Here is a 121,896-nt window from a genome sequence, read left to right on the forward strand (position 1 = left end):
TCGTGTCAAAATCTCGCCTTTGGAATTCCATGAATCTAAGATGTGAGGAGACTAGGATTGGATCATGTTTCATATTACAGTAACTTCCCCCACATAAAGGGAGAGAGTTTCTTAAAAAATGTCTCCTTTCTTCATTGTAGAAATCCAGTGAATATTATAATTTGCCATAACAAATAACAAGAACAGGAGAGTTACAAATGTATAAGATGGGCAAAGTGTGTATGTGTGGTTGGCAAAAGGGGCTGAGGAGTGGAGAGTTAAGGAAGTAAGAATTTGCTAAGAAGACAAGCTGAGAAATGGAGTGGGCTGGAGCAGGCAGGACTGATTAGGATGGGCTGAGGTTTGCTGCTTTCAACCTAGCCTTAATCACATTATTTGAGAGTACACAGTGGGTCTGGTGCCTTTTCTCCAAATGATGTAGACATATGTCTGCTCAAATAAATTAATACGCTCATCTCATCTGACTCATTTGGTGGGGATGACAAGCACACATCTGACTGAAATAGAAGAAAGAGAGTGCACAGTGGCAGGAATAAGGAAGGCAGAGATATTACACAAATTATCAGACCTTCCCCTCACCACGGGATAATACCCAAACTCCCAGCTGCAGGCATGACTGGCCCTACCTCATCTCCCTCATCCTTGCCTTCCTACTGCACATGGCATGAGCCAACTATACTCAATTTTTTGGCAGTTTAGTTATATTCTTGCTATTTTTTGCCTCTGTGCTTCTATGTATTCTCGTCTCTCTGTTAGGAGAATCCTGATTCTCTTACCTACACAGAGAACTTCTATCCTTCCTTCAAGTCATGAAACAAGCTTCATATCCCCCCAACTAGAATATAATCTCTGATAGGGCAGGACCTTTGTGTTTTGTTCATGATGATATACCCAATAGCTAGAGCAGTGTCTGGCACTTAGCCAGCTCTCAGTCAGTGTTTGTTAGCTGGATGGATGGCTGGTGTTAAAGAAAAAATGTATTCATTTTGACACGTGTTAAGAACAATAAGGTGAACTTTAGCCAAGAGGGACAATTACAATAAGTATACAGGAGAGCTACTACAAGGGGGTCTTGCAGAAGGACAGAGAAATTGGGCTTGACTCCAAATACAACAAGGAAAAGTGGGAATTTATAGCTAAGAAGCAGAAAGGTCAGTGGATGGAAATCAACTAAGAGGAAACATTGGGGTAAGGAAGAATTCTGACTAAACTGACCCAACAGGATTCTTGCTAAAGGCAGGCCAGGATATCAGACATCACCTGGGGGATATTGAGGGTAATCATATATCGAGGGTAGGCAGTTATGGTTAAAACGACTTAGCAGAATTCTTACCAAAACTGGAAAATGCAGAGATGAACACAGAAGCCCAAAAGTTGACCTAGTTGAGAAAAGAGTTCAAGAGAGCCTGAGCAGAGTTTAGCCAAGGAGATAATCTTTTGTCAATGTATAGGTGGATGAATGGATGGATGGATGGATGGATGGATGGATGGATGGATGGATCGATGGACAAAAGAACTTCCTCTTAACCCCCACAAGTCCCTTTGGGTACAAACTGTTTCTTTCCTGTTGTCCATTTACCACATTTTACAAATCTTTATTAGACCTTATTCCCAAGAGACAGAATCTCCTAAAGAGAAGATATTGTGTAATAATAAAAGCAGAGAATGATGGGTAGACAGGGGAGAAGAAGGAGACCAGCTATTTATAACCATCAATTCCCATCTAAGAAAATAGACTCTATTAAATAAAGAGCCCCTGCTGTTCTGCTGGACTCTTGGGTCATTTTAATATCCAATGGATCTGAGAGTACAGGCTGCTAGCAACTGGATACCTTCCCATAAAACAAACAGGGGAATTTAAGGGAGGAGAAAAGACACTAGGAGGAGAAGAAAGTGGTATGACTGGTAGTTTGTTCTGGGTGAGAGAATATTACTAAAAAGTTGCTGTTAATGGTAAGGCTGGATAACTTTTTAGATCTGAAGATATTTGGGAGGTGAGGAGAGCCTCTGCCTGGCCGCCACCCCGTCTGGGAGGAAGTGAAGAGCGCCTCTGCCCGGCCGCCCTGTCTGGGAGATGAGGAGCACCTCTGCCCGGCCGCCCCATCTGGAAAGTGAGGAGCGCCTCTGCCCGGCTGCCCCATCTGGGAAATGAGGAGCGCCTCTGCCTGGCCGCCCCGTCTGGGAGGTGAGGAGTTCCTCTGCCCGGCCACCACCCCGTCTGGGAGGAAGTGAGGAGCACCTCTGCCTGGCCGCCCCGTCTGGGAGATGAGGAGCACCTCTGCCCGGCCACCCCGTCTGGGAAGTGAGAACCGCCTCTGCCCGGCCGCCACCCCATCTGGGAGGTGAGGAGCGCCTCTGCCCGGCCGCCCATCGTCTGGGAAGTGAGGAGCGCCTCTGCCCGGCCGCCCCGTCTGGGAGGTGAGGAGCGCCTCTGCCCGGCCGCCCCGTCTGGGAAGTGAGGAGCGCCTCTGCCTGGCCGCCCTGTCTGGGAGGTGTACCCAACAGCTCCGAAGAGACAGCGACCATCGGGAGCGGGCCATGAGGATGATGGCGGTTTTGTTGAAAAGAAGGGGGGAAGTGTGGGGAAAGGAAGGAGAGATCAGATTTTTGCTGTGTCTGTGTAGAAGGAGGTGGGCATAGGAGACTCCATTTTGTTCTGACTAGGAGAAATTCTTCTGCCTTGGGATGCTGTTGATCTATGGCCTTTCCCCCAGCCCCGTGCTCTCTGAAGCATGTGCTGTGTCAACTCAGGGTTAAATGGATTAAGGGCGGTGCAAGATGTGCTTTGTTAAACAGATGCTTGAAGGCAGCATGCTCTTTAAGAGTCATCACCACTCCCTAATCTCAAGTACCCAGGGACACAAACACTGCAGAAGGCCGCAGGGACCTTTGCCTAGGAAAACCAGAGACCTTTGTTCATGTGTTTATCTCCTGACCTTCTCTCCACTATTATCCTATGACCCTGCCATATCCCCCTCTCCGAGAAACACCCAAGAATGATCAATAAATACTTCATAAAAAAAAAGAAGATATTTGTCTTCCTGCAACATAAACCCTTTTCTGTGTCCCTCAGTCTTCAGTGAGCCCTATGCCACATGCTTGAAGTGAAACGAACTGAACTCCCTATTAAGCAGGAAGAAGAGAGTTTTGCCAGAAAATGAATCAACCTACAAATTGAGGAAAAGCAGGAGTTTGAACCAGAACACACTGTAAGCCTCCTGGGAATGCAGTCATCTTAGGGTGGGTTTTGGAATCCCATAGGGCTGAGAACAGGGGTTCAAGACAATCATGTCTACAATTTGGGACTAGGAATGAGCCAGCTCATGTTTAACTCATAGAAGACTCTGAACAAATTTGTTGGGGGGATAAAAAACAGAGAAGGGGAAAAATGAGGAAAGGGAAAGATGTAAATACTTGTACTTGTTTTCAGAACTGAGCTTGATTACTTAATGCAAACATGGAAATAAAAATAGTATACTTATAATAAAAGAGCTACTCAAAGAATTTTCATTCATAAGCCATCAGAGGCTTTAGCAAAACTAAAAATTTGGGAAAATTTGTCTTGACCTCTCATTCATTACCTCCCAGACATCAGTCACTCTCCCCAAAGCATTTGCTTGCCAAAGGGGAACCTTTGACCCTAAAAGACCTTTAAATAAAGTAATTAAGATAGTCTGAGTGGGGTAGTTTTATGCACAAGAGGTCAACCTGCTGGATCAGGGAGTAAATTACAAGGATTCAAATTTGCACCCTCACACCCTTTTCCTCTATAAATCCTCCAGTCCAGGAGAGAACACATAGAAGGACCTGATAACTGCGTGTTCACCATGCACAATATTCTCCACTCTCTCTCTCTCCCTTCTCTTCTTTAGTCTCACAGCATTAATTTAGGATCTCGGTGTCTCCCTCATCTCATTCCTGAACTAGCAGAATAGCTTCCTGACTGCTGACTGGACTAATAGTTTACCTCCTCTCAATCAACTTCAACTTTCCATCCTACCATTAATTAATTTTTTTTTTTTTTTTTTTTTTTTTTTTTTTTTTTTTTGGAGACAGAGTCTTGCTCTGTCGCCAGGCTGGAGTGCAGTGGTGCAATCTCAGCTCACTGCAACCTCTGCCTCCCGAGTTTAACCGATTCTCCTGCCTCAGCCTCCTGAGTAGCTGGGATAACAGGCACGCATGGCCACACCCAGCTAATTTTTTGAATGTTTAGTAGAGATGGGGTTTCACCATGTTGTTCAGGCTGGTCTCGAACTCCTGACCTCGTGATCTGCCCACCTCGGCCTCTCAAAGTGCTGGGATTATAGGTGTCAGCCACCATACCCGGCCCCATTAATCTTAAAATACTGGTTTGACTTGGCACTCACCTGTGCCTCATTGCCTGAAGAATAAAAAAGAGGCTCTGTCCCCAACATGTCTCTTGTGCTTATTCTTTAAGTCTGTGCTCAGACACCATCTCTAATTCTCTGCTCCCTCAGTGAAAATTTAGTTCTCCCTGTTCTCTAGATAGAGTGCTTTTTTACACTCTCCTACTATTAGAATTAATTGTTTATGTGTCTGTCTCCACACAAGGCTGTGACCCCCACCAGGACATGACCACACCTTTGTTTTCTGTAGTTCTGTATCTTTAGCCCAATGCATGGACTACATGACTATTCATTCAATGAATGATGGTGTGGAGGCTGAAGTGACTCCATCTTGGATGCTAATCCACATGTTGACTTCTGATTAACCTCAGTTCTGGGAATACCTCTAAGGTTTCTATTTTATCTACTGCTCCTTGGGTAAGAGCATGTACTTGCCAAAAATCCTGCCCATAGGTCAAAATGACCTTGACTATAAATCCTACCCCTAGTCAAATTCTATGCCAAGACATAGTATTCTTGCCCTTCCCTAGCAGGTCAACTTCAGTTGCCCTACATAGTCTTTCCCTGTGGTATATAAGCCCTGGATCTGGAGGGGGTGATGGTGCTGGGATCCACCATCTTGCCTTGCCCTCAGACATGGCTTCTGTTTTTAAGTACCTATTAAATGTTTCTTTCTAAGAAACAAGACTTCTCAGCCTCTTTCTTCAACCTCTCAGCTTCCTCAAGCTTTGGGGGTAGATTTACATAGATCTGCCCACTACAGAACAGATGAGCATGAAATAAATTATCTTTAAAGTAATTATGAAGCTACAGTATTTAAGTTCCTCACAATTTGAAGTAAGACAATTGTGAAATAATAGAAAAATAAGAATTTGAACAGTAAAGACAGACTAAGGTTTCAAACTAATCCTTGTGACAGAGTAGTTATGTTGGCCAAGTTCCATACACCCCCTGAGCTTCAGTGCTTTAATTTGGTTGTTATGAGGGTGGGATGCAATCCACACAGAGAAGCTGGCCCATAGAAATTGCTCTAACAGAGCAGACAGCTAATATTACAAGCTTGGTCCAAGTTTGCCTTTCCAGAATTTCCTTCCAGAATTTCTATGTGGCATGTGGGTTAGGAGGGGCAGGCTCTGGCATAGGGTTGTCTAGTTTCAAATCCTGGCCTGACCTCTTGCTAGCTGTGTGCTCTTATACAACTTGCTTTCCCTTTTTGCCCTTCAGTTTCTGCATCTGTAAATGAGAAAATAACAGTACCACCTCACAAAATTTTATGTGAAGATTAAGTAAGATAATATAGGTAACATAGTTAGGATAGTACCTGGTCCCAAGAAGTGCAAAGTAAATGTTAGCTCTTGTTACTGAAACTCATAAGCACAACCCACACATTAAGCCTCTTACCTTTGTACATGTTATTCCTCCCTTCAGCAGCCTGGTCTTTCTCATTTCTGTCAAGATCTACACATTTCCTTAATCCTCCAAAACAAAATTTTTAGTTAGCTTATTTTTTATTTAATATTTATTCAATATTGATGAGAAGCATCATAGCAACCATCTCTAAACTTGGCTAATCATGGGAATCATCTATGGTGTTTGTAGAAAATACAGATTTGTGATCTTATCCCAGAATTTCTGAATCCTGAGATGTGCATTGTTAACAATATACCAGGTGGCCATTATGATGAGCAAGTTTAAAAAGTGTTACCATATAGCAAAGTTCTTGAATCTCTTTACCAAGCTCCATGACCCAGGTAAGTTTATTTAACTTCACTAAGTCTCAGCTTCCTCATCTGTAAAATGGATATAATAATTGTATCTATTTAACCGGATTGTTATGAGGAGGAAACAAGATATTGTGTAATGCATTTACCACAATACCTGGCACAGAGTAAACGCCCAGTGTCCACTTGTATACACAGTATATTACACTGTGTGCTAATATTTAACACACATTATCTATTCCCCCTGCCAAAGGTACAAGCTAAATATCATTATCTTCATTTTACAGATAACACTAAATTAACGTGTGTTGAATAATTACTATGAGAAAAGAGGCTCATAAAATTTGACTGCCTTGGCTGAGTGTGGTGACTCATGTCTAATCCCAGCACTTTGGGAGAGGCCAAGGAGGGAGGATCATTTGAGATCAGGAGTTTGAGACCAGCCTGGGCAACACAGTGAGGCCCCATCTCTAAAAAAACAAAACCATTTTAATTAGCTGGGTGTGGTGGTGCACACCTGTAGTCCCAGCTACATGAGAGGCTGAGGTGGGAGGATCGCTTGAGCCCAGGATATCAAGGCAGCAGCGAGCTGTGACTACACCATTGCACTCCAGCCTGGGCAACAAAGCAAGACCTTGTCTCAAAAAGCCAACACGGCGAAACCCTATTTCTACTAAAAATACAAAAATTAGCTGGGCATAGTGGCGTGCGCCTGTAATCCCAGCTACTTGGGAGGCTGAAGCAGGAGAATCACCTGAACCCAGGAGGCAGAGGTTGCAGTGAGCCGAGATGGCACCACTGCACTCCAGCCTGAATAACACACAGTGAGACTCCATCTAAAAAAAAAAAAAAAAAAAAGCTATATTGTCCAAGATCGTAAAACCAGCCAATGGTAGAACTGGATATCAGTAAAAATCTTTATTGCTTCAAAGACCACCATCTTGCCACTATACCACACTGGGTCACACACAAGATTTCTTTCTCCTTCTCCTCCTCCTCTTCCTCCTCCTCATCCTTCCTCTTGTTACAGTTTAGGGCAGTGGGGGAGGTGTTACTGGCATTCAGTGGCTAGAGGCTAAGGATGCTTCTAAACATTCCACAATGCACAGGACAGCCCTTCACAAGAATTATCCAGCTCCGAATGTGAATAGTGCCGAGGTTGAGAAACCATGCCCATAAATGACAGATTTCCTAAGGACAGGAACTAGGTACCACTCGTGTTTGTATCCTCTACAGCAGTCCTTCTCAATATGTGCTGCATTCTGTAACCACTTGGGAAGGTCCCTGAATCACCCTCAAAATGTTTGACTTAACTGTTCTGAGGTGAGGCCTGGACATTAGCATTTTTTGAAGCTCCTGGGATGATGGAGATGTTCGAAAATTGAATTGTGACAAGGCATAAGTCTATAAACTTACTAAAAAAATCATTGAATTGTACACTTAAAATGGGCAAATTTATGATACGTGAATTAAACTTCAACAAAGCTGCTAAAAAGAAGAAGAAAAAAGCTCCCCAGGTCTCTTATGTTCCTGGAACATAAGAAAAGAAACAGCTTTTCTTAAGGGTTTGCCATAGTGTTTTATTCATAGCTGCTGCTTGGCAGATATTAACTGTACAAACTGAAATGTAACTAGATTGATTTAAATGTGCAGAACAATGACCTCTACATAATAGCTGGAATATAACTGCTTTAAAGCTCTTCATAGAAATTTGTATCACATTGAAAATGGCAAAGTCCTTTGGCCCAAGAGCCTCAGCAGTTTGGACATCTGAAACTGGCTGAGTGGTTGGCTTCCTAGGGTTCATTATGACATGGAAGCTGAAAGGGCACTCAATGTACATTTCTACCAAGCAGGACACTCAGCTTCCTGCACCCAGAAAAATCGGAAGCACCTCTTTTCCCAGTGAATTGTGGGGAAACAGACTGGTTATCTATCCATGAAATCATCCACTGTGACTTAAAGTTTTCATATTAGATTTCACAATTAACACCCCCTTGCCAGTTAAGCCATATTTCTTTCTGATTGGTAGTAGTAAGATAAAACTGACCTATTTTTTGTGGTGTGACATATCATTACGTGCCTATGTGAAATTATGAGTTTAAACGAACTAGAAAAGGAGAATCCTTTCCAAAAGTGAATGCTGCCTTGTTATTTGGAGAAAATAAAACTTACCGACTTTAGACTTATCATGAGGAAAGCTAAACTGTCCACCTCCCTTTCTGGCATCAGAATAAGGAGAGGGTAGATCACTACTATACTTGTGGAGGGCAAAACAAAGATCTGAGTCCCCCTTGCTGGGGTCCATTTTAAAAGACATACAGACAAATGAGTGTAGCTTCTCTGGGGTTAAAAAAAATTCATTTGATTTTTGTTTTACCTAAAGCACCTTTTTCTGAAGATGATTTTCAGACTTTTTATTTATTTTGCTGCCAGTAATAGCCAGTGGAGTATTCTAAGTGTAATGCAAGACTCCCCCACTCCTTATCTATTTACAGCACTGTGGTAATATACAGTCAGGCTACTGTTCTAATGAGTATTCCTTTAGGTTTGCATGTACACAGGTTGGAGTCGTAGTATGTCTGTGTTAGGCTGTTCTCGCATTGCCATAAAGAAATACCTAAGGCTGGGTAATTTCTGAAGAAAAGAGGTTTAACTCACTCATGGTTCTGCAGGCTTTACAAGAAGCTTGATATTGGCATCTGCTCAGCTTCTAGGGAGGCCTTAGGAAATTCACAATCATGGCAGAAGGCAAAGGGGGAGCAATCTCGTCACATGGCGAAAGCAGAAGCAAGCAAGGGGGGGTGGATGCCACACACTTTTAAACAACTAGATCTGGCAAGAACTCACTCACTATCTCAAGGACAGCACCAAGAGGATGGTGCTAAACCATTCATGAATAATCCATCCTCATGATCCAGTCACCTCCCACCAGGCCCCACCTCCAATAATGGGGATTACAGGTCAACATGAGATTTGGGTGGGGACAGATATACAAACTATATTAATGTCCTCTTCTGTTCTTCTTTCTGATAAGGTGGGCTTTTCTTAATACCGTTTATTTTTATGTGACCCTTCCTTCTCAGCTTGGTAATAACCAGATCACCTGGCTATGAAGTTTTCTGAGAAGTACCGTAAGGGAATGCTCATCTCCCCACCAAGATTCCTGGGCTCCCCACTGACCACATAAAACCAAGGGGGGCCTAGGAAAGTGTACTTGCTGGCTGAGCCTTGACCCCACCAAATCCTTTTCAGGGGATTGAGTGGAGAACAAGACAGCTATGTCACCCACTTACTCACTGGGAAATCTGCAGGACAGGCATTTCCAAACTCTAAGACTTTTGTGGCAGGGTAGGCTTCTCTTTTCCCCATGCCTTATTTAGCTACAGGACAGTAGCAGTTCCATTTTGCATTAGGCAATAGATACAGACCTTGTGCATGTTATTCAAATTCTATGCCTGTTTCCTCATTTGTAAAATATGAATAATAATAGCACATACTTCATAGTCATAAATACAAGTGCTCAATAAATGGGAGGTAATTTTTTATAAGGCAATATGGAAACAGAAACTTTGTCAGAAGAGTGAGGCATTTAAGTTATTCTCTCAGCAGGATTGTCTATTGACCAAAGAAACATTGCTTGCTTATTAATCTTGAAGTGCTCCCCACAGAAGAATCTGAAGAACTTAAAACCTTTTTCACTTCCAGGGAAGAACTGAAGTCACTTCAGGATGGAGCCATTAGTGACTCCTCCAGGTGCCCTAAAAAGAGCACAGAGGGAGGAAGAAAAAAAAAAAAAAAGTTGTGAGGGTTCCTCTGGGAAGGAGAAAAGACGCCATATTGGAAAAGGCTTCTAGTTGCCTGAGGTAGGCACTCTGAGGACTAAGAGGTGACTCTGTAGGAACACAGAAATGCTTGGCACCATCCTCTGCAGTCAGATTGTCTGTCCAATAGTAACATTTTGCTTCATTTTCTGGTAATAAACTTTTCCTGCACACTTGTCCAGACATTTTGTACTCAGCTGAGATGTTTTCCTAGAGGCTTCTAGGAAGGGTGGGCGCCCTCTAGTCAGGATGTCTGCAAGCGCTTGTTAAGAACCAGTTTTTCTAGGCACCGGAGGGAAGAAATGGGAGAAAAGGCAGAGAGTGAGGACAGAAGGAAGAAAAGAAAGTTCCTGTCAAGCTGTTTCTGGAGAGATAAGACTTACATCATGAAATGAAACTACAGTTAAGACAATAAGTTATTAAGTTGCACCTACATGTGTTTTGACAAAGGAGAAATCTGTGGGGACATAGGAAGTCAAGGAACCTGAAGGGGGAATGATGTGTAAATACTGATTTGAGTGCCTGCTCTAACATTTTAGTCCTCACAACAACTCAAAAGTTAGATATCATTTTCCTCATTTAACTTAAGAAATCGCAGCACAGTGACATTTAAAACCATGCCCAAAGTAACCTGGCTAATAATAAGAAGCTGAGTCTAAGCTGGTACCCAGGTTTGTCTGTATCCAATGCCCTTGCTCATTCCACTCTCTCTTGGCCTTGAAATGAGATCTGAAAGATGGTTATGAATTGGATAGTGGTGATAATAAAGTGGGTGGATTCCAGGTTTTAGTTCAGGAGAAGGAAGTATAGATTGAAGACGTGGTTTATGAGGGTAAACCTTCATTTCCTTTACTTTGGAGATTACTGTGCAAAAAAATACATAAGTCAAAGAGAGTTAAACCATACAGTGGGCTTCTTCCCTTGGAAATTCTCCTGATGATCTGGTGCTACAGGATTTTACCTCAGCAGCTTTGTGGAGACAATCCAACCCAGTGCTGGAAAGTTCCAACAGCCTCTCTATGATTTTATGAGCAGATGGCACCATTTGGACCACATTTCAGAACTTACAGATTTTGCCCAGAATTTTTTATTTTTCATTTTCTATGTATAATTCATATGAGCCTTGACAGCTTGCCTTGCTGAAATACTTTCCTTTTACACTCTTGTGCTCTCAGTTGGTCTCTACCTGGCTGAGCCACTGGCCAGTTTAAGCAAATAAATAGTAATTTTTATAATAGTAATTCATGCCTAGTTTTTACAAAAGTAATTCAAACTATAATTTTTGTAGGAATTTTCAAAGTCTATCTTGAATATTTATCTGTCTTGTTCAGATGCTACCTCAATACGATAGTCAGAAAGGAAAGGAGATCTAGCAATGCCTGGTTGCCCTGCTGGGCACTTATACACACATTATCTCATTTTATTGCCATCACTAATATTTGTGAGGCTCTCACATCCAGAATCTGAGTGATAGGATGAATCATACTCTATAGTTTGCAGCACATGATTGACAGCACAACTTGCATAGGCCCTTTTAAATTTAATTGTATGCATTTTTTGTCATCTTCACCTCCCATACTCAATGCCATTTGCCATTTCTTCTCTCATCATACACATTCAAGCTCATACATTTAACGCATGTCATTCCATCATCCATACCTTTATTCACAAGTTTGTGTAACAATGAACAACATAGAGTATTATTTTGTGTTTTATATAAACTGCATTGTGCTAAGCCTTTTATTTTGCTTTTTACTTTTTATACTCTATATTACATTTGTGAACTACCCTCATTGATACATGTAGATCTAGTTCCTTCTTTTTTATTGAAACACTGTATTTCATAATGTACATATACCACATTATGTTCATCTGTTCCCTGTTGATGAACATTTGGGTTGGTTCCAAATCTCTGCTCTGACAGATATTAGTAACAATGTTTCTTTGTGAAATATTTTCCAAGATAATTGCCCAAGCATGGGATTTCCTGAGTTACAAGAGAAATGCATACTTAATTTCACTAAAAACCACCAGACTGTTCTCCAAAAGCTTATACTCTCAGCAGTGCATGAAGCTTTCTGCTTCCCCATTTTTCATCAACATTTGATAGCATATTACTTACTTATTGCCTATTGTTGAGAGAAAAATGAAATCTCATTTTAATTGCATTTTAAATGACTGCTAATGAAACTAAGCCTCTTTTCATGAATTTATTAGCTATAAGGATTTCCACTTTCTGTGAATTACCTACTCACAACTACTGTTCCTTCTTCTGTTAGGCTGCTGATCTTTTGTTGCAGATTAGCAGGGATTTCTATGCATTCTAGATGTATATCCATTAACAATATGTAATATTTTATTATCAATATACTTTGTAGATATTTTATTTCAATCAGCCCCTTTGTATTCACTAGATAACTTCTTATATGCCAACTGTTGTTGAACAAATGTTTTTCATTTAAATACAGTAAAAAGCCAATAAAATTTCCCCTTTATGGTTTTTAGACTTTTGTCTAAAATAATACTACTCCTTCTACTTCCAGAAGGCCAGCATGAAGAGCTCTAAGGACCCCACTTTCCAGGAAACAGCTATAATTAATGAAAATTATATTAAAACAATGATTTCACATCTCTGAAAATTGATCTAAGGGCATATGCAAATGAAGAAAGATTTATTCAAGAAAATTTACCAAATCTCAGTAAGAACACCAAGAGTCTGGCACTTGAGCCACCACTACGCCTGTCGTCATTCATCCATATTTCAGTGCAATGCCTGAAGCTCCAATCTGGGTGGATGGCCAAGAAAACAAGGTCCCTCAACTCTCAGCCTCCAGTTAAGTAATACGTTATCTTACCAAGAAGGGCAGACCAACGGCATTTCTCATCTCCTCCAGCTGAGGCTAAATTCTAGATAAGTGTGGCCAAAATACAGTGGCTCCTTTCCTCCACTCATCTCACACTTTTAGAGGCACAGGCTTGGCCCCAGATGTGGCAGGCTGAAAATAATGAGATGGTGACTACTCTTGCCTCAGCTTATTCATGGAAGAGAGATTCCATGCTAGAAGAGGCAAGCCAGAAGAGCAGAGGCTATTACCCCCATCCAATGCCCTGCTTGTTAAGCAGGAATGTCACTCCAAGAGAAGTTTGACACTGTTTTCTTCTCCTGCTCCAGAACAGGGGCTCCAAGATTTTGTTCAGGGGCAGAGGTACTCCCTTTCTATTTTTTCTTTTTTCAGAAGAATAGAAAGTTCCAGACTTCTTCCTAAAGAAATGGGCTTTATTTGAAACACAGTATGGGGAAGTTCAAGCCTAAGGTCACTCAAAAACAATGAAGATTTTGGTAGTAAGCAATTAAGAGGAGGCTGGTAGCTCATTTGAGTAAGGAGGTAAACTATAGGTTGGCTAGAGACTGCTAAGGAGAGCCCTCCAGGGGTCAGAACAAATCTCAAAGACTTGCCTCAAAAACTATCTCTGCGAAGGGCCCAAATTTAGTTGTATCAGACTATGAAGTAAGTTAACATCCTGTGCATTATCCAAAATAACAGAGCAATCAGCCAGTAATTAATGGAGCATAAAAGCTGAGTGTGATACTAACAGAAGCAGATAGCTGAACAGACAAACTGGGGAAACAGAAAGTCAAAGCAAGCCCTAATAATAAAGTCACTATAATTCCACTATGATAATTTGTAATAGCATATAAAATAAAATAATTAGGCAAAGATTTAACCAAGTTTCATGTACACTGAAAACTACAAAACATTTCAGAAAGAAACTAAAGAACACCTAAGTAAATGTTCATGGTTTGGAAGATTTAATATTATTATGATGTTAATATTCGCCACATTGAACTACAGATTGAATGCAATGTCTATCAAAATTCCAGCTACCTTCTTTGCAGAAAAGGATGAGTTAATTCTAAAATTAATACAGAAATGAAAGAGACCTGGAATAGGCAAAACAATCTCAAAAAAGATACCATTAAGAAAGTGAAAAGACAACCCACAGATCGGGGGGAAATTTTTTCAAATTATTTATCTGATAAGGGTCTAGTATTTAGAATAAAGAACACTTACAACTTAACAACAGAAAGACAAACAACTCATTTTTAAAACAGGCAAAGGATTTCAATAGACATTTCTCCAAAGAAGCTGTACAAATGGCCAATGGAAATAAAATGCAAGAAACATATGTAATTTTTTATTTTTATTTTTATTTTTTTGACATGGAGTCTCATTTGGAGTGCAGTGGCATGATCTCCGCTCACTACAACCTCCACCTCCTGGGTTCAAGCAATTCCCCTGCCTCAGCCTCCGAGTAGCTGAGATTACAGGCACCTGCTACCATGTCTGGCTAATTTTTGTATTTTTAGTAGAGACAGGGTTTCACCATGTTGGCCAGGCTGCTCGCAAGCTCCTGACCTCACGTGATCTGCCTGCCTCAGCCTCCCAAAGTACTGGGACTACAGGCGAAAAATATATAACTTAAAATTTTCTGGTAGCTGTATTTAAAAAGTAAAAAAGAAACCAATGAAATTGATTTTAATAATGTTTTGTTTAACTCAACACATTCAAAATGTTAATATTTCAACAAATAATATACTAAAATTATTGATAAGATAGTCTACTTTTTTAAATGATAAGTCTTCAAAATCTGGTGTGTTTTACATTTACAGCACATGTCAATTTGGTCAACCCACATTTCAAGTACCCAGTAGCCACATGTGGCTAGTGGTTACCACATTAGATAGCATAGTTCTAGAGCAACCTATGCTTACCTCTGTCATTACACTTACCTCTCAAGATGGTTACTCTTGTTTGCTAGCCTGCCTTCCCTTATACTAAGCCCTCTAAAGGCAAAGACTCTATCTTCACCACTGTTATAGCCTTGGCATCAGCATAGGACCTAGCGCATATATACTTGAGTGTATTTGGTTAGAAGGTAAGTATGCCAACCTTATTCTACTCGAGATGTTCACCTATGATCTTCTTCCTTCCCAGAATATTCAGAAAAACTGGGACTTATTATTTTCAGGAAGAAATACCATCGGCATCTTCTCTAGTTAACAATATTAATCATCACTACTCTCAAGTCATTTTCCACTTTTTATTATGTTGACACAAAATTCTTGTGAGGTTGAAAGAATTGTATTCTCCCTCCTTGAAAGATGAGACTGAGGTCAAAGATGTTAAATTACCTGCTCAATACCTAGTAGTATGCTGATTAAGGTTTTAAAATGAGCTTTTTCTTGGTGGAAGGTATTGAGGAAGCCCTGACTTACAGCAATTTGCCAATATCCATGGTGTAAATACTCCCACCATAGCAAATTTCAAGCAATCCACATTATATCCCTGAACATGAAGTGGGGAAGAGATGAACACAATTGCACGTAGCTCCAGTGTGAGCCAGCTTCAACACATTGCTATATGAGAAAGAGGATTTATGGAAAGGAGGTAGCAACTGACATTTTGAGTACTTGTTAAGTATTGAGTAATCTGTAAGGTGCTTCACCAATGTTATCATATTTGATCATGGTAATAAACCTTTGAGGTAGGTATTCATTATCCCCACTTCACAGCAATGGAAAATAAGACTTGGGTTAGGTAACACGCCCAAGGTTACCTGCTAATACATAGGGTGATCTTTGGCTAAATTAATGGCTAACCCTACTGCCTTCTCCTTTACTTCAACTCTCTCTTTATGTATTTGGGTTCTCCATTCTTGGCCTTGGTAAAAGTCTTATTTATATCTGGACTGTGATTCTATGCTAGCTCCCTCAAGGCTCTGCCCCAAGGGAAGGGTCATACCAGCTTGACAAACCAAAGATTCTTATAGCTTCACTTCCTGCTCTAGAGAACTTTATGTGATCTTGTGGTTTCCACAGAACAGAAACCTAGTGGAGGCTGAAGTGAGAAGCTTTCAAGTGGGCAAAAAATGTTTGTGTGGTGGCTCTGGCTCTAGGGCAACCCTCTGCAAGTTGGTTCCATAGTCAGTGTCGATGTGAGCATGAGACGTGAAATAAGACATCATCATGTGCCCTCTTTCTCTCTAGAATATCAGAAACAATAACTCCTATCAGTTATTGAGTAGTACAATGCAGCACATGGTTTACATACACATCACTCGTTAATTAAAAAAAAAAAAACCTGGAAGGTTTGTATTGTTATTCCTGTTTTAATCTTGGAAATAGGGCTCAGACATTTAAATAACTTGCAAAAAGACTCTCAGCTGATAGTGGCAAATCTAGGATACGAATCTGGGTCCGCCTAACTTCTAGGTACATCGCGTCTCTACCATATTTTCATGAAGCACAGCAGTGAAATCTGTTCTTCCAGCAGCCTCTCTTGGGTTCCTTTTATGCCTTTTGTTCCTGTTGTTCCATGTTCCCTTGCTTGGCTTGGTCTATTTGATGTCTGAATGTTGGGCAAGTGACACCTGGCATGTGGGCAAACAGATAATTAAAAGACAGATTCCACCTTTCCCGTGTTCTCTTTGGTTAGACAAACAGCAACTAATGAAGCTTGCTGACGTCAAAGTTGCAGTCCTGTGGGAGGGTGTGGTGCTCACACACCCATTTCAAAGATCAGCTGGGCAAACAGAAGACTAACGAAAGAACCAGACTTACTCAAAACAAATAGGTGAGAAGAAAAGCCTAACACTTCATCCCATTGCCTCATCATTAGTATCTGTTCATATACATTACCTTTGAGAAAATGGTAATATTCTGTAACTTTATATCTAAAGGTACATTTCAGGGGTTGGTTTTTGTTTTTGTTTAATCCCTGCACTTTGGGAGGTCAAGAAGAAAGGATCGCTAGAGCCTGGCTAGGGCCTTGTAAATTAGATTGACAGAAGACAGATTAACAAGAGAAAAACAATTTATTAGCATATGCATTGTGCTTACATACAGGAGTACCCATAGATGACTAACTGAAAGGATTGGTTCTAATTTGAGATTATCTATCATCTTAGCAGAGGAACAATACATTTTTAGATAACTGACAAGACAAAGGAAAAGGACTTTGCATTTCTAGGGCCAACAGATTGTGGGAAGGCAAATGTATGAGAAAAAGTGGAAGGTTAAAGGCTAATTAGTAAAGTTTGTTATGTAGGTTCCTCTCCTGCCATCTCTAGGCTCATAAAGGTCTAAAGTTTTCTGCGTTGATTAACTTTTATTCTTCATAGTAGAGAGAGAAGGGGGGACATCTATGCAAATTTATGCACTGTTTTTAGAGAAACGAAAGAGAGGTTTTCTTGTATCCGCATCTTCTCAATTGCCTTTGGCTCAAAATAATCCTTGTGCCAAAATGGCATATTTTGGGGTGGTATGTTCTGCTACCCTCCTACAATGGTAACCAGTAACTTCTGTTTTTCCCAATCAACATAAATAGTAAATAATTCAAGGAATCTATTTTTCCAGAATCTTCCTTAAGTCTCCTTGCACTGTTCCATTAATCTTTCCTGTGTTCAGTGATTTGTGGTTGCAAAGTTTGCATAATGAATTAACTGAACCATGTATGGAGGCCTTTAAAACCTGCCATACCTTTGTAGCCAAACTTCTAACTAGTCCTTTAAGTCCTGAGTAACAAATAGTTTGGATGGAAAAAAATAATGGTTGATTAGGCAAAGATACTTATTAATTATTAAAAGGACATTCAGAAAGTAAAACAAAAATGGAAGGTAAGACTCTTGCCCCAGGAAAAGCACATCAGTTAAATCACAAAGAAACATGTAGGAAAAACACATGAATAAGCATCAATCTGGAACTTTGGGCCTGGTGGAAAATATACAATTAAAAAAGACTGAAATTCATTCAGTGCACAAATATTTACCAGGAGATAATTTTATGCCAGTTCCTGCTCTAGACACTGAGGATAAAACAGTGCATTAGATAATGTCCCTGCACTCACTGGTCTTACGTTCTAGTGGGAGACAGAGGCAATACACAAATGATCAAATAACTATATAATGTAATGTTAGGCAAAATGAAGTAGGTAAGGAAATACAATTGGTTGTGGCAAAAATAGCATCTATTTTATATAAGGAAATCAAGAGAAGAGGGGACATTTTGATCAGAGACCTGAATGAAGTACAAAGTATGGGGGAAGAAAGTTATAAGGAGAGTCAAGGCAATACAACGTGATTGGCCTTTCAAGGACCAGACAAAGACAATGAGGACAGAAGGGAATGAATGGGAGGATCCTGGTAGGAGCCCAGATTCTGTAGTCTTTTAGGGTGTGGTAGGAATTCTATCTGAAGGCCATCACACACCAGGAGCCACATATTTCAGAGCTCCCTAAAATATGGCTCCTTTGTATTCCCCTTCCAATTCCTTCAAAAGACATTGCTTTGACACACTCAATCTGAGAGCAGAACAGATGTTTAAAACATGGTCACAGCCTACCATTAATGGAGTTAATTATAGGAGCACCACCAGAGCATTTGGTTTTGAAGTGTGAATTATTATCCTCCCCCACTTTCATATCTCTAAATGCCATACGGGGAGGGAGTGGAACAGAGGAAGAAACCAACTTTGGTGAGCTTTATTTCTGCTCAGAGGGTTTTTACTTCGAGTATCCAATTTGTATTTAGATAATACCCTCATAGTTTATTTATTAGGGGATTTTTAGATTTAGCTTTTAGCAATAATCACTTGATGTATAACATTTCTATTTGAGGAATAAGAAAATTAAGTTTCAGAAAGGCTAGTTACAATGTTCAGTGCCACCTAACAGGACTGGGTAAGGAGATTTCACTACACAGGATCCTGGTTTCCATCTCAGGAGCTCTAGACGACTCTCCAAGACACTGTCACAAGCCATGAGGATCTAAATATGCATCACTAAGGGAGAGGCTGACAATGGGGTTACTTTAGGAAATGCTGATAAAATACTATCTCCCAGAAAATTCACATTAAAACAGTTGATAAAAATACATTAGGGGGATATTTTTCTCTTTGAATATCCACTCTCTCAGATCCAACTTCCCCTTTTGTAATAGATATTTTATAATATCCCTTTCACTACCCTGAAATGAAATTCACAGATAACATAACCTCCTGTTTGTTTGTAAAATGCAGATATGCTCTAGACCCAGATTATTATAAACAGGTTTTTCACCTATGTGAATGTACTCAGGAATATATGACAAGTTGGGGATAACTCGGGAAAGTTGCAGAGGACGTGGGACAATTCTTCAAGCTGGAGTGTCTCACACATCCCAAGGCAAGGAACAACCCAGATCCTTGCCCACTCTGCCGGTAGTGCTCCCCTTCACTGTAACCCCCCAAAGTCCCAAAACTCTCCCCAGGTGGCATTACATTTCACATCAAAGTTCTTTCCTTTTGAACATTAGCATATCTAATCTACGTCAGAAAGTTGGGCCACTTGCCTTTAACCATGTGTTGTGGGTGGAATGGCTGTGCTCAAAAGGCTGTCTGCATCTCAACTCCTAGAACTTGTGTATGTGAGCTTATTTGAAAAGGTCTTTGCAGGAACACAGCATGCCACATAGTGTGTGATGAGCCAAATAAAAACTTGAATACACTGTGACCCCTTTACAAAATCACCCAGACAATGTAAGACAGCTTCCCGCTCTTTGATTTAGCTTTCAAAGTCTGAGTGTCTCCTTTACTGAAGCCAGAACCACGCAGGAGGCTGGAAAATTAATGGTGATGATGATGATGACAATGATGATAATGACCATGATTATACCAATAATATTAAGAATCTCATTTGAAAAAAACCTTTCACAGTTAGTTGGTACACAAGTATCTGGCTTTTGGAATTGGCAGCTGCAAAATTAAGTTACAAGAAATTAATCCAGAATTAGTCCCACTGAATGTATTCATCAATTTGACCACCAAAAGGTACTTGTCTAAATTTAAAAAAGAATTATTTAAAAAAAATTCACAATGTGAGAGGTAATTTTTTGTCTATATTTTTAAAAACATGATGAAACATATTAAGAACAATGCTATGTTTTAAATCATCTCTATAAAAATGAAAATTTCTATGTTTCTACTTTAAAAATTGATATTATGAAGAATTAAAAAACATAATTTAGTTTGTGTTGTCTGTCTTTCTGAGAACAATCTATTTTTAAGTCTGTGTGCTACTTGCTGAACAACTAACTGGGACATTTCACTTTTTTCACATTGGGAAAAAAAGCTGGCTTTTATATTTTTAATATTTAATCTATGTTTTGATGCAGTTCACTTTGCTTTTATATACTATACTGCTAGGCACATTATTACTATTTTGTTCTCCTATTATATATTAGAAATCCTGCCTTCTCGAAACTCTTAGGAAATGTTAATGGCTAAAATAATACAAATTTTTTTGTTAAACATTTTAGCAGAGTTCTTTAAAAATGCGTCATACATTTCCTGCTCTCTTATACAAATATTCTGAATCTGTTTAATCCACTCTTATGAACGACTGTAATACAGTGATGCTCTCAAGGGTTGGTGGAGGAGGTATTGAAGTTTATTGATCACGAAGAGGATGAATATGCTGACATTAATTTGTTCTCCAACATACCAGGCATAGTTCTATATCGCAACCTTTACACTGGCTCTCCTCTCTGCAAGGCTCTTACATCAGCTGTCCACGTGACTCACTCCCTGATGTCCTGCAAACCTTTGCAGCCTGCCTCCTCCCCACTACCACACACACACACGCACACACAAACACACGCGTGCACACACACGCACACATCCACTCCCTAACACTCCAACTCCTCTTATTCTGCTTTACTTGACATTTCATTTTTATATCATTTATTTTTATATCATATATCAAGTAAATTAGCATACTAATTTACTTATGCATTATTGTTTATTGTGTGTTTACCTTACTTTCTGCCATAAGCTTCATGAGGGGAGGACATCTAGGTTGGCTGTATTCACCAATGTATTCCCAGCACTTAGATCAGAGCCTGAAAAATAGGAAGAGCTTAAAAAATACTTGTTGGATTGAATGAATGAATGACAGCTTCCCTACAACATATAAGAGAAAGCTTTTCTGGTTAAATAGCAGGTATAAACTTTTACTTTAGGATCATAGAATTGGGTCTATATCATGTAAGTAATGAAGAACTAAAGAAGGTCATTAAACTTGATGAGGGCTCTGAATTGTAAGGATTAATCTATAATCTATAGGCAGTATAGGGAATAAATTTGAAGGGGTCACAGAGGGGCCATTAGCTTTGATATTATCTGCAAATACCCCCAGATTAATCTTCCTTAAGCACAGATATAAGAAAATGGTATTGATTTAAAATGTGAAGGAAAAGATGAGAGTAGAGAGTAGGCGAGATAAGAACCTTGGAAAATGCCTGCCTTTAAGGGGCTGGAGGACTAGGAGTCAGCAAAACAGTATTGAGAAAGAACTAAAATGTGGGATAAAAAACAAGTTCATGGATTCTAAGGGTGGAAAGTGTTTTCAAGAAAGAAGATGTGGCCAACACATGGAATTCAAACTCTTCAGGAATGTGGAGGAGGGTTATTTACAGGTTGGTAGGAGACAGTGACAAAGCTGGAAAGAAGGTGATCTAACATCCTGGACTTCAAGGAAAGAATGATGATAGAATAACAAGATAGATGTGAGTGCAGCAATAATCTAGAAATAGCACTGAAGAATAACAAAAATAAGAACTTATTTTCTAGATTCAGAGGTTTAGGGAAAAAGAATAAAGAAGCAATCACTACTTGAGAGCATCGTAAGAAGAAATAAGGTTTTAAATGATACAAAGAAATAGAAGGAAGAGGAGCAATAGAGACAGATCAGGTCAAAGTGTAAAGAAATTTCTTGACAATAGTATGACAGTGGCAGAGATTACAGTGCAAACAGGTGGTATTCACTCAGTAACTTATCTTTTAGTCAAATCAACGTAACTTAACCTTACTGTATGACTTTAGTTAATATATGCCAGCAGAGAACATTTAGTACACAAATTAATAGCATCTGTTCATCTTTCTATTATCAGGTTAACTAAATGTTACAAATCATCTTTGACCATTGCATTGTTTCCCAAATTTGAGTCATCTGCATGCCACCATCACAATTTTTACTGTAGTTAATGTTTTTTAATGGTTTCCCCAATAAGCAGACCCTGGAAAAGGATTTAGGTGCAAGTAGTTTATTTGGGAAGTGATCCAAGGAAAGCCCAGAGAAAAGTGAGGCAATAAGATAGGGAAAAGAAGGAAGCAAACTCAGGACAGTTCAATGAACAAGTTATTGATGTGGGCAACTGGAGTTCATTCCTACTAGAGACTTTTGGGAAATAGTGTAGGCCACGCCTCAGGATTGTCCCACCTGAGGAGAAAAAGAGTTGGGATATTTATCTGCCAACTTGATCTGTTATTAGTTGTGGGCTTTACCAACTGTCTCCAGTCAAAAAGGCCTGCCACTCATGGCACTGATGAAAAACAATCTTTAAAGTACACCAAGAAAAAAAGACCCCGTGAGTCTAGAATTCTATATATACCAAATTCTATCTATATACCAAAAAGATCTTTTAAAAATTAAGAAGAAATAAAGACTTTCTCACATACAAAAGCTGAAAAAACTTATCACTAAAAAAAAAAACACAAAAAATATTAATAGAATTGCTTCACACAAAAGAAAAATGACTCCAGATGAAAATTTGCATTGAAACAATGAAATGAGGAGCATCAGAAATGGTAAATATGTGAATAAATATACATTTTTTCTAATTCTTAATCTCTTAAAAAGAGACTGCTTAAAACAAAGTAATAATACACAGCTTATACTACACGTAGAAGTAAATTGTATATAACAATTATAAATGACAATTATCTTATAAACGTATAATAATAATGCATAGTCTATAACCTATGTAGATAATATTTACTGTATATATTACAAATTATATAACAAGAATGTATATTATAAATTTTATAATCAAAATGTATAGCTTAAAATATATGTAGAGGTAAGTTATATGACAAAAATAGCACCAAAAGCATGACAGGGAAATGGAAGTATACTCTTACAAGATTCTTATGCTACACTTGAATAGTGTAATATTGTTTGAAGGGATATTGTAATTATCTAAAAATGTTTATTGTCAATCTTAAACCATTAACTAAAACAAGTAGACTTAATAAGCCAAAAGTAGAAATAAAATGGAATACTTACAAAAGGATATTAAATTAATCCAACATAAAGTTAAAAAAAAGAGATAACTAAATGGAACAAAAAACAGATAGGACAAATAAAAAAATTAATAGCCCTCTGATGAATATAAACCCCTCAGTATCAATAATTATATTAAATAAAATGGTCCAACTCCAAATAAGAAACAGAGAAAATCCAGTTTAATTTTTAAAATCAAGATATAACTACATGCTGTCTACAAGGAACATTAAATATAAAGACACAGGTGCCCAGCATGGTGGCTCATGCCTGTAATCTCAGCATTTTGGGAGGCTGAGGTGGGCAGATCTCTTGAGCTCAGAGTTTGAGCCCAGGCTGGACAACATGGCGAAACCCCATCTCTACAAAAAATACAAAAATTAGCCAGGCACGGTGGCAGGTGTCTGTAGTCCCAGCTACTGAGGAGGCTAAGGTAGGAGAATCACTTGAGCCTGGGAGGCAGAAATTACAGTGAGCTGAGATCCTTCCATTGCACTCCAGCCTAGGCAACAGGAATGAAACCCTGTCTCAAAAAAATAGAAATAAAAATAAAGACACAGGTTACAAGAAAATGGAAAAAGATATTTCATGTACACATTAATCAAAAGAAATCTAAATAAACTATATTAATATCAGAAAAAAGGTTTCAGTGCAAAAAATATCACTAAGTATAAAGTTCATTTCATAAAAATGAAGTCTTTAGTTTATTGAGAAGACATAACAATCTTAAATATGTATGCACCTAGTAACACATAAAACAATAGAAGAAACAGTAAGGAGAAATAAATAAATTGATAATTGTTGTTGGAGATTTCAGGATAGAAAGGATACCAGTAAAGATATGAAGACTTAAATAACACTATCAACAAAATTGACTAACTGACTTTACATCCAAGAATGCAGAATACATATTCTTTTCACAAACACATGGAATGTTTACCAAGAGAGACTATATATGAGTCATAAAATAAATCTCCACAAATTTAAAAGGATTGAAATTATACAAAGTATGTTTGTATTCATCCATTCTTGCATTGCTGTAAAGAAATGCCCGAGACTGGGTAATTTATAAAGAAAAGAGGTTTAATTGGCTCGCTGTTCCTCAGGCTGTACAGGAAGTATGGCAGCATCTGCTCAGCTTCAGTCAGTCATAGTGGAAGGCAAAGGGGAAGCCGGTACTTCACACAGCTGGAGCAGAAGAAAGGGTCACGGGGAGGAGATGCTACACACTTTTAAACAACCAGATCTCATAATAACTCACTCTTGCCAACACCAAGGAGGATGATGTGAAACCATGAGAAACTGCCCCCATGATTCAGCCACCTCCCACCAGGCCCCACCTCCAACACTAGCGATTACAATTCAACATGAAATTTGGGTGGGGACACTGATCCAAACCACATTATTATTCTTTAACCATTACAAAATTAAATTAGAAATTAATGACAGAATAATACCTTCAAATTTCTCAAATATTTCAAAATTAAACAACACACTTCTAAATAATCAAATAGTGCACCAAAGAATAAGTCACAGTGGATATTAGCGTACATTTTTAAATGAATCTAAAAGAAAACATAACATATCAACAATTGTGAGATATACCTAAACTAATGTTTAAAGAAAAAAATTTAGCGTTAAAGGCCTATATTAGAAAAGAAGATCTCAAATTAATTATCCAAGCTTCCACTTAAGAGACAAGATAAAAAAGAGCAAATAACCTCCCATCAAAAAAGCAAAAAAAAGAAAATAATGAAGATAAGACAAAAATCAATGAAATAACAAACAGAACAGTACAGAAAATCAATGAGACAAAAAGACAGCTCTTTGGGAACTTTAATAAAATTGATAAATTTTAAGCTTGAGTGATCAGGAATAAAACAGAAGATATAAATTATTAATATTAAGAAAGTGAGAGGGGGCCAGGCACAGTGGCTCACGCCTGTTATCCCAGCAATTTGGGAGGCCGAGACAGGCAGGTTGCTTGAGCTCAGGAGTTTGAGACCAGCCTGGGCAACATGGTGAAACCGCACCTCTAAAAAAAAAAGAAAAAAAAACAACAACAACAAAAATTAGCCAGGGCATGGTGGCATGTGTCAGTAGTCCCAGCTCTTAAGGAGGCTGAGGTGGGAAGACCATTTGAGCCAGGGAGGCAAAGATTGCAGTGAGCACTCTAGCCTGGGCAACTGAGTGAGACCCTATCTTAAAAAAAGAGAAAGTGAGAGGGAACACAACTATAGATCCTACAGATTTTAAAAGGATAACAAAGGGAATCTTACATGCAACTTTTATGGCAATGAATTTCACAGCTTTGATTAAATGGGCAGATTCCTTGGAAGTTACAAACTACCAAAGCTCACTCAAGAGGAAACAGATAACATAAATAGCTCTTTATTAAAGAAACTATAAATGTTTTAACCACAACAATGATAAGTATTTGAGGTAATGAATATGTTAATAGCTTGATTTAATTATTTCACATTATATTATTAAACCATAACATCACTTTGTACATCATAAACACATACAACTATAATTTGTCAATTTACAGAAAAAGAAATTCTATTTGCACTTAAAGACTTTTCTAAAACAAATCTTCAGGTTTAAATGGCTTTATTTGTGAACTCTACCAAGTATTTAAGGAAGAAATTATACTAATTCTACACAAACTCTTCCAATAAATAAAAGGCAGGAAATGGCCGGGCTCAGTGGCTCACGCCTGTAATCCCAGCACTTTGGGAGGCCAAGGCAGGCAGATCACAAGGTCAGGAGTTCAAGACCACCCTGGCTAACACGATGAAACCCCGTCTCTACCAACAATACAAAAAATTAGTCGGGCATGGTGGCAGGCACCTGTAGCCACAGCTACTCGGGAGGCTGAGGCAGGAGAATGGCGTGAACCTGGGAGGCGGAGCTTGCAGTGAGCCAAGATGGTGCCACTGCACTCCAGCCTGAGCGAGAGTGCGAGACCCCGTCTCAAAAAAAAAAAAAAAAAAAAAAAGGCAGGAAACACTTCCCAACTTATTCTATGTGGCCAGCAATTTTCTGATAACAAAATAAGATACAGATATTTTATATATACATACAGATATAAAATACAGATATGTTATATATATATATAAACTACAGATCAACATTTCCCATAAACAAGTTGCAAAAATCCTTAACAAGTTTTACCATATCAAATCCAACAATACAAAAAAAGAATAATAATATCACCAAATGGAATTTATTCCAAGAATGTAAGGCTAGCTTAATATTGAAAAGCAATGAATGTGATTTATCACATTAACAGACTGATAAAGAAAAACTAGGTGGGGTGGCCTGAGGCCATGGGCATGTAGGCCATGCCCAGACCACAGTTCCACATGTATATTATTCTCCCAGTCCATAATGCTGAACTGTGATTGGATGAGTGTTTGAGGTCTGTTTTGCAACAGGACTTTGAAGGCACCATGGAGCTCTCTATTTTTGATGATGCCAGTGAGAACAAATCTGGGACTACCACTGAAACATGGAGGGTCAAGTTAGGTTCCACTATCCTTGTGGTCACTGGAAGCTATGATTCTCCTTCTCCCTGAGGAATTCAGTATTCTAAAAAGGAAGCAATTGCACAGAGCTTGGGGTCTTAACTGGGCTTTTTGGATCTGGTCCTTTAAGTTACTGCAAAATTTTATTTTATTTTTTCCTGTTTTTATTTATCTTTATTTGATTTATTTGAGATAGAATCTGGCTCTGTTGCCCAGGCTAGAGTGCAGTGGTATGATCTCAGCTCATTGCAACCTCCACTTTCCAGGATCAAGCCATCCTTCCACCTCAGCCTCTTAAGTAGCTGGCACTACAGGTGCACACCACTGCACCTGGCTATTTTTTTTTAAGTTTTTGTAGAGATGAGCTTATGCCATGTTGCCCAGACTGGTCTCGAACTCCTAAGCGCAAGCAATCCACCCACCTTGGCCTCCCAAGGTATTGGGATTACAGGCGTGAGCCACTGCCTGTCCATTGGCAAAATTTTAGAATCAACTTATCAAGCCTGCTTGGATTTTTATTGGGACTGCATTGAATCTATAAATCCATTTGAGAATCTTAATATTTAAACTTCTAATCCATAAACATGGTATATCTCTCTGTGTATTTAGATCTTAAATTCCTCCCTGGAATGTTCTGCAGTTTTTAGAGTATAGGCCTCTTCAACACAAATTTAAACAAAATTCATTCATAAGTATTTCATAGATTCTGGTGTCATCGAAAAGTGGTATTAAAAATTAATTTCCCAATTTTAGTGTTACTTAAAAAAGAAAAACTGCATAATCATACCCAGAGAGGCAGAAAAACATTTCATAAATTCAACACCATGACAAAAACTGTTGGCAAACTAGAAATAGAGCCTACCACCAATATTTTACATAATGGTAAAAGTTTGAATGCTTCCCACCAAAGATCAAGAATAAGGTAAGGATGTCCACTTTCACCACCTTTACTCAACATTATACTGAAAGTTCTAGATAGTGTCATCGAGGTAGAAAAGGCAATAAAAGTTATGAGTTGAATCATAACGGAAAAGTTACTAATTTTTCTGAGCCTTAGTTTCCTCAGTATAAAATAGGATAACAACAGTACCTACCTAATAAAATTGTTGTGAGGATTAAGAGATGATAGTTGTGATACCACACCCATATTAACAGTTGACAAATGTTACCTATTAGTGTTATTAATAACTCATGCTGATATATGCTACTTTGTATTAATTATTTCCAATAACATTAACTGAATTCCTACTACATTCCAGGCCTTGAACTAGATGCTGGAGGTGCAGGCATGAGCAAAATAGATGTGGTTACAGCATTTATTAAGATTGTAAGCTATCAAGCAAAAAGTACACAGTTCAAAAATTAATTGCAAGGCAAAAATAGATGCATGAGATTACATCTAACTAAAAACAAGAATTGTTTTCTTGCACAGCCAGTGAAATATTCAACAGAGTGAAGAGACAACCTGCAGAATAAGAGGAAATATTTGCAACCCTAGATCTGATAAAGGGTTACTATCCAAAATATATAATGACTCAAACAAATCAATAATAAGAAAAGAAATAACCTGATTAAAAAAAGATATACAAATGGATCTTGGTCCCACACTTGCCATGTGACACACCTGCTCCCCCTTTACATGACCTTCTGATCCCCCTTTACATGACTTCTTCCCCCTTTACATGGGGCCTACTCCCCCTTTACATGGCCTTCTGCCATGAGTAAAAGCTGTGTGGGTCTCACCAAAAGTTGAGCAGATGCTGGTCCCATGCTTGTACAGCCTGTGGAACCATAAGCCAAATAAACGTCTTTTCTTTATAAATTACCCAGCCTCAGGTATTTTCTTTATAGCAAGACATAAAATTGGTACTAAGCAGTAGAGTATTGCTATAAAAATATCTGAAAATGTGGGAGCAGCTTTGGAACTGGGTAATGGGCATAGGTTGAAAGAGTTTGGAGGGTTCAGAAGAAAACAGGAGAAGTTTGGAACTTCTCAGAGACTTGTTAAATAGTTGTGACCAAAATGCTGATAGAAATATGGACAGTGAAGCCCAGGCTGAGGACATGTCAGATGGAAATTAGGAACTTATTGGAGACTAAAGCAAAAGTCACCCTTGTTACGCCTTAGCAAATAATTTGGCTGCATTGTAAATCCCTAGGGGTCTGTGGAAAGCTGAGCTTAAGAGTGATGACCTAAAGTATCTGGTGAAAGAAATTTCTAAACAGCAAAGTGTTCAAGAGTTGGCATGGCTGCATCTATGAGCAGATGTGGGAGTAAAAGAATGACTTAAAGTTGGAACTTATTATCAAAAATGAAGCTTAGTGTAAAAGTTTGGAAAAATTGCAACTTGGCCATGTGGTAGAAAAGGAAAGATTTTCAGGAGAGGAATTCAAGAGCACTGTACAGCAACCACTTACTAGAGAGATTTGCATGACTAAATGGGAGCCAAGGGCTAATAGTCAAGACAATGGGAAAAAGGCATTTTAGAAATCTTCAAGGTAGCCCTTCCCATCACAGGCCCAGAGGCCTAGGAGGAAAGAATGGTTACAGAGGCCAGGCCTCAGGCTTGCTGCCCTGCTCAGCCTCAGAACATTGCTCCCTATATTCCCGCTGTTCCAGCTACAATAGCTCAAAGAGCCCAAGGTAAATCATGGGCTGCTGCTTAGGATCCTAATGGCACAAGCTGTTAGTCTTGGCGGTCCAAGTGCTATTAATCCTGCAGGTACACAGAATAAAAGAGTGAAGGAGGCATGACAGCTTCTATCTAGATTTCAGATGATGTATGGGAAAGTCTGGGTGCCCTCTGTGGTGGGCAGAGAATCCTACCACAGGGAAGAATCCCCACAGAGAGACTCTACTAGGACAGTACTGGAGGGAACTGTAGAGTTGGAGCCCACATACAGAGTGCCCACTGGGGCGCTGCTTAGTGGAGTTGTGGGAATAGGGCCACAACTCTCCAGACCCCAAAATGGTAGAGCCACTGGCAGCATTCACCCTGAGCCTGGATAAGCTGAAGGCATTGAACTTCAACAGCGAGAGCAGTCACGAGGGCTGCATCCTGCAAAGCCACAAGGCCTTGAGAGCCCCCTGCTTGCACCAGTGTGCCCAGCATGTGGGATATGGAGTCAAGGATTATTCTAGAGCTTTAAGATTTAATGTCTGCTCTGCTGGGTTTCAGACTTGTGTGGGATCTGTTGCCCCTTTCTTTTGGCCAATTTCTTCCTTTTGGAATGGGAATGTTTACCCATTGCCTGTGCCACCATTGTATCTTGAATGTAAATAACTTATATTGATTTTACAGGCTCATAGGTCAAAGAAACTTGCCTTGAGTCTCAGATGAAACTTTAGACTTTGGACTTTGGATGCTGGAATGAGTTAAGAATTTCGGAGACTATTGGGAAGGGAGAATTGTGTTTTGCAATATGAAAAGGACATAAGATTTTGGGGGGGCAGGGGCAAATAGTATAGTTTGGATGTTTGTCCCCTCCAAGTTTCATGTGAAATGTGATTTCCAGTGTTGGATATGGGGCCTAGTGGGAGGTGTTTAGGTCACGGAAGCAGATCCCACTTGAATGCCTTGGTGCTGTGAGTGCAGTAATGAGTTCACACAAGATCTGGTTATTTAAAGGAGGCTGGCACCTCCTCTTCTCTGTCTTGGTCTTGCTCTTGCCATGTGACACGCCTGCTCCCTCTTCATCTCCTGCCATGAGTAAAAGCTTCCTGGGCCTCACCAGAAGCCAAGTAGTTGCTGGTGCCATGAACCAACAGCCTGTAGAACCACAAACCAAATAAACCCCTTTTCTTTATAAATTAAGTAAAAAATAAGACATACTGATGGCCAACAGGTATATGGAAAACATGCTCAAAATTACTAATCATTAGGGAAATGAACATGAAAACCACAATGAGATATCACTTCATACCTGTTAGAATGACTATTATCAAAAAGGCAGAAGAAGCTGGGCATGGTGGCTCAGGCCTGTAATCATAGCACTTTGGGAGGCAGAGGTAGACAGATTACTTGAGCCTGGGAGTTCAAGACCAGTCTAGGTAACATGGTGAAACCCCATCTGTACAAAAAATTAAAAAATTATCCAAGCATGGTGGTGCACATCTGCAGTCCCAGCTACTTGGAAGGCTGATGTGGGAGGATTGATTGAGCTAGGGAGGTCAAGGCTAAAGCGAGCCACGATCGTGCCACTACACTTCAGCCTGGGCAACAGAGGAAGACACTGTCTTTAAAAAAGAGACAGAAGATAATAAATGTTGTCAAGGATATGGAGGAAAGAGAATCCTTGCACACTGTTGGTGGGAATGAAAATTGGTATAGGCATTATGGAAAACAGTATAGAGGTTCATCGAAAAATTAAAAATAGAACTACCATGTGATCCAGCAATCCCACTACTGGGTATATATAACAGGAAATGAAATCAGTATATCATGGAGATATCTGCATTTCCAAGTTCATTGCAGCAGTATTTTCAATAGCCAAGACAAGATATGGAATAAATTTAAATGCCATCAATGAATGAATGAAGAAAATGTGGTATACATATATATTAATACACACACACACAGAGGAATGCTGGAGGACATTATGCTAAGTGAAATAAGCCAGGCACAGAAACAGAAATACTATACAATCTCACTTATATGCGGAATCTAAAAAAGTTGAACTCATAAAAATAGGGAGTAGAATAGAGATTAACAGGGGTTGGGGCAGGGGATGGTGATGGCTGGGGAGATGTTGGTCAGAGGGTACAAAATTTCAGTTACACAAGAGGAGTAAGTTCAAGAGATCTACTGTACAATGTGGTGACTATAGTTACTAACAATTTGTTGTATCCTCAACTGTTGCCAAGAGAGCACATTTTAAGTGTTCTCACCACAAAGACAAGATATGTGAGGTAATATGTACATAAATTAGCTTGAGTTTGCCATTGCACAATGCACACATATATTTTCAAAAGTATATAACTAATACATATGATTTTAATTTGCCAATTTAAATAAAGTTTTTTAAGGAATTAATTACAACCAACTTTTATACAAATAATAAAATGGGAAATAAAAATAAGCAGAGATGGAAAAACCAGCAGTTTTTTAAGTCTGTTCCTGTACTGCTGAGATTTTCTGCATGTGTGAGAAATTCTGAGAGAGGGCCTTAAAGCTAACATTCCATGAACATTATGAATATATACACAAAGGGTTGATATGTTACCATAAAGCTTCATAGACATTGCTACCCTCTAATATCCATTGTCTGATACCCATTGTCTCATTCTGTTCAACTGCTATTATAAATAATCATGGACTGGGTGACTTATAAACGACAGAAATTTATTTCTCTTCTTTTTTTTTTAAGACTGAGTCTCGCTGTCACCCAGGCTGGAGTGCAGTGGTGCGATCTCGGCTCACTGCACGCTTCGCCTCCCAGGTTCACACCATTCTCCTGCCTCAGCCTCCCGAGTAGCTGGGACCACAGGTGCCTGCCACCATGCCTGGCTAATTTTTTATATTTTTAGTAGAGACAGGGTTTCACCATGTTAGCCAGGATGGTCTTGATCTCCTGACCTCGTGATCCGCCTGTCTCAGCCTCCCGAAGTGCTGGGATTACAGGCGTGAGACACCTCACCCAGACAGAAATGTATTTCTTACAATACCATTCTACTCTCTATTTTTATAACAGGCCAGAATGTCCAAGATCAGTTTGCCAGCACAGGTGGGTTCTGGTGAGGGCCTGCTTCCTTCATAGACAGAAATATTTCACCGAAACCTCACACTGCAGAAGGAACTATTACGTAGCTAGCTCTCCAGGGTCTCTTTTATAAGGGCACTAATCCCTTCCATGAGTGCTCCATCCTTATGACCTAACCACCTTCCAAATGCCCCACCTCCTATACCACCACTTGGGGGTTAAAATTCCAACACATGAATATAGACGAGAACAAACATTCAGACCATAACATCTATTCCCCTGGCATTTTTGTTTGTTTGTTTGTTTGTTTTTTAGTAACAGAACCCTCATACTATTTGGAGCTAACTCTCTTTTGACTTATTTTATGTAGAAGAGTAACTAGTTTTTAACTTTTTAAAATTACAGCGATTTGAGGTCTCATTTGTGTACAGATAAACTGATACATACTGTAGTGCATGCTGTGATGATGCACACTCCAACATACCCCTTTAGGACTGATGAACTTACTTACTCCACCAGCTGCTGAGAGCATGGCCCACAGAGAGCCCTCAGCTTGCAGCTCTCTTACATACCTGCCTTCTGCTGAAGAGAGTTGCCTCATGCCTGCTCATGCCCTATTTCTAAGATAGTCTACACCCAATCACTGATTGACAGGGAACAGTAACATCTGGTCCCTTGTTCCAGCTTGGTACAACTCTGAAGGGCCACCTCAGTTTCAGAGCTATTTTTGGGCTTAGTTCAGGCTTTTGTTGAAACTGCATTATAGTCCAACTTCTTCTGCTTAATCTTACTTCCTTTTTTTTTTCCTTCCACTATTGTTGATCCCCAAAAGCACTCCCTAATAAACTTCCTGCACACTAATATCCTCCTCAGATCTTAGGGAAAGCAACCTGTAACATAGACATAAAGACCTTTTCACCCACAAAAATTAATAGGTGGGTGAAATAGGATTGAAAGGGTGTCAAATGAACCAATTTCTTAAACATTTTTGTTTAAAAAAAAGTAATAAATTTCAGGCAGAAATTTTCCTACTGCAACTAACAAAACAACCATGTATGCTGAGCAAATATATATTTACTATATATTGGACACTGTAGTGGTTTTCAACCAAAGGTTGTACCACCCTGATGAAGACCTTTGGAAATTTGTAAGGGTATTTGAGGGGTGGAACTGGTCACCATGACTGGCAGGTATTACTGGTGTTTAGTGTTGCGGTCCAGAGATGGTAAATATCCAGGAATGGCCAATAGAGTCCCAACAGTGAAGGACGTTTCTTCACTGAAGAGGATACAAAGAGGTGTAAGACATAGTCTCCTCTTTCTGCTCTTACTTAGCTTATTTTCTAATCATGGGAAAAGAAAAAAATACTAAATATGATAAATATATCAAGATCATGTAACAGCATCTACTGATAGCCAAATGGTTTGTGTAGACAGTAAATGCAAAAATGCTTCACAGAGTGAAATGATTGCAATGAATAGGGGTGCAGGGGAAGAGCTGCAAGATTCTAAAAATGAACGGAAGAATGAATTTTTAGGACTTTCATTCTGAGAATTTTGTGTCTCCTTTTAACAAATTATATATAACTCTGCTAGTAAGTGGTGAAGGCAAGATTTAAGCTCAGGGCTATCTAATTCCAAAGCCCATCCATGCCCTTTCTGCTCCTCTCTGTTGCCTTTATTTATGATATTTTACTATCTAAAACTCCCACATTCACTTACCAGTAAACCTGCCTGCCTCCCTTTGCTAAATTGAGAAGTAATTGATCGCTGGAGCAGACCCTATTCATTTATGTTGGCCATGCAGGGGATGGCAGAGGCTAGTTCTCCCTAGAACACATTGGCAGGAAATGTTCAGCTGTCAACCTGGACACTGACACTCACCAAATGCTGTCTCTGTGATCTCTGGAGCCCTTGATCTCATAGATATCATGGTGCTGGGAGGATGGTCACTTGGGAAGCAGGCATGTTCTTCCTCACGGCTAGAAATCGAAGTTACTGTGGTTCCTCTAGATTTCAGATTCCTGCATTGTTATCCCCTTAAATTTAAGATAAATGGGTCAGACACAGTGGCTCATGTCTATAATTCCTTTGAAACCAGACAGGTCCCTAATTCCCCTCACAGGATGTGCAACAGGAGTGTGGCTTGCCTGTTCAGTAGCCCTGCTGCTCAAACCTCTTGCAAGACGGGGAACATGCAGATCAGCAGGTATACAGGCCAGAAGAGCGCTTTGGGCTCCAGCCCCGCAGTAGAGTCTAAAGGTGGTTTCCTGCAACCCCAGTGTTACAAAGCTCTTTTAGCTTTGCTCTCCACAGATGGCTTTAGTGTTAATCAGCTCAATGGACCCTCTGCCTTTTTGCAAGGGCAGAGGGCCAGCGTGACAGCTTTCTGTATCCCGGGCTTTTGTCCAGCCTCCCGGAAAAATCGGGTCACTCACGAACTCGAAGTATGAATGCGAAGTTTTATTGAGTGGTGGAAGTGGAGGTGGAGGTGACTTCCAGCAGCATAAATGGGGAGTCAGAAGCAGGGGATGGAGCGGGAAAATGATCCTCCCCTGGGGTCGGGCCGCCCAGCAAACAGAATCCTTTCGGACTGCCCCCAGCCTTATTCCTTTTGGCGTTCAGATGTTCCTCCTCTTCTCCCTTTCTGCCCCGTCATTCCTCCATCCATCTGCTGGTCTGCAGACTTGCTTGTCAGTTTCTGGAGCCTGAGGTATATATGGATGCAGGTTAGGGGTCACGGTGGGTGAAAAGGCAACTTTTTGGGCACGAAACAGAAATGTCTGTTCTCATTTAGAACCATGGGTATCCAAGCTTGAGGGTGGGGCCTTTGCCAGGGAACCACCTTCTTCTACCCAGTATTTCTGTACCTCCTATCTGTATCACCATCACTTTGGGAGGTAGAAGCAGGAGGATTGCTTGAGGCTAAGAGTTCAAGACCAGCCAGGGCTATAAAGCGAGACCCCATCTCTACAAAAAAAAATTTTTTTTAATTAACTGGGCATGATGGCATGAGCCTGTAGTCCCAGCTACACTGCAGGCTTAGGCAGGAGGGTCGCTGAAGCCCAGGAATTCACCTCTACAGTAAGCCATGATCACACCACTGTACTCCAGCCTGGGTAACAGTATGACAGTGAGACCCTGCCTTTAAAAAAAAAAAAAAAAAAAAAAGAGTTGTTAGAAAAACCAGAAAAGACCAAAGATGTCTGCGAGTGGGAGTATAGCATACCATCATTGCCGTATTTTTAGGTTGCTAATTTAATGCCAGAAAGGTTATTTCCTCTTAAGCTATGTTGCTTACACTGAAGGTCCCATGACACCAGGAAAACAGTCATGGTTTGGTTAAGCTCCTGGAGAAACAGGAATCTTTTGCCATGGATGTGGTTTGCTTGAATTGGAAGTTTTGGAGTAAATAAAATAAAGACAGACCTGCATATGAAAATAGCTATCAAGTATTACTAAACTGTACTAAATCTTTCAACCAAGGTTTAAGGATAGAAACCAAAATTTGGCCTTTTCTTCGTTCATTCTCACTAAATTTTTACGATCCCAATTTTTTTTTGCCCCCGTTCTCTTTTCTCCTTACATTCCAAAGAGAAGCATTTAACCCTTTGTTCTCACTCACTTGACTCAATTCCTAGGGTCTTGTCTGTTCATCACTCAGCATTGTGGATTTTTTGTTTGTTTATTTGTTTTGTAGAGTAAAGACCTAGATTTTATAGAGCAGTGGAGATTACCTGGACCTCAGTCTTTCCCCTCTTAGTAAGCAGTAGCTGTACTGAAATAAAGTGCCCCTTTTCATGAGCCTCTACCTTAGCCCTTTCTTGTTTTTCCTTCACATGACAGTAGTTTAGGAGCCAGCAGACACCCAGTGCCCACCAATCCAGCAGCCTGAAACATATGAGCTTATCTTTCCTCTTAGTGAATTTCCCGGCAGTGTGCCACTTTGGAGAGAATCAAATGGCTTCTCTTGCCTTAGGTTTCCAGATGCCATTAAGAGTTTATTCATCATATAAATACTATGGTTTTCTTTGCTGATGAGATTAGTCCTAACAGCCTGCTTTCACATATCAACAGAAATAGTTACTGTTTTAGAGAACTTGCCCCAGGAACAAATTCAAACTAACACCAAGACACAGCCTTTTACAAGATTGTTGAAGTAAAATTTAACAAGGTATTTTTTTTTAAGTAAGCTGTCAGGGGTTTCTCACACTTTGCTGGCAGTAGAGAGAATGAACTCAGGCAATCTGCAGAAATATTAGGTAATACTTGTTTTGAATCTTAAATCTGCATACATACACAAGCATTACCCAATACTTCTGCAGATTCCCTGAGTTCATTCTCTCTACTGCCATCCACCCACATGTGCTTCCAGATTACAGAATGTCTAGCCCTTTTAGCAGTTTCCACACAAATGTCATTCATACGCAAGAATTTCGTGAGTCCAATAACTGCAGCAGAGGCCCCATCATGAACTGAACAATTTTCTATTATTTCATAGGACATTCCTTAACACCCCCACCAACCATTCTCCCTACCTTTTCTGCCTGAGAGCAATAGACATACTTTCTCCCTGTTATCTGCCTGTACTCCTTTATCCAGATCCTGAAAGCCCATCTTCTCAACAATTACATGTTCCTCCCTAGAAGGAAACTTGTACCAGCTGCCATTATCTTAGCCCCCCATCAACCGACCACCAACTTTGAAAAGAGGGGAGTAGAGCCTGAGAAAGGGCAGCAGAAGAGATAGGGCCAACCATGGAAGGGCTGGAAGAGAGTGATATAGAATCATCTGAAAATGGGACTCTGCAGAGAGGACAGGCAATGATGGGGCAGCTCAGTAGGAGATGGCTATATTAACCAGGGCTGTTAGGTCACAAGAGACAGGCACCTAATCCAAACCAGTTTAAGGGTGGAAAGGAAATGTATTGGCTCTGTTATCTGGGAAGGATATTGTGGAAACTCATGGGACTGAAAGGTAAGCTGCAGGAACCACGCCTCAGGGCCTATAGAGAGGGACTTCTTGACATTAGGATTTGTTCTGTCTCCCTCCATCACCCATTTCTGTTTGTTTCTTCTTGGTTTCATTCCACACGTGGGCTGTTTCACATGGTGGAGAACATGGCTTAGGGGTGTCCTAGCTGTGAGCCCATACACAAAGAGGACTTCTTTTACATATGGCCATACACAAATTTCAAATAAGACTGATTGCCCTGCTTATGTCATATCACCATTGCTGCATATGAAGAGAGGGAAGTCCCACCGGAATACCAAGAAAAAGGGAACAATTACACAGAAATCACGAGTGATATTACCTGAAGAAGAAGGATGAGAAAGTATGATAGGCAAACCAAACAAGCGATAGCTATTGCCAACCTACTGAAAGACCACAGGCTGCCTGAGAGCTAAGAAGAGTATGCTAAAAGAGGGTGATGAGGACGAGGCATATGCCAAAAATTCTGTAGATGCCACAACTCTCCTTGGCCAGATGTGTGACAATGGCAGAAAATTTGAAGAGTTGATTGGCTATTTTTGTGTTGCCCATGCAGAAGAGGTCAAGGAATTATTAGCTGGTAACATCGTGAGCAGCCAAAGCTTGGGTGAGGATTTAAGAGTGGGAAACAAATAATCCACAGAGGCTGGACTCAACCTGGAAACCACTCTTTTCCAGCCCAAAAGACCCAGGGACCCCTAGGTATGGTGGCACATGCCTGTAGTTCCGGCTACTAAGGAGGCTGAAGGGGAAGGATCACTTGAGCCCAGGAGTTCAAGGCTGCAGTGAGCTAGGATCACACCGCTGCACTCCAGTCTGGACAACAGGGCAAGACTCAAGCTCAAACAGAAAAAAAAAAAAGAAAGAAGACAAAGAAAAAGATTCAGGAACTTTTACAACTCCCTCCACTGGAAGAAATTTGCTATGTGCCCAGGGACAAGCTTAGAGTTCAGAGTAATGAAAAGAGATGCAGGGAAAAGCACATAAATGACACCCTTTCCCAGATAGGTGGCTGTCTCCTGCATTTGGCAGACCAAAGGGAAAACGCAGAAACATCTAACGTATTAGCAATTCACAAATCTCTGCAGTAGCCATAGTCTAGGACTGAGTACAGTTAATAGACTGTAAGTTTTAATTTTGCCTAGTCCAGATGGAGAGATTTAGGTTTAGCTGCAAATAATATTGAAAATTTCTGACAGCAAAACAGGACCATTAAAAGGAAAAAGGTATGGGTCAAAGGACAACGTAAGACTCCAAAGAGGTAGATAAGCAAATTATTTAATCTGAAAGAAAGAAGTCATTCAGGTTAGAAAGACAAGGTGGGTTGATTCATCTTAGCATATTTCAACTGCCTTAATTAATAAAGGCACTCAGTAAGTAATTTTTTTTTTTTTTTTTTTTTGAGATAGAGTCTGACTCTGTCACCCAGGCTGGAGTGCAGTGGTGTGATCTCGGCTCAATGCAACCTCTGCCTCCCGGGTTCAAGCGATACTCCTGCCTCAGCCTCCTGAGTAGCTGGGCTTACAAGCATGTGCCATCACACTCGGCTAACTTTTGTGTTTTTAGTAGAGATGGGGTTTCATCAAGTTGGTCAGGCTGGTCTCGAACTTCTGACTTCATGATCCACCCACCTCAGCCTCCCAAAGGGCTGGGATTACGGGTGTGAGTCACCACTCCCGGCCCCAACAAGTAATTTTTTAAATGAATGAGTACTGTCTCTTTTTGTACGTGGCTTCTCATTTCCATATCCCTTTTCTTTTTTACTCTTTTTGTTTTCTAATTTTCTATGAACTTGTGAGGTATTTCTACTTTTCAAATGCATTTCCTTTTTGCTTTTAAAAGTATAATTACACAAATGAAACATAATACAATTCCATTGTAAATGATTTTTAAAATTCAGAAATATAGTAATATGTTCAAGTCTTCTTTTAATACACACACGTACGTCAAAATCTTGCTTCTATCCTCAGAAGCTAGTAACTATTTGAGAAATATCCTTTCAAAATGTTCTATGCATTTATGTGTATGCTTTGTAACACACATATATGTATATTATATATATTTATAGAGAGATGATAAGCTACATATAAAGTTTCATATGCTTAAATTCTGTTTTATGGATTTGTTTTTCTCTTGAAATTATGACTTGCAGATCATTTTATATCAATACATATGAGAATGCAATATTATTTTTTATGTCAATAATAGTCTATCATTTATTTAATCAGTCCTCTATTGATGGACAATTCCCATTTTTTGCTAGTAAGATTTGCACTCTTCCATCTCACTGTGCCAGTCTGGTAAAGTGGTTTGTAGGTAACTGACTTAATACTTAACCTTGAAAGTTGACTAAAAGTTGGGCTGACTGGAGTAGGAGAAGAATTAGGGGCTGAAATGCAAACTGGTAATAGAATATATCCACCTGACTCATCTCTTGAACATGTTTTCTTCCAGAAATAAGCAATAGAGGTGGTAATCATAGGATGCTACTGGTTTGGGTATTGGGGTTTTGACATTTTAATGAAAACTAGGACTTTCTTGCTTATTTAGCGTTATTTATTTTGATATTTATTTGCTTTTCCCTTGATTATAAAAACCATTTTCTAAGAAAATGTAGAAAACACAGTAATGGAAAAAGAAAAAAAAAACAGTAAGAACAACTGTTACCATTCTTATCACTGTTATTGTTCATTTTACTCTTTATTGGACATATATACATGAACAAAACTGAGACAGAGTGTAAAATAGATTTGTGTTCTGCTCCTTTTATTTTTTAATTTTTAATTTTATGGGTATATAGTAGGTATATATATTTATGGGATATATGTGACATTTTGATACAGGCATGCAGTGTGTAATAATCTTCAGAGTAAATGGGCTATCCATCACCTCAAGCATTTATCCTTTCTTTGTGTTACAAAATTCCAATTATAGCCTTTTGTTTACTTTTAAATGTAGAATAAATTATTATTGACTGTAGTCACCCTGTTGTGCTATCAAATACTAGATCTTACTTATTCTATCTAACTATGTTTTTATACTTATTAACCATCCTCATTTCCACCTCCTCTGTACTACTCTTCTCAGCCTCTGGTAGCCATCATTCTACTATTTCCATGAGTTTAATTGTTTTAATTTTTAACTCCAACAAATAAGTGAGAACAGGTGAAGTTTGTCTTTCTGTAACTCACTTATTTCACTTAACATAATGTTGTCCAGTTCCAGCCATGTTGTTGCAAATGATGTACTTCCATTCTTTTTTATGGGTGAATAGTACTCCACTGTGTATACGTACCACATTTTCTGCAGCCATTCATCTGTTAATGGGCCCTTGGGTTGTTTCCAAATTTTGGCTATTGTGAATAGTGCTACAATAAAATATGGTAGTGAAGATATCGCTTTGATATACAGATTTCCTTTCTTTGGGGTATATACTAGCAACAGGATTGCTGGATCATATGGTAGTTCCATAGTTCTACTTTTAGTTTTTTGAGGAACCTCTAAAACTGTTCTCCATAGTGGTTGTACTAATTTACGTTTCCAGCTACAGTGTACAAGGGTTCCCTTTTCTCCACATCCTCACCACCATTTGTTATTGCCTGTCTTTTGGATAAAAGCCATTTTAACTAGAGTGAGATGATACTTCATTACAGTTTTGATTTGCATTTCTCTGGTGATTAATGACTTTTAGCATCTTTTCAGATACCTGTTTGCCATTTGCATGTCTCTTTTTGAGAAAAGTTCATTCAGATGATTTGCCTTTTTTTTTTTTTTTTTTTTGAGGCAGGGTCTCACTCTGTCACCCAGGCTGCAGTGCTGTGGCACGTTCACAGCTCACTGAAACCTCTGTCTCCTGGGTTCAAGCGATTCTTGTGCCTCAGCCTCCTGAGTAGCTGGGATTACAGGTGTGCACCACAATGCCCAGCTAACTTTTGTGTTTTTTGGTAGAGACAGGTTTTCACCATGTTGGCCAGGCTGGTCTCAAACTCCTGACCTCAAGTGATCCTCCTGCCTTGGCCTCTCAAGTGCTAGGATTACAGACATGGACCACTGCACCCGGCCTGATTTGCCCATTTTAAAATCAGATTATTAAGTTTTTTTCTTATTGAGTTGTTTGAGTTCCTTATATATCCTGGTTATTACTTCTTATCAGGTGAATAGTTTGCAAATATTTTCCCCCATTTTAATGGGTTATCTCTTCACTTTGTCGATTGTTTCCTTTGCTGTAAAGTAGCTTTTTAACTTGATGTGATTCCATTTTGTCCATTTTTGCTTTCATTGCTTGTGCTTGTGGGTTATTACTCAAGAAATCTTTGCCCAGAACAACGTCCTGGAGTTTCCCCAATGTTTTCTTTTAGTAGTTTCATAGTTTGAGGCCTTAGATTTAAGTCCTTAGTCCATTTTAATTTCATTTTTGTATATGGCAAGAGATGGGAGTTAGCTTCATTCTTCTGCATATGGATAGCCAGTTTTCCCAGCACCATTTATTGAAGAGACTGTACTGTACACAATGTATGGCCTTGGAAAGTTTGTTGAAACTGAATTTACTGTAAATATATAAATTTATTTCTGGGTTCTCTATGCTGTTCCATTGGTCTGTGTGTCTGTTTTTATGCCAGTACCATGCCATTTTGGTTACTACAGCTCTGTAGTATAATTTGAAGTCAGGTAATGTGATTCTCAGTATTTTCCTTTTGCTCAGGATGGCTTTGGTTATTCTGGGCCTTTTGTGGTTCCATGTAAATTTTGGGATTTTTAAAATTTCTGTGAAGAATGTCACGGATATTTTGATAGGTATTACATTGACTCTGTAGATTGCTTTGGGTAGTATGGACATTTTAACAATATCGATTCTTCCAATCTATGAACATGGAATTTCTTTCCATTTTTAGTGTCATCTTCAATTTCTTCCACCAATGATTTATATCATTATAGAGATCATTCACTTGTACATTATAGACAGCTTTCACTTCTTTATTTCTAGGTATTTTATTTTATTTGCAGCTACTGTATATGGGACTACTTTCTTGATTTATTTTTCAGATTATTTGCTGTTGACATATAGAAATGTTACTGATTTTTCTGTTAGTTTTGTATCCTGTGATTTTACTAAATTTGTTTATCAGTTCTAATAGTTTTTTGGTGGAGTCTTAGGTTTTTCCAAATGTAAGTCCATATACCTGCAAACAAGGATGATTTGACTTCTTCCTTTACAATTTGGATGCCCCTTCTCTTGTCTGATTTCTCTAACTAGAACTTCTAGTACTATGTTGAATAACAATGGTGAAAGTGGGCATCCTTTTCCTGTTTCAGATCTTAGAGGAAAGACTTTCAGTTTCCCCTCTTTTAATATGATACTAGTTGTGGGTCTATTGTATATGGCTTTTATTGTGTTAAAGTATGTCCCTTCTATACCTAGTTTTTTTTAGGTTTTCATCATGAAGAGATGTGGAATTTTATCAAGTGCTTTTCAACCATCAATTGAAATGATCATATGGTTTTGTCCTTCATTCTGTTGATATAATGTATCACATTGATTGATTTATGCATGTTGAGCCATCCTTGCATGCCTGGGATAATTTCCACTTGCTCATGATGAGTAATCTTTTCAATGTGTTGTTGAAACCAGTTTGCTAGAATTTAATTGAGGATTTTTGCCTCAATATTTGTCAGAGATATTGGCCTGTAATTTTTTTTTTCTTAATGTGTCTCTACTTTTGGTATCAGGGTAATACTGGCTTCATACAATGAGAGTATTCTCTCCTCATTTTTCAGAATAGTTTTAGTAGGATTGGTATTAGTTCTTCCTTAAATGTTTGGTAAAATTCAGCAGTGAAGCCATGGGGTTTCAGGCTTTTCTTACCTAGGTGAGTTTTTATTATGGCCTTGATCTTGTTACTTATTATTGGTCTGTTCAGGTTTTGAATTTCTTCATGATTCACTCTTGGTAGGTTGTGGGTGTCTAGGAATTTATCCATTTCTTCTAGGTTTTCCAATTTATTGACATATAGTTACTCATAGTAGTCTCTAGTGATCCTTTGAATTTCTGTGGTATAACTTACAATGTCTACTTTTTCATTTTGGTTTTTTTCCCCCTGAGGCAGGGTCTCACTTTGTTGCCCAGGTTGAGTTTAGTGGCATGAACACGGCTCACTGCACCCTTGTCCTCCCTGGCTCAAGTGATCCTCTTGCCTCAGTCCCCCAAGTAGCTGGGACTACAGGCATGCGTCACTGCACCCAGCTATTTTTTGAATTTTTAGTAGAGACGAGGTTTCACCATGTTGCCTGGGCTGGTCCAGAACTTCTGAGCTCAAGTGATCTGCCTTCCTTGGCCTCCCAAAGTGCTGGGATTACGAGCATGAGTCACGGCGTCCTGCATAATGTTTCCTTTTTAATAAATGACCTTGTTTATTCGGGTCTTTTTTTCTTAATTAGGCTGTCTGAAAGTTTCTCAATTTTATCTTTTAAAAAAACCTTTTGTTCCTTTGATATTTTGCATTGTTTTTTCATTTCACTTTCATTAATTTCTTCTCTGATTTTTTTTTTTTTTTGAGATGAATTCTCACACTGTTCCCCAAGCTGGAGTGCAGTGGTGTGATCTCGGCTCACTGCAACCTCCACCTCCCGGGTTCAAGCGATTCTTCTGCCTCACCCTCCCTGTAGCTTGGATTACAGGTGCCTGCCACCATGCCCAGCTAATTTTTGTATTTTTAGTAGAGATGAGTTTTCACTATGTTGGCCAGGCTGCATTTGAACTCCCGGCCTCATGATCCACCTGCCTCAGCCTCCCAAAGTACTGGGATTACAGGCATGAGCCACTCCACCTGGCCCTCTGATCTTTATTGTTTCTTTTCTTCTGCTAATTTTGGATTTGTTTGCTCTTGCTTTTCCAGTTCACTAAGATGCATCATTAGATTGCTTATTTGAAGTTTTTCTCCTTGTTTTTATTTAGGCACTTATTGTTATAAATTTTCCTCTTAGTACTGCTTTCACTACATCCCATAGGTTTTGGTATGTTGTGTTTCCATTTTCATTTGTTTCAAAAAAGTTTTTAATTTCCTTCTTAATTTCTTTATTGACCCGTGAGTCATTTAGGAGCATGTTGTTTAATTTTCAAGTGTTTGAATAGTTTCTAAAGTTCCTCTCATTATTGATTTCTAGTTTTACTCCATTATGGTCAGAGAGGAAACGATATAATTTCAATTTTTTGAACTTTTAAAGACTTATTTTGTGGCCTAATATATGATCTATTTTTGATGATGTCCTATGTGCTGAGGAGAAGATTATATATTCTGCAGCCATCGGATGAAATGTTCTGTAAATATCTATTAGGCCCATTTGGTCTACAGTGCAATTTAAGACTGGTGTTTGTTGATTTTCTGTCCAGATCATTTGTCCAATGCTGAAAGTGAAATTCTGAAATCTCTAGCTATTATTGTATTGGGGTCTATCTCTCTTTAGCTCTAATAATATTCACTTCATATATCTGGGTGCTCCAGTGTTGGATGCATGTATATTTGTATTTGTTATATCCTCTTGTTGAATTGACCCCTTTATCATTATATAATGACCTTCTTTGTCTCTTTTTATGATTTTTGTCTGGAAATCTATTTTGTCTGATATAAATATAGCTACTCCTGCTCTTTTTTGATTTCTGTTTGCATGGAATGTCCTTTTCCATCCCTTTATTTTCGGTTTATTTGTGTCTTTATAGGTGTAGTGTGTTTTTTGTAGGCAGAAAATAATTGGGTCTCTTTTTTTATCTATTCAGTTACTCTGTCTTTTGATTACGGAGTTTAGTCCATTTACATTCAATGTTATTATTGATAAGTAAGGACTTACTTCTGCCGTTTTGTTGCTTTATGGTTGTTTTTTTGCTCCTTTCTCCCTTCATTCCTTTATTCTTGTCCTTCTTGTTGCAAAGATGATTTTCTCTGGTGGTATGTTTTAATTTCTTGCTTTTTTGTGTGTGTGTATCTGTTGTAGATTTTTAAATTTGAGGTTACCATGAGGCTTGCAAATAACATCTTATACCCCGTTATTTTAAATTGATGGCAGCTTAACATATTGCATAAACAAACAAACTAGCAAACAAGCAAATAGAAAACTAATAAAACTCTACATTTTAACAACATCCTTCCATTTTTAACTTCGTTTCCATTTATATCTTATTATGCTATGTCTTGAAAAGTTGTTGTAGTTATTTTTTTTGATAGGTTCATGTTTTAGTCTTCTTACTCAAGATATGAGTCATTTACAAACCACAATTACAGTGTTATCATATTCTGGATTTGTCTGTGTACTTACTATTGCCAGTGAGCTTCGTACCTTTAGATGATTTCTTACTGCTCATTAACATCCTTTCATTTCAGATTGAAGAACTCCTTTTAGCACTTCTTGTAGGACAGATATGATGGTGATGAAAATCCTAAGCTTTTGTTTGTCTGGGAAAGTCTTTATTTCTCCTTCATGTTTGAAGAATATTTTCACTGGAGAAAAGCTCTAGGATTGTATAATAAAAGTTGTTTTCTTTCAGCACTTTAGTAAACATTGTTTTCTTTCAGCATTTTAGTGTCATGCCACTCTCTCTCTTGGTCTGTAAGGTTTCCACTGAGAACTCTGCTGCCAGACATATTGGAGCTCCTTTGTATGTTATTTTCTTTTCTCTTGATGCTTTTAGGATCCTTTCTTTATTCTTGACCTTTGGGAATTTGATTATTAAATGTCTTGAAGTTGTCTTATTTGGATCAAATCTGCTTGGTCTTTTGCATTATTCTTGTACTTGAATACTGGTATCTTTTCCTTGGTTTCAAAATTTCTCTGTTATCCCTTTGAATTAACTTTGTACCCTGATCTCTCTCTCTGTGTGTGTGTGTGTGTGTGTGTGTGTGTGTGTCTCTGTCCTAAGGCCAACAACCCTTAGATTTGCCATTTTGAGTCTATATTCTAAATCTTATAGGCATGCTTCCTCCTTTTTCTTCTTTTTTCTTTTCTTTTCTTTTCTTTTCTTTTTTTTTTTTTTGAGACGGAATTTCGCTCTTGTTGCCCAGGTTGGAGGGCAATGGCGCGATCTCAGCTCACTGCAACCTCTGCCTCCCTAGTTCAAGTGATTCTCCTGGTTCATGCTCCCAAGTAGCTGGGATTATGCCACCACACCCTGCTAATATTTTGTATTTTTTTAGTAGAGAAGGGGTTTCCCCATGTTGGCCAGGCTGGTCTCAAACTCCTGACCTCAGATGTTCTACCCACCTCAGCCTCCCAAAGTGCTAGGATTACAGGTGTGAGCCACTGCACCTGACCTACATCTTTTTTACTCTTTTTATTCTTTTGCCTTTTCTGACTGTGTATTTTCAAATAGTCTGTCTTCAAGCTCACTAATTTTTTTTTCTGCTTGATTAATTCTGCTGTTGAGAGACTCTGATACATTCTTCAGTATATCAGTTGAATTTTTCAGCTCCAGAATTTCTGCTTGAGTTTTAAAAATTATTTCCATCTCTTTTTTAAATTTATCTGAAAAGGATTCTAAATTTCTTCTCTGTGTTATCTTGATCTTTCATTGATCTGTTATTTCATTGATCTTCCTCAAAGTAGCTATTTTGAATTCTCTGTCTGAAAAGCTACAGATGTCTGCCTCTGCAGGATTGGTCTGTACTGCCATTTTTACTTTGTTTGGTGAGGTCATGCTTTCCTGGATGGTCTTGATGCTTGTGGATGTTCATCTGTATCTAGACATTGAAGAGTTAGGTATTTATTGTAATCTTCATGGTGTGGGCTTGTTTATACCCATCCTTCTTGAGAAGGCTTTCCAAGTATTCAAAGTGAATTGAGTATTGTGTTGTAAGTCTTTGGTCACTGCAGCTTTATCTGCTTTAGGGGGCACCTCAAGCCCCGTAATGCAGACTCTTACAGACTCATATAGATACCACCTTATTGGTCTTGAGAAAGACCCAGGTGAATTCCCTACATTATCAGGCAGTGTCTCTGTTCTCTTCCCTTATTCTCCCACAAACAAAAGGAGTCTCTCCTCTATGCTATGCTATGCTGCCTGGAGTTGGGGGAAATGTGACACAAGCACCCCTATAGCCACCACCACTGAGACGGTGCTTGGTCAGACCTGAAGCCAGAACAGTACTAGCAGTTGGCAAAGGCCTGTGGTAACTATTGCCTGGCTACTGCTGATGGTTGTTCAAGGCCCAAAAGTTCTTTAGTCAGCAGGTGGTAAATCCAACCAAGCTTGTGTCTTTCCCTTCAGAATAGCAGGTTCCCTTGTGACCCAGGGTGGGTCTAGAAATACTGTCCAGGAGCCAGAGCCTAGAGTAGGAATCTACTAGGTGCTCTACTTTACAGTGGCTTAGCTGACATATACGTTGCAAGACAAAGTTCTTTTTAATCTTTTTTCTCCTTTCCTCAAGCAGAAGAAGTCTCTCCCTGTAGCCACCATGGCTCCACACTCATGGCAAGTATTGCCTGGCTACCACGGCTGTTTATTCAAGGCCCAAGGGCTCTTTAGTTAGCAAGTGATAAATCTTGCGAGTTCTAGGACTCTCCCTTCAGGGCAATGGGTTCCCTTCTGGCCCAGGGCAGGTTTAGAAATGCCATCCAGGAGCTAAGGCCTGGGATCAGGGACTTTAGGGATCTGCTTGGTCCTTCATTTTACTGTGGCTGATCTGGTACTCAAGTTGCAAGACAATGTCCTTTTTACTTTTCCTTCTCCTTTCTTCAAGAGGGAAGAGTCTCTCCCAAAGCTGTGAGCTGTGCTGCCTGGAACTGGGGGAACCATGGCACAAGCACTCCCTTGGCTGGCCAGCTGATGTCTCACTGGGTTGTGTGCACCCCAAGTCCACTGGCTCCAAACCCAGCACAGCATCAGGACTTGTCCAAGAATTACAGTCCTTGTGGCCTAGATTGCCTTTCAAGTTTATTTATAACCCCAGAGTGTGTCAGTTCATGGTGGTGGAATTAGCTAGAACTCAGGTTCTAACCACTGATAGGGACAATTCCCCTGTGGCCAGGGCTGGTTTAATTGCTCCCTCCATGGGTGCTAGCTTAACTCTGTCCTGTGTTGCATTCCACTGTGAGTTCAGGGCAGCACTGAGTTCCAATGCAAAGTCCCGCAGTCACTGTTGTCTCCCTCCCCCAAGCACATAGAATCTCTCTCAGCACCACAGAGCTGCTTCTGGTGAATGGGGGAGAGATAGTGTAGGCAATTCATGACTGTCTTTTCTACCCTCTTCAGTGCCTCTTTTCTTGCTATGGTAGTCAAACCAGGTACTGTGATTGCTCACCTGATTTTTTGTTTTTCCAAAAGGTGCTTTATTGTGTGGATAGTTGCTAAATTTGGTGCTCCTATGGGGCAGTGATTACTGGAGAGTTCTATTCCATCTTTCTCTGCCTCCTCCCTCTTCAGTGCCCAGCTCCTTTTAAATTAAACATTATATTGTGAACATTTTCCATGTCTATTAAAAGTCTATTTTTTTTTTTTTTTGAGACAGGCTGGAGAGCAGCAGTGTGATCACGGCTCACTGCAGCCTCAACCTAAGCTCAAACAATCTTCCCACCTCAGCTTCTGAGTAGCTGGGACCATAGATACATGCCACCACTCTTGGCTAAATTTTGTTGTTATTTTTTATAGAGATGGGGTCTCACTATGTTGCCCAGGCTGGCCTCAAATTTCTAGGCTCCAGCAAGCCTCCTGCCTCAGCCTCCAAAAGTACTAGGATTACAGTTATGAGCCATGGCACCTGGCCCAAAAGTCTAATTTTATTGGTCACATAGTTCTTAGCCTTATGTGGTAAAACCTAGATGCTTCTTGGATAAACTTAAGAAGCCTCACTTTCCACCTTCAGAAAGGCTGAAGATTTCCAGCCCACTGCTACATGAGTAAGTGTCTCCAGAAAGCCTAACATAAATATTATAGTTTTCTTTTGAGTTGTCAGGGACTGAGTATAAGAATGTAAAGTACAAACATTTGGAAACCAATTGGAAATATCTGCTGAAACTAAATATGTTCATTCCCTAATCCAGCAGTGCACCTTTTAGGTACATATGCTTAAGGAAACTCTTGCATAAGTACACAGGGTACAAATTTAAGGATGCTCATTCCAGCCCTGCTAAAATAGTTAAAACAAAAAAAAAAAGAAATTAAAAAAATTGAAAATAACCAAAGTACCTATCAATAGGAGAATGGATAATAAACTGTAGTATATTTATGTGATGGAATACTATAGAACCATTAAAAGGAATGAGATGAAGCTATTTAGATCATCATAGGTAGATGTCAAAAGCAAAGGGCTGGGCCAGGTATAGAGGCTCATGCCTGTAATCCCACACTTTGGGAGGCTGAGGCAAGAGGATCACCTGAGCTCAGGAATTCAAGACCAGCCTGGGCAACATGGTGAAATCCCGCCTCTATAAAAAATACAAAAAAATTAGCTAGGCATAATGGCACATCCCTTTAGTCCCAAATACTTGGGGAGCTGAGGCAAAAGGATCAATTGAACCTGGGAGATCTAGTCTGCAGTGAGCCAAGATCATGTCACTATACTCCAGCCTGAGTGATAGCATGAGACCATCTCCAAAAAAAAAACCAAAGGGCAATGCCTTAGTTTATTTGTAAGCATGCCTGCTTCATGGATACATAAGTATACTGAAGTATAAAAAAAGATGAAAAACAAATTCATCATAGCAGTTGTCTCTGAGGAGGAGCATAATGGAGCAAGGGGAATTTTTACTTTACATGCTTTGTGTCATGTTTTAATTCTTTTCTTTTCTTTTTTTTTTTTTTTGAGATGGAGTCTCACTCTGTAAACCCAACTTGAAGTACAGTGGTGCGATCTCGGCTCACTGCGACCTCCGTCTCTGGGGCTCAAGTGATTCTTGTGCCTCAGCCTCCCAAGTAACTGGGACTACAGACATGTGCCACCACATCCAGCTAATTTTGTGTATTTTAATAGAGACGGGGTTTCACCATGTTGCCCAGGGTCTCAAACTCTTGAACTCAGGCAATCTGCCCTCCTTGGCCACCCAAAGTACTGGGATTACAGGCATGAGCCACCACACCTGGCCAATGTGTCATGTGTTTTTAAAAAAAGATTAAACAAATAAAACAAAAGTTGTTCATTGATAATGTTATGTAGTACTTACATGGCCTTTTTTGTATTATTCTCAGCACTTCTAACTTCTCTTTAATTTTCTCTCAAAAAGGGTAAATAAATAATGAAAATAATAAATCTTTCAAGCCAATTAATTTATTATAAACATTATGTTATGCTGTAGATTCTCTTTATTTGTAGTAGTTATATTCTGTAAAGTGGCAGTGAATACCAAATTAGCAAATACTGATTAATTGCTTGAAGGGAAAATACAGAGTTGGATTCTTGTGAGTCTCAGGTCACAATATTTTCATCAATTGATCACACATAACCTTGTATTATGTGTATTCCTGTTTTAAGGCACCTTATTTAATTAACACTGGACTCATGGTCATCAGCACTATAATTCTTACCTGAATAAAGCTTATCTAATGCAAAGTATTTTCTCTGTAAGGCATATCATAACCCTTGTGTGCTTAGGACCATTTTCCTTTTTTCTTTATTTGAGACAGACTCTTGCTCTGTCACCCAGGCTGGAGTGCAATGGCACAATCTCGGCTCACCGCAACTTCTGTCTCCCCAGTTCAAGCGATTCTCCTACCTCAGCCTCCAGAGTAGCTGGGATTACAGGTGTGCGCCACCATGCCCGGCTAATTTTGTGTTTTTAATAGAGACTGGTTTGACCATGTTGGCCAGACTGGTCTCGAACTTCTGACCTCAAGTGATCCACCCGCCTCAGCCTCCCAAAATGCTGAGATTACAGGCATGAGTCACCACCGTGCCCAGCCAGGAACATTTTTCAAAAGCAAAATTACCACCAAAAAGCACAAAAATGTGAAAAAATGTAGCACTAAATAGACCTCAAAGAGAACACTTGCTTACAGTATGAGGGCCAGAACAAGAAAGCAGAGCATTACCTCATTCAACCTCAGCCGAGAATGTGAACATCAAGCAACTCAAATTTTTCACCATTTTATGCATGTCTGCAAATAACCAAGAAAGTGCCATGAATATTGATTTGGAAGTTACAAATAAATTTTAACAAGTAAGCAAATTCATACATAAATATCTATGAATAATAAGAGTTGGCTCCATGTACTTATGCAGATCAGTGATGCAAATTATAAACTGCAACAATATCTAAACAAGACTCTATTATTAAAAACCTAATAATTTGCAGGTAACCATTCAAGTGACAGATATCAACTGCCTTCACTCCTGCTGAGACTTGTTGCCTTGTAGCATTTAGCTGAGGATCCCATGCACTTGGCAGATAGAAATTTTGCACCTTCTATCTGGAAAATCCCAGGCCTCGTGGGTCTCCCTTTTATCTTTCAACGTAAAATTTAGTCAAGGCATTTTTGTTTTCAATAAATTTTCTCTATTTAAAGAAATCAGCACTATGTAGATGGGCTACACAGGCTGGGGTCTTTGAATAGATTATTAAAATTCCACTTCACTTATCTTTTGTTGTGAAAAATCTCGGAATTCTAGTTTTGGAAACGGCCATGTATATACGTTTAATTGGTTTAATTCATCCCTGTGTAAGGGAGAGTAAATTTTAGAAAAGCCATTTTTAAAATGTGACATCGAAGAAAGGAGTTAGCAAATTGAAATCAAGCCTACCACTTTAAAAGCTTTAGGAATTGATATTTAATAGTTTCTCAGGTTTAGTCCTCAAAGATGGATTACCCCAACCGTTTCTGCCAGGAATGTGAACTAAGAGATTTGGAAAAGCCAGCAGTCATCTCATAGCATATTTACACCTTCTACATACCTATCAAACAAACAATAAAACTTTAAATAACATGTTTACTGAAGCTTTTTTAAATTACAGAAATTGTATGTATGGACATGATCTTTTAAAGCCTATTTATTTTTAATTATCTCATTCATGCTATATATCTCATTCACACTCTTTCTTTTTGGGTTTTTTTTTCTTATGGTTATTCTCAAGTCCTAAATCATTTCAAGATAAAATTGTAAGAAAATGCACTGGCTCCAAGGACCTTGTGGAAAGTCTCCTAGAAACTCATTGGTATGGAAAGGATGAATATTGAATGAAATGAAAACAGTTGCTTTGGTGGAGTCCCAGAAGATTTAAATGCATAAACATAAGACTTGTGATGTTTGAGAGACACAATAGCCAATATAAATAAATCATATGTAAAACAGTAACTTGAAAAAAATGGAAAAAGAGATGGAAAAATGAAATAAATTACTTTTACCAAAATGTTTCTCAAATAATGGTAGGGGAGATAAGGTGATAAATAATAGATTGGATGTTTTTAAGAGGCCTTAGTAACAGTCTAAGAACATTGTGTTAAATTTCTGAATTTTTAACCACAGAAAGTCTATCCTTACTTAATCCATGTTGATTGTTTGCCTGCCATTTGAATTAACTCACACACACATTATTCAAGCCAAGTCTTTTAAGTTTCCTTTTAAGAAGGCTTGCTAAATGGAAAATAACATTAATTGTTGGATTAGTTTACCCAAACAACGGGGACCAGGCAAAGTGCTTACCTTTTTGGTGCAGCCATATTTATGGGCTCTTGCCTTCACCTTTGTGTTCAATGGCATTGACAAAATCTCAAATGCAGCGTAGTAGATAGAGTCAAATGAGCTGACTGCCTTTGGCAGCAACATCAGAAACTGAAAAACATGATATGATATGTCTTAAAAGCAAGATCATTACCGTGTTTTTGAGTTTGGGAAAGAAGGAAGGTAGAAATCCCAGTGCAGGAAAATGAGTATCCAAAGAAGCTGAGAAGACTAGAACTAACTTTGGGTTCTAAAGCGGTACAGGTCAAATAAGGATTCCTTCTTCCCTTCCTTTTTTCCTCCCTCCCTCTCTCCTTCATTTCCTTTCTTCCACTTCACAAATTTCCAGTTTTAAACATAAGCTTTTAAATTTTTTCAACTGAAGTACCAGGAAGTTCCTCCTCTTTGAAACCTAGAGTAATTAATCAATTAGAGGAAAGAAGATAATTCAGCTTATTCCAAATCCTTGTGGAAAATTTGCATTGTCCTACATGGCTATACATATTACTTTGTGAGAAAAATGAGATGGGGTAACCTAATTGCCTTTTATTTAAAAATGAGTTGGCCCATTTTCAAAATATTATTCAAATGTCTCGAGAAACCATTGAGAATAAGAAATAAGCCTCCCTCAAATCGCATGTCAGGAATAGGAAGGTCAATGCATCCTTCACCTCTGAGACTGACACAAATGGCACATACAAGGGCACTTTTCTTCTCTTTAACTGAGGCAGAGTTTCCAAGTCATAACTGGTTTGTAAACAATGTAATCCTGAAGAATCAACACAGAAGAAAAAGAAGCTGGAGGGCAGATAGATGGGTGGAAGGGTCAGACATTGTCAAATTGCTTTCCTGTCCCTGTGATTCCCTGAGCTCCAAAAGTCTGTTTTTATTAACCCAGTTTCAGTCCAATTATCTTTTTAATTGTTCAAATTTACCCTTGGCTAGGGTATCCAAAAGCTTTAATTTCTTTCTAAAATTACCTCATTTCTTGTGTCTTTAGAAGCACATGTAGACATGTGACTATGTTAGGAGCAGAGAGAAAGGCAAGAGTTGAGTAAGTAGCCTTTAAAAGATCTGCAGGAACATCAAAATATCTGTCTTCAAATGGCCCTACTCTTTTAAACATCACTGAGGCCAGCACAAGCAAAGTACAAGTGCCTGACCAGGTGCTCTTAATGATATGAAAGGCCAGAGCACAAGAAGTCAGGCTGTACCTTATATATGGTCAGACTTTGCATTTGGAAAAAATACTTAGTACCTTTAGTGCCCACTTTTATTGACTAGATTTTTACTTACAAACTTATGCTCATTTTAACAAGTAAAATTATACTAAAATATATAGCAAAAAGATTAATAATCTGTCTCTTCATTGCCTCCACTCTCCCAGCCAACACTCCCCAACCCTTCCGTTTTCACATCAACACTTTGATTGCCAATTAAGCCAATTGTACTAGCTCAAGAGTACCTGCTAGTGTCATGTGGTGCAGGCTGGAATTTAGGGCAGAAGGGAAGCAGTTGCAGGGGCCCCTTCTCTGTGGATGGACAAGCCTAGGCTAAGTACAACTGGATGCATGGGACACACTGTGAGGCTATGCTCCAGAAAAGGGACCCTATCTCCCTATGACTCTTCCTTTTTATGGGGCAAGTAATGGGATGCTTTTGCAAATGGGGCAAAATAATCCAAGCTTGGGTACCAAAAAGGTGAGCATGGGTGCTAGCTGTTTATAGGATTCTAGGACCATGATTTGGATTCTAGCACCTGGTAGCCTTGTGAGAAATTAAGATGGAATGCAGATCCACCCTTCCCCATGCAGAGAAGTCCCTGGCCCAGCTAGCTTATCTCCAAAAACACAAAGTGAGACTTGGGGGCCAAAGATCCAAGAATTCTGCCTGTCTCTCCAGAGTAACTTATGTTAAAATCTTTCTTTGTGTTTATCTACATATGTATATCAGTAGTCTATGTATTTGTAGATATATATGTGTATATCTGTGTGTGTATATATCCTCCATATATATCTGTATGGTATACTTATGTGACACACACAACACAAATGAAAGGTTTTTTAATATTATTAAAACAAGAAAATGGGATCATACTAAACCCATTATTATGCAGCCTCTTTTTTCATTTAGTGTATCTTGACTTTCCCTGGTTAAAGTTGAAAAACTAAGGGCCATGAAGAGAAAATGAGTCATCTATCACTAGGAACTAGTTAGTGACTGGGCAGAATTAAAATCTTTATGCCTTCATCCACTAAACTGCCTGCCTTTGACTCTACCCCTCACACGCTTGAGGTGGGTTTCGTAGATTCAAAATCCTTTGCTGGTACAAAGCTTTCCAATTCCTGCTCCTCTGCAGAAGTGCATTACTATTCCAGATCCTGCAGGGCCAAAGCATCGGACAAGGAGGGTCTTCCTTTATGTTCCTAACTATTCAAAGGAAGACAACCCTCAGGAAGCTCCCTGGACCTGTAAGTGTCAGATGCCCCAGAGGCAGAGTAAATAAGTGATGGAAAGAGGCTGAGTCTCTGAAAATTCTGTACTCTCTAATCCTTGTCACAAAGTCTGTATATATCTATCTGTTTATCTTACTGGAAGATAGCATGAACCTCAAAGATCACTACAGAAGATTCATCTATTCTTGGCACAATGCTATGTCTCAGTTTAGGGGAGTGTTTTCTCCATGTCTATTTTATTATTCAATATAATTTAAACCAAAATTTCCGGGGGAAATTGTCAGACATTACGTTGTAATTTTTAGGATCATTTAAGAATGGAGACTATGTAAACCCATAACAAACTCCCAGTGCATATCAAGATTAACATATATATAAGTTCTTCCAAAGAAACTGTCAAATATATTGCGACTATTGAGAAACAATGTTCTACCAACAACTGGTCTCCCTGCTTCTTCCCTTACCTCCCCTCAGTATGTTCTCAGCACAGCAGCTAGATTGATGTTGTTAAAATAGAACACACGTCATGTCATTCTACTCAACCCCAATCTTCCAAAGTGATTCCAATCCGTACTATAACAATCATAAAGCTAAGTACTTTGAAGAAAAATAAAACAAGATCAGAGACTGGAGAGTGATGGGAGGTGCCATTTCAGACAGAGTCGTAAGAGAAGGCCTCTCTGAATCGGTGACATTGGAGTCTAAATCCAGTGAGGGACTGAGACTTGCGGCTATGTTAGGAGCCAAGGGAAAGGCAAGATTTGAGTAAGTAGTCAATAAATATGGCTACCTCAGCAGCCCATTATCATTATAGAAATGTACTTCCGTATGTTATATAAATGTGAATAGATACGAAGGACACAGAACTACGGCTAAGTGTCTAGGAAATGAAAATAACTTAGACACTTAGCCATAGTATTGAATCCTTCATATCTATTCACCAAAAATTCCATTAAATGAAAACTTTCTATATAGCAGATGCTGTTGACCCTCATCTCCCTTAGAGTAAATGCTCAAGTATTTTCAATGGCCTAACAGTCCTACCCACTCTTCCTTGCCTCCAACTTGCTCTCTCCCCTCCCCAGCTTCATCTCTAACCCTGTTTCCTATCATGCTCTCCCTCTGTCATTCAACTCAGACACACTGGCCTCCTTGGTGTTCTTGGAATACTCCAGTCATACTCCAACTTGAGAACTGGTGTACTTGCATTTTCATTTGCCCGGTGTGCCCATTACCCACATGGCTTTTGTGACTCACTCTTGTGACTTTTCCTTGTCTTCACTCAATGTTGTTTTCGCCTAAGTCCTTTTCTGGCTAGCCTTTCTAAAATTGCAGCCCTACCTATCGCACCCTTCATAAATTCCTTACCCACTTTCCCTGCCTTTTTTCCTCCTTAGAGGTTAACACCATCAGCATACTATACTCATATCTAATTTTCTTGTCTCCCCATGAGGGCGGAGAATTTTATCTGTTTTGCTCCTGCTGTGTTGCCAGCCCCTAGGACAGTGCCAGGCAACATGATATGCACTCTAGAACCACTTGTTGAATGAATAAATTAATGTTTGACAACTTTACTCAACAAAATAATCAGTTTTTCAACAGTATTTAGCATTCCAGTGGGTCACCAGAGCCACAGAAACTCAAAGCCAATTTTTTCCAGAAAAAAGTATTCCAAGTGACTTGAGAGTTAACCCTAGGCTAAGTCTAGGACAGAGCAAATGCACTGTGCATTTCCTATATCAGAGATAGCCAGGATCCAGCGAGGTTTCAGGGTTCAGACATGAAGCCAGCCAAATATTCTAAGGCGGACCAAGATAAGAACAAAGTCCTTGCACTGAGTGGTGCCCAGATGAAGGGCTGTGTAAGTCTTACTAGGGAGAAATTGCCTCTATGAGACTTCTTAGAGGATAGACATTGTTATTGTGTTGGCCCCCAGTAGAGCCATTTAAAAACTTCCATCGTCGGGGGTTCATATCTGCTCTTTTCTCTTCTTCTTCATGCTTTACAATTAGCATTCTCTCAACTCTGCCTTCTCAGGAAACTTGCTGCCCTTCTTGTAGAAGGGTGGACAGAACCTGTTCATATTTACTGGAATGTGAATGGAGTAGACCCTGGTAACCCCATTGCTTCACCACAACCAGATGGGAAATTGGTCTCACCCACCCACTGGGGGAATCCTTTGAGAATCTTCATTCTTTTGTTACCATCCCACAGCACATCTAACACTCCGTGGTGTTCAATAAATGCTGGCTCAAGAGCTAATGATCTATTATTAATGACTCGGGTCAATATAGAGCCTTTACTCCAGAGTTCTTTGCAAGACTGTGGGCATTGTACCTTGTTGGTAATTAGATTATGCCCTAGGGATCTCTGTTTGAAAGGAGGCCTGTCTCAAATTTCATGTTTCAGAATCCTAATTATAAAAATCCATAATTGGCTGCCTCCTTAAGAACAATGAGAATAATGGCTTGTGTGCCCCAAGAAGGATGTGCAAGAGGAACGCAACAAGGAAGTGTTGCTGTAGAGAAATGAGATTTTTTAATGTCCTAGGAAAACTTGGTGCTATGGTGCACTGGAGTAAACCCTGCAAATATAAAAACCAAACTGGGAACAAAGCTCATCGATGCTTATGCAAATACTCTCAGGGAAAGCACTCTAAATCTAATATTGGGTCCCCCGGGATGTCGGGGAAGTTTGAAGATAATCACTTGTGACACTCAGGCTTTTCTTGAGACCCAGTTTTAAACAAATGACCTCAGTTCTGAGCTGGATGGATGCCAAAATTTAGTATCTGCTCAGTTGGAGCCAAATCCTCTCCTAGCTGTCTCTCAAGTCAGCTGGCAATATTTGCTTTGAGTTCTTTTTCCCACTTATGCAGAATTAATTTTGAAGTCTTTCCCCTTTGGGCTGGAAGTGTTGAGGAAAGCAATGTGTGGTGTTTAGGTCCCAGGCGACACCTTTTTGTTCATGTGTCTGCTTTGTTTTCCGCTTCCTTTGAAGGCCTGTCCACTTTATATAGTGAAGAAGTTTACATTAGGGTGCGCCTCAATTCCACAAGCATTTATAGACTAATCGCCATTGGTTGAGTCCTCTGTTAAATGTTGAGATTGTTGAGGCTAGGGGAGAAGGTGTAGAGCTTACAGAAGGAGTGTGTGATGGAGGAAGGAATACAGGCTCTGTAGTGAAACTCTGGCTTCTAATCCTGGCCTCACTACAGATCAGCAGTGAGAACTTGGGCAAGTTATATATGCACAGTAAGCCTCTGTTTCCCCAACTAGAAAATTGGGGTAATAGTTCCAAATCTGAGAGAATTATACTTGTAAACAGATTCAAAATCATATATATTTCTATGATTGCATAAGATAGTAAACAGCCTCAAATGCAACACATAAGAATAAAATAAGTTATCATTTTTTTCAATGTATTGTTAGTCCTTAATCTCTAGAAGCCTGACAGTTGAGACAGGGAAATAAACCTCATATGCATGAAAAAAGTAGAGAATAGCAGAGGAAAAATGACTGGATTCAATAACAGAAGGAAAGAAGGCACAAGTTTCAAAACACATGTGTAAGGTAATAAGTGCTGTGAGCAATAAGAAATCACATCACAATTTCTGCCTAGAGAGTTTTTTCCCATCATCTATCATCCAAGCCTCAGTGCTTGTATAATTCGAAAATGCAAGGTGTTTTGTTCTCTCTTCCATGAGCATGTCTAATTTAAATTCCATTGCATTCCGGATCACATGAAATCAACATATAAATGAAAAGCTGTTTGCATTTCTGAAATGAGATGGAACTTTTGACTTTTCTACTTGAAGAAACAGTATCACTGTCACTCTGCTAAAAACCCAAAAGAAAAGCTTTTTTTTTCCTCCTCTCATTGACTATAAAATCAAAAAGGCAGGGAAAATCATGCCCCAAGTTTGATTGAGGGATAGCTCTTATTTGTTACTAAAATTGCTATCAGTAGTTAAAATAATGTATATGTATGTATATATGAGTAATATGTATACGTAATAATGTACATGTATCTATACATAAGTAACATACATATATAACAGTAATATGTATTTGTAATAGTAACATATATAAGTAATAATGTATATATAATAGTAATATGTATATGTATGCGTATGTAATAGTATGATTATGCAGCAACCATCATCAATGACCAATCTATTTAAACTCCACACTATAACTTTCTGCACGTGTGAGGTCTCTTAAGGTCAATGACCCTCTAAATGTAAAAATAGATGTGTGAGGCCCCACCTATGGTTGTTCAGAGATCCAGGAAACAGGTGGCATGTGAGTGAAATCAAGATATTTAAGGTGCCCATTGTCCTCCATAAAGTGAACATTTTTAGTTTTCTGACTTGAAGATGTGGATATTTTCAACCTTTTAATTCTAGGCTGCCTTAGTCTCATCTCCATGATGCAGCACACACCCCGTGAATAAGCCCTGTTTCATCCAAGAAAAACAGCCTTTGACTGTCCACTTCCTCATATCTCACCTTGAGCAAACCAGTTGGCCTATCTTTGACTGACTTCAACACATCAAAATGTGCACAATGGTCATTTTACTGAAAGTCCTAAAATGTTCATTAAAAAACCAATTCAAACTTAATAACACTACCCTACCTGAGGTAGACTCTTAAAACCAGTTTCTGGTCAATGAGATACCTGTGTCAAATGGTTGTGTAATCAAATTCTTTCCATATCCTGCAAACATAGCTTGATGAGTTTAATTAATGATCATTTTGAATTCTTTTATGCAGACAGGTGTTTTTTCCTAAAGCATTTATGATGCCAGGATTTTTATTTTATTTTATTTTATTTTATTTTATTTTATTTGAGACAGGGTCTTGCTCTATTGTGCAAACAGTGGTGTGATCACAGCTCCTTGAGGCCTCAACCTTCCAGGCTCGAGTGATCCTCCTGCCTCACCCTCCCAAGTAGCTGGGCCTACAGGCATGCACCACCATGCCTGGCTAATTTTTTGTATTTTTTTTGTAGAGACAGGGTTTTGTCTTGTTGCCTAGGCTGATCTCAAACTCCTGGACTCAAGCTATCCAACCTTGGCCTCCAAAAATGCTGGGATTACAGTCATGAGCCACCATGCCTGGCCCAATGCCAGGATTTTAAATAGAAATTTTCCCTTCCAGGCAGCTCTGACAAATCATACATTTTTTTTCCTTCTAAGATGAGCTTATGTTGGCTGTGATCTCAATCCCACTGATACAGTGCTCCTTTTTTAAGGACACATTAATTGGAGGTGGGGAAAAGTGTTGGTGTATAAAGGAAAAACATTTTCTTTTTATATAATTATTGAGTAATTTGGAAGGCATTGTAGAAATCATCCATGTCTCTGTAAAATCCGGGGGCTAGATTGAATTTCCTTTCTGTTTCCTCCAGCTTTAGTGTTCTATGAATCTATCATCCACTCAACTTTGAACTCCTGCTGAACAGTCACCAGGTCTTACTCGTCTTCGTACTTCCAAAGGCCCTTACAAGGCCTGGCACACAGTAAGGCCTCATTACTTGTTTGTTAATGAATGTATAAATCATCCCATATGCTTTGTATGCTTCATTTCAATTCTTTCTGAGTATAGCAAGAATCATATGTTGCCATTTATGGCTCACAATTCCGTTCTTCAGCATCACAAAATCATACTGGTAAAATTTTCCTATTTCATGTTTTGTGCTGTCGCTATAGGGTACAAACGCATACTATTTATCGTGCTAATGATTTTGTTGAGGTGGATCCGTTTATTCATTCATTTAATAAATATTTACAGAACATCTACTGGGTAGTTGTATTGCAATGCTGAACTGGACAAAGTTCCCTATATCAAGGAACTTGTCTAATAAAGAAGAAAGACAAGTAAACATAAAATAGTATGAGTGTTATAAAGGATAAGTATGACAAGCTGTGGGAACAGAAGAGTAGCTGACCTGGTCTGAGGAATTCAGGAAATGTTTCCCAAAGGAAGTAGCAGATTCAAACCTTAAGGTTAAGAGTGAGGTGGATGAAACTGGGCAGAGGGCCAGACAGCGTAAAGGGCAGTGAGAATTTCAGATCCCAGAGTGGATGTTTATTTAGAAGGCAATAAAGGACCTGTGGGAGAGGCCAAGTAGGGGACAAAATTTGTGTTTTAGAAAGACCTTTCTAACTGCAGTTAGAAAGTAGAAAGGGGCAGGACCAGAGGCCAGGAGAAGTCTAAGAAGACGTTCAGAGTGGCAGTGAAGATAAAGGCACTGGCAGCAGACATAAAGAGAATTAGATGAATTCTGGATATATTGAGGAAGAAAGTGAATGGATGTATATGGTGGGGAAATGATGCAGGAAAGAAGAGTAAATTCTGATATCTGCTTTGAGAAATTGAGTGGATGGTTGTGTCATCTAGTAGGATAAGAAACACCTTCTAAAGCATTAGCACTTTGGGAAGGAAGGAAAGCAATGATAAATTCTGTAGAGTTGCTACATGATATCCAAGATGAGCTGTCTAACAATGCTAGGGTCTGAATGTTTGTGTTCCTCAAAATTCATATGTTGAAGCCTAATTCCCAATGTGATGCTATTTGAAGGTGAGGCCTTTCAAAGATAATTAGGTCATGAAGGGAGAGCCCTCATTAATGAGATTGGTGTCCCTATAAGAAGAAACACAGATGCCAGCCATGGTGGCTCACATAGTAATCCCAGCACTTTGGGAGGCTAAGATGCAAGGATCATTTAAGGCCAGGAGTTTGTGATCAGCCTGGCAATATAGGGAGACCTCATCTCTACAAATAACAATTTCAAAAAATTAGCCAGGTGTGGTGGCGCATGGCCATGTCCCAGCTACTTGGGAAGCTGAAGCAGGAGGATCATCTGAGCCTGAGAGGTCAAGGCTGCAGTGAGCCATGATTACACCACTGCACTCCAACCTGTGCAACAGAGCAAGACCCTGCCTCAAAAAAAAAAAAAAAAAAAAAATAGAGAGACAAGACAGATGATCTCTGTCTCCACCATGTGAGGATACAACAGGAAGGTGATCATCTGCAAGCCAGGAGACAGGTCCTAACAGCACCAAATAGACTGTCACAGTGATCTTGGACTTCCCAGCATCCAGAACTGTGAGAAATAAATTTAAATTGTTTAAGCCACCTACTCTATGGCATTTTTGTTATAGTAACCCAAACTAACTAAGACAAATAGCTATTTGATTATATAAATCTGTATCTCAGGAAAGAGTTTTGCATTGAAATTATATAGTTGACAGTCATCAACATATACATAGATACTGAAATTATTAAAATGAATGTCCTAAGGGAAAGAAGGTGGCAGAAAATACTAAGAAATGCCAATCTTTAAGAGACATTCAAATACTTTGCTTACTAATTAATATCACCTGCTCAGTCTCCATTCCTAAGGACCATATACACTCTAGGTTATAGGGATTGACTATGGTTCGAATGTGACCCCCAAGTTCGCCTGTTGGTAACTTGATCCCCAGTGTAGAGATGTTGAGAGGGGAGATCTTTAAGAGGTGATTAGGTTATGAGGCTCTATCCTCATGAATTTTTTAATGCCATTATCATGAGAGTGGGTTTGTTATCACAGTAGTGGGTTCCTTATGAAATGAGTTTAACCCCTTTCTCTAGCTCTTTGCCCTCTGCCATGGAATGACATAGCAGGAAGACCCTTGCCAAATTCTGGCCCCTAAGTCTCGGACTTCATAGCCTCCAGAACTGTGAGCCAATAAATTTTTGTTCATTATAAATTGTCCAGTCTGTGGTATTCGGTTACAGCAGGAAAAATCAGACGAGGATAGAATCTAACAAGGCACTTTCTATGGTGATCCTACTTAGGAGCTCTGTGGAGAGACAGAGCAAGGACTACGTCACTTAAGAATGTCTTACATGCATTCTCAATTACTCAGTTGAAATGATTTACAAATTTTGCTCTGTCATATGGGTGTAGAAAAGAGGAAGAGAGTTAATTATTAAACATGTGGGTGCCTAAGACATGTTCCTAAGCTTCCTCAAGAATATTTTTATAGATTACATTGAGCACAACAGACAGGAGGTCCATGAAAATCCGTCTAGGATAAAGATGCCTTGTATTTGTTACTAAGCTGTTATTAAGGGGACCCAGCACAATGCTTTGCTTTCACCATCTCCTCAAATCACACACACACACACAACTTAATCAAGAGGGAGGAGCAGGTGGAACAGATGGCAGCCATGATAGTATCAGCAAGAGCGATGGCTGCCAAGAAAAAATTTTTAAAAAGCACTTAAATTCCTGATAACAAACTGAAATCAAGAGCTTTTGGCATAATACTTGAGTCATATTTGTATGATGTCCCAGCAGGTCATAAATGCTGCTTTCAGAATTATTTCTGTAAATAGGGTTAGTCAGAAATATATAACTAAGCAAATAAAAGCTCCTTTTATAATTTTATAAAACCCTGGGGACATTGTAGTTATTTTTTATCTTGTTTTGTTTTGCTTCACATAATCTGGAGTGTCCCAGAGCTATTTAAGATCTCATGTGTTGAAACCCTCCAAGTTTGTTGTCAACCTTAGAACAAATATTTTGATTTACTAAGGAACTTAAATCAGATAAGAGATTCTGGGGGATGTAGAATCATCTGAAAATTGTTATCTTAAGAGATTTAGTTATTTCCTTAGTCATGCATCTTCCACAAGCTGCATGTTTTAAAAAGCTAACTTTCTACTAGCACTTCAGTTCTGAGGGCATAAAAAATCCCTAAGATTTGACATCTTGGTAAAAATAGACATGTGGATTAATGGCAGATAACAGAGTCCCCAAAATAGAATAACACATCCTGCTTTAAAATTTCTCAAAGTTTTGAGCTCTTTGAATTCTAGCAGGAATCCAGATATTATACATTGGCCCAAGATAATTCTGTAAATAATTTTTAACATAAACAAAAATTTAGCTCACAGCAGCCTTGAACTGCTGGGCTCCAGTGATCCTCCCACTTCTGCCTCCAGAGTAGCTGGAAATACAGGCAAGCACCCCCACACTCAGCTAATTTTTTTTTTTTTTTTTTTTTTTTGGTAGAGACAGGGTCTTATTGTGTTGCCTGGTCTAGTTTCAAACTTCAAACTGGCCTCAAGCAATCCTTTCACCTTGGCCTCCCAAAGCACTAGGATTGCAGGTGTGATCTCCTACATCCAGCTCCACTTTTTTTATAGCAGCTTTATTGATAAGGAATTCATATACTATACAACTTACTCAATTTATTTTTTTTATGTAAAGTTGTGCAACCCTCACCACAACAAATTTAGGAACTTAGGAATTTAGGAATTTCTAAAATGTTTTAAATTTTAGAAATTACTTTTTTCTTTTTCTTTTAGAATTTGTAAAACATTTACATGATTCCAAATTCACTACCACATGACATGCAAACATTCATCAACTGATGAATGGATAAACATAATGTATATTCTTACAGTGAAATACTATTTGGCAATGTAAAACAATTTAAATTATATAGAGTGTGTTCTCCACAATAGAATCACACTAGAAATCAATAACAGAATAATAGCAGAAAGATCTCCAAATATCTAAATGCTAAACAACACACTTCTAAATAATACTTGTATGAAAGAAGAATTCTCAAGAGAATTTTTTTTAACTCAACTGAATAAAAATGAAAATACAACATATCAAAATGTGTAAGATACAGTTAAAGCAATGCTGAGAGGGAAATTTATAGACTAAATACACACAACAGCAAAGAGGAAAATCTCAAAACATACATTAGGAAAGAAAAATCTCTAAGCTACCTCCTCAAGACCTAGAAAAATAAGGTAGACAACTCTGGGAATGGGAACCTGCAAAATGAGGAATGGGTGGAGAAAGATACATTCCTTATCAGGCTGATTTGAAGTGAGGCAGAAAAAAGAAACCCACAGATTTACTTGTGCAGCTAATTATAATTCAACATTATTTAAGCCCTTAATGGCCAAAAATTAGTATATTAAAATTTTTCCCCAAAATTTTAATTTTACCTAGGGAAAATTAAAAAACAAAATAAACCCAAAGCAAAGACTGGGCTCGGTGGCTTTTGCCTGTAATCCCAGTACTTTGGGAGGCCGAGGCAGGCGGATCCCTTGAAGTCAGGAGTTTGAGACCAGCCTGGCCAACAGGGTGAAACCCCATCTCTACTAAAAATACAAAAATTAGCTGGGGTGTTGTGGCACGCACCTGTAATCCCAGCTACTCGGGAGGCTGAGGCAAGGAATCACTTGAACCCGGGAGGCAGAGGTTACAGTGAGCCGAGATCGTGCCACTGCACTCCAGCCTGGGCGACAGATCAAGACTTCGTCTCAAAAAAAATAAAAATTAAGGCCGGGCGTGGTGGCTCACGCCTGTAGTCCCAGCACTTCGGGAGGCCAAGGCGGGCGGATCACAAGGTGAAGAGATCGAGACCATCCTGGCTAACACAGTGAAACTCCATCTCTACTTAAAATACAAAAAATTAGCTGGGCATGGTGGCGGGCGCCTGTAGTCCCAGCTACTCGGGAGGCTGAGGCAGGAGAATGGCGTGAATCCGGGATGCGGAGCTTGCAGTGAGCCGAGATCACGCCACTGCACTCCAGCCTGGGTGACAGAGCGAGACGCCATCTCACAAAAAAAAAAAAAAAAAAAAAAAAAAAAAAAAAAATTACATTAAAAAATAAATAAATAAAAATTAAAATAAATAAATCAATAAACTCAAAGCAAGCAGAAAGGAGATAATAAAGATAGGAACAGAAATCCGTGAAATTAAAAACAAAAAATAATACAGAAAATCAATGAAACAAAGAGCTTGTTATTTGAAGAGATCAATAAAATTGACATTCCTCTAGCAAGACAGGCAAAGAAACAAAGAGAAAGGATACAAATTACCAACATCAGGAACGAAACAAAGATACGAATTACAGACCCTTCAGACATCAAAAGGATAACCAGCGAATGCTACAGACCACTCTACACATAGAAATTTGACAATTTAGATGAAATGGACCATAGAATAACACGAACTACCCTAACTATCCCAATACAAAATAGATAAATAGCCCTGTAACTATTAAGAAAATTAAATTTTAATTATCTCCCCCCAAAAAAACTCTATTTTCACTGAAAAATTCTACCAAACATTTAAAGATTTGACACGAATTCTGTACAATCTCATTCAGAACTAAAAGAGGAAACACTTCCCAATTTATTTTATGAAATGAGTATTACCTGATAGCAAAATAAGACAAAAACAGTATTAAACAGAACACTACAAACAAATATCCCTTATTAATACAGACACAAAACTCTTTATGAAAACATTAGCAACTAGAACATAGCAATACATGAAAAGAATTATACATCATAACCTATTGGAGTTTATTCCAGGGACGTAAGGCTGGTTCAACATTGGAAAATCCATTAATATAATATCATATTAACAGGTTAAGCAAGAAAAATAACATGATCATATCAATTGATTCAAAAAATACACTTCACAATAATTTAACACCCTCCGAAAAATAAGAGTGGAGGGAAACCTTTTCAACTTGATAAAGAGCATCTACAAGAACTATACTTGGTTGGGTGCGGTGGCTCACGCCTCTAATCCCAGCACTTTGGGAGGCCGAGGCAGGTGGATCACTTTCTGAGGCCAGGAGTTCAAGACCAGCCTGGCCAACATGGCAAAACCCCTTCTCTACTAAAAATACAAAAAAAATTACCCAGATGTGGTGGCAGGCATCTGTAATCCCAGTTACTCAGGAGGCTGAGGCAGGAGAAGCACTTGAATCTGGGAAGTGGAGGCTGCAGTGAGCCAAGATTTCGCCATTGCACTCCAACCTGGGCAACAAGAGTGAAACTCCATGTCAAAAAAAAAAATAAGAAAAAAAAAAACTCCACTTAACATTATACTTAATGTGAATGGCTTAATGCTTTCTGCCTATGACAGGGAACAAAGCAAGAATATCTGTTCTCACCTCACTTATTTGATATAGCTCTAGCCAAAGCAAAAGGTAGTAAAAGGCATACAGATTAGAAAGGAAGAAATAAAACAGCTCGTATTTGCAGATGACATGATGCTCTATGTAGAAAAATCCCGAGGAAACTACACACACAAAAAAGTCCTCCTTAAACTAATATGTGAGTTCAGCACATCATAGGATACAAAATAAAGATACAAAAATCAATTATACACATAGATACCAATTTTTAAAATACAGTACCATTGACAATTGCTCTTCCAAAATAAAATGCTTAAGTATAAATCTAACAGACAAGACAGGACTTGTATGCTGAAAACTACAAAATGCTAATGAAAGAAATCAAAGAATATCTAAATAAATGGAGAGACATATCACGTTCATGTATTGAAAGACTCAATATAATAGAGATGTTGCTTCTCGCCATTTGATGAACAGGTAGAAAAATTGATACACAAATAGCAAATCCTATCAATAGCCTAACCAGATTTTTAAAGCAGATTTAGACAAAACTGTTTTAAAATTTATGGAAAGGCAAAGAAATTAGACTAGCTAAAACAATTTTGAAAAAGGAGAATAAAGTGGGAAGTATCAGTCTACCCAGATTCAAGACATTATATAAAAACGGTAAGCAAACCTGTGTGGTAATGGCAGAGGTATAGACACATAAATCAATGGGCCAGAAAAAGTCACTCAGAAAAAGACCTAAATAAATATGCCTGGTTGATTTTTGACAAAAACAAAAAAACAATTCAATGGAGGAAAGATAGGCTTTTAAAATAAACTTTTGATTTCAGAATACTTTTTGAGCTATAGAAAACTTGTGAAGATAGGACAGAGAGTTTCTATGTATCTCATTTACTAATTTCCTCTGTTATTAACATCTTGCATTAGTATGGTACATTTCTTACAATTAATAGGCCGATATTAAAACATTATTATTGGCTGGGCACAGTGACTTATGCCTGTAATGCCTGCATTTTGAGAGGCTGAGGTGGGAGAACTGATTGAGGCCAGGAGTTCAAGACCAGCCTGGGCAATATTGCAAGGTTCCATCGCTACAAAAAACATTATTTTATACAAGTTAGCCAGGTGTGGTAACACACATGTGTGGTCCCAGATGCTCAGGAGGCTGAGGTGGGAGGATCACTTGAGCCCAGGAGTTTGAGGCATGGGGTGGGAATGGGAAGTGACTGTAAGTGAGGGCAAAGTTTCTTTTTGGGCTGAAGAAAATGTTCTAAAATTAGATTGTAGTGATGGTCATATAACTTTATAAGTCTACTAAAAAGTCACTGAATTGGCCACACATGGTGGCTCACACCTGTAATCCCAATGCTTTGAGAAGCCAAGGCAAGAGGATGGCTTAAGGCTAGGAGTTCAAGACCAGCCTGGGCAACATAGTGAGCCCTCATCTCTACAAAAATAAAAATAAAAATTAGCCTGGTGTGGTGGTGCACGCCTGTAGTTCCAGCTACTCTGGAGGCTGTGGCAGGAGGATCACTTGAGCCCAGAAGTTTGAGGCTTCAGTGAGCTATGATCACATCACTGTACTCCACTGGGCAACAGAGGGGGACCCTGTCTCTAAAAAATAAATAAATAAAAATAAAAATCACTGAATTGTAAACTTTAAATGAGTGAATTTTATTCACCAAAAAAGCTATCTTTAAAAACAAACTATAAACAGAGAAGTCTCTCTTCTATTCCTGTCCTAGACCCCGTTCTCTCCCATCCCCACAGAAAATCATTTTTATTAGTTTTTGGCTTGCCCTACCAGTTTTACTTTGGCAAATGTAAGCAAGTACATATACATTAAGTGATTTTAAAATTTTGCCTTAAATACTGGCGATTGACAAAAGCAGCTCTATCTAATTGAGAGGTAAGAAGGAATTCCCCGTAAACCTTTTAGAGATTCTAAAAGGACACTTCTGGGGCTCCACAAAAGTTTAAAAGTTTATAACATTAGTTTCAATGTGTCCGATTACTTCTGAAAACATATGGCTTTTGGCCAGGTGTGGTAGCTCATGCCTGTAATCCCAGCACTTTGGGAGGCCAAGGCAGGCGGATCACCTGAGGTCGGGAGTTCAAGACCAGCCTGGCCAATATGGTGAAACCATGTCTCTACTAAAAACACAAAAATTAGCCGGGCATGGTGGTGCATGCCTCTAATCTCAGCTACTCAGGAGGCTGAGGCAGGAGAATCACTTGAACCCAGGAGGTGGAGGTTGCTATGAGCTGAGATCGTGCCACTGCACTCCAGCCTGGGTGACAAAGAGAGACTCCGCCTCACAAAAAAAAAAAAAAAAAAAAATACGGCTTTTATTAATTTGAGTGAAGGGGTTCACAAATTAACAACAACAAGAAGGAGAGAGACTGGAGATGACAAAATTGCCTTGTGGGAGACCCAGACAGATACAATTAGCAACAGTTGGGAGGGAAGGTTGTAAGTGAAAGGGGCTTGAGAGAGAGTTTGTGTGTGTGTGTGTGTTGTCTGTGTGTGTGTTGTGTCTATCCATCTGTGTAAGAAAGACATTATCTTTAGAGGCTTTTGCTAAGCTGTTCATGATGAGTATCTGAAAGAAAGTCAGGTGTATACCAAGTTCTTCACGCTAATGAGAGAGGAAGAAAGAAGGAAAAGGAAGAAGTCATGCATTTGCCAGTTTCCCATATTGGCCACTAGATGGCAACACCAACCCAAGACAGTCCTCTTCTGAGATGAGAGAAAAGGGTTGTATAGGAGGAATAAGTACACAATTAGTTTGAATAACTTATTCCTATATACCACAGTTTTCAGTCAAGTATTCTTACCTCAGGAAGGGCATGTATAAGTTTATATCATATAAACTTAGAATACAAGCCAGGCAGGCAGACAGAATGCAAAATCTCCACAATGGTTGTTGACATTTTTTGCACTCACTAAATCTTACATATAAGGAATTTCTTGACATAAAAATGGATTAGGTCTCAAAAGCGAGAAATGGTAAGGCATTTACTATTTACCATCTTCAGACCATAAAACCTCTTTAAACTGCAACTTTACTGTCAGCACCTTAGAATCTAAACATAACGTTTCAAAACGTTTCCATGGAGAAGGTTTTGATTTCAACTTAGCATGCCAAGAGACCATCTTCTTGTCTTCCCACTGTCTAGGTGGTGGAAATTTCTTCAGCTGTAAGCCAGACTGGAAACTTGTAGCCCAATGAGTGTCAAGGATAAAAGGTGTGGTAAGCTCCTTATTCCCTTGTTACTGAGGTGGGACCATCAGCTTCCATTTTCAGTGGTGTTTCCATAAAGATTTTCATCTTCTCCAGCGCCCGAGGCATCAGAAGAATTTATGTGACCCCAAGATCACCTTGAAACCATATAACCGGTTTATGGTTTCCTAAAAGCTTTTTGTTTGATTAGGTTTGGTTTTACTGTTAATCACAACAAGAAACAGGAAGTGGGTAAAAACACCAAAGAGAAAGTTGCAAAGTTTCAAACAATTCCACCATAAATAGTCGCACAATGAGAGTTGTCCCTAGAATTCACTGGAATGTAAATAAAAGCCTTGATCATTCTCACTGCTCGACAGCCACAGTTTCACTTTGTTCTTCATGGCTCTGCCAACCCTCTGAAATTCTCAGTCACAGGGACTGTGCTGTCAGCTTTCCTCCAAGAGATTTCTCCTCCGCCATTGTTTCCTGTTTTTTCTTACCTCCTTTTATTTAATATTTACAGGAAAAGCTGTTGATATATGTGGAATGTTTGAGGATACGAAATGAATTAAATGAGATTTAATGACATTTGGAAGAAAACCCAGATTTTCCACCCAAGTTTTTCTTCCTCAAAAAGAAAGGCCATTGTGTGCTCTTTCTTACTAGAGCGGAAAATGAAGAGTCCATTGCGAAGTGAAGACTTGGTCCAAAGCTGACCATGCTACAGGCTAGAGACACGGGCAGTCACAGGAAGGGGATGGCATGATGTCTAATATATACTGCACATTCCATATGTTCTATAGTATGCTATTCAAGATCTGTATAATCAAGAAATATTTTCCAATTTAAATTAATTAATGCTGGTCTAGTTTGAATTAGTAGAGAGAAAAAAGTCTAAATTAAATATATCATCAAAGCCTGGGCAACACAACAAGATCTCATCTCTACAAAAAATAAATAAAATAAAATAAAAAATTAGCCAGGCATGGTGGCACATGCCTGTTGTCCCAGCTACTAGGAAGGCTGAGGCAGGAGGATTGCTTGAATCCAGGAAGTCAAGGCTGCAGTAAGTTGTGATCATGTCACTGCACACCAGCAGAGGTGACAGAGAAAGATCCTGTCTGTAAAAAATAAATAAATAAATAAAGGTAGATGCTGCCAATGTCTCAGCCTTTATGATGTTCACCTGCCAGCATCAGGGTCCCTCTGCCCAAAGACTTTCTCTGACCACTGGAATGCACTTTGCTGCACCAGGCTTAGGGAAATGAACAGATATCTGGGAAGTATTCCTTAAAAAATGACTGATGGGAACTGGTGAGGCAAGACTTCAGCTCATTCACCCCACTGACGAAATAGCTCTGAGGTTTGTGTTATTCTGGATCTCCAGAATTGCCAGCTGGATTAAGTTCCAATTGTCCATTACAGTAACTGGCTTGATAACACAGATCATTTATTAGTCTTCGATTCCTTGCCTCTCTTGCCCAGTCACTAACAGTATTTCTTGAGATACTGTAATCACCCAACAGGTTCTTCCTGCCAGCTACACAGACAAAACCAATTCACTGGGACCACAGTATTGCAGTAAAGAAATAGTTTAATTAACAAAAGGCTGCCAGGCAGAACTGGAACTACCACTCAAATCAGCCTCCCTTAGAAATCAGACCCTAGGGTTTTTATGAATAATTGGGTAGGCAGGGGGCTAGGGAATTGATACTGCTGATTGGTTGGAAATGAAATCATAGAGGTTTGGGAGATGGTCCTCATGCCCTAAGTCGGCCTCTGAGAGGTGGGGATCCCAAGACCAGTTAAGTCATGAGTCACAGGTCTGGTAGGGTCAATCAGTTGTCGGAGTGCAAAAACCTGAAATACGTCTCAAAAGACCACTCTTAGGTTCTACAATAGTCATGTTATCTTTGGGAGCAATTGGGAAAGTCACAAATCTTGTGACCTCTGGCTACATGACTCCTGAGCAGTAAATGATTATGGAAACTATGCCTACATATTAGCAGAGTTCAGGGCCTTCTATAAACTTAGCCTCATGGCCTTTTGTTAGTTTTCCACCGTTGAGCAAGGAGTGGTTAGTTCCAGGGAAGGGCTACTATCATCCTTGCTTTCAAGTTAAACTATAGACTAAATTCCTCCCACAGTTAGCTTGGCCTATGCCCAGAATGATCAAAGACAGCCAGCCTGTGAAGCCAGAAGCAAGATGGAGTCAGCCATGTTAGATTTCTCTCACTGTCGTAATCTTTGCAAAACCTATTTCAATACCAAATAAACTAATTACTCTCAAATTCTTGTCTCACAGTGTCTGCTTTTAGTAAAATCCAAATTAATAATACATAAAAATGCATGCATTTTTATTGCAGTAAAATATACATAAAATTTACCATTTTGACCATGTTTAAGTGTTCAATGGCATTAAGTATATTCACATTGTTGTGCAACCATCACCACCATGCATCCCCAAAAGTCTTTCATGACCCCAAAGTGGAACTCTACACCCATTAAGCAGAAACTCCACACCCATTAAGCAGAAACTCCCCATTTCTCCTTCTCTCAGCCCCTGGTGACCACCATTCTACTTTCCTTCCCTATGAATTTGACTATTCTAAGTACCTCATGTAAATGGAATCATACGTTTCCTTTTCTATCTGGCTTATTTCACATAGCATAATATCTTCATGGTTCACCCATGTTGTAGCATCTATTAGAATTTCATCCCTTTTTAAAGCTGAATAATATTTCATTGTATGTATATACTACATTTTGTTTACCCATTTATTCATTGATGGACATTTGGGTTGCTTCCACCTTTTGACTATTGCAAATCATGCTACTATAAACATTGGTGTACAAGTGTCTGTTCAAGTCTCTCTTTGCTATCAATTTTTTGGGGGTATATACTCAGAAATGGAATTGCTGGATTATGTGGTAATTCTATTTTTACTTTTTTAAGGAACCACTACACTGTTTTCCATAGTGACCACACCATTTTACATTTTCACAAGCAATGCACAAGGATTCCAATTTTTCTCTCTCCCTGCCAAGACTTGCTACTTTTAGGGGTTTGTTGTTGTTGTTATTTGCTTGTTTTATTGTAGTCATCTTAATAGGCATAAAGTGGTAGCTCATTGTGGTTTTAATTGGAATTTCCTTAATTATTAATGATGAGCAAACAAACGATGATTTAATTTGTTTATTGGCCAATTTGTATATCTTCTTTGTAGAAATGTCAATTCAAGTTTTTGCCCATTTTTATTTTGTTTTATTTTATTTATTTATTTTTTTCAAGACAGAGTCTTGCCATCTTGCCCAGGCTGGTCTCAAACTCCTGAGCTCAAGTGATCCTCCCACCTTGGCCTCCCAACGTGCTGGGATTACAGATGTGAGCCACTGCACCCAGCCTTTTGCCCATTTTAAAATTGGATTATTTGGGTTTTTGTTATTGTTATATCATAGGAGGTCTTTATATATTCTGGATACTAACCTCTTAGTTTACAAATACTCTCTCCTGTTCTGTGGGTTACCTTCTCACTGCCTTCATAATGTCCTTTTGATCCACAGCTTTTAATTTTGATGAAGTCTAATTTATGTATTTGCTTTTGTTGCCTGTGTTTTGATGTCATTCAAGAAATTATTATTAAATCCAATGTTATGAGGCTTTTCCTCTGTTTTTTGTTTTTATGTTTTGTTTTAATTGAAATGGAGTCTCTCTGTGTTGGCCAGGCTCAAACTCCTAGGCACCAGTGATCCTCCTGCCTCAGCCTCTCAAATAGCTGGGATTACAGGTACACACCACTGTGCCCAACTTCTTCTGGTTTCAGGTTAAGAATTTCATAGTTTTAGGTCTTAATTTAGGTATTTGATTGATTCTGAGATAAGTTTTGCATATGGTGTAAGGTAAAGGTCCAACTTCATTCTCTTTCATGTCGTAAATAAATGAATTTTAAAACTAAATAAAGCCTCAATTATATTATGTATAGTTTTGCCAAGGACAAGGGGGAATAGTTTATCTTTAATAGTGATCTTATATTTGTATTTACATTGTACATTTCCACTCAATTACCCATGCCATGATAAAAAGACTAATACAATGGCAAGTAGAGAGTGATAATTTGGAAATCTGTGGTGACTAAACAATGAGGTCTGACTACTGCACAAATGAGTGCTTTCAACTCCAGCATCACCTTCCTGACTTTTGAGGGGCAAATTGATTATAATATTTAAGAGATAAGGATATCCTTCATAGAGGATATGAGAAAGCCATAAATTAGATTATGTTCATTCTCAGATAAAAGCTAACTTATAAGTAGCTTGAGATCAATTAAAAAACATAGGTATCCATAGACATTCCATTTCATCCTATTACATACCTAATTTTGTCCCCAGTACAGCTATTTCTAGCTACCCACAAAATCATTTTTAAATACCTAAATGTCATTTGGTTATTATGCCAGAAAGCAAAATATGATTCAGAAATGTAAGTTTTTTCCTTCTATGTTAGAAGGAAAAAAAAAGCACAAAGGCTAAAATCTTGATTTAAGGTCTAATTAGCAATAAACCTCAAACCACTTTTAACCTCAGGTCATTCCTGGGTTTTGTAAGAAACCTATAAAAACACATTTAAAGTTTTAGAACTTTGGAGAAAAAAGCTTTAGAAAATGAGTTTGACTTTTAAAATTCTAAAGAAGAAGAAAATAAAAAGAGCTTAGAAATCTCTACCTTTCAGCTTCAAATGCTGGAAGTGGGTTTTTAAGCCTAAAGATGTCTTATGAAAAATTACTGCTACAATCAGTCATTAGGAGGAGGATAACCATTTTTTTAAATAAGAAGGCCAGGCATGAACATTTCAGAATTCCACATTTCTAGGTTAACCAAAGAAAGTTGTCTCCACATTGGCTTTTCTTTTCACTCTGTTTAAAAACAATGAGGTTTCCTGCAAAGGAAATAAATAAAGGGACAGGTACATAGAGCAATTTACTTTTCAAATGCTTTTCCTACATCATATATAATTATGCCTTACATCCAATTAAAGAAGAGGAATTTCCCCTAATCATCAGGCTCCTTGGCTTTTGCTATGACTGCTTCTTGTCCAGAAATACCTTGGGTATGAATAAACCTGGCAAAGCCTCCTTCTTCATGGATAATCATTAACCAGCAAATCAAATCTCATTTACAATTAGATCATGTTGACTCTCCCTTCCCAGAACTACAACAAGAATAAAAAGAGGAAGAAGGCAATTAAATACAAATTAATTTCTGTTTGATTCTCAAGAACTGGATAATTCTGGCTTTCTTTCCTCATTTTTCTCCAAAAATACCCCAAATGATTATTCAGTTAGCTATTACATTATTTTTAAACAATATAGTAATAAGTTTTCCTTAGAGATGCTATCCCCCAAATGAATAACAAATGGATAAAAGGCAGGAAAACGAAACAGAAAGGCAGTAATAAGCCAACACATATTGATTAAATATACTATTTATTGTATGCTTAGCAATGTTGCCAAAATCTTGTATTTTGTTAGCTGAATTTGACTTGAAGTTTCCCATGGTAGAACTCAACTTCAATATCTTCTGCTTTTCATCTTGGCAAATACTTAATCAACATATTAAGAAAAAAAAAGAGCATCCCTGCCTCTGGCATTCTGTACATTGTTGTCTGTCCTGTAGAAGAGTGAGCAGCTGGGATTCTTGACTCCTCCATCTCTTCCCCACCACCAGCTCAATGGCTAGTGGGCAACTAGGAAGCAGTATGGCTTCCAGGTGTTGTATCAGATGCTCAACTAATCATAGCATCAGAATTAAAATATTTATTTGCAAGGAAAACAGCTGTGGGTGGCTGAAGGACCAACCTTCTAAACTCTGAGTCATCCCCTGGAATGGACTGCTGTGTAAATATATTCACACCCACCCAATTTATCTCGACCTCCGGAAATTGTCTTGAACAAAGCAGGCATTTCACTGCATTGGCTCTCAGACTTGCCTTCCTGGAAACAACCTTTTCTGGAAGGGAGGCTCAAGACATATTTACTAAGAACTCTGAACCACCAGGAAGCTTTAAAGCAAGACCTGTGCTTCTATAGTCCACATATTCTATCCTATGAAAGATGTAGTTAAGTATTAATTTAGAATCTTCTTCAACCTGTTCAGCTGTGTTGCAAAATAGTAGATACATTTCCCAGTAAAGAATTGAAATACCAGCAACTGGCACTGATAGCTAATGCTCCATTATTTCTGTGCATAAATCCACTCTGAACTTCCCTTTTTTTGTTGTTTTTTGTTTTTTTGAGACAGTATTTCACTCTGTCACCCAGGCTCACTGCAACCTCCACTCCCAGGTTCAAACAGTCTCCCCACCTCAGCCTCCCAGAGTAGCTGGGACTACAGGAGTGTGCCACCACACCCAGCTAATTTTTGTTTTTTTTTTTTTGGTAGAGACAGTGTTTCACCATGTTGGCCAGACTGGTTTTGAACTCCTGATTTTAGGTGATCTGCCCGCCTCGGCCTCCCAAAGTGCTGGGATTACAGGCATGAGCCACCCTACCCGGCCTATGAACATTCCATAACCATTTTGCCCTTGTGATGTCATCACTCTACCATTTTGTTTCCGGACTATCTCCCTTCAACATAAGTTAACATGTGCTCAGGGAATAAAATTTATTATAATGTTAATATGGGTGAGTAAAATAAGTAGTAAAAATTATATTAAGACAAAGTATTTGCCTTATTTCTCATTATTCTAAAATTTTTTTCTCCATTGCCTGTCAATTTAAATATTTATATACTCAGCAACCATTTTTATTTGTTATTACCTTAAGTTTAATATTGTGCTCTCAATTCTAAAAGGTATTTGGAGAAAAAAGGGGAGTAGGGGGACAGATCAATGAAATTATGTAGATAATCAGTAATAAAACCAAGACTGGGCCATACACAGTGGCTCGCGCTTGTAATCCCAGCACTTTGGAAGGCCGAGACATGCAGATTACCTGAGGTCAGGAATTCGAGACCTGCCTGGCCAACATGGTGAAACCCCGTTATCTACTAAAAAATACAAATATAAGTTGGGCGTGGTGGCGCGCGCCTGTAGTCCCAGCTACTCAGAAGGCTGAGGCAAGAGAATTGCTTGAACCCCGGAGACGCGATCTTGAACCCCGAGATCGCGCCACTGCACTCCAGCCTGGGCGACAGGATGGGATTTTGAGACTCTGTCTCTAAAACAAAACAAGACTGGCTTATATTTTCTTCCCTCAATTTGCTTCTCTGTTTTTGAGACAAGACAGGGTCTGTCCGGTCTGTCACCCAGGCTGAAGTTCAGTGGCACTATCATAGCTCACCGCAACTTTCCACCTCCCAGGCTCAAGCGATCCTCCCACCTAAGCCTCTCTAGTAGCTGGGACCGCAGGTGCGTACCACCAAGCCTTGCTAATTTTTGAATTTTTTTGTAGAGACTAGATCTCCTTCTGTTGCCCAGACTGGTCTCAAACTCTTGGGAACAAGCAAACCTTCCACCTCAGCCTCCCAAAGTTTTGGAATTATAGGCATGAGCCACCACACCCAGCCTGTTTGCTTCTTAACATGCATTGATCAAGGTAACCCACCACTCAAAGTCAAATAAAACCAAACACCTCCATTCAAGGGACATTTACTATTCTCTACTGGTGAGATTTTATTCCCAGAATTTGACATCATCCTCTGCAAATATATCATTTCTCTGCATTTCATAGCCAGGTCCGATTAGCTTTGCACATAGTTTTCTTTTCATGTGTACACAACGGCAGCCTAGTGAAAATCCTTCTCCTCTTATTGCTATTACGCTACAGTGGAGTTTCCTACAAGGCAGGTTTGAGTTTAAGCCCTTCTCATGTTCTGTACAAGGTTCTCATTGTTGAAAGAACTCACTACATATAACTCAGTTTTACCAATAACACTTCCCCAGCATAGGCTCAAAAGAGAGACATTCCCTATCCTACCTATAAACTCATTTGAGAACTAAATATAAAATATCCCAAATGTCATTTGACCACGTCATAAAAAGGGAGCAAAACTTGTTGAAGTTTAAATTCCCTTATGTGTCACTTTAAGGAGTCAGATCATTGGAGACATTTCGAGCCCATGAATACTGATTTTGCACTTTCTGTAACATTTTAAGTAAGATCTTACACAGAGGTGGGACATATCTTTAGAAATTTATTTTATGTATTTACTGTTAATGAGATTTCTCCCTTTTAGAAGAGCTTCTTATTTGTCATGCTCCCACCTTCTTACCCAGGGTAGTTTAAGATTGTTTTATATGTTAAAAAGAATCCACAGAATAGCTCATTTCTTATAAAATAAAATAGGAACCCAGACTCAGAAGTTAACTGACTTTGGGTTTTTGAAAGAGTCAGGGTTATAGTTCAAATTTGCAGTGAGATTCCAAGTCCAATATTAAATTTCATGCTCTTATTTGGAAATACACTGCTTAAATGATCATTCTCCTTCTTTTATTTAGTGACTGGAGAACTATATCTGGCTGGTCATTTACATTTCTTGTTAAATAAAAATGCAAGAATTGTACTCCAGAATGAGTCAGTCTATAATGTTTACTGAGTGAAAAATAGCTACAGCTTTTAAAAGTAGGAGTACAAGAAAATAGAATGGAAATAAAATGTATGCAACCCTTCTAGGCAGATTTCAATCTCATGGAAAAAATAGAGATAAATACTTTTTGCTTTATCTAAACTGCAGAAATTCACAACTAAGCATAGTTTTTAGTGACATTATGAAATTGATACTATCTGGTTCTTTATGGTTATTGGAGCAACTGAGGCTGTTTGGAGTGTGATACGGTTTGGCTGTGTCCCCAGTGATGATGAGCATTTTTTCATGTGTTTTTTGGCTGCATAAATGTCTTCTTTTGAGAAGTGTCTGTTCATATCCTTCGCCCACTTTTTGATGGGGTTGTTTGTTTTTTCTTGTAAATTTGTTTGAGTTCATTGTAGATTCTGGATATTAGCCCTTTGTCAGATGAGTAGGTTGCAAAAATTTTCTCCCATTCTGTAGGTTGCCTGTTCACTCTGATGGTATTTTCTTTTGCTGTGCAGAAGCTCTTTAGTTTAATTAGATCCCATTTGTCAATTTTGGCTTTTGTTGCCATTGCTTTTGGTATCTTAGACATGAAGTCCTTGCCAATGCCTATGTCCTGAATGTTATTGCCTAAGTTTTCTTCTAGGGTTTTTATGGTTTTAGGACATGGCTGTGTCCCCATCCAAATCTCACCTTGAATTGTAATAATCCCCATGTGTCAAGGGTGGGGCCAGGTGGAGATAATTGAATCATGGGGGCAGTTTCCCTCATACTGTTCTCTTGGTAGTGAATAAGTCTCATGAGATATGATGGTTTTATAAATGGGAGTTCTCCTGCACAAGCTCTCTTGCCTGCCACCAGGTGAGAAATGACTTTGCTCCTCATTTGCCTTCAGCCATGATTGTGAGGCCTCCCCAACCATGTGGAACTGTGAGTTAATTAAACTTCCTTTCTTTATAAATTACCCAGTTTGGGGTACGTCTTTATTAGCAGGGTGAGAACAAACTAATACAGAGTGAGAATAGAAACATATCTGAACAAAGTGGGGTTTTAAAAAAAATTTTGATTAGGCATTATGGCTCATGCCTATAATCCCATAGGCATTTTTGGGAGGCCAAATCCTCATGCCTTTGGGAGGCAAAAGCAGGAGGATTGCTTGAGGCCAGGAACTTGAGATCAGCCTCAACAATATAGCAAGACATCTTCTCTAGAAAAATAAAATTTAAAAATTAGCTGGGCATGGTAGTTGTGCACCTGTAGTTCTAGCTTGAGAGGCTGAAGCAGGAGGATCGTTTGAGCCCAGGAGTTTAAGTTGCAGTGAGCTGTGATCACATCACTGCACTCCAGCCCTGGTGGCAGAATGAGACCCTGTCTCAAAAAAAAAAAAATTGAATTTTTAAAGTATATGGGAGAGTGTGCATATTATCTAAGCACATCCTCCCATATACATTAAATTCACCTCTAGATTACTTTCACCTAATCTAATATAAACACTATGTAAGTAGTGAAAAATAAAATCCTAAGCCCCCACAACCAACTGAACAGACCCTCTCTTGGCCAAGAAGAACCCAAAGAAACCATGAAACTGAGTTTCCAGCCATGACGCAATGGGAGATTGGACACGACTTATTATACTCCTCCCTCACTAGCAGCCATTTGGCTTTCTTCCCTAAGGATTAAATAGAAATCAGCCCTGTTGAAAGATTCACTCCACCACTGATGTAAATCAACTGTTTGACCGCTGCCCCTCCCTTGTGCAGTTTCAACACTACTGAGCAGCGTTCCTTCCTGATAAGAGATCACCAACTATAGAGTGGTACTGGCCTGTCAATGGAGGATACACAGTGAGGGTTTTTGTGTCCTGTGCTTCACGTTTTGACATTAGAGAGCCAAAAACTCCATCCTGGGATCATGCTGAAGCAACCATTTTTAGAACATGGGACCCATGAAGCGGTTTGAAGCTCAATTGCACATGCGCATGTTTCTCCTGTCATAAATGTTCATGACTCCTCCTATAGTTTATTGATTACCTATATTTGGCCACCCAGTTTGGCATAAATTCCTGTCTTATCCTTCCTACTCTTAAACTGCCTGTATTTGGCTTTTGGTTGCATGCTATGCTTCCTAGCCTTTCAGAATGGCCACTCTGCTGGCTGCATCCTTTTATAAGAAATAAAGCTCTTATTTCCAAATCTACGAACTTCACCACTTCTTCAGTTGACATAATGGGAGATGAGGATAGAATCTGCAGAGAACCCTGGGTCCTCCCAGCATGACTTGAAGTCAATGCGCCAAGATCTACAGCTTAGCTGTCTCCCCAACCATGCTGGGAGGAAGTCAAGTAAGTTCCCCGAGATCTAAGACCTCCTGCTTTTTAGGCTGAAGACTGGAGACATTCTCTCCACATCTTCCTTTTATTTCCTCCCAGTTCCTTTTCAGTCCCTGTCCTGGTTTCCTCCATCCAGACCTTAGAGGGAATGTCTTTATTGGACCCAGGTTTGGGGAAAGTCTTCCCAGTCTTCCTGGTCCCCTCCATCCTGACCCCAGAGGAGACTTTCCCTGTCTGTCCTGGGTTTGGGGAGGTGTTTCCCAGTCCAGTTAGACTCAGCTGGACCCTAAGATTTTGTAAGAATACTTATGCGAAAGGTAATCAAAGGTACTTCTTCATAAGGTGAGTAAAATTTGGAGAACCTTAGTTCTTTTTTTTTTTTACTTTAAGTTCTGGGATAGATGTGCAGAACATGAAGGTTTGTTACATAGGTATACATGTGCCATGGTGGCTTGCTGCACCTATCCACCTGTCATCTAGGTTTTAAGTTCCGCATGTATTAGGTATTTGTCCTAATGTTATCCTGCCCCTTGCCCCCCACCCCCCGACAGGCCCCAGTGTGTGATGTTCCCCTCCCTGTATCCATGTGTTCTCATTGTTCAACTCCTGCTTATAAGTGAGAACATGCAGTTTTTGGTTTTCTTTTCGTGTGTTAGTTTGCTGAGAGTGATGGTTTCCAGCTTCATCCATGTCCCTGCAAAGGACATGAACTCATCCTTTTTTATGGCTGCATAGTATTCCATGGAGTATATGTGCCACATTTTCTTAATCCACTCTATCATTGATGGGCATTTGGGTTGGTTCCAAGTCTTTGCTATTGTGAACAATGCTGCAGTAAACATACGTGTGCATGTGACTTTATAGAAGAAAGATTTATAATCCTTTGGATATGTACCCAGTAATGGGATCTCTGGGTCAAATGGTATTTCTGGTTTCTAGATCCTTGAGGAATTGCCACACTGTCTTCCACCATGGTTGAACTAATTTATATTCCCACCAATGGAGAACCTTAGTCCTAAGAGTACAGTCTCTGATCAGCTGCCATCAGAGGCTCCAGCAGTTTACATGTTTAGGAAAGATAGGAAGATCAAATTTAAAAACAAAAGCAAAAAAAAAACATATCTATGTCATTGCTAGCCTTAAAAATTCTCTTGACTTATTTAAGGAACAAAAAAATGGACCAGAAACAAAGTTAGAATCCCTGTACACTCAAACTGCTTAGCATTCCATGCAGGATTAACAATGGAGGTTGCTCCATTTTGCTGTCTGGTATTAAAATTTCTGATCAGGGGATCGGTTTCTTTTGTTTTGATATTTGTGTGACTTTTGCCATTTATTGATCCTTTTCCCTTCCATGGACAGCTTTTGGTTCCCTGTCTTGTACTTGTGGGAGCATATGAGGCTTTGCATATGAAAAACTGAGACCCAAGAGAATATGTTCAGACAGAAATGTGAGTTATACTCCATTTGTGGCTGGTGAAACTGAAACCACCTTTGCAAAGATTATGACAGTGAAAGAAGTCTAACATGGCTGACTCCATCTTGCTTCTAGCTTCACAAGCTGGCTGTCTTTGCTCATTCTTGGGCATAGGCCAAGCTAATTATGGGAATAATTTAATTTATAATTTAAGTTGGAAACAAGGATGATAATAGACCCTCCCTAAAACTAACCCTCTCCTTGCTCAGAGACTGAAAACTAAGGAAATACTTTGAGATTGAGATTATGAGAGAGGCCTGAACTCTGCTAAAACGTAGGCATAGTTTCTATAATCCCTTATGGCTCAGCAGTCATGTAGCCAGAGGTCACAAGATTTGTGGCTTCCCCAGTTGCTTCTATAGATAACATCACTGTTGTAGAACCTAAGAGTAGTCTTTTGAGTTGTTTTTCAGATTTTTGCATTCTGGCAACTGATTGACCCTACCCAGACCTGTGACTCATGATTCAACTAGTCTTGTGGCTCCCACCTCTAAGAGGTGGACTCAGGGCATGAGGATCATCTTCCACATCCCTGTGATTTCACCCCCAGCCAATCAACAGCATCCATTCCCTAGCCCCCTGCCCACTAAATTATCCATAAAAACCCTAGGATCTGAATTCTCAGGGAGATTGGTTTAAAGGATAACTCCAGTTCTTCTGTATGGTCAACCTTCTCTTATCTAAACTCTTTCTTTACTGCAACACCATGGTCTCAGTGAATTGATTTTGTCTGTGCAACAGAAGGAAGAGCCCATTTGGGTGATTACAAAACTTTCCTCTCTTTGAGTTGCCTTTGGGGTATGTATTAATCTGTTCTTGCACTGCTATGAAGAAACACCTGAAACTGGGTAATTTATAAAGGAAAGAACTTATGCAGGCCATACAGGAAACATAGCAGCTTCTGCTTCTGGGGAGGCCTCAGAAATCTTACGATCATGGCAAAAGGCAAAGGAGAAGCAGGCACAACTTACATGGCTGGAGCAGGAGCAAGATGTGGGGGAATAAGGGGAGTGCTACACATTTTTAAACAACCAGATCTCACTTACTATACAGTACCAAAGGGGGATGCTGCTAAACCATTCAAGAGAACTCTGACCCCATGATCCAATCACCTCCCATCAGCCCTTACCTTCAACATTGGTGATTACAATTCAACCTCAGATTTGGGTGGGGACACGTATCCAAATCATATCATTCCACCCTTGGCCCCTCCAAATCTCATGTCCTTCTACATTGCAAAATACAATCATGCCTTCCCAACAGTCCCCCAAAGTCTTAACTCATTCCAGCATTAACTCAAAAATCCAAGGTCCAACGTCTCATCTGAGACAAGGCAAGTGCCTTCTACCTACGAGCCTGTAAAATCAAAAACAAGTTAGTTACTTCCAAGATATAATGGGAGTACAGGCATAGGGTAAATACTTCCATTCCAAAAGGGAGAAATAAGCCAAAAGAAAGGGGCTACAGGATCCATGAAAGTCTGAATAACAGAAGGGCAGTCATCATTAAATCTTTTTTTTTAATAGAGATGGAGGTCTCACTATTTTGACCAGGCTGGTCTCAAACTCCTGGCCTCAAACAATCTTCCCAACTTGGCCTCCCAAATTGCTGGGATTATAGGTGTGAGCCACTGCACCTGACCCAGTAATTAAATCTTAAAGCTCCAAAGTAATCTCCTTTGACCCCATGTCTCACATCCAGGGCACACTGGTGCAAGAGGTATACTTCCAAGGCCTTGGGCAGCTCTGCCCCTGTGGCTTTGCAGCATTTAGCCCTTGCAGCTGCTCTCAAGGGCTGGCGTTGTGTGCCTGTGGCTTTTCTAGGCACAGGGGTCAAGCTCCTGCTGGCTCTTCCATTCCAGGATCTGGAGGGTGGTGGCCCTCTTCTCATAGCTCCTCTAGGCAGTGCCCCAGTGGGGACTCTGTATGGGGGCTCCAACCCCACATTTTCCCTCTACACTGCCCTAGGAAAGTTTCTCTATGATGGCACTGCCCCTGCAACAGGCTTCTGCCTGGACATCCAGGCTTTTCCATACATCCTCTGTAATCTAGGCATAGGTTCTTAAGCCTCAACTCTTGCAATCTGCACACCCACAGGCTTAACCCCACGTGGAAGTCACCAAGGCCCTCTGAAGCAGTGGCCCAAGCTGTACCTGGGCCCCTTTGAGCCACAACTGGAGCTACAGCAGTTGGGATGCCAGGAGCACTGTCATGAGGCTGCAGGGGGCAGCAGGGTCCTGGGCCTGGCCCAAGAAACCATTCTAGGGCTCTGGACCTGTGATGGAAGGCACTGAAATGCATTTCAGGATTTTCCCCATTGTCTTGGCTATGAGCACTTGCTTTCCTTTTAGTTATGCAAATTTCTGTAGCCTGCTTGAATTCCTCCCCTGAAAATGGGTTTTTCTTTTCTACCACATGGCCAGGCTACAAATTTTCCAAGTATTTTTGCTCTACTTCCTTTTTAAATATAAGTTCCAGTTTCAGGTCATTTATTTGCTTATGCATATAAGCATAGGTTGTCAGAAGCATCCAGGTCACATATTAAACACTTTGCTGCTTAGAAATGTCTTCTGCCAGATACCCTAAATTGTCACTCTCAAGTTTAAATTTCCGCAGATCCTTAGGGCAGGGGCACAATGCCTCCAAATTCTTTGCTAAAGCATAACAAAAGTGACCTTTGCTCCAGTCCCCAATAAGTTCCTCATTTCCATCTGAGAACTCATCAACCTGGCCTTTATTTTCCATATCACTATCAGCATTTCAGTCACAACCATTTAACCAGTCTCTAGGGAGTTCCAAATGTTCCCTGATCTTCCTGTCTTCTTGGGAGCCCACCGGACTTTTCCAACCTCTCCCTGTTATGCAGTTCCAAAGTGGTTTCCACATTTTCAGGTATCTTTATAGCAATGCCCCATTCCTGCATACCAATTTTCAGTATTAGTCCATTCTTGCACTGCTATAAAAAAACCCAGAAACTCTTTATTTATAAGAAAAAGAGATTTAATTGGCTCACAGTTCTGCTTCTGCTTCTGCAGGCTGTACAGGAAGCTTAACAGCTTCTGCTTCTGGGGAGGCCTCAGGAAACTTACAATCATGGCAGAAGGTGAAGGTAGAAGCAGGCACATCTTACCTGGCTGGAGCAGGAGCAAGCAAGCAAGCAAGTAGGAACGAGCAAAAAAGAGAGGGTGAGGGAGATGTGACACACTTTTAGACAACCGGATCTTGTAAGAATTTACTCACCATACAATACCAAGGGGGATGGTGCTAAATCATTCATGAGAACTCCACCCCCATGATCCAATCACCTCCCACCAAGCCCTACCTCCAACATTGGGGATTACAATTTGATCTGAGATTTGGGTGAAGAAACAGACCCACACCATATCAGGGCATCTGATCTTCTGAGGACCGCTTTCAACCTCTTTGGAGAGGCCTCGTGCATCTTTGGTTAAGTCATAACCTTGATTAACACTTATTGATTTCACTTGGAAGGATATATCTGGTTAAAAAAAAGTTCAAAAGCCACAAATATCAACTGTTTGTCCTGGCCAAAAATTCATAATAAGAGATTTGAAAGAATTTTTTTTTAAGAGCGCTCTGGTTAGAAGTCAGCTTAATTAAAAGCCAATATCTAAGGTGGGAGAATTGCTTGCCTGGGAGTTCAAGGCTGCAGTGAGCTATGATCACACCACTGCATGCCAGCCTGGGGTACAGAGCAAGACCCTATCTCCAAAAAAAAAAAAAAAATCAAGTTATCTCATTTATTTTTATTCCTCCCTACTTCTTCCTTTTTGTCATCTCCAATACCACATGGAAGGATCTAGAGAAGACTGCTGTATTAGTCTGTTCTCACATTGCTATAAAGAAATACCTAAGACTGGATAATTTATAAAGAAAGAGGTTTAATTGGCTCACAGTTCTGCAGGCTATACAAGAAGCATAGCAACATCTGTTTCTGGGGAGGCCTCAGGAAGCTTACAATCATGGCAGAAGGTGAAGGGGGAGCAGTCACACTGTTAGATATGAGTTCTGAATTTCTTTCCAAAGAATCAATATGTTAGTATGTTCAATTTTTTGCCTTCTACTTTTAAACTTAAATTCCTCTTAAAGCAACCTTTTTTGATTACCTGCTCCACCCTGACTCATTCCGATTACCTGCTCCACCCTGACTCATTCCGATTTCCTGCTCCACCCTGACTCATTCCGATTTCCTGCTCCACCCTGACTCATTCCGATTACCTGCTCCACCCTGACTCATTCCGACTACCTGCTCCACCCTGATTCATTCCTATTACCTACTCCACCCTGATACATTCCGATTATCTGCTCTGTCATAACCATTTTTCCCACCAAACCACTCACCCCATCACTCTCTTTAAATTAGTTGTCTAACCCTAGCTAATAGGGGAACGACAGAGCAGCAGGCGCCACACATGAGTCAGGGATAAGAACCCCTTCCCCTCCCTTGTCCAAGTGTGCACTCACCATTGCTCCATCTGTAAGGGCACACCCTTCTATAGAAGTAACTTGCCTTGCTGAGAATTAAAAATAAAATTTTATATTCGAGTGCTTTTTGCTGCACCAAAAGTTTATTTATAACAATGCCACATGGTAAAAGCAGAAAGAGAGGGGAGGTGCCACACACTTTTTAATGACCAGATTTTATGAGAACTCACTCATTGCCACAAGGACAGCACCCAAAGGATGGTGCTATACCATTCATGAGAAACGCCCCCATGATCCAATCACCTCCCACCAAGCTCCATCTCCAACATTGGCAATTACATTTCAACATGAGACTTGGGCTAGGCACACATCCAAACTATATCAACTCCTAATGACTCAGACCCCTCAAGGAACTCAGAAAAAGGCACCATTCATCCCTTTTTAGGGGTCGTCTTCTTTTCTTACTAAATTTCAAGAGTTACAGGCAAGTTCCGCCTAGATCTAAAACTCCTCTCTTTTGTATTGCATTACCTGATCTTTTTGGCTTTGAGGGGAACCCGAGATTACTTTGTACAGTGAGAGGATTTGACCTTCATGTATTTCGGCTGGTGGTTTTAGCAACAGCTGCAGTGCTAGGAGTGGCTGATGATATTTATACATGGTCATTACCACAGGGACCTACCTGTGTTCAGATTTAAAAAGCATGGTTTAGGCCCTAAAGTCTGCATATTTACTCACCCGTATTCACTAAAGGGCTCCACCTTAAAGCCAGAAATCTAATTAAAAAACAAACTAAGTTGAGGCCAGTCACAGTGACTCACACCTGTAATCCCAGCACTTTGGGAGGCCAAGGCAGATGGATGATTTGCGGCCAGGGGTTCAAGACCAGCCTGGCCAACATGGTGAAACCCCGTCTCTACTAAAAAATACAAAAATTAGCCGGGCTTGGTGGTACACGCCTTTATTTCCAGCTACTCAGGAGGCTGAGGCAGGAAAATTGCTTGAACCCAGGAGGCAGAGGTTGCAGTGAGCTGAGATAGTGCCACTGAACTCCAGCCTTGGTGATGGAATGAGACTCCATCTCAAAACAAACAAACAAACAAAACAAACTAAGTTGAAAAGAAGACAATTCCTGGCAATCTTGTCTTCAGATAATGGTGTTTAGGTCTAAGTTCTGTGCTTATGAGATGTATGTTTTCTATCTTGTTTCACCTAAGAGCCATGTGTTTGGAAATGACTGATGATAGTCTAAAGCAGGGGAGAAACTACTTGAGAACTGGCAAATGAAAACTCTTATAAATCTATAAGATATGCTTTTGTTTGTGTGTGTATGCCTATATGTTTATATATGTCATGTGTATGTAGTATTTCACTACCAGATTATATGAAAGAGCTCTAATCAACTGGCTTAAAAGCAAAGGGCTTGAATCCAATATTTTTATCAGAAAAATAGAAGCTAGCTCAAATGCCTTTTAGTTCACGTGACTTTAGTGATTGTTGGTAAATAAAACTAGTTTCAAAATTTTCTTCAGTAAGAGAATTACTTAAAGTTTTTAAAAAAATACTTTCAATCCATGGTTAGTTAAGCCCACAGTTGCAGAACCCACAGAAATGGAGGGCTGACTATGTATAGTGTTCAGTACCACTCATGGTTTCAGGTATCCATTAGGGGCCTTGGAACATCTCCTCTCTGGATAAGAGGGGACTACTGTATGTATTTGGGACTGCTTCTGATTGAGAGTTGAAAAGAAAAGCCCTTAGGATGATCTGATCTCAAGGACAGAACATTTAAAAGGCACTCAAACATTTCCCTGTGAAGATTTATCCCTTCCTAGCATAGCTCCTGTTCATTACTATGCTAAAAATGTGTCTGTTGTACTTTCAGCCTGAAGCTACAGTGGAAAAGGCCACTTTCTATTACTTTAGTCTCAGTAAATGTCAAACTCTACAATAGGAGGAAGAGGTTGGAAATAGAATCACCCTTTCTATGCTTGGCATTTTCACTTGGACATATAATCATCCCATCAAATTTAACAGGCATAAAACTTAAGTCCTTATCTTATTCTTGCCCTTCTGAAGTACTTCTTTGCCCCTAAAAATGCTTCCCACATTTGGCTTTCCTGTTTTTGTTAATGATGCTATTCAATCACTCAGGTCCCAAACCTCAGAGTCATCTTGACAATTTTTCCATTACATTTTTCCCTATGGCTAACAGGATCACAAGTCTAACTAGTTCTCTCTCTTTTTTTCTTTTTGAAACAGGTTCTCGCTCTGTTGCCCAGGCTGGAGTGCAGTGGCACAATTAGGGCTCACTGCAGCCTTGATCTCCAAGGCTCAGGTGATCCTCCCACCTTAGCCTCTCAGGTAGCTGGGACTACTGATGTGCAACACCACGTTCAGCTAGTTTTTTTGTATTTTTTGTAGAAACGGGATTTCGCCATCTTGCCCAGTCTGGCCTTGAACTCCTGTGCTCAAGAGATACACCTGCCTCAGCCTCCCAAAGTGCTGGGATTACAGGTGCAAGCCACTGTGACTGGCCTGGGTCTCTTTCTAATAGTCTCTTTTATACATACTTTCTATTCTCTTTGCTATCACCCAAGGTCGGGCACTCATTTTAACTATGGAAGTAAATTATTAACTGATTTCTCTGCCTCAGTTTCTCTTTTTCAGTGTAACAAACAACTGAACATATCTGGGTCAATTTCTAAAACACTGTATGAAAGACTTCCTCCATCTGGGAGAGACCCCAAAAATAATTTTGGTGGAATCATTTTTGAAATACACATATAGGCTCGGTGTTGATGCCTGTAATCCTAGCATTTTGGGAGGTCAAGGAGGGAGGACCACTTGAGCCCAGGAATTCAAGACCAGCCTGGGCTCATCTCTAATGAAAGTAAAAAAAAAAAAAAAAAAATTAGCCAGGTGTGGTGTCACATACTTATAGTTTTAGCTACTCAGGAGTCTGAGGCAGGAGGCTGCTTAAGCCCAGAAGTCAGGCATTTCAGTGAGCTATGATTGCACCACTGTACTTCAGCCTGGGCAAGAGAGTGAGGCCCAGTCTCAAAAAAGTAAATAAATAAATACATATATGTTAAACATCTTATTTTACCTCACACATATAAAACATGAAACATTGATTTGCTAGACTTTTAACGGAGGGCCAAGACTATTTAATTTATAAAGGGCCTGCTAAATGGAGTTCTGAGTCTTCTTTCTAGAATACAGTTACCCATGATGTGATTTTCTGGATATGATTTTTATAAAGTGGAGTAAGAACTTATGCAGATTTGTGGAACAAGTACAGAATCCATCTAGATGTCAGTGATTTTCCCCTAATCTTTTACTGTTGTCAGGCCTCTGAGCCCAAGCCAAGCCATCGCATCCCCTGTGACTTGCACGTATATACGCCCAGATGGCCTGAAGTAACTGAAGAATCACAAAAGAAGTGAATATGCCCTGCCCAACCTTAACTGATGACATTCCACCACAAAAGAAGTGTAAATGGCCGGTCCTTGCCTTAACTGATGACATTACCTTGTGAAAGTCCTTTTCCTGGCTCATCCTGGCTCAAAAAGCACCCCCACTGAGCACCTTGCGACCCCCACTCCTGCCCGCCAGAGGACAAACCCCCTTTGGCTGTAATTTTCCTTTACCTACCCAAATCCTATAAAATGGCCCCACCCTCATCTGCCTTCGCTGACTCTCTTTTCGGACTCAGCCCACCTGCACCCAGGTGAAATAGCTTTATTGCTCACACAAAGCCTGTTTGGTGGTCTCTTCACACAGACGCACATGAAATTTGGTGCCGTGACTCAGATGGGGGGGGGGGGGGACCTCCCTTGGGAGATCAATTCCCTGTCCTCCTGTTCTTTGCTTCGTGAGAAAGATCCACCTACGACCTCAGGTCCTCAGACTGACCAGCCCAAGAAACATCTCATCAATTTCAAATCCGGTAAGTGGCCTCTTCTTACTCTCTTCTCCAACCTCTCTCACTGTCCCTCAACCACTTTCTCTTTTCCACTCTTCAATCTCTCCCTTCTCTTAATTTCAATTCCTTTCATTTTCTGGGAGAGACAAAGGAGACACATTTTATCCGTGGGCCCAAAACTCCAGCGCCGGTCACGGACTGGGAAGGCAGCCTTCCCTTGGTGTTTAATCATGGTAGGGACGCCTCTCTGATTATTCACCCACGTTTCAAAGGTGTCAGACCACGCAGGGACGCCTGCCTTCGTCCTTCACCCTTAGCGGCAAGTCCTGCTTTTTTGGGGAAGGGGCAAGTACCCCAACCCCTTCTCTCCTTGTCTCTACCCCCTCTCTGCTTTTCTGGGGGAGGGGCAAGTACCCCTCAACCCCTTCTCCTTCACCCTTAGTGGCAAGTCCTGCTTTTCTGGGGGAGGGGCCAGTACCCCTCAACCCCTTCTCCTTCACTCTTAGCAGCAAGTCCCGCTTTTCTAGAGGAGGGACAAGTACCCCAACCTCATATCTCTGTGCCCCAATCCCTTATTTCCATGCCCCAACCTCTTATCTCTGTGCCCCAATCCCTTATTTCCGTACCCCAACCCCTTATCTCTGCACCCCAATCCCTTATTTCCATGCCCCAACCTCTTAGCTCTGTGCCCCAATCCCTTATTTACACACCCCAACCTCTTATCTGTGCGCCCCAATCCTTTATTTCCGTGCCCCAACCTCTTATCTCTGTGCCCCAATCCCTTATTTCCATGCCCCAACCCCTTCTCTGCTTTTCTAGAGGGCAAGAAACCCCCACCATTTCTCTGTGTCTCTACTCTTTTCTCTGGGCTTGCCTCCTTCACTACGGGCAAGCTTCCACCTTCCATTCCCCCTTCTTCTCCCTTAGCCTGTATTCTTAAGAACTTAAAACCTCTTCAACTCTCACCTGACCTAAAATCTAAGCATCTTATTTTCTTCTGCAATGCCGCTTGACCCCAATACAAACTCGACAGTAGTTCCAAATAGCCGGAAAACGGCACTTTCAATTTTTCCGTCCTACAAGATCTAAATAATTCTTGTCGTAAAATGGGCAAGTGGTCTGAGGTGCCTGACATCCAGGCATTCTTTTACACATCAGTCCCTTCCTAGTCTCTGTGCCCAGTGCAACTCATCCCAAATCTTCCTTCTTTCCCTCCCGCCTGTCCCCTCAGTCCCAACCCCAAGCGTCGCTGAGTCTTTCTAATCTTCCATTTCTACAGACCCATCTGACCTCTCCCCTCCTTGCCAGGCCGAGCTAGGTCCCAATTTTTCCTCAGCCTCCGCTCCTCCACCCTATAATCTTTTTATCACCTCCCCTGCTCACACCTGGTCCGGCTTACAGTTTCATTCCGTGACTAGCCCTCCCCCACCTGCCCAGCAATTTACTCTTAAAAAGGTGGCTGGAGCCAAAGGCATAGTCAAGGTTAATGCTCCTTTTTCTTTATCCCAAATCAGAAGCATTTAGGCTCTTTTTCATCAAATATAAAAACCCAGCCCAGTTCATGGCTCATTCGGCAGCAACCCTGAGACACTTTACAGCCCTAGACTCTAAAAGGTAAAAAGGCTGTCTTATTGTCAATATACATTTTATTACCCAATCTGCTCCCGACATTAAATAAAACTCCAAAAATTAGAATCTGGCCCTCAAACCCCACAACAGGACTTAATTAACCTCACTTTCAAGGTGTACAATAATAGAAAAAGTTGCAATTCCTTGCCTCCACTGTGAGACGAACCCCAGCCACATCTCCAGCACACAAGAACTTCCAAACGCCTGAACCGCAGCAGCCAGGCGTTCTTCCAGAACCTCCTCCCCCAGAAGCTTGCTACACATGCCGGAAATCTGACCACCAGGCCAAGGAATGCCCAAAGCCCAGGATTCCTCCTAAGCCGTGTCCCATCTGTGCAGGACCCCACTGGAAATCGGACTGTTCAACTCACCTGGCAGCCACTTCCAGAGCCCCTGGAACTCTGGCCCAAGGCTCTCTGACTGACTCCTTCTCAGCTTAGCGGCTGAAGACTGACACTGCCCGATCGCCTCGGAAGCCCCCTAAACCATCACGGACACCGAGCTTCAGGTAACTCTCACAGTGGAAGGTAAGCCTGTCCCCTTCTTCATCAATACGGAGGCTACCCACTCCACATTACCTTCTTTTCAAGGGCCTGTTTCCCTTGCCTCCATAACTGTTGTAGGTATTGACGGCCAGGCTTCTAAACCTCTTAATACTCCCCAACTCTGGTGCCAACTTAGACAATACTCTTTTAAGCACTCCTTTTTAGTTATCCCTACCTGCCCAGTTCCCTTATTAGGCTGAGACATTTTAACTAAATTATCTGCTTCCCTGACTATTCCTGGGCTATAGCTATATCTCATTGCCGCCCTTCTTCCCAATCCAAAGCCTCCTTTGCGTCCTCCTCTTGTATCCCCCCACCTTAACCCACAAGTATCAGACACCTCTACTCCCTCCTTGTCAACCGATCATGCACCCCTTACCATCTCATTAAAACCTAATCACCCTTACCCCACTCAACGCCAATATCCCATCCCGCAGCATGCTTTAAAAAGATTAAAGCCTGCTATCACTCGCCTGCTACAGCATGGCCTTTTAAAGCCTATAAACTCTCCTTACAATTCCCCCATTTTACCTGTCCTAAAACCAGACAAGCCTTACAAGTTAGTTCAGGATCTGCGCCTTATCAACCAAATTGTTTTGCCTATCCACCCCGTGGTGCCAAACCCATATACTCCTATCCTCAATACCTGCCTCTACAACCCATTATTGTTTTAGATCTCAAACATGCTTTCTTTACTATTCCTTTGCACCCTTAATCCCAGCCTCTCTTCACTTTCACTTGGACTGACCCTGACACCCATCAAGCTCAGCAAATTACCTAGGCTGTACTGCCACAAAACTTCACAGACAGCCCCCATTACTTCAATCAAGCCCAAATTTCTTCCTCATCTGTTACCTATCTCGGCATAATTCTCATAAAAACACACGTGCTCTCCCTGCCAATCGTGTCCGACTGATCTCTGAAACCCCAGTACCTTCTACAAAACAACAACTCCTTTCCTTCCTAGGCATGGTTAGCATGGTCAGAATTCTTACACAAGAGCCAGGACCACACCCTGTAGCCTTTCTGTCCAAACAACTTGACCTCACTATTTTAGCCTAGCCCTCATGTCTGCGTGCAGCAGCTGCTGCCGCCCTAATACTTTTAGAGGCCCTCAAAACCCCCTTTGACTGTAATTTTCCTTTACCTACCCAAATCCTATAAAATGGCCCCACCCTTATCTGCCTTCGCTGACTCTCTTTTCTGACTCAGCCCATCTGCACCCAGGTGAAATAAACAGCTTTATTGCTCACACAAAGCCTGTTTGGTGGTCTCTTCACACGGACGTGCATGAAACTGTTATTTACAGATTTCTTAACTTTTTGTTTGTGTTCTGGGTTTTTTTTTTTTTGGCAACTCACCTCTGTAGCGATCCTCCAAGTATTCAATTTACTACAGTAAATTTTGACCGTGTGTGTGTGTGTGTGTGTGTGTGTGTTGGTTCATAACTTTTTATATTATGAAACTTTAACTATTTTTGTTTCTGCACTCATGTTATATTGGTTTACATAATGTTTAATTAAAATCTATAAGGGTTTGGGTTTAGAGAAGGGTAAGCACACTCCTCCCAGTCTTTCTCACTGAATGCAGCTGTAAAATCTGGACAGAATGCAAGCAACAGCTGTTTATCTGAAAAGTAAATAATAGCAGGCAGATTAAGGCTGGGGGAAGGTCCAGAATGTGAAGTACCACTGACTGAAGTGGCATTGAGTTTACCAGCTTTTTTCCTCCAGTCCTCCCAAGGCTTAGCCCCACAGGTGGACACAGCTATGGAAGTTTACAGCAGAGTGGTATAAACAGAGCTCCACCTTTCAGGCCAGAAAACCAAAAAAGGGGAGTCCAGGAAACTGGAAAGTACTGGGAAAGAGAAGTATTTGGAAAAGTAACCCCATAAAGTTATTTATGAATGCCAAGCTCACTCTAAAGTTGTACATACATGGATCTGAACTTAATCAGCATTTATATGACTTTTATAAGACTTTGAGAACTTAGCATATAGACTCTTGGCCCCCATATCATATTGGCCACTGGGTGGTGAACATGTAGGACAGATCCCAACAGCACAGCAAAGGCATTGAACACCAAATTTGTGCTGGAACCACAATTCACTGAAAGTACATTGGAAATTGTGACCTGAATCTAACTAGATTATTTGTCTGCTAAAACAAAAATAGCAGCATTCTCCATAGGATTTAAACAAGGCCCAGCATCTCATAACATAATATTCAAAATGTCCAGCATACAACCCAAAATTACTTGATATCAAAAAGTCAGGAACATCTCAATTTGAATAGGACAAGACAATTAATAGAGGCCAAAGCCAAGATGATATTTATGTTAGAATTACCTGATAAAAATTTTAAAGCAGCTATTATAAAATACTTCAACATGCAATCACAAATACCCTTGAACCACACAGAAAATTAGGAGGTCTCACCAAAGAAAGAAACGCTATGAAGAAGAGCCAAGTAGAGCAGCCAGGGTGGCTCACACCTGTAATCCCAGCACTTTGGGAGGCCGAGGTGGGTGGATCACTTGAGGACAAGAGTTCAAGACCAGCCTGGCCAACATAGTGAAACTCTGTCTCCCCTGAAAATACAAAAATTAGATGGGAGTGGTGGTGGAGCCTATAGTCTCAGCTGCTGGGCAGGCCGAGGCAAGAGAATAGTTTGAATGCACAAGAATTGCTTGAGCCTGGGAGGCAGAGGTTGCAGTGAGCTGAGATCATGCCACTGTACTCCAGCCTGGGTGACAGAGCGAGACTCCATCTCAGAAAACAAAAAAAAAAAAAAAAAGGAAAAAAAGAGCCAAATAAAAATTTTAGAAGTAGAAATAAAATAATGAAAATAAACTAATTGGCTGAGCTTAATAGCAGGATGGAGATAATAGAGCAAAGAATCAATGGACTTGAAGACAGACCAATAGAAATTATCCAATTTGAACAACAAACAAACAAAAAAGTTTAAAAAATGTACTGTGGCTGGACGCGGTGGCTCACGCCTATATTCCCAGCACTTTGGGAGGCTGAGGCTGGAGAATTGCTTGAGCTCAGGAGTTTGAGATCACCCTGGGCAACACAGTAAAATGCCATCTCTACTGAAATAATAAAAGCAAATGAACTGAGCCTTAAGAACTTGTGGATAATAACAAAAGTTTTAACCTCTGTTTAATTAGAGTCTCCAAAGAAGAAAAGAATGTGTTGCTAAAAACAGATTGGAAGAAATGATGGTTGACACTTAACCAAAAGAAGATATATAGATTGCAAATAAGCACATGAAAAGATATTCAATATATTTATCCATTAGTGAAATAAAAATTAAAAACACATGGGATACCACATCACACCCATTAAGATGGCTTTTAAAAATATTGACAATTCCAAGGGCTGATAAGAATGCAGTACAACTGAAGCTCTCATACATTGCTGGTGGAAATACAGAATGGGACAGCCACTCTGGAAAACAATCTGGCTTACAAAGTTAAACATAAATTTACCATATTTATATTTACCAAATTTACCGTATTTACCTAGAAATTGACTTTTAGTGCAGTCATCTTAGAGAAATGGAAATGTATAGTCACACAAAAGCCTGCATATGACTGTTTATAGCAGTTCTATTTACAATAGCCACAAACAGGAAACAAATATCCTTCAGTGTGTGAATGGGTAGACAAGCTGGGGCACATCCCTGAAATAAAATTCTACATAGCAGTATAAAAGAACAAACCATTGAAACATACAGCAGTTTGACTGAATCTCAAAAGCATTATGCTGAACGAAAAAAAAAAGTGTCAAAAGGTTACATACTACATCAATTCATCTATATGATTTTCCAGAAGACAAAACTGTAGGGTTAAAGAACAGATCAAGGGTTTGTACCAGAGGACAAAACTGTAGGGTTAAGGGGAGAGTGTGACTATAAAAAGAATAGCATGAGAAACTTTTGGGGGCAATGGAAGTTTTCTGTGTCTTTAATTGTGGTGGTGGTTATACTAACCTACAAATTAGCTGAAATTCATAGAACTGTATAACAAAAAAAGTCTATTTTAATGTATGATAATTGTTTAAAAGAAATAGAAAGTGTATAATTACAATAACAAGTGTTCTTAGCACAAACAATTTAGCTCATGAGAGGAGAAGAGAACTAGAAAGTGAACTAGCCATGAGCAATTTGTATGACAGTCTGTCATAGGCATCTGTCAGAACATTCTTTTATTTTCTTTTTGTAGATAAGGGGTCTTACTATGTTCCCTGGGCTGGTCTTGAACTCCAGGACTCAAGGGATCCTCCTGCTTCAGCCTCCAAAAATGGTGGGATTACAGGTGTGAGCCACCATGCCTGGTCTGTCAGAACATTTTCAAGAGAATGGAGAGGATCAACTAATCTGGAGATTTGGTTAAATGGAGGTCTGTCAGAGAGCCTCTACTGTACTTCATAATTTCACTTCATTCTTTCTTTAAAATGTGCACTGTAATTGTTTGAATTCCCTAGGTTAAAAATCTCCATATAAATGTCCTTCATTCTTCTTTTGACTACTGAAAGTCAATAACACTTTATCAGTGCACACGAACTCCCACATATACTTCCCACACAGGCTGTTTCAAATTCTTCCCTAGCTCATAGTTCTCAGTTCCTCCTCACTGCTGTCATTAAAGTTGATGACCTCTGTCACCTTCCTGTGGTGGGGCAGTTTGTATGGTGCTAGTACAACCAAGGTATACTAAGGATCATGCTCTTTTCCACTGACTGGAAGCAATCTGCCAACGCTGACCATCATGCCTACAAGGGCTCGTGGATTTTACAACATGGATGATGAAGGAGAGGATGGAATAACAGCTCCAGAGGAGCATTCACATGGATTCAGAAAATAATTCTGAATGCAGGCTTCACTGAGTCCAGACTTCAAGAGTGGTCCTCTTGAGATAAATCAAGATATATCTATCATCACAACTCTGGCTAACTTTTCACCTGAGTGTTTCCCCGTGTCTACCACTTTTTCCTTCTCCAAAAGTCTCAGAGAAAGAGTGGATCCCTTTCAAAGGCTAACAACTCTCCTGTGCTCCAAATTCCATTTCCTTCTTGCAGTCAAAATCTCCTCCCTCAAATCTCCTGTTCTCCAGTAGAATATATTTTCCTGTGTTTCCAAGAAATTTATCCTTGTGTAATCATTTCTACAAACATGCAGTTCATCTTAAAATGGGTGAAATACGGGGACATGTTTTTATACCTCATCTGTAGTTATTTATTTGTTAAATCACTTTAGCTGCCTCTTTCAGAATAATTCTTTTATTTTCTCTAAATATATTTATTTTCTATTCTTTTATTATTGTTATTGCTTTGCTCAGAAACTTTTCTAATTAATATGTAGAAATTCTATTTGGTATAACATGCCGTCAAGGGTGTTTCTGTCTACTTAACCCAACCTACGGGACTCTCGTGACACTTAAGGTGTATAGAACAGGACACTGATGAGGATAAAACCAACAGTAGAGGAAGGAATGCCCTTGAAGATCTTCATATTAAAAGGAGTTTTCCTGGTTGGGGGCAGTGGCTCACACCTGTAATTCCAGCACTTTGAGAGGCTGAGGTGAGCAGATCCCTTGAGGTCAGGAATTTGAGACCAGCCTGGCCAACACTGTGCAATCCCTTCTCTACCAAAAAATATAAAAACTAGCCAGGTGCAGTGGCACACACCTGTAGTCCCAGCTACATGGGAGGCTGAGGTGGGAGAATCACTTGAACCCAGGAAACAGGGGTTGCAGCGAACTGAGATTGCACCACTGCACTACAGCCTGGGCAACAGGGTGAGACCCTGTCTCAAAAACAAACCAAGACAAAAAAACAAAAAGGAGTTTTCCTGTATGACCATGGGCACTTAAAGTACAGGGTCCAGGAGAAGTCAGTTAACACCAGATCATAACTGTAGCATTTCTTTTGCTTCTGAAAAACTCTTAGAGATTGTGACTTTGCATGATAAGAGGAAGCTGCAAGAAGAAGTCTTGCACTGGGGAAATAGAAATAGACCACAAGAAATGCTCACTGTCCCAATTAGCATCAGCTGTCCCAACGCTGACCTAAAAGGAGCCCAATATTAGTCTATTAGAAGACAGGCATGGGGCCCTCTCTGGCCAAGAATGGATACTATGAAATAAATGTCTGGAACCATTGCACTTCTCTTCTCCCAGACGTCACACCCGCTTCTTGGCAGTCAGGGCTTTGAGCTTATCACATTCAGGTCTGGCCTCACGTGGAAGATGTAAGAATACCTACGAAGGACTTTAGGCAAAACATTCTATTTTCAGAATAATAGAAAAGTTCTGATTTGAATGCTGTATGCTAGTTTCTAAATTAGGCATTTTGCACAAAGATATCTAAAAGTCAGCACTAGTTAATTGTGACAGAGTAGGCTTCTGGAAAAACAGAGAAGTAACTTCACTTCTGAGTTGAAAACTTAATTTTTTATATATAGGTTTTCCTGCCCTACCTGCCTAGTTTCCTTAAAAAGAAACACATTTCCACTTCATAGCTTCCTTTACCCAACTCTCTGCTTTTCCCTTCTTTAAAATAATGACAACACTATGTGAAATGTGATTTGTTGTCAAAAAGGTGGATGAACAGTCGATTCCTCAAAATATTAATTATACCCTTTACTATGCCCTAACTCTGTGCGGGACATTGACAAACACTGGGACTGCAATCTACAAGGATTCTGTAGGCCCTGCCCTTCTGAAGTTTAGTTCCCAGAATATTGTTTCTCTACCATTTTTTCATTATTGCCCCCTAAGAAACCTTTTTAGACACTCCTTTCCTAACTGCCCCACCATGGAATTTTGATTCCACAGATATCGTGTATATATTTATGTTCTGTGTCTATATCCATGCATTATACACAGAAATATCAATGGCTTTTTGCTCCCAAGAATCAGCTTTCACTCCCTTAGGGGTAATGTTATCCCTGTTAAAAGTGTATATTCTATGGCCTGGCGTGGTAGCTCATGCCTGTGACCCCAGCACTTTGGGAGGCCGAGGCGGGCAGATCACCTGAGGTCAGGAGTTCGAGACCAGCCTGGCCAACATGGTGAATACCCGGCTCTACTCAAAGTACAAAAATTAGTCGGGCGTGTTGGCTCATGCCAGTAGTCCCAGCTACTCTGGAGGCTGAGGCACAAGAATTGCTTGAACCTGGGATGTGGAGGTTGCAGTGAACCGAGATCGCATCACTGCACTCCAGCCTGGGCGACAGAGTGAGACTCTGTCTCAAAAAAATAAAAAAGAAAAGAAAAAAAAATGTATGTTCTAGGAGAAAGAAAGAGAATAGGCAAACACATAAGAAAAGTAACTGTGATTAATAAAATGTAGGAAATAAAAAGGGCTGAAAATTAGGGTATGGTTACTTTGGATAGGGGTGTACAACCATACACCTGTAGGTAAGCTCTGGAAAGGATGCCCGTAGCTTCGTGGTCTCATTTTCCCTGGAGCCCAGTTAAAGTCCCCCACCTGAAATTTGAAAGGAAAAGAAAGACTAAATATAATTCACTAGAATACAAATAACTTCTGTCTTCCTGTTATTCAAACAAAGTCACATTAAGCCATGTTCCTCCTTTATACAAGCTCTACCCCCTAAACAGCAGAGTTGCCAAAAGTTGGACACTCAAGGAATACAATTTTATTGGTCACGTGTTTCTGTGCAACTCTGAATGGGTCATTGTTTCTTAATAAGGATGTGAGGCTATCAAAGTTAAATTTAGCTCACCATGGTTGTGGTGGAACAAAGCCGATATATTTGCATAATGCTCTCCTACATAGGTGTGTTCCAGCAAAATAGTGAAGGCAGCATAATTGAATGCTGAAAGACAATAAAATGTTCTGGCTAAGAGCACTGGAGTCCAGACCACTGTTCACAAACAGGCAGGTCATTTAACTACTCTAAGGCTTAGTTTATCCATATGTAAAATGAGAATATTATACTATTATATTGTTTTTTCTTTTGTTTTTTGTTTTTTGTTTTGAGATGGAGTCTCCATCTGTCGTCCCAGGCTGGAGTGCAATGGCGCGATCTCAGCTCACTGCAACCTCCGCCTCCCAGGTTCCAGCGATTCTCCTGCCTCAGCCTCCTGAGTAGCTGAGATTACAGGCACATGCCACCACGCCCAGCTAATTTTTTGTATTTTTAGTAGAGACAGCGTTTCACCATGTTGGCCAGGCTGGTCTCAAACTCCTGACCTCAAGTGATCTGCCCTCCTCGGGCCCCCAAAGTGCTGGCATTACAGGCGTGAACCACTGCACCCAGCCTATATTGGGTTGGGTTTTTGTTTTGGTAATAATTCCTAGTTGTGCTATTTTTTTTTAGGGTAAAAAAGGTTAAAATTTGGTTAAAATCAAAGCAGGATCTCTGGTATTTAATCATGAGTAATATTTTGCCTAATATGCCTTTTAATTACACCTGGCTTTCAATTACATTTGTTGATTTTTTTTCTAAATTGATCTGTTATTTTATTTAACCCCTTTTGACTGCTAAGTTACATTTTATAAGTGTAGTTTGTACTACCCTTCATCCAGCACTATGAAATGGTGATTTTTTTTTTTTTTTTTTTTAGTTAGTGAATTAATACTAATAGTTCTGCTAACTTTGGTCCTTCCAGAGACTTATACAATTTGAATCCCATAATGTTTCAAATCAAACTCTCTGTCTCCCCAATTCCTCCCTGAATCTGCATCAGCTTTGAGACGCCTATCTTGGTTATTGGCATTACCATCCTGATTTTTTTTTTTTTTTTGAGACCGAGTCTCACTCTGTCGCTCAGGCTAGAGTGCAGTGGCATGATCTCAGCTCACTGCAACCTCTGCCTCCCGGGTTCATGTGATTCCCATGCCTCAGCCTCCCGAGTAGTTGGGATTGCAAGCACCTGCCACCATGCCCAGCTAATTTTTGTATTTTTAGTAGAGATGGGTGGCCGGGGTTGGCACGGGGTTCACCATGTTGGCCAGGCTGGCCTCAAACTCCTGACCTCATGGTCCACCCGCTTCAGCCTCCCAAACTGCTGGGATTACAACCGTGAGCCACCGTGCCCAGTCTTTCTTTTTTTTTTTTTTTTTTTGAGATGGAGTCTCACTCTGTTGCCCAGGCTGGAGTACAACGGCACAATCTTGACTCACTGCAACCTCCGCCTCCAGGGTTCAAGTGATCCTCCTGCCTCAGCCTCCCGAGTAGCTGGGATTACAAACATGGACCACCCTGCCTAGCTAATTTTTGTATTTTTAGTAGAGATGGGGTTTCACCATCTTGGCCAGGCTGGTCTCAAACTCCTGGCCTCAAGAGATCCCCCGCCTTGGCCTCTCAAAGTGCTGGGATTATAGGCATGAGCCACCGCACCCGGCACCATCCTGATAATTATCTATGCTAACCCTCAGGGTCATCGCGTCTCATGCACAATCCAATTTCTCACCATGTGTACACAATATTTCTGTCATGTGTTCCTGCCTCTCCATTCCCTTTCCAAAATCTTTCCAAGTGTATTTTCTCAAGAGAGGTACTGTTCCTAAATACCAAACATACACTCAAGCACAGTGTAAGGGATATTTGTCATGTCTGAGGCCACGCAGCATGTTTAAACACCCTTCCTATGTTTGGAGAATTCCGCATATGATGAGTCCTTTCTCAAGGCAGAAGTTAGGACTGGCTCTCTTACCCTATCTTAGTTAGGATATAGCGATCCAGCCAGGGGCAGATTCCAGTTTTGTAGGGGTTTGACCCTAATACAATTTTGGGGCCTTCTTTTTACAAAGCAACAAAATTACAAATTTAAAATTAGGTTTAAAAATTAACTTCTCAATTTGAATGAGAAAAAAAAATCAAAACTACAAATTTTAGGAGATAACCAGTACCGTGAACACCACAAATCCAGAAAAACAATGAAATTTTTAAATCAATAATTTGTCTGATGTACCTCTTTAATATTTTTCGTTATTTTAACTGCATTATTTTAACTCTTTGATTACCAATTCACATGACAATGATTTCATAATTTTTCATATTAAAATATTTTTGTAGAGAAGGTATCTCACTAGGTTGCCCAGGCCAGTCTTGAACTGCTGGCCACAAGCAATCCTCCCACTTTGGCCTCCTGAAGTGTTCGGATTACAGGCATGAGCCACCACATCCAGCTCTGTGATTTTTTTTTATAAAAAGAAAAAAAAGTACTTTAGTCTCCTTTGTCCTATCTGGTCAATTGTTTTTTTAATTGACAATTTAGAAAAGTGTCTTTAAGCTTCACAACTCATGATTGATAATATTGTGTAAATTTAGTGAGTGTGACAGAAGTCAGAATTGCAGGTACAATATTTCTTCTGCAAATTTTACAAAAACGTAGGACAGACATTTATTCCTAGGGCTCTCCCAGGGCCTTGGAAAGGGTCTGCATAAGTATAGGGCCCTGAGGGTTAAGATTCGCTAGCTTTGTGATACATCCATGTATTAGTCCGTTTTCATGCTGCTCATAAAGACATACCTGAGACTGGGTAATTTATAAAGGAAAAAGGTGTAATTGACTCACAGTTCCACATGGCTGGGGAGACCTCACAATCATGGCGGAAGAGCAAGGGACCATCTTACATGGTGGCAGGCAAGAAAAGAGCTTGTGCAGGGAAACTTGCCCTTATAAAACCATCACATCTCATGAGACTTACTCACTATCATGAGAACAGCATGGGAAAGACCTACCCCCGTGATTCAATTACTTCCCATTGGGTACCTCCCATGACACATGGGAATTGTTGGAGCAACAATTCAAAGTGAGATGTGGGTGGGGACACAGCCAAACCATATCAATTCATCTCTGCATCCTCTTAGGCTTTGCCAATCAGACATGATCATAAAGTTTTCACTTCAGAACTGAACAACCCTAGGAAGCAGGAGCCCTTGTCATGTACCATTTCATAAGAATGACAAGAGAGGCACCAGCTCTGCCAGGCACCGGTGGTGAAATTTCCGGTGTTGGGTCTCCAGAGTTATTGGTGGAGGCTGTGGTGTCTGTACCATGCAGCAGCTATACCACCCTCTCGCCTTGAGCAGCCCTCACAGTGTGACGTGGGCATGGATCCTGGCCGCAGAGCCTCTGGACCTTACTCTCCAGCCCCCTTGCAGATTCAATGAGGTACCAAATATCCTCATTAAATTCACCTTATTTTTCTGCTTAAATTAGTTATTATAGAATAGTTTCTGCTTGCAACCATTAATCCTGACTGCTACATGTGGAAGTGTGTTCTACAGGGCTAAGGCAGAGGCTGAGGCATTATCAGTCTACCTGAGATGATGGAATAATTCAAGGATCAGAAAGTGAATCAAAGCAGAATGCGTGGGAGAAAACAGGTGACCAAGTACCAGAAAAGTAAGGATAAAAGTCAGATACGTGGGCCCATTTAAAGGCAGAAGCCAGAGAGCCAAGAATCTTGATTATTGAATGCAGATGAAGGCAGAGGAGGTTCAGAAAAGGCAAAGTGGGGTAGGTCAAGACCCCATTTGGTAGGCCAGCAGTTGGGTGGTGTATATAAGGATTGGGTGGCCTTAAAAAGGAATAGAAGGTCAGGTGCAGTGGCCTCACACATGTAATCACTACACTTTGGGAGTCTGAGGCAGGAGGATCACATAAGCCCAGATGTTTGAGACCAGTCTGGACAACAAAGGGAGACCCCCATCTCTACAAAAAATTTAAAAGTTAGCCAGGTGTTTTGATGCACGCTTGTAGTCCCATCTACTTGGGAGGCTGAGGTGGGAGGATCACTTGAGCCTATAAGGTGGAGACTGCAGTAAGCCATGATCACACCATTGCACTTCAGCCTGGGTGACAGAGAGAAACCCTGTCTCTAAAAAAAAATTAATTTAAATTTAAAAAAAGAGGAATAAAAGAAGGCTGGACAGTCCTATAACCCAGACTCTCGTTATCTCTCTCTTGGAACCATAAAAGGCTTCAACATTCTCCCACCTTGTTCTCTGCCCTACAGTATGTTCTTTACACACACAAAAAAGCTATTTGGGGCCATGATCATTGCCCTACTTTTGAGATATCAATTGTGACTCCCCATTGCCTAGAGAACATCACATAATTCATTAGCCTAGCATTTCTGACCCTCCCTCATCTAGGTCAATCCATTTATCCAACATATTCCTCGTTAGCTTTCTCATACTGTATGCTAGAGCTGCACTAAGCTATTTGGTATTTCCTAGACATGCATTTCATTTTCCCACAAGCATGCTGTTCTTTCTGCCTGGGATGCTCTCCCTGTCACATTTCAGCACATCCATATCACTCTATTTTCCAAAGCCCAGCTTAAATGTCACATTTCTTCTTCAGCAGCAGTATTTCCTCCCAGAAGCATATTAATTCTCATGTTAATTTTGCTTTCCATATTGCATTACAGTTATTCAGGCACATATTTTTATTCCCTCTGAGAACCCAGAAACTCACTTTGAACAGAATCTTGGCACAGTGCCTTGTATATTATACCTGCCCAAAACAGTGTTGAATAAAGGGTTGAATGAAACAATTCTTGACACATAATTTCCTGTAGAACCTAAAGCAGGTGACAGTGACCTACGGTGTGGTAGGAAAAGTACAGGCTTTGATCTCAGACATGTAGGAGTTGGAGTCACAACTTGTGCTGGCTGACGAATCTTCTCACACATTGCTTAATCACAAAGAGGCATTGGTAGTAAGAGATAATAATCCTTATAGCATATGATTATTTTGAAAATTAAATAAGGTTCTAGAAGGTAACTTACAATTCCTGATACAAAAGAGATGCTAACTGAATGTTAGTGATTTTTTTCTCCCTTAGTCTTCTCCTAGCCTTCATATCTCTAATTCCATCTATTGTTTCTTACAGGACAGTTTTTTAGTCTGCTCATCAACATCATTTTATCCACATTGTTCATAAAAATCTGAATATTAAGACAACCTAAGTGTGACCTGACCAGTTCACAGAACACTGAGAATATTACTTGGTACAATCTCATCACAATACTTCTATTTTGCAGTACAAGATAGCCATATTATACTTTGCTTATATTAAGTTTGTAACTATCTAAAATCTCCAAGTTTTTTAGAGCAATCTACTTCCAAATAACATGTCTATTTTATACATAAACCTAAATGCACATAATTCTTCTGATCTCTGTTAAGTTTCAACTAATTTATTTAAGCCCAGAATTTTATCTTACCCAAATCCCTTTCGGTATTGATTTTAATAATCTTTAAAGGGGTGTACGGGGGAGGATGATGGGAGGGACACTAAGTAATAACTTGAGACATTTGCCTTACTCTTACTTAATTGCAAAATAAACAGCTCCCATGGTGATCTGTAGTGCAGGCCAGCATTTGTGTCTATGCGGAGGAAAAACGATGACTTTTGCACTTTGCCTCTGCCAGCAATAGCCACATGAGTAATTAAACTTCAACAAACTTAGTAATTAAATAATAGAATTTTTTTTTAGAGATCACCTTGAGGAAAAGAAGAAAAATGATGTTTCTTTAATGTCTCAAAACAGAAACAATTATCTTATTTTTTAATCGAATATTGTACTATTCCACCAAAAACTCTGATTAGCAACACTTGCTCTACTGCAAAAATCTAGTTTAAGTTTCTCAGATTGTATGCAGATAGAATTATATTTTTCTTAATAAACATGTGAAATAAGTAAAGCAATCCAAATTTAAAAATGTACTGAGGGTCTTCTCAGTAACTTTTCCATATGGTAGCCATGAGTGATGTTTTTCTTGTTAGAAATTTATGGGAAATATTCTTGGGAGCCTATTTTTCCTTACGAAATGGGCTGAATGTTTGTGTTCTCCCGAAATTTATATACTGAAACACAGATCCTAATGTGCTTGAGGTGGGGCCTTTGAGAGGTAATCAGATCATAAAGGTAGAGCCCTTATAAATGGCATTAGTGCCCTTATAAGAAGAAGCCAGAAAGTTAATTACCTCTCTGTCTGCCATGTGAAGGCATAGCAAGAAGATGACCCTCTGTAAACCAGGAAAAGGGCCCTCACCGAGAACTCAACCACAATAGCACCCTGAACTCAGCCTCTAGAACTGTGAGAAATTATTGTTTAAGCCACCCAATGTATGGTAATCTATAGCAGTCTAAACTGACTAAGAAATATCAATGTAAAGCCTACAAATATCAAATATAACTTTATTTTATTTATTTATTTATTTATTTTTAATAAACTGTTTATAGAGACAGGGTCTCACTATGTTGCCCAGGCTAGTCTTGAACACCTGGCCTCAAGCAATCCTCCTGCCTCAGCCTCCCAAAGTGTTGGGATTACAGACATGAGCCACCATGCCCAGCCAAAATATAACTTTAAAGGGAGAGAGATGAAGTAATAAAGAGAAACTTTTGAAACACAAAATTTCTGTTAAAGTAAAATAATTTCTGGGCACGGTGGCTCATGCCTGTAATCCCAACACTTTGGGAGGCTGAGGAGGGCGGATCACCTGAGGTTGGGAGTTCGAGACCAGCCTGACCAACATGGAGAAACCCTATCTCTGCTAAAAATACAAAATTAGCCAGGCATGGTGGCACATGCTTGTAATCCCAGCTATTCGGGAGGCTGAGTCAGGAGAATCGCTTGAACCCAGGAGGCAGAGGTTGCAGTAAGCCGAGATCGCACCATTGCACTCCAGCCTAGGCAACAAGAGTGAAACTCCATCTCAAAATAATAATTTTAGTAGAGTGAAGAAAATTCTAATAAAAGGGTCTAATAAAAAATTATGTTTTAGGTCCAGTACAGTGGCTTACACCTGTAATGCCAGTACTTTGGGAGGCCGAAGTGGGCAGATCACTTGAGGTCAGGAGTTTGAGACCAGCCTGGCCAACATGGTGAAACCTCATCTCTACTAAAAATACAAAAATTAGCTGAGCATGGCGGCGTGTGCTTGTAGTCCCAGCCACACGGGAGGCTGAGGCAGGAGAATCACTTGAACCCTGGAGGTTGCAGTGAGCCAAGATTGCACCACTGCACTCCAGCCTGGGTGACAGAGCGGGACTCCATCTCAAAAAAATATATATATATATATAATATAATATATATATTATATATATTATATATATAATATATTATATATATTATATATATTATATATATTATATATTATATATATAATATATTATATATATAATATATATAATATATAATATATATAATATATTATATATATAATATATTATATATATAATATATATATAAAATCTCTTCACATACTTGGGGGAAAGAACATGAGACTAAAGGCTAAATCAAACATAATAAAATAAGAATATTATGGGATGTTTCTAGTCTGGGGCCAATTTTTCTTTTCCATTAAGGCCTATATAGGACTTTTAATTTATACCTAAAAATATTTTTTAAAAATTCTAACTTGAGGTCCAAACAAAACAAATGACCCATCAAATCAGTCTTGAGATTTCAGTGCCAATGCAGTTAGATGCTAGAGAAGGTAGAGAGAGTGAAATTGGGAGACAAGTCATTTATCTACTATTCATGTAAAACTCAGAAAATCATATTTTCCCATCTATAGTTGGAAATTCATTTACTTACTACAAATAGGAAAGATGTTTAAGATAATTAAAACTAACAAATGTCACAATTTTTATTAGTTTGCTGAATCCTTTTAGATTTATTATATATATTCCTCAGACATAGACAACAGATCATGTAAAATATAATTCAGCTTTTTCTAAATCAGCCAAGATTGTCATTGTCATAATTTTGTATTGTATCATAAACAAACTCTATAGTAGCCATCAGGCTGAAAGGGAATTTGAGTTCTGAGATATTTCATTCTATAAACCTTTTATCTTTGCTGCTTTATTTTAGAATACATATCTTTAAAGCTTACTAAGAAGGGTCTTTACCAGGGTAAACCTGAATTTGCCAATATTTAATCATTTTAACCTATAAAATATGAATTCCTCCTGGTTTAACCTAACACAATCAAAGATTGAGTCAAAAGCTGAAGAACTTTTTCATCAACTGTCTTTACCAACACCCTTTGACATTTACAGAACCCTTACCGTATTCAACGGTATGAAATGTAGGACATGCTGAACCACGTTTCTCCCTCCCTACATTCAGCCAAATGATTCCTTCTTTCCTTAATCCATATTTGCCTGGAGCTCATGCTCTTGTTTTCCATTACCACTACAAAGAGATAATAGAGCTATGCCTCTCATAGAATGTCATCCTTCCCCACTGGCTTCTGTGGCAATATAACTTGTTAAATCCCCTATCTCTGATTACTGTCATCAAAATTCCACCTGTTGCTTTGTATTGAGTTAACATTTAGTACATTGTGAGAAAAAATAGTTGGAATTTTGAATCATTGCATTTTAGAGCTAGAAGTAATCTTAGCAATCGCTTAGGCCAGTCCTCCTATGGTGGTTGTTGCCAGCTGCTGATTCCCTCTGCCAGCCTCATTTTCACCCAGTCCTCCCTGATGCTGCCAATGTACTTTGGGGATGGACCTGACTTAGCAGTGGAGGTTATCTCATTGACTCAGAAACCCAAGTCTAAGTTAATTAGCACAGCCAGGTCTGTGTCATTAGGGTGGCTATTATAGGCTGAATTGGGTCCTTCCAAAATTCATTTGTTAATGTCCTAACCCCTAGAATCTCAGAATGTGACCATATTTGGGGAGAGGGTCTTTAAATAGGTTTTTAGGTTAAAATGAGGTCATCTGGGTGGGTCCTATTCAAATATCACTGGTGTCCTTATGAGAAAAAGAGATTAGGATTCAGATAAACTCTGAGGGAAGACCATGTGAGGGCACAGGGAGGAGAAGATGGCAAGATGGCCATTTACAAGTCAAGGAGAGGGGCCTCAGAAGAAACCGACCCTGTTGACACTTTGATATCCATCTTTTACCTTACAGAACTGTGGGAAAACAACCTTCTGTTGTTTAAGCCACCAGTCTGTGGTACTTTATTATGACGGCAGCAATAGCAAACTAATACGATGGGACTGGGCATTGGAATAAGACCCATTTGGGCCGTTATGTGATCCAATGAGTCTTCTGAGTTATTTAGGCCAGTTAGGGCCAAGTTTTCTGTTACTTACAGTCTCTGTTGTGTGTGATGTTACCAACCTCTTCCTTTTACACAGAGAAGCTGAGGCTTCTTCAAATTTAAACATAGATTACAGAATTTGAAATAATTATCTTTCCTCAAAGATTGAGGGTATATGCATAATTGGTAGAAATAGTACAGTCATCTCTTGGTATCTGTGGGAGACTCGTTCTAGAACTCACCCTTCCACCCCACCCCACCCCAGAGGACACCAAAACTCAAGTCCTTTGTATAAAATGATGTAGTAATTGCGTATAATCTATGCACATCCTCCTGTATAAATCATCTCTATTAAGTGTATTGCCTAATACAATGCCTACACATCACTTCATTCATGTGGAGTCAACATAGTCCTCAGAGCACGGCAAATTCAAGTTTTGCTTTTTGGAACTCTGCAGAATTATTTTTCCCTAATTTTTTTTTGTTTGTTTTTGAGATGGAGTTTCACTCTTGTTGCCCAGGCTTGAGAGCAATGGCGCAGTCTTGGCTCACTGCAACCTCTGCCTCCCAGGTTCAAGTGATTCTCCTGCCTCAGCCTCCTAAATAGCTGGGATTATAGGCTCCTGCCACCATGTCCAGCTAATTTTTGTGTTTTTAGTAGAGAAAGGGTTTCACCATGTTGTGTAGGCTTGTCTCAAACTCCCGACCTCAGGTGATCCACCCGCCTTGGCCTCCCAAAGTGCTGGGATTATAAGCGTGAGCCACGGTGCCCAGCTTTCCCTAATATTTTCAATCCACAGTTGGTTGAATCCACAGATGCAGAAGCCACAGATACAGAGGACTGATCATCCAGGTAAACAGTTTCATGACTAGAATGAAGAAAACATTCACTCTTATCTCTGATCAATCCAGAGGGGCTAAAGTGAGGAGAATTGGAAGTATTGGGAAAGACAAAAAATCTGAAAATTAGCTCCTTGTGTCAGTAAGTCAGTACTAGTATCCCCTTTTCCAGTTTTATCTTTAGCCTCCTTAGCAGAGGCTTGCCCTATCCAGTGTTTAGCCCTGCTATTTCTTTCATTGCCTACTGCTTACAGGTCTCAAGACTTCTGTGCTGTTCCATATATTCTTGCACCTGGGAGTAGCCCATGTGCACTTCTGTCCAGATTTGAATGCCTCAGTTTTTATATTCATCCTCTTCCATCACCAGTAATAGATAATTACATTTTCAAAGCAGCTTCCACATTTTAAGTGCTTAAGACATGTTTTATGAGAATATAGACTGTGCTGCTCCTCTATATAGAAAATTCATATTCATCATTTGGTGAAGTGGGAATTTTACCATGGTTAGCCACTTTAAACTTCTTGACAGCTTCAAACCACTGTATCTCATTTACATTAACATTTTGTTCTAGAAAATGGAAAAAGTTACATTGAGATATTCTCATTTCATACATTCTGAAGCATGCTTCGTGAATGAATTCTTTCTTCGAAATCTTGGCAAGCTAAATTATGAGTAGAGATTGTCAAATTTAAATGCTATTTTTAAAAAACATGCTATGAGTATAATGAGAGCAGAGAAATCTACCCAGAGCCTCAAACTGTGCCTGGCATGTAATACATGACAAATAAATACTCACTGAGTAAATATTTATTGAATGAATGATTGAGATTGAATTTGTGATACATTTATGCATTGCAAGTTGCTGAATAATTTTATCTTAAAAATTACCTCTCAGGACCATTTAATGTTGAACCTTCAAAATTTCAAATTAATATATATGATAGCAAATGATAAGCTGTGCTGTCAAAGTTGGTGGTTTGTGATGGGATGTTATCATTTGACTTACCAGTTAGTGACAGAGTTGGACAGATAGTAAGACTGCCCTCATTCTGGATATTATGCCATGGTGTTTTGGGATACCATGATGCAAGGAACCTACAGAAAGTATCATTTTCTTCCTGAGGGTGGGAGGAGCAATTAGTGCTACAGTTTATCTAAATTGCTACAGAAGACTTCTTTCACATGGACACATCACTTTCTGGACACCCTTCCATATGTTGTGACTCAAATCAGTAAAATCAATAGGAGTTTTACAGCTGGCTTGTAAAATGTCAAACCTATGACTTCTGAAGTTTTCCAAGTTTTCTGTGGAGCCACACTGTTGAGTACTCTTTTTTTTTTTGAGACAGGGTCTCGCTCTGTGGCCCAAGGCTGGAGTACAGCGGCAACATTACAGCTTGCTGCAGCCTCGACCTCCCAGGTCCAAGTGATCCTCCCACTTCAGCCTCCTGAGTAGCTGGGACTACAGAAGTGTGCTACCACACCCAGCTAATGTATGTATTTTTTCTAGAGATACGGTCTCACTATGTTGCCCAGGCTGGTCTCGAACTTCCAGGTTCAAGTAATCCACCTGCCTCGGCCTCCCAAAATGTTGGGATTACAGGCGTGAGCCACTGCACCTAGCTGAATACATATTTAAGTGAAAGTGAAAAATCTGTATACTTCTGTGTTAGAAAAACCTTTAGAACCTTTAAGGTTTTATTTTATTTTATTTTTTTATTAAGCATAGTCAAAATCCTGCTACTATTTTTGTTTGGATTGCTTTTATTCTTCTCATGATTTAGGTTTAGTTTTATTGTTTGTTTGAGATTGGGTTTCACTCCATTGCCCAGGTTGGAGTGCAGTAGTACCATCTCGGCTCACTGCAACCTCTGCCTTCTGGGTTCAAGCTATTCTCTTGCCTCAGCCTCCCAAGTAGCTGGGATTACAGGCATGGGCCACCACACCCTCTAATTTTTGTATTTTTAGTAGAGATGGGGTTTTATTATGTCAGCCAGGCTGGTCTTGAACTCCTGGCCTCAATTGATCTGCCTGCCTCGGCCTCCCAAAGTGCTGGGATTACAGGTGTGAGCCACCAAGCCCAGCCATGAGTTAGTTCTTTGTTGTTGTTGCCTGAATGGCTTTAAAACTTGAATCATTTCGGGGTTTTATTTGCTTACTACCTTAAAGACACAACTGGCATTACATCTAAATATATGGCCATTCCTTCATTATGGTCAAGACTTTGAAATGGGAAAATTATCATTTTATTTGCGTCAATTTACTTGATCATACTTTTCTAGAAACCATAGTCTGTAACTGGATATGAATATTCTAGACACTGCAGTTCTGAATTTCTGAATTATGGGCTTAAAACTCTAAAAATTCAGCACCCCAACCTTCAAAGTTAGCCAAGAGTCATCACTGGTGCACAGGTTGATTTTATATTTTAATAGTACTCAATGTCTTTTTATGCTATAAACAAAAGAATTCTTTTGAAGAGGATTGACACCTTGATCAAAAACTGAAAAGGAAAATGCATTCAAGTTTCATTCAACAACATCCATGCTTCTTTGCCCCCGCCCAGTTTTCTTGACCTACTTGTGTGTATCCAGTGCCACTTTTGCACAAAGATTTAAAGACTGATTAAAAAGAACATGTCCTCTTTTTAAAGTATAACTAGCAAGGATTCAAAAGTATGTCACAGGTGGGCACAGTGGTTCATTCCTGTAATCCCAGTACTTTTGGAGGCTGTGTTGGGAGAATCACTTGAGGCCAGGAGTTCGAGATAAGTGTGGGCAACATAGCGAGACTCCCATCTCTACAAAAGAATATTTTTAAAAAGCTAGCCTGTTGTGGTGGTGCGCACCTATAGTCCTAAAGTGCATCATGTGGCAGCTGACCCATATTTTTCTCCTGCACCTCAGTGTTCACATAACAAAGTGAATTTATTCTCACAGCCAAGTTTTACTAACTGCAACTGTGAAAGGAAAGGCTCCTTTTTGATTTCAGGTTTTAAGAACTACAGTCATTGAACAATTTCCATATTAAATTGCATGGTAAGAAAGGCATCTTCAGTTTTAGACCATGAAGAAGACGCTGACAAATTACTATGTATTTCCATTGTTTCCCTGGGGCAATAGTTTCTGATCCAACCACTATTGTCACTTGGGATCTCTGAGCTCTAAGAAGTTAAATGAGACTGGAACAGTGTCAGTGGGATTTTGATACCAAAAAGAAGCCATCACATATTTCGGAAAGTGCACATAAACTTTCCCACAGATTCTGGGAAACTTCCCTCCAGGATCATTAAAAAAAATTCATCTCCAAGATTTTTTAAAAATCTCTTCATTTGTTGTCTCCCTATCACTTACAGATTTGGGATTTAGTTGACATGCCAGAGGCAGCCTGCCAAATCTTGTGACTCAGACATATGATGCTTCTGCTGGGAGTAAAGACAGGTGGATACAGACCTGACCTATTTGCTAACTTTGTTCTGGGATTTAAACTATAGCACCCATCTAGTTGTTGGAAAATGATGCCATTTGCATCTTTTACACAAAGGTTTGTGGATTCAAGTTACCTTTGAAAATGGAAAGAGAACAAACCTAAATCAAATAAGCTGTGTGATGGCCACCTGAAACTGAAAAATTTGCTTTAGGGGTGATCTGAGTCAATGTTCTCCCCGCACTGTGCCTCAGAACCACCTGGAGGGCTCCTACAACATACAGGTACGGGAGACCCATTCCTAAAGATTCTGAATCATGGACCCAACCATTTCCTTTCTAGGAGGGCAGCATAAGATATTTTACATTTCATCTGATGACTTTTTATATATTGTTTTAATTGTTCCTGTTTGTAAATTACCTTTTTTATAATTTGAAAAGCATTTGTCCTCAATGTGGTCTTTCCTAACCACACCATACTTGCCAGTAGTTATAGTTTTATTATGGATACTCAGAATGCCCGCCCACACCAAAACAAATCAATGCACAGTTTTAAATATATTGAACTGGTATTATAAACTTGATAAAAATGAATTTGAAAGCCTTGCTCTGCTGTTGTAAAAATTTAGGCAAGTTCTGTAACCTCTCTGAGCCTCGGATTCAATTGTGAAATGGGGACTTTAAGAATGTACTTACTTTTTGAGACTGGGTGAAAATTAAATTATATGATCCATGTCAGTTTTATATAGTGGGTATTCAAAAATGGTTTTTAGTCATCAGCTACCCTAATCCCTCTTCCTGGACTAACAATACGAGTTCATTTACAAAATGTTGAATTCATTTATTTACATCATTTTCACGTAAATATGTGGGTTTCTTCATTACAAATGTAAAAAATATATGTACACTTTTTGAACAGAGTATAGCAGTCTGAACCCTAAGGCAAATAGGAATTATATTACACAGGATTTTTTCTAGTTAACTAATGTTCTCTGATTTTTTTCTGCTAGCTTTTCCTTATCACCTGCTGTTTCTATACCCATCTTTATTCACTGGTGTTTATTTATATATAACCACAGCTTTCACAGCTTCACAAAACTCAAATAACATTTCAGTGGGTGGTGTGTTTAGAAAGGAGACAGATGGATTTGGGATAATCATGAGTCTTTGTTGTTGCTAATGATACCATTTCAGTCCTGCTAGAAACATACACAGTCCAGGGACTGAAATGAAACAAGGAAACAGATAAGTTATACTAATATAATATGTGCCATGGGTTTGGTACTTTATAATTTTCCTGTATACTGTGCCTCATTAAAAAAGTTAACATTTTTATTTAGCATTCTCTTGACCAGGCATGGTAGCTCATGGCTGTAATCCCAGCACTCTGAGGCCAAGGCAAGAGGATCACTTGAGACCAGGAGTTTGAGACTAGCCTCGGCAACATAGTGAGACCTTGTCTCTAGGAAAAGAAAAAAAAAAAAAAGTACATTTAGTACAATAAAATAAAAATTTTTAAAAGCATTCTCCTGCCAGCTCTGGAGAGAGTCTTGGAGTTCCTTGGGGGTAGACCAGCAGCATCCAGCATCACCTGGAAACTTAGAAATCCAGAATCTCAGCTGCCTTCTCCCCAGCTGCTAAATCAAAATTTGCATTTAAATAACATGCCTGGCCTAGCACCAAGGCTCACACCTGTAATCCCAGCACTTCCTTTAGGAGGCCAGGGTTGGAGAGTCACTTGACACCAAGAGTTCAAGACCAGCCTGGGCAGCACAGTGAGACCCCATCTCTAAAATGTGTGTGTGTGTGTGTGTGTAAAATATTAACAGGTGGTTTGGATGAACTACACAATTTGAGAAGCTCTGACCTAGGAAACAGTTAAGTCTTTGACTTACTGGGTACAAAAGGTGACTGACTGTCTTGGGATGTCTTCTAATTTAATTGTGGCTGTATTCAACCACAACATTTAGAGTAAGTTTATACAACATCTTCTTGATGGTGCACAATGCTAGCTGCTTTTTTGTTGCCTTTGGAAATACTGCAATGCATTCATAGGAATGACAGTAGGCAGAAGTATTTTCTCTTTACCACATTTGTTTCAAGAAATTGAGGTTTTATTGCTCTGAAAACCTCTAAATTCTACACAAAACTGTGAAATGTTTCCAAACCAGTAATACAGGAGATCAGATTGTTAAAGGATCTACTTCCAATTCTATTTATTTAAAAGTTTATAGGATTGTGGTTAACGGAGCTCAGATGAGTTTATTCATTACTCTGTCACTTGGTTTATCACTCAGCTAAGACCTACTAGCTGCTATAAGTTTTTGATCAATATACAGCTTGAGATCATTTTTAGTCATATATTGTTAAATTTATACTCATCATGGGTTGTTTGTTAAAAACCTAGAAACTAGAGAAACACTAATGGCAAAGAACAAGATATCAGTGAGGACCATTAATATGATACTTCTCTAAGCTGATTTCAGACTGATCCTCTCTATATCCATAAGATGTAGTTATCAAACCGAACTCTTAAAAAACAGATCCAAATGTATTGATTGATTCAAAAATCAAAGTTAAACATAGAACTATCATGAGGATTATGGCCACCATGACTATTCATACATTAGACACCTCTACTTACACAATGTGTCATTTGCAGGGAGGTGCTTACAACTCCTGTGATCATATCATTAATAAACAAAACACAAATTAAAACAGAACAGTTGATTTTCCCTTAGAGGAAAATGTAAAAATTCCAAAAACCAATTTATGAAATCATTTATTAATTTTTGATTCTATAAGTTAAATTTTATCTACATTTTCTCCTTAAATGCTTCTGAAAAATAAGCATGATACAGCTTCTAAAATTTGTTGATAAGCTTTCTTTCATAAATAAAGTAATCTAATAACATATCTCTCATTAAATGAGAAAAGAGCAAAAATGTGTTTATATGTGATGACCACAGTTAAGGTATACATGAGAGTTTTCTAATAATATTAAATACTATGCCAACTTAAAATAAAACATTTTAACTTAAAACATCTTCTTTAGTATTTCATTTTTATTTTATCTACAGAGCTGTGGTTAACAGGTCTCAGATGTACCTCTTTATTATTCTGTCACTGGTTTACTCTGTCTCTGTCACTCAGCCGAGACCAACTGTTATTACATTGTGTCTGAGTAAAGCAAAAAACTACATGCTAGTGTCAGAGAAATGATAACTTCTGTGTAACTGCCTTAGTGTGTATAACATTTAAGGCAAAGACACCTATAGGTATTATGAACCCTGATTCAAAAAGGGTTACTTCACACACTTACAGGTACTTACTATGTGTCAGACATTGTCAATATATTTGATTCTCAAAAGAATCCTATAAGATATGAGGTCATGTTATAAATGAGGAAACCAAGGCACACAGAGGTCAAGTAACTTGACCAAGGTCACAGAGGCAATAAATGGCATAAGTGCCACAGAAAGTGACAATAAGTCACTCCTCATGATTACAGTATTCTACTGTATGGCTCTGCTAACCAAATCCAGTGCTCAAACCCCCTCCGAAGACATTTTAATATGTCTCCCTATGTCACCAGTGTCTCATGCTTCAAAAGTAATTTTATTTTCCCTCTATTTCATTAACATTCTTTAGTGCATTTATTTCGGCCAGTTATTAGGAAAAAAGAGAAATCTAATTTAAACTAATTCATACCAAGAGGCATTAAATTGTGGATAGATTCTGGCTTGACATAGTCATTGCACAGGTTTTCAACTTGAAAGAACAATTGCTATTTTAAAGGAATGAATCTCAACTGTAGTGGTTTTCAAAATTCAAGACAGTCAACTTTCAGAGTCCAGCAGGAGGCTTCTAGATCCCCAAAATCCAGCCTCAAATACACAAAGTTCTTCTTTTCTATGTGATGGCTGTGCATAAAATTTCATTTGGGAAAATAAAAGGGACTCTGCTGCCTAAAATAACAATAAATTGAACCACTCCTCTAATCCACTAGTCTGATGAACTTTCTGGCTCTTCTTTCCTCACCTCCATCAGACACATTTCATGCGCTCCCCCCACACCCACCCTTGATAAAGAAGCGCTTAGAGGCTCACAGAACAGAGCAGAATATCTCTGGGTTCAAAGAACTTCAGGAGGGATCCAGAAAGTACTTTTGAGTAGATGCATTGAGCCTCTCAGTAATGTGAAAGCATGCTGCAGAGATCACCATCCCAGCAACAGGATTATTCTGTTTGATATCTGTTGCCAACAGCCACATTTCCCAGCATCTTGGACGCAAAGGGGGTTTACTGACAAAGCAAAGCTTTTACATTAGGCCTTACAGTCACAGGAAAATCACCAGCTACCTCAATGCATAGTCCCACGGTAGCATTCCTCCAGTCACTCTTAGAAAAGGCCCAAGTCATCTGGGGGCCTGGACTCACCCGCCCCAAGCAGGTGGCCCTTCTCCTGGTTCCTCTAGTTCTTCCTGGTAAATGGCGGAAATTGTATCTGACACAATGTGCGCAACTTTGTCCTTTGCTGGAGTCAGGTTTCTGGTCATGGGTCAGATCACTCAGTGCCTGAAGCAATTTCTTCCTCCACACCCAATAAATTCTTCAGGGAATCATGCAGGGATAGGTAGATTTCTTTAGGTACATATTTGTATTAATGAGAGCAGCTGGGAGCTGTCTTCCTGGTTCTAGTCAATGATTAACTTTTGAAGGCAGCCTCTTTGTGTGTGTGTGGTGTGTGTGTGTGACAGAAAGGACTTGTTTTAAGTGTTCCCACACAAAGTTATACATCTGTTTTTCTAATCAATGAATGACCTAACTACAAAGAGTTGAAGCTACCATTGAGCCAATAGTAAAGAATAAAATCCTACCGGCTGGGCGCAGTGGCTTACGCCTGTAATCCCAGCACTTTGGGAGGCCGAGGCAGGTGGATCATCGAGGTCAGGAGTTCGAGACCAGCCTGACCAACATGGTGAAACTCCCATCTCTACTAAAAATACAAAATTAGCTGGGCATTGTGGTGCACACCTATAGTCCCAGCTACTGGGGAGGCTGAGGCAGGAGAATCCCTTGAACCCAGGAGGCGGAGTTTGCAGTGAGCTGAGATTGTGCCACTGCACTCCAGCCTGGGCATCAAGAGTGAAACTCTGTCTCAAAAAAACAAACAAACAAAAAGAAAAAAAATCCTACCCTCCCAGAAATCTCTTACTGCCATAGAAATCACCAGATATTTATCAGGATGCTGCACTGTGGTCACCTAGGGGCTGAATACACTGTTTTCTACCTATTCCTTCAGCCTCTGGGAATCCACAGGCCAATTCAATGACATATGCTCAGAGGAGTCAATGATACAATTGCAGTTAGAGCTGTATTCACAATATATTTCTCAGAGAGAAAGCCTCAGTTAATTTCTACTCATTTCTTACTGAGAATTTTCACTTTATACTTCTATGAGAGAGACATTAGTATACATGTTGGCCTGTGGTAAGGCATATTTAGCTGTATATTTAATAAAGGTTCCAAATGTGTTTGGTGATTATTAAACACATGTGCTCAGCAGCATTGCTGCTCTCTTAAATTTCAGTTCCTCATTTCATCTGACTGCTCAGACTCTGCTATTTGAGAGACAATCTCCAACTTTTTTTTTTTTTTTTTTTTTTTTTAAGATGGAGTCTCGCTCTGTCACCCAGGCTGGAGTGCAGTGGCGCGATCTCAGTTCACTGAAAGCTCTGATCCCCGGGTTCACACCATTCTCCCACCTCAGCCTCCCGAGTAGCTGGGACTACAGGCGCCCACCACCACACCCGGCTGATTTTGTTTTTGTATTTTTAGTAGAGACGGGGTTTCATCATGTTAGCCAGGATGGTCTCGATCTCCTGACTTTGTGATCCGCCCGCCTCAGCCTCCCAAAGTGCTGGGATTACAGGCGTGAGCCACCATGTCTAGCCAACTATTAACCCAAACTCTGCATAAATCAATTCAGTATCTTCCCCAGACAAAACAGTACTTTCTCTGGATTCCCCATTTCTGTCCACATTTCTTTAAATAAATCCTTTTTCTAGGCTCTCAGAATTGCATTATATTTCATTTACTTCTAAAATATTTTCAGTGTAACAGGTTTGATTTTACAAGACTATCCTAGATAACTGTTCCCCTTTTGGCATTATGCCTGCAACCTTGCAAGTATCAATGGTAGAACTGGGCTTCCTGGCTTCAGGAGTTCAGTCCAAGTGGTTAGCCTTATATAAGTGATGGGTAATTGAACGTAAGAATTTATTACAAAAGTCAGCCTTGTGTGTATATATTAGTTAATTAGTTACACTAAACTGTGAGTGAAAAAGTAGCAAATCGGGCAAAATGCAGATAAAGAAAAAAATCTAAGTAACAGTAGAGATTATTTTTTAACTGATAAATGATAACAATAATATAAAACTGAATTTCAGTAATTATCAATTACTGATTCACCTAACTATGATCTTCCTCAAGTAGACCAAATAGAAAACACACTTACTTCAACAAGTAGCAATTGATGAGGTTACTAAACCCTGGTCTGTGGACCACCTGTATCAGAATCATTGGCGATCTTCCTATTTTAGTTTACTTGATTTTGTTTTGCCCTATATTATTTAAAAAATTACTCAGTTATGAATAACCAGAACATGTGCAAGTTACTGAAGAATGATCAGAGATTCAAAGTTGCTGGCTTTAAGGATAGAGAAAGGGATCGTGAGCCAAAACTCAGTGAACTATAGTGAGAGTAAAAATTGAAAAAGAGTTTGGGAAGAATATTGTATCTTTTTTATGCCAGTAAATGTTCATAAAGTTTCAAGTAATATGAGGATGAAAAATTGAGATTATATTTTCTGTAACTTGACTTTTTTGTAGAAGTACTAGAAATACTGACATCTGTTGCACTAAAGAAAGTAATGTTTATGAACTATATTTAAATTTTAGTTATCTCTTTCTAATTAAACAATTAATCTTTCTTTCTCTTTTGTTTTTGAGACGGAGTTTCACTCTTGTTGCCCAGGCAGGAGTGCAATGGTGCGATCTCAGCTCACTGCAAA

The 121,896-nt window shown here is 39.6% G+C and overlaps 1 long non-coding RNA gene across 2 annotated transcripts; it reads right to left on the reverse strand.

Moving 5' to 3' along the window:
• Positions 1 to 34,783: 34,783 nt before the first annotated feature.
• On the reverse strand, positions 34,784 to 119,290 carry LOC129038868 (uncharacterized). 2 transcript variants are annotated; one of them, XR_008503246.2, is made up of 4 exons: positions 119,183 to 119,290; positions 52,908 to 53,036; positions 51,299 to 51,364; positions 34,784 to 35,006 (listed from the first exon to the last, which is right to left on the reverse strand). It is a non-coding gene; the product is annotated as an uncharacterized LOC129038868 (long non-coding RNA). The 2 variants fall into 2 exon arrangements; XR_008503247.2 differs by lacking the exon at positions 119,183 to 119,290 and adding an exon at positions 67,117 to 67,224.
• Between the last annotated feature and the right edge of the window lie 2,606 nt (positions 119,291 to 121,896).

Source organism: Pongo pygmaeus, chromosome 5 (genome assembly GCF_028885625.2).
Source record: "Pongo pygmaeus isolate AG05252 chromosome 5, NHGRI_mPonPyg2-v2.0_pri, whole genome shotgun sequence".
NCBI classification, from domain to species: Eukaryota; Metazoa; Chordata; class Mammalia; order Primates; family Hominidae; genus Pongo; species Pongo pygmaeus.